The sequence below is a fragment of the Symphodus melops genome (genome assembly GCF_947650265.1).
Source record: "Symphodus melops genome assembly, chromosome: 7".
Taxonomy (NCBI): domain Eukaryota; kingdom Metazoa; phylum Chordata; class Actinopteri; order Labriformes; family Labridae; genus Symphodus; species Symphodus melops.
The window spans coordinates 22,922,707-23,066,885 of record NC_136697.1 but is presented as its reverse complement, the minus strand read 5'-3'; the positions used below and the strand labels follow the sequence as shown (position 1 = coordinate 23,066,885).

At 40.4% G+C, this 144,179-nt stretch overlaps 2 protein-coding genes and 1 long non-coding RNA gene across 4 annotated transcripts; 1 reads left to right on the top strand and 2 right to left on the bottom strand.

Moving 5' to 3' along the window:
- Positions 1–15,178: 15,178 nt before the first annotated feature.
- Positions 15,179–19,436, bottom strand: LOC306826962 (alpha-amylase). Its single transcript, XM_079348557.1, has 9 exons — positions 19,240–19,436; positions 18,441–18,587; positions 17,811–18,008; positions 17,468–17,698; positions 16,600–16,733; positions 16,109–16,331; positions 15,901–16,022; positions 15,667–15,792; positions 15,179–15,409 (listed from the first exon to the last, which is right to left on the bottom strand). Exons 1-9 carry the CDS (start codon positions 19,405–19,407, stop codon positions 15,220–15,222), a joined length of 1,539 nt encoding a protein of 512 aa, XP_079204683.1. The 5' UTR covers positions 19,408–19,436; the 3' UTR covers positions 15,179–15,219.
- Positions 19,437–53,398: 33,962 nt separating this feature from the next.
- Positions 53,399–138,738, top strand: col11a1b (collagen, type XI, alpha 1b). 2 transcript variants are annotated; one of them, XM_079348737.1, is made up of 68 exons: positions 53,399–53,876; positions 60,015–60,179; positions 63,141–63,354; positions 64,605–64,767; positions 74,211–74,339; positions 78,225–78,314; positions 78,530–78,625; positions 80,714–81,013; positions 82,126–82,191; positions 83,351–83,392; positions 83,821–83,883; positions 86,245–86,319; positions 86,776–86,859; positions 88,708–88,764; positions 89,346–89,399; positions 89,594–89,647; positions 89,992–90,045; positions 90,145–90,198; positions 90,894–90,947; positions 91,056–91,100; positions 91,872–91,925; positions 92,334–92,378; positions 94,296–94,349; positions 95,308–95,352; positions 95,807–95,860; positions 95,950–95,994; positions 97,143–97,196; positions 97,294–97,338; positions 98,222–98,275; positions 98,381–98,488; positions 99,706–99,759; positions 102,516–102,569; positions 104,881–104,925; positions 105,244–105,297; positions 106,439–106,483; positions 106,854–106,907; positions 107,083–107,136; positions 108,162–108,215; positions 108,587–108,694; positions 109,811–109,900; positions 112,765–112,818; positions 114,964–115,071; positions 115,339–115,446; positions 116,272–116,325; positions 117,218–117,271; positions 121,192–121,299; positions 124,246–124,299; positions 125,698–125,751; positions 125,868–125,921; positions 126,062–126,115; positions 127,773–127,880; positions 128,060–128,113; positions 128,216–128,269; positions 128,570–128,623; positions 130,172–130,225; positions 131,168–131,275; positions 131,461–131,514; positions 132,094–132,147; positions 132,742–132,849; positions 133,142–133,195; positions 133,289–133,324; positions 133,449–133,502; positions 133,910–134,168; positions 135,079–135,191; positions 135,472–135,540; positions 135,857–136,090; positions 137,076–137,260; positions 137,351–138,738. In XM_079348737.1, exons 1-67 carry the CDS (start codon positions 53,762–53,764, stop codon positions 137,220–137,222), a joined length of 5,460 nt encoding a protein of 1,819 aa, XP_079204863.1. In that variant the 5' UTR covers positions 53,399–53,761; the 3' UTR covers positions 137,223–137,260; positions 137,351–138,738. The 2 variants fall into 2 exon arrangements, with proteins under 2 accessions (XP_079204863.1, XP_079204862.1); XM_079348736.1 differs by having other exon boundaries at positions 53,401–53,876; positions 137,354–138,738.
- On the bottom strand, positions 74,340–75,320 carry LOC306827086. Its single transcript, XR_013779577.1, has 3 exons — positions 75,172–75,320; positions 74,801–74,895; positions 74,340–74,390 (listed from the first exon to the last, which is right to left on the bottom strand). It is a non-coding gene; the product is annotated as an uncharacterized lncRNA (long non-coding RNA).
- Positions 138,739–144,179: the final 5,441 nt, after the last annotated feature.

Sequence of the window (144,179 nt, the reverse complement as noted above, 5' to 3'; positions counted from 1 at the left end):
ATCAGCTAAGACCAAAAACTGCAGCAAAATTCTCAATTCAAATTGAAATACATTTTACAGAAAAATGACAAGACTGAGCAGATGAGACACAAAATCCATAATTTGTTGTATGGGCAAAACTAGCACTACAAGGATTGGTAACAGGAATGTATTTGCTGATCACATGACTTTAACACACATTATTTTCATTTTCTGCAAATATGTTCTCTACCACTGTCGTCTATATATATATACAGACTAGAATCACAAAAGCCACTTTCACAGAACAACCATCAGGTGAAAAATGTTAATAAATGGCAACAATTAACTCCTGTCAGCTGTGCTGTGAAGTAGTAAAAGTATACAGCTTTACCTGTAGTAAAACAACACACAACAAATAGAGAACAGTCCAATTCTATTACAGAGGAAGACACAGACCTGTCGAGCACAGGTCAGATCTAACCAGAGAATAAACCTGGTTGAACATAGCTCATTATACTTTTCCTACAAACTGGGTCAGAATCAAAGGTCCAATGTGAGACGAAAGCTAACCACCCAGATCAGAGCAGCTGTAGCACATTTTCAAACAAGCCTATGAGAGGCCTCATTAGATCCAGATATTTGAACTCAGATCTGCAACACGTAGTAAAACTTCAGACTTAAATCTCCAAATGCACATAAACAAGAACTTTGCAAAGAATTATGATGATACACACGCACTCAGACCCATATTTTGATTAAACACATACTTAAGCCCTTGCCCTCCTGCTGGTGGAAATATGCAGAGGAACACTTTGGTATTCAGGCGATATTTTATGTTTGGAATACAATCAAAAATTAATAACTTGAAAATGTTTCATTTTTAGAGGAAGTCTGCAGATTGTTCCGAAAGTTGATAAGCTGCATTTGAAATGACAGAAAACCTCCCTGAATCATGATGTTATTGTTGGATTTGTAAATCTCTATTTTTTTCTCTCATAATGCATTACACGTTCCAGCTACTACACAATACAAACCAACCATTCCTCCAACTAACATCATTGTCATGCAGCAGCTCTCAGTTCAGTCATATTCTCCCCCTCACATCTCCGAACTAAAGCCCCCCTCACAAAGCCTTATAAAAATCTGTGCCCCGGGAGGGAGCCAACTGCAGAATACCAAAGCTTGCCAGGTGCTGTGTTTAAAAAAGCAGGACTCTGCTTAAACAGAGCTGCATTATTTAAAAGACAAAGAGGAATAAATAGAGTGAATGCATGACAAGACCCAACAAACTGTAGCCCTAATAGGCCCCCGGTGGTTTTAGTGTGGTCTTCTTGTGTGAGATCAGTCGCCTCGGTCCCCCTCTGACTCGGCTAACATGCTGTTTGTCTTAGTTTGACCTTGAGCTGCTATTTCCAAGGCAAACCACGATAATTTAGCCCAGTTCGGCTGCTATGTGAAATCAAAGAGTTGTGTCGAATAACAATAAACGTTTCCACAGTTACTGTATTTTGCATTGTTGGCTATGCCACAGAGGAACTTTGATCCTTTTCCATACAAGATGTCAAGGTCAGAACAATTATCTATTTAATGCTGTGCTGTGTGTGTGTGTGTGCTTGCCTCTTCGGATTGGATGCATAATTCTCTTTGATCAGACAAAGATGACTCCATTAACATTTACCGAACAGATTAAACTTTGTGCAGCACCCCCTGTAGATCCTCACAGTACCTGGGATCGTCTCAACTGGCTCACCATCACACTCTCATCATTGTCATATGACACAGATGCTACAAAGGCAGCTAGGCCAAGCAGCCAGCACATGGCAGAAGTGAATCGTTCACTGTCGACCATGTGGTGGGCAAGTGCCCAACTAGCTGCTACAGAGAGAGAGAGAGAGAACATGGGCTGAGTCAGAGATGCAGTGTGCCACAACCCACTCAGGGCCACATCCAATCTGTAGAGCAACCCACAGAGCGACAGATGACCATCGAACACATGCTACCAAATTAGAAATGCCCCTTTATTTAACAGTAAGATCCCCATGAGTGATTTGATTTGAAGAAAGGCATTCGATGAGTACTGACTTTCACTTAAAACTACATGTATCACTCCACTTCTAAATACTGCTAATAAATCACGCTACAGTAAACGCTCATTGCAAGTGACAATAAAGGACTTCGTCCCTCAAATTACATCTAAATTAAACTGATAAATGATCGAGTGTGCACTAGAGGGATTGTTTTACCGTCACCGGTTTTAGTGACGTTGTGAAACTAGTTTTCTTGTTGGAACTCAATGAATGGTTCAATAACATCAAATAATGTAGATGTTTTCAGATGTCAGGGACTTTTTCGTAGGAACTGTTGGAACCCTCCACCTTTTTCAATTAACTATGAACTATTTATTTACTAAAACCTTATTTAGAGGAACCTTTTATAACTCCTGTTCAGAGTAGTTACTATGGCGGTGACAGTGTTCCCATGGTGTGTAGTTCTCAGGGAAGTCCTTTATATTTCTCTTTATTGTTTGCTAATGTACGCTGTCTCTGGAAACAGCACTGGGCTTGAAACGGCTATGTTTAAGTTAATACATATAGCCTAATTGAATATTATTTCTAATTTATTTTCTTAATTTAATTAATTTAATATTAATATTTAAGCTGTCATCGAGCATTGTTTTGAAAGGTGGATATATTTCTGGGGATGAGGAGGAGCAGAGGATGGTGATAATATCTTTGACACAATGATAGATACTATATACAGTAATAACCTTATGTAGATGACAATTTCATCACTTAGGGTCACTTTTGTAATTTTGTATCTTCTAGCTGTAGACACCGAGTTTAGACTGTAGTGATCTGAATCCTAATACTTTATCTAATATTATATATATCATCACTGTTCATGGATTATTGACAGTTGTTGAAAGTTAATTTGACGGTTTAATGGTAATTAAGTAAAATTGGTAACACTGTGACAAACAATGTGTTAGGGGAATATAAGAGCTTTTCACTGATTTTCTACAACAACATATACTTTGAACAACATTCTACGAGTTTAAGATGTAATATTTACAATACTATATTTATGTTAAAAGAAATTAACACAAAAATATCAAAATTGACTAAAGCTTGACTGATCCTCCCTCTTGCCATGACAGGGCCCCAAAAACAGACATGACATGTTTATCGTTGCCATGGCAACACCCGATATGAAGTTAAAGACTGCTGCACAAGGAAGCGGTAACTGCTACTGAAAGCTGCCGTTCTGTTGAACATACACTCTTTCTCAGGTCGGTTTTGTACGTTCGTCCTGACTACGATTAACTCAGAGTACGTTAGTGGATTTGGCCTTGTGCCTATGACTTAATCCCAGCTGTGCAGGTATTTGATACATCAGCACTCCCTAGCGCGCAATATTGCTTAATTAGCTTTAAGTGGCTCATTGTGAACAGAGAGAGGAATCCAGCAGTGCTTCATATCAGGAATCGTGTCCAAATCAGCCAGGCTAATGGTTTTAATATAGTTGTTGATGAAGTCAGGGGCTCATTTTAGGCACTCTCAAGCTCTTATATTGCTCTTTACTCAGGTCTTATACCTCTCTAGGCTCTACTGAGCAATTCTCACAGATCGCTGAAGTGCAGGTGTGCCATAGAGACTCACATCTCATTAAAACGTGCATTACCCCCTTCCTGTCTCCCTATCTCCGCCGCTACCCAACCCTGCTGTAACCATATGGACCCCATACTGACTCTCATTATACGGCATGAAGTGAATCCATTTCCAGGAAGACAAGGAAGGCCCAGAAGTGTGTTTTTTTGTGTGTGTTCAGGGGGCCGTATTTATAATCAGATGGAGGTTGAAAATGGTTGTAATGCTGGCTCATTAAATCACTTCTGATGAGGGGGAGATTCAAAGTATTATAGACATGAGATTGGATTTATTAGCAAACTACAGTGCCACGTCAAGTAACGATAAGAGTGTTATTCCCTCGAGCTCACATGTTTTCTAAATGTGTTACATTTTTTGCAGTAGTACTGTAGCAGTTGATGCATTAAAACTCACAGTTACACTTTTGTGAAATCTACTGCCTTTCGTCTTCTGGTTTTCATTTGGACAACAGAAAAGATGAGCCATATAACATCATCCAAACAATAATAAATGCAGCCAAAGGCATATTAACACATGACCATGTCATAAATAATTTGGGAATGGCATCATACTTGGTTTCAGTGGATCATTTTTTTGCTAGAAGCAACCACAGCAGGCAGAGTTCAGTAGCAGTTTAACTGACACGCTGCATCATTGTTACAGTTGTTAGATCTGTGATCAAGCAAATAGTCTGCTCGGTGCATTGCCCGTGGGTCGTGGTTATCACAGCAGTTTTGAAATCATTTACTTGTCATTACATATTTATTCCCTTACTGGATGATGGGGGGGGTTAGCTGCTGCTAACCAAGTAACTCACTGTTTAGTGAATTTTACCTGTACTCGTGTGGACTTTATTTTTGTGTATGGGCACTCAAGGATTCACGTATATTTGGTTTATAACAGCGTTAGGGATAGTCTGGCTCTTTGTATGTCAGTTAAAGAGGACGTATTATAGCTCTTTTCCACCTTCTAACAGTCCCCTATTTTTTGACCACTGTGAAGTCACAAGCAGAACAATTTTTGAAATGGAGCATTTTTCTCTCTGTTTTAAGACTTATGCAGACCACAAACAGAGGACTGGATGGGTTTATTTCACATTTTGTAGGTCGGTAGACACCCAAATATATATTGAAAAACCACTGTAAAAGTGAATTTTTCACATGTACTCTTTAATACAAGCAAAAATGAGTGCTGGCCTTATTAAATGCTGATATATTTTATAATATACCAGTACCTGTTTGCTCAATGGGAGATGATGGTTCAATAGAAGCAAACTATAAACACCACTGTAGGCCCAGTTTGTTAAACTAACTACTATATATGGAAATAAAGGCTTCACAACTGTAACTGTATTGTAAGTACATGTAATTGATCATATAGTTATTCATAAAGATTTGAAAAGGCTCATTTTTCGTACATTGTACATTCTTGTTTATGTTTCAATTGAGCTTTAATCCACCAGCATGCATAGAGGGTTGTCAAGGTGGGAAGACACAAACAACTTGGCTCTATAAGATTCAAGTGACTATATATTGCCTTTTAAGGCCACACATGCACAAACATGTCCCACTCACTTTATCCCTCCTGCTTTAATCCATCACATTTACACACAAGCTACATGTCCTGTGAGGCGGCGGTGTACTAAAGCACTCTCAGCCCCCAGTCATTAACCCCCTCTCCATCTGCTGACACAACAAAGTCAGCTCCTGCATAATCAAATGACAAGTGATGGAGAGAAATTAAGCAGGAGGAATGGGGAGGCTGGCAGTGAAGATGTCTTAAGCTTTTCCTTAAAAGACATACACAGCAGGCGGCTCATCAGGAAATTGGGGTGTCAGCTAGCTGTCAGGGTGCATTGACCTAACAGGGCTAGTTTGCCAGGCAGGCGTCGTTGATGTGTCAATCTTGCTCTCAGCCAATCAATGCACAGCAGAGATGGGAATAGCTCTTAGAAATAAGAAAGGAAAAGGCCTGTGACATATTCTATCATTGCATAATATTAATTTTAGAATTACATACTAATCACTTGAACACAAAATTATAGTGGCCAGCAAACAAACACCCTGCTATTTCCCAAAAATGCCAATAATAATAATAAAAAAAAACACATTGACAACCAACATAATTAAATCTGGGATATTCTGCAAAACATAAACATGTTTAAAGTCTGAACAAATGCATTGAATTCACAGTATGTATATTCCACCGCAAGGGGGCTCTCATAAAGCACAATAGATGACATCGAGGCTACTGGCGAATCAAATGATTTTCTTTTCTTTTCCACACCCACAAACAAACTCTGGTTGACTGTTAGTCAAGACATAGGGTGACACAGACCTGAGGAAGGGAATGTTCATTGAAGAACTAATGTATCCAAGTATCGTTAACATTAAAATTATATTAAAACAGCACATACAGCAACAGCACGGCAGCATTCAGTATGCTCCTGCCTCCTTATGCAGCAGTATTTGACTTAACATCCAGTGTTTTAATGGCAACAATAAACATGTCATGTCTGTCATTGCGGCTCCACGAAAGACACACTGTACATAAAATGACTTTGATCTTCGATCTGACTTTACTGTTGGAAATATTCAAATGAATGTAAGTATTAAGCAAAATATTCTATTTTGTATTCATTTAGATATTTACGTGTTAATATTCTACATATTGCACCTTTAACAGTGAATAGACTGAACATCAAAATACAATGGATATTCCCAAACACAGAGAGGCTGCATTTCCAGTAAAATCACATCGAAATTGCTCCAGGCCTGAAGAGGGCGCTAAGCAACAGTGGATATTGGTTCATTTTTGTAGGCAATTCTTGCCACAATGAAAGATACAGCAGACTGCGGGCGACTCACATTTCCAATATTAACTATTTCTTCAACTGTTTTCATTTGTCCGCTAACACATTTATTTCCATTTCAATCTGCATACCTGTCAATCAGTATGGTGCTGTGGCAATATTTAGACCTCAACATGGCTATTTCCACACCTTCAATCTCTCAAGTTAAAAGTTGGCTTTTTTTCATAGTCCATACTTTTCCACAAAACCATTGTTGTTGTCTCCGAAGGTCAAGTGAGTGCTCTGGAAAAAAGTCTGTGTTGGTGCAGCGAAGGAGAACTGCTGCATGTGTTCGGTGCCGGCTCTGTCTGGGTGACCACAGAGCTGCCCATCTCTCCCCGTAGCACTGCTCCCCTCAGCCTGGGCATGTCAGCTTTCTGGGGCACAGCAGCCTGGCTCCCCAGAGAGAGGAGACAAGGGGGTGGAGGAGGGGAAAAGAAGGGCATAAATAAAATAACACTTGTGTTTCACCTTGGAGGAGGCCTGTTGCCTGTTGTTTTTTTTCTCTATGCAGATTTAAATCCAGAAAAGCTCATGAATATCCCTGGGAAATGTGACATCTTCCCCTGGGTGTACATGTCTTCAGCCCACAACTTGGTCATTGTTTGGAAGTTCTGCATTGTGAGTGACAAGTTATCAGCACCTTACAATGAACTACCCCGGCAGGGAAGCTTGCTAATTAATTTTAATGACAAGCATATAGTAGCCTATACAAACTGTAATCTTACAGTAACCAGCAGTCATAACAAATATGGTTACCAGTGGATACAAAATGCTGCACCTGCATATTAAATAAACAGAGAAAAGAAAAAGTGCTTGGGGATATGTGATGGTGAAAATACCCAAAAGGTGAAATGGGGTGTGCGCCTGAGTTTATGGAAGGAGTCCTTCAATATTTTAACTTTATTTTTGTCTCAGAGGAAATGGTTAATATGAAGTTACAGCCAGGGAAATGTAGCTAGCTGGGCATAAAAACTTGAAATTGAGGGCAAAAGCTTCCCTTGGCTCTGCATTTTTGCTTACAATAGCATGCGTCTTCAGCACTACATCACATTTTTAACTTATTTAATCCTCACAAACACTTGTTTAAATTGGGGCTTGTCAAAGTTTTCCAGCTAATGGCTCCGGCTCAGCATCAATCAGAAGTAACTAACTCTCAGCACAAAAAGATGTATTCCTAATGTGAAAAAACAAATCTGTAATTAATCAAAAATGGACCATATACTCCTCAAACAATCTTAAATGTTATTACTAACAGGCTCATATTTAGCCGATATAGACTTTGTCCCAATTTGGGGGGCTGCATCTCTCAGAGGGTGCAATTGAAGACAGATTGCCACACTGTGGCACTTCAAATGCCTTCATATTTTAAGATTCCAACAAATGTGTCTTCCTCTATCCAGCCAACAGAAGATCTAGGTGCAACCTTTATAGCCCAACATATCTTGTGATCCAGTGTTCTCCAGTTTAAAGGAGATGGTGGACTCTCAAGTTGCAGAGTAATTTGATTTCAGACAAAACTATTTTGTTTCCACTCAATCAAATTTCTGCCTTACTTATGTTAAAAAAAAACCATGAAATTAATACATGAGGTTAGCTATGTTAGAGAGTTCTGTAGCAGCTGTTGACGTTGCTAGGCGACTGGGTTGACGCTTAGAAACAGGTAATGGTGCGGACTGCAGGTTGCGAATTCCTACGAAGCCTATAAACTGTCTCATTTCAGATCGACTTGAGCCGTCTACACTGGCTAAAACAGTCCTTTGACGTATGCTAACCTTGAGTTGAGACACAGCTACAATGTTTAGCATAAACATAATGTGGGTTTGGCAATAATTTAAAACTACATTATTAACTATGGTCAACACAAAGGATAACAAAATGTTAGATCTTAAAAAAGGTTTGCCCTGAAATGTTTTGTATCCCTATCATGAACTTGTTTATATCTTTGTGCTACATAGGCTATTGTGCATTTGTATAAACTTCATGCCTGAGAAAAGTACATTTATATCGTATCATATTTTGTCAAATTATTATTACGGTATATTGTCGTCTTTAATATGCAGTGTACAGTCCTGCAAATTTAGAGACCTAAAATATGTTTCTGGATTCATTTTGGCTCATTTGTCTTTGTTTAGATAGAACAGAGAGTATAGAGTGGCGAATGACATACTAGAAAGAAGCCACAAGTCGCTCTTGAACCAGGGCTGAACGTTTGAGCCTCCAAACATGGGGAGCGACCTAGCTGCTAGGTGATCAGCACCCCAGAGACATCATTTTCTGAGTTAAATTGTAGCAACAGTCAATGGTATGAGGACTGGACTGTCCTGACTTAGACATGTTTCTGTCTAAAGCAAGTCATCCAATTTTAACATCATGTGCTGCCAAGGGCTGCCATTTATAATTAAAGCGTTTCTGTGGGCTTCCCCCCTGCAAAGCCTGGTAGACAGGGAGGGACTTAGGTGTAAAAGCTGTTTCTGAGTCACCCAAAGAGATAAGCTTGAAAAAGTATCTCTAATTAGCATGAATATACCAACGAATTCTAAGGTAAGCAACAACCACAATCTTCCACATTGTGCTACTTACACATATAGACACATCTTGGAAGAATGACTAAGTTGACAGAAGTTTCAGGAAGTCCACTCCTCAATGAAAGTCTTGCTTCCTCCATTACAGTATGAAGTATGTCAGTGTAGCAGTAATGACCTTCACGATTCTGCCACTAGGCAAAACCCAGTGATGATGGGGCCATTCCACCACATCAATTATGAGAAGCGTTTGTTGAGGTAATGTGCTGCACGCAAGGCAATGGGCGGGGGTGGACGGGACCTGCTGCACTATTTATGTAACCATCTGCTCCCTTTCACAAAGTCTTACTCCACAGGCTTGTGGGTTCGGAACCAGGGCGTGTGGGCTGCGTCCCCCGTCCAGTTCCTCCAGCAGTGCTCGGAGGCACTGCACAAACATATGATTTCAACCAGCCACTGCTGCTACCCTCGCTGTTTCAGGTTTCATGCCATACCACCATGTGCAATACAAACAGCCAGACAGAGCCCCTGTGCAATTGGAGTCTGAGCTCGATTGGGGGGTTGAGAATGTGAGGGAGCAAACACAAGCAGCAGGGGACTTCCACAGCAATAACAGGGATCAATAAAGAAAGCACAAGGGCGACAGCTGAAAGGGGTCATCACATAAGAGCCCAAAGCCAACACATGAAATATAAATGCTGCTGAAATAGGCAGGATTTCTTTTACGGACCAGATTTCTCAGACCAAATGTGCCTTGTGTTTCTTTTCGATCCATGTTGAAGCCTGTATCTAGCACCCTACTATTGGCAGCATGGCTCAGGAAGCTGTTGACTTGCTGCCCAATTTGCCTTTGAGGTGATTAAGACCTGACAGAGGCCTAATTGAAAGCCTTAGTTTGCACTTCTCTGAGTGTGTTTGTGAAGTAAATCCATGCTCTGATTAAATGTAATATCCACAGTGAATATCTGCGAGAGGGAGGCTGTGTATCCTGATGGAGGCATCTTATCAGTATGCAAATTGAACAGCTCACTTTGCTCATTATATTAAATGAGCCGCGACTGAATGAGTTTGTCTCAATTATTTCAAAGTTGCACCAAGTGCCTGTTTCACATAGCAGTATTTTAGCCTCATATTAGTGTCTGGGTATATGATCCAGGGCTAAGCAGGGCTTGTCATTCCCTACATTTAGGGATGCCTGGGGTGTGAACCACACACACACATGCACACCATAGACTAAATGGTGGCCACCCTGTGGGGTGTCAGCTTTAAAAGATGACTTAGCCAGGCGACGATATCATTAAAGACTAAAGCAGAGAAATGTATGAGGACACAAAAGGCCAACCTTCACGTTGCGCTGTGTGCCGCTGTATAATCTGTTAGTGGGGGGTATGAATAAGCTCACTGCAAGGACAGCAGAGGTATAGGGAAAGGGTAACTGTGACACAGACCAATGAGCTCATGTATCAACATAATTTCATGCTGTTTTCTTTTTCTTTCATAGGAATCAAATTGAAAGTGTGTTTCGGGGCAAAATATTCTGCTATGTATTTTGACCAGCTTGATGATATTAATTTAGTTAAATTATACACAACCCATTTGCCGGCAGGATAATAGGGGTATTTAGGACAGAGATGGCAAAATAAAACAAGCACATGTTTTACTTAAGGAAGAGTACAAATACTTGTGAGAAATGACATCATTGTCTAAAAGGGGAAAGTGCAGGCTCTGAAATATACTCACTATAAAAGTAAAAATTAGCCCTCTGAAGGGCGTTTCTTGCAGCTTTTTCTGTACAACATGAACTCAACCTCATGCATATTTTTTTTGCAACTATCAAACTTCAGTCAAAGGGAGAATAAAATATTACTCTGAGAATGTGCAAACCAGTTAGATCTGAGAAGGCTTTTGTTCTGACTAACTGACAAGAGCTCCCTGTATGCATTGCATTCAGTTAACCCATCGTCTCCTTTCTTCTATGCATTATTAACAGGGAATGTTTGTGCATGATATGTATTGTCTGTGTAAGTTGAAATCTGTACTGAAATTACTTTGGTACTTTCTACCTCTAATAACTAAAATTTCCTGCTGTAGTAAAAAATCAATGAAGTTTATCGAAGCAGTGTTACTATTACAATACTACGACATCTTTAGAATAATATTTTAAAATTCTGTGCGTCATAAAGTTCTCTGCATAATGCAAAACGAACAAAGTTATGCAAGTGCTTCTTGTGGCTTATCATTTATTTCTTACATCCAAAAACATCCCCAATTTACTGAACAAACTTCAGTAATTGGGAATACATTTAAAGATACATTGCCAAAGGCAGTGCATCAAATTATTATATCAGATTGTTAAAAAAAAGTGCATACAACATTAACAAGCCATGTCAACACTTGCATGCTTAAAATACAGTCAAGATGCAAAGCATGAATTTTACAGTATTTATGAAAAAAAAACCTCTTTATTCAGATTACATGACATTATTTAAATGATTCTCCGAACAGTCAGCAGTCAGTCTGTTTTATTCGCCTGTTCACAAAACAATTAAAAACAATGCTACTCTACTTTGCACCATGTGGAGGAGAACATCAATCAGTCCCATGGGGATATGAAGTTCTTACATTGAAAAAACTAAGGAAACAACAAAGAGAATTTAAAATAACAGTCACACTCGTTTATGTTTGAAGAATTTTACATCATTGTTGATTGGACATACATTCTGGATTTCTACATGATAATATGGCTCCTGTTTGAACTATTGTCCAACATATTTCAGATAAAGAACATTCGTGAAATTAAACACTCCTAACACATCTGCTTCACCTGTTTCAAAGTTCTTAGAGGCAACCAATTCAAAGCATTGCAGTAGCATGTTGCCATAGCAATAGTGTCCAAAGGTGATATGATGTGACAGCTATACTATGAGGACAAGAAGCCTGACAGGACTTGCCAGTGACCAGAAAATTCATAAAGATTCTGTCCAGTTCTCTGGATCAATAGCTCTCTGCACTGAGTTCTTCTACAGGCTGATTAGTTGAAAGATGGGATGTTAATATCATGGACAACAAACAGCCATGCTAACATTAATGGACAGCCTCATCTAGATCATCTGGGAGCAAACACTGACAGCCAAACATGATGCAGTTTTGCATGAATTAAGTTTGTATGAGCAGCAATACAGTCGTACGTCAGTCACCTGTTTTATTCTGTCGTTGACAATTTATAAAATTCATGCTTAATTCTTAGTATTAAACATCAATAATGTTTTCTTTTAAGCATCTTCAGCCTCATGCATTGAATTTCAAACAGTTATGAAGTTAATTGCACAGTAAAATGTCTCATGGACCCTTTTAAACCAGTTTTAGGGGAAGCTTATGTTCCATAGTTCTTGCATCAATACTGCCCCCATGTGGTATGAAGCAGAGCCTTACTCAGGTACCACTTTGCTAATGGAATCATGAAATATTGTGTTCCTGATTTTTGCAGCAGTCATAAAAAAACGCACATTAAGCCTTAAAATTACTTTTTTTTTTGTTCTAACTGTGTTAAAAAGAAGTGTAACTTTGAAATAAATGTGTCTGTCCCTAATTTACTTTATTTTAATTGATAATGTCATCAAATCCAAAGCATAAGCCTCCCTTAGACTATCTTTTCGACCTTCTTTGAGTGGTCTGAGACAGCAGAATAGATCCAAAAAACTCAGTTGCTTATTCGTCTTTAAGTTGATGACTGTCTCTCTCCTTGGCCGATGTGACAGGCAGGTCTGGTGCACTCTATGAAATATGAAACAGGATGGGGACACCGTTGACAGCCATGTCACTAAGCATCAGTGAGGATGACAGGACCAAAGACCCCGGTCTGCTACACTGACATCTCTGCGGCTAATCGGAAGGTACAGGCCCCTCACAGCTGCCGGACCAAGAGATGGAGAGAGGGTCAATAATTTAGCAGTTGCAATATGTTGAGGCCAGTCCAATGTTAAGGTCTCCTTCTATCCTCCTTCCTGCTTTCTTTGTCACTTTGACTTTCAAATTTTGCACATTTCATTACATGCTGAGTATTACATTACATCAATTTGACTTTCACATCTTAAGAGGACTGCAAAGATTTCAACATGTTAAAGCATGCAGCATCCCTTTTTATACATATCTAAAACAATCTGCAACATTTGATTGAAAACTGTTTTTTACTTGTGTATTGTTAAAACCTGTTTGACCTGTAATAAGTTGATTTACTAACATTGTGTGTCTCATTCTTTCAGTGAGGCATTTAAAAATTTCCCAGGTTCCTCACACATGAACCAAGTTGCTATGACAACCAGGATGAGCTGAAATGTAATGTTCGAAAAGCATCACCTTCCCCATTTCACCTTCTGATGCTGGAACTTCAGTGTCACCAGTCCAGAGCTGCTGTTGGGGGAGGGGGGGGGAGCCAGACACATGCAGGGGGGAAGCAAGGGTGACGGGACAGGGAGAAAGAAAAACAGAGAGAAAAGAGGGAGGAGGAAAGAAAGAATGGAGGTCTGGCTCATTGGACCTTTGGGTCCCAGCGCTGCCCTAATGACAGATGCCAGTGCTGCACTCAGGTGAAACTGAAGTGGCTTCAGTGTGATGGCACAGAGTCGTCCCAGTGGAGGAGAAGAATACAGAATGCACATTCACAGACATCATGGGTCTGCTTCAGTACACTCATTGTCTGTGAAGCTTGAAAAACACTATTATAACTATAAGCATTTACCTATTTAATGACCCCACTACCATTAATCAACCAGTCAATCTTATGCGTTCAGCAATTAACCCTGTGCCTTGCCACTCGATGACCTGGGTTGAGCTAGCCTCTGAACTATAGGCACAGGAAGGCTAAATCTTTGCATGTTGAAGTGTTGTGCTTATGGTTCTAAAAGAATGATACTTGGCACATGTAGAGCCATAACTGTTTTTACAGAACCAAAATGACAAAAACAAAATGGTATTGATAAAGGTTTTCAGTGTCCATCTGTTAGTGTCAGCTGCAAACCTTAGCATGTCTAGCTAACTAGCTAACAATCAATAATAGTGTTAACAAAGGGGAATAAGAAGTGTATCTAAATGGTTTGTTTAAAAAAAAGATATACCAGTTATTACACTCATGCACTCATGGGGTTTTGGCCTTAGCATTGTTAATATTAGCAAGGGCTTATTTTCTCCAATCGCTTCTGTTGTTGTTTAAGCCAATTATACAGTGTTGTTTTTTTTAGTTGTCCCTGAGGGCCTTATTTATAGCTTATTTGAAACATGAGCAGTGAAAACTTCAATAATTTGTCATTTATAAATTCTTTAGATCCAAATGACATTTGTTGTATCATAAAGCTCAGGTGTAACATTCCCGACAAAGACAGGGAAGAGAAATCAGTCAATCTTACTTTGTTGAACAAAGTACAATTTTTTTCTATTTCAATTGACTTTCAATCCCTATGTCTATCAGTGTAGAAGAAAATTATTGTTTTGCCTTTTAGGTAATTGGAGTCTATGCAGTAACTCTTTTTCCCTTGCCTCTGGTGGTCAAAGTTTCTGACAGCCTATTAGCCTTTTACATATTAAGTAGCCTCTCATGGCAGCAGTAAAGCGGTCATTGCAAGGTCTTTCAAAAAAAAATCCTAAAGTTAAAGAAACACTACTTTTTGAACAGATGATGAACACAAAAAAGTACTTTATCCTTGATTAGAACATATATATCTGACTGATGGACAGATTTTATGCATTTGCATGGTTCATGTATGTTAGATTTGAATCATTGTGTAGATCCTCGCTCACTCATGGCAGCTGCTAAGCATTAAGGGAACAGTTTAGAACACAACAGAATTTAATGATTTTATAAGAGCTTTCTGTGGTTGCTTTTTTTTGCCTTTTCCTTGTGAATGCATCTGTTGCAGATGCTAAATGTTTTGTATTTCCAGCTCAACAACAACTCTGTTCAGTCTGTACACTCTGTTGAACAGTACAACCATTATTACCCCATACCAAAACTGTAAAAGGGACATCTTTATGGTATGAGCAAGGTTAAGGTTGCAACAATAACTTTTTGTAAAATGTATGGCCAGATGTGCATTGGTTTTGTTTTTCTACTGATCTGCATGTTCTAGTGATCCAAGTGAGTAGTTATCGAAGTAATCTAAAAACTCTTGGCATGTAAAGAAAAATGTTCTTTTTAAAAGTTGATTCAAAAATGTTTTATTTAAAGTTTTACAGGGTGTTTTTACAGCTTGGAGTCAGCGTGGATAGCAACAAAGGAGTCCTCATCTCTGTTGCTGATCCTGAAGTGGGCACGGCCGTCACCGCCGACATTGATCTGCTTCCCAGTGCATCTGCCTCCGTCCTTCTGGCCAGAAATGACGTCACAGTAGGTGCCGCCAGGCATGCCAGTGTTCAGGGTAACATCCAGATCCCTGAAGAGGAAGACAAGGTACATGTTTTTTTAAACCCCCTACAGAAACAGACTTGTTCTTAGTTTCACAATGTTTTACACCACTTTCAAATCCAATTAACTGTTCTTATAGTTTATTGTATATAATATCAAAGCCTTATTGATACTGACACAAATCTGCCACTGGTTCTTTATGTTTCTTTATCCAGGGTGTTACTTGATTTTAGTGACTGAGGTAAGTAGGTTGTTAGTGCAAGTCAAAGTAATTGTAATCCTTACCAGTCGTCATTGTTGAAGACAATGAATCCACGGTTGCCACGTCCAAAGGCGACCTGGTTGCTCTGGTTGTCCCACCAGTTTGAGTGAGGCTGTCCATTGACAACGTTGCGGAAGATAACCATGTTCCTAAATATGCCAAAAATGGACATAGTTATCCATATGACAAAGCAGAGGTCCTTTATAGTCCTTCAGTTGGTCAACAGTTCATCGTCTATTGCTTCCAGAGGGACTCACTTGATCTGGCGCCATCTGTGCTCACACACCCATCCATCTCCACAAGTCTGGTCGGGGTTGATGGGAACAGGCTTGGTAGATCCATCCCCATGGCTGGGAGGGCCCATCCAGTCATTCTGATCCTACGATTTAAAGAGTGAAATCAGTTCAACAAGATACTTGCGCCGTTTTGCGTCGGATAATAATTTCTACTTAAGGCAGAACATACCTTTCCGTTGACAATGTGGCGGTTCCAGCGGAAGCTAGACATCACCCTGGTGACACCGTATGGGTGGGCCAGCATGTAGCTAACGGCCATCTTGTGAAGTCTGGAATCCCAGAAGGAAATAATGGAGGCACCGCCAGCACCATGTCCTCTTTGGTTGTCATGGTTGTCAACGAAGACAAGAGCATTGCCATTGGGCATGAAACCCCATCCCTCTCCCCATGTCCTGCACACAAGAATATGTTTTAATATGAAAAGGTGAACTTAAAAATATTCAAGTTAAGTGAAAATATGATCTCAAGTATTTTGGAGAGAAATCCCAGCTCGAATCAATATCTCTTAGTTATAATTGTATTGTCAATTTGTCTCTAGAATCAGCTGTTACTAAGCAAACACTTACTAGCCCTACCCATTGACTGTCATGGCTTAATCAAATTCCTCGAAATTAATGTGATATCTATTGTAAAGGCACTGGGAAAAAGAAATAAGCATACTTGGTGTAAGACAGCTTCTCGCCGTTCCATTTTCTGAAGACAGCTCCCAGTTTGGCACCATATTTGAACTCAGTCACCCTTCCAAGATGAGTGTACTCTCTAGATGTGATGGGCTCACCTCCCAGATCAATAACCTGTAGGGAAATCAAATTCACATCCCCGCTCACATCAGTCATGCAATTCAAAGAAGTTTATGGTTTAGATTACTGAATGATGATTGTGATTTGTGGAGTGACAAAAGTCATTTTACAAAGATGTTTTATTTGCCTTAACAAGACCCATATTTCTACTGTTAGACATTCATGTTGTTGGTTTAGACAGAGCACACTTGTCTTTGAGGCTCTCTGGCTCTTTTTGTAGCTTACAATCTTTGTTTTTTTTATTAAAAATTCTTCATCTATTTAATATATCATGATGTCAGTATTACCTCCGTTTATACCAGGGCTTTTAAAATAATAATGTCTTGTCGGCTCTCTTCCTGGGTGTGTTTGTGTTTGTCATCTGGATTCCTGCGCCCATTTTCCCACACTCCGGTTGAATGCTGTGAGGTGTTATCATCCATAAATATTTGTCAAGTGGGCGTGTCTTATCAAACCAATTAGTCTATACAGTAAATAGTATATTTGCTGTGAAAGGCCTCGTCATATCTTTGAATCCAGCTATTTTTGTCAGCATGATCAATTGTAAATACAGAAACATATTAAACATGGTATTTTATGTATTTACATTTTTTTCATCCTACAGAATATGCATGGAGTGGGAGTAAGAAGGTTTTGGGCGGATATTTCTTCTTCTATTTTTTTTCATAGATATATATAACTCTTTCAATTAGATATTTTCAGAAATCAGAACTGGAGATATATCTTACCTCTTGGAAGATGAAGGGTCTGGCGCCATTGGGGAACCATTTGGAGTTGAGGTTGTGCAGACGGCCGTAAACAGCAGACAGGTCGCCGGGCCACATGTGCTTGCAGGCGTCCACTCTGAATCCAGCCACACCCATGTCAATCAGCTTGTTCAGGAAGTCAGCAACCTTGCCCCTGACGTAATCTTTCTCCAGTGCGAGGTCCAACAGGCCGACCAAACGACAATCACGAACCTAGAGCAGACAATATAGCACATACATTTATCATTTCTATCATTATTCTTGGTTAACTCCTCTAAGTAAACAGTTAAAAATACTACTGTTTGATCAGTGATTTATTCGTCACCTGATTGGCATCGCCATAGTTCTCGATATTGCCGCTGCCAGTCCTGCATTTGTGATCATTGAAGTCCCACTGGGTGTAGGGAACCGTGGGGAACTCCTTTCTGTTAGCGCTGAACCAGCTTCCACATGAGGAGTGGGTTCCCTCTCCACCGCCGGCACCACACATGTGGTTGACGACAACGTCCACATAGATGTTGACCTGTGGGGGTAGTGAAAAAAAACTGAAGGTGCAAACACAGCTAATCAACACCTCCCTTCTATCCCTGTGCACTTTCACAACTTGTTTTAACACATTAAGTTCATTCTCTGGTCACCTGGATATGTCAAAGCCGCACTGGCCACATTCTGACGTTGTTTGTCAAAGAATTGAAGCAGCTGAATGTCCAAATCATATTATGGTTGAGAGGCCTTACCTTATTGCCTAGGTTCTTTGTTAAAAATGTCTGTTTTTTAAAAATGCCAGCTGCATGTTATTTGAAAGCTATCTGAAATAATCCATGAAGCCTCATGTAATGTATCTTCTGACCATTTATAGTCTTGTTCAAAGCTGTACATTTACGAGCTGCTGTCATTCCAAGAAGAATATTGCACCAAATTAATGTATCTACATGACTGTTGTATTATAGTTTACCCCGACGTTGTTGCATCTGGTGATCATGTCTCTGAACTCGTTCTCATTGCCGGATCGGGAGCACAGGTTGTAGCCGGTTGGCTGGTATCTCTGCCACCAGGGCCTCCAGGGATTGTTGAGCACAATGTGCTCGTTGGGAGGGGAGATCTGAAAAACACAGAGGGAAGAAATTACAGTAATGATCACTTTGCACAGGAAGTGTTTGCAGACAGAGAGGTGAGGGTGGACAAAAGAATGAAATGAATGAAATTGTTCAATTGTAATGTTGTAAATTATAATTAATTATTGTGAACAGTAAAAGTCACTCTAAAGCTTTCTAAAATGAGACAAAATCTTGTTTAATAATGTCAGGGTTTGTAGTATTTTGAAACTTTACTTTATATTTATATATTGTTAAATGACTTGTTTCTGATCTAATTATGCATTTAAAAAAAAAAAAATGTCCATGAACTCTAACATTGGGGAACTCCAATACAAACATTTCTCTTGAGAAGAAAAGTACAATGCAACCCATTCTAAATATGGCGACATTCAAAGTACCTATTTTTTTAAATTTCATCCCCTCCTTACTGAGACTACTTTACTTACTTGTTTAAGCTTAAAAATGTTGTTTAAAATGAAAAAATGTTCATTCATAAAAACTGAAGAAGATGAAATCCACAGCTTTGGCTTTATAGTAAACTCTCCTAAATGAAAACTCAGATTTAATGAGTCTAATGCGTACTTTACAAGACACATGACTATAAACAAAATCCTACTTTTCCAAACCCAGAAACTATTCCCCTGTTTGCAGACGTACCTGAACACCACCATAGCCATTGGGACCCAAGAAGCGCTCACACTCTGCAGCGATGTCGGCCCAGCGCCACTCAAACAGGTGGACGATGGCTGTCCTGCCGTGCTTGGTCTGGGGGTTGTGCTGGGCGAGGCCCAGTCCGAACAGAGCCACCAGAATGAACAACTTCATGCTTTCCCTGAATGAGAGAGAAAACCACACTCACCTGCTGCCTCACCCCAAGTATTTATCCCCACTGTCTTTCTCTTCTCATCCAATGAGAGGCCAGCTTTTGGGTTAAACAGATGCTTCTTTCTCACAAAGTTTGTTTCAAAACTAGGAGAATCCAAAATAGCATTGAGGTACAAAAAAGGTTCAAAAAGACAAACGTAAGGGTTTGCCTATTGTTCGCCAAAATAAAGGAGGGAGGAGCTTGAAGATACTGGATGCTAACATGGACACTCTCTTTATCTTTTTACACTTGTAACACATCTTTTGCATTCAATCTTCACATTGATATTTCAGTGTTCTTACCACTCCGAACATGACACCTTAGGTCCATCCAGCTTTAGTATTTGTTCATGCAGTTCAATGCCACATCATGTTGTAACAGTCCACTTAATCTAACCCTGAGTTACAAAACTTTGATTTGGATAGTTTGGGAAATCCAAATGATAAGCCTTAGGCAGGAAAATCCAGTATGTTTGTTGGATGATTATTGGGGCAGAGTTCGCAAATTTGAGAGGGCTAATACAGTCAGCATTTGGTTTATATTTTAGTTAATGCATAATTAAAGATGTGAGTATTTATGTAACAAAGTGACTGTCCGAGACAGTTTAACTGGGAATGTTTTCTTTGTTGTTTGAATTCTAGTTGTGACATGATGACTTATTTCTATATTCACATTTTGTCTTAATGTTGAGGATATTTCTTAGTTCAATATTCATCACAATGTGCAACAAGAATTCCTGGAAACAACAGACGTTTTGAAGGCCTTCTTTATCAGGTCTTAGATCTGATAGATCAGATAGATCCAGTCATACTAAGTTGTAATAGTAAGTTTAACTTTGCTGTTATCACAAAGTACAAACAAGTGTGTTTAAGATGTAGGTGAGGTTACAAAACACAGTGCCTTGTGTAACTTCACCATGTTGTTATTCCCTCTTATTCAACCAAAAACCAATACAGAGATAAGCAGTGGAGTGAAGCGGGGGAAGAAGGTCAAACATATTACGTAAAACAAGTTAACTAAGAAAGTCCTGACAAAACACAAGCTTTTTCCCATGAGGGGCATCACATATGACCCTCTGATTAGTAGAAGTGAGTAAAAGGTCAAGCTACCTGTGTGTCAGACGAGGAGATTACTATAGGCTTCTGGTTATTACTCAAAAGGACTTTGGCGTGACATGTTTTAGTATTATATTGTGGATACTCACATGGGCCATGTATTCTTTACATGTGCCAGCTTAATCCCATTAGTGCACAACTAATGCACAACAGGGGTAAAAAATGACCCGCATTCATTTCCTATGTAATTTTATGTATCGCTGAGTGTTTCTTTGTTACACTTTTTAAATCAATGTATTTGATCATTTAAAGGTATTCATCTAGGTATTGTATTATGACACAAATAGGTTTTGTATTATATCATTGAGTTTACACCAATGGTAAGGTTAGATGAAAGAAATATTTTATTAATGTTTCTAAATTAATTATCCTATCTATCTATCCTATCTTATCTATCTATCTATCTATCTATCTATCTATCTATCTATCTATCTATCTATCTATCTATCTATCTATCTATCTATCTATCTATCTATCTATCTATCTATCTATCTATCTATCTATCTATCTATCTATCTATCTACAGCATGTCATAATGGTTATGAAGGGGTTCCCTTTCATTAAGCAATAGCTCCCCCAATGGTTCTAAAGACAAACTACTCCATTTAATGTACTAAAGCTGTATGCAACACACACACACACACACATATATATGATCATTCAATGATATATGATCTTCAATAATTAAAAAATAGTGGGAATAATCTAAAGGATGATCATTAATCACAAAACATGATGTGATTAATTGATTTGCATGTTTTATGATTATGTACCGTGTTATTGTTGACCATGTAGTGCAGCATAACAACAGATCACTGCCTACAATACCAACAAAACAAATTACATTCCAGTTAAACTGTTGGAGAATCTAGTAAAAAAAAAAAAAAAAAGTCCAGTGCAAGCCACGCTGTCTGTAGGTCTGTTTAAATAAAGCCTGGTGTGCCTCGTCCCACCTGCTCAGTGTGTCAAACGGACATCTGACCCGACTCAATCTGTTTCGTTCCGGGTCACTCACCTCAGTGAGTGTGTGTGTGTGTGAGAGTCACAGGCTTGTAGAAGAGACGGTGCCCCCGACACGTTTGTTCTGGAAACAATCTCTGATAAGTCATCTCAGTGCAGCCTGAGAGTGCTGACACATAAGGACTAAAGGGATAAAGATCTGATATCATAGAGCAGGTTTTGTTCTTTTAGGTTCTGATGACCTTTTCACAGCAGCAGCATTGTTCTCTCTGGTGGAGAAGTACTTCAGATAGGAAGAAAAAAAACACAACAAGAGGCATTCAACACAGTATGTTATAAGTTACTTTGAAATTTTAAAATAAGTCATCTGATGTCGTGATGATAATTGTAATACATTTCCAGTCATAACAACAGTGAACATGTTTATTCCTACAGTACTCTCTGTCAGGTTTATTACTTGCGGTGAAGCTCAGTCTGGGTAAAACTACAAATAATATTTTAGACAACTGCTTTTTTTTGGCCACTTGGGAGCAGCAGACACAAGATTGCTGTTTAAAGCTCCTAAGAGGCGTTTTAACCTGTTGATGAAACAGACTGACATGAATATTGATTTGTCTGTATGACTTGCATGACCAAAAAAGTCCATTATCATAAAGATTGAAAATGTATATACAGTGGTTTATAGTGTTTGTTACCACTGCTGCGGGGTAGGTGTCAAAATGATTTTCTCTAAAACAGCCTTTCTTTCTTTCTTTCTTTCTTTTAAAGCAACATTAACAATTCACACATTGGGAAGACAACTGTGGCATTTTTATCCTTTGGAAGATGAATCAACACATTAATGTAACGCAAAAGTTTGTCAACAAGAGGTTAACTAAAAGTTTGGGGGATTATTCTCTGTTAGTTAAACACTATGAGTAATCACATTTTTTAGTTTTTTTTTGGTGGCATTTTTAATTTCAAAACTATTTTCTAAATAGATGATAATCTCTTTAAGGGTTCCCCTTGAATCACTGCCATGAGGTTTCATGCTGATGATGCAGCATGCTCTGTGGGTGGAGATGTCAAATGGAGAGTTAGGGCCCTAACTTGCTCATATTTTCCCATGGGCCCCAAAAAATTCCAGTCAGACCAAAGTCCTTTCCTGTACGGACAGCACAAGACATACCTCCAGAGGCGATGAAGGGTTCGGGGGACAAAGCTTTCTTTCACAGCTCCCGCTTTGAGACCAGGTGAAAGTAGACACGCTGGTCATTTGATTCCCACCTCTGCTTCTGTCATGGGAAAGTGGAAGAGTCATCGTGGAAAAAAAGGGGAGGGTTTGACTGGAGACAGGGGGAGAGAAAGTGAGGAAGGATGAGAGGGAGATAAAAAGACATGGGGGAGGAATGGGGTCAGCAGGTTAAGCATGAGTAAGAAGAAGAGCAGAGGAAGACAAATGAGGGAAATAAAAGAGGAGAGTGTATTAGATGGTGAAGGGGGAAGCTGTTGTAGTTTAGGTCAAATGAAAGGAAACACAGAGGAAGTGAGTGGAAAAAGAAGGGGGCGTAAAAACCATAAATGAAGAAAAAGAAGGGGGGAAGGATGAGAATCCGTTTGTACCTCGTCTACTTACACCTCAGGAACTCTTTTAGTCAAACAGCTCCGGTTTAGGAGCTGTTGGAGAACAGATAAAACACGGCACGTTGGCTTTAGAAATAACAGTGTTGAGTTTAACCTTGTCTTCCTTGTACAAATGTTTGAACAGACACAACGCAAAAATGATTGATACCATACGGCACATGAAAAGGGGGTGCAGCCTCTGGTTTTAAAGGTGAAGCTCATGCAGAAATACATTAAATCTGCATTATTTCTAATGGCCAGCAGGGGGTGGCTCAACAGGTTACAAAATAACATTGTCCTTTTGACTTTGGGTCTCAAATGCTGTATTGAAGTCTGCTTCAATAGAGCAACTTTTTTGTAAATGACTGCTCAACTTGGAGCAACATAGAGAATTAGAGAGGGTATATTTCAGGGTATGATAATATATCACTAAAGTCGTCCTGTAATCACCCATGGGTTTGTTGACTAACCTTCTGAGGTTTTAGGTTCATCGTTTTGGTTTTCTGGAGCTTTTTATAGCCAGCAAACCATATTTGGACAAGAGGCATTTGAGAGATACAAGTGCATGGAAAACCTTGTTACAGCGAAACAGTCAGTGTCATCAGTTAATTTATCATTATCCAAAAAGAATGATATCCTATTTAATGTCAAGCATTTGATTTGTAAATGAAGAAACATTTAATTTATCACTCTTCTCACCACTCCTTAATTTTGATGTAAAATTGTAAAAAAAAATTATATGGACTTTATTAAGAAATGAGTTGCATTTGGAGCCAGCAAGTAAGACTTTATTTCTCTAGCACTTTTAAAAACACCCAATTACAAAGTTCTCCAATTAATAAAGCAATCAAACAATTCATACAGTGAGAAAAATGTCCATAAATAAATTACAATGTTGAACAAGGCAAGGTTAAGGTTAAACAGTTAAATCTGAGTGTCATTGGCATAGCTGTGATTAGAGACATAAGGAAAACGGTTAAAACATTACCCAGTGGCAGCATATCCAAAGAGAAAAGGATTGGTCCAAGGACCGATCCTTGGGGGACTCCACAAAGCAGAGGAGCAGAGAAGGACACGTGAATATTAATACAGACCTTGAAAGACCTGTAACTCATTTAAGATTTAAACCAGCTCCGTGCAGTACCAGAAATGCCAACCCAGTTGTTTAGTCTGTGAGTAAAGTAAAATTGCATGATTGATGGTGTCAAAGGCTGCAGTTAAATCTAGAAGGACCAGGATCAATAGGGTTCACCCTTGTCTGCCTGCATAAGAAGGTCGTTGTTGAAGTTGATGTCTCAATGCTACACAAACCAAATTAGAATTTATCAGCGATCCAATGGCCTTCAACCTATACTAGGATTTGGTCAGAAACAAGTTTTTCCATGATTTTTGGGGGAGGAATGGAAGCTTTGATATTGGTCTGTAATTTTCTACAAGTGCAGGGTCTAGAAAAGGTTTCTTCAGAAGTGGGTGAATACTAGCAATTTTAAAGGTCCCTTATGCTTTTTTTCTAGTTTCATATATTCTGTAGTGTGTTTTCCAGGTGTCTTGTGCATGTTTAGGCACATCCATGCGCACAAATTACACATAAGTGATCATAAACGTCCTTAAGTATGCACATAAATTAAATATATGAACCTCAAAAAGGGCATAATATGGGATCTTTAAAATAGTCCGATGCAGAGCCAGATGTAAGTGATAATTGATGTTAGATAGGGTATTTTAAATTTTTTGTAGTCATTTACATTTAACTTGATATAGCTGATAAAATGTATTCAATATAAATGCGTCCTTGATTTTGTGGCAATCAAAGTAACTTTCAAACAAAAGTGTTTGAGATAATATCTTATTGTGGTTGCATTAAATATAATCTGTATGTTTATGCAATTCTAAATTAAGAGAATTTTTAATGAATTCAACTAAATAGAATTAGCCAATTTTTATTTGATGAGCACTTCCTGTTATTTTTGCACTTTTTTTCTTCTTTTGAATTTAGCAGCTATTGTCTGGTCCCAAGACAAAGACAGTCCGGATGACTTAAGGTAAGGTGAGTTATTTTATACTGTAATGTTAATGACAACTTGTGGGTGTATGTTACATGTAATATTTACAGTCTATTATGCTACATTATGAAACAAAATTAGCAACCAAATAATCCAGAGAGACAAACACAGTAGCGGCAGAAGAGTAAATTATGCATGTTATGGCTGTAGTGTGATGGTATTATGCCACGATATCAGAAAGATATCACAAGTATTTGCAATGAGGAAACAATAAGCTTTATTTTGAAAGTTAAATTGTAAGCAATTGCTGTTAATCTATTTTCAACTCTAAAATACTGTTTTGATGTAAAACAGTTAAGAACTGTCATTAGCAATGCATTGTGACGCTCACCTTGAAGCAAAGGGACAAAAGGCCATAAACAGTATAATGAAGTTTTAAATTACAGGACACTACAGTATTTTTTTTCTGAGAACTTGGAAAGTTGAAGTACATTTTGACCTTGAATTTCCCTTGGGATCAATGACGTATCTATCTACCTTAGACCATCGATTTTTCCATTGAAAACTAGTGAGCTTCAAGTCGCTAGTCATAGAACTGCAGTTTTCACACTTCTGCATTGGCTACATCTCAGAACTGGAAGTAACCTGAGAGGCTACCTGGCATTGAAATCATAGCAGCCTGAACTAAATACATTCACTCCTGGTCCTTAATAAGAAACAAGAAAAAATCTGAGGTTAAAAAAAGCAGGTTGGGGCTGGGCTGGGGTGACATGATGTTTGGGAAGAACAGAAAGTCGATGGGCAAATCTGCATCACTCACATCTTCTGGAATCATGAAGATTGAAGCTTTATTGGATGAAGAGGTGTCAAATCAAATCTGTAGCCACATTTACGATGCGTTAATAGTCTGATGTTAAACATTTGTCGCTTCAATAGGCACTTCAAAAACATACTGCCCCTAACTTTTCTTGGCTTTTTTAATGATTCCAGTTATGCCGTTAAGTGCAATAACAAGTGAGTCACCACAATGTTACTCTACTGTTTGAAATTATCAGCAAATCTCAACATATATCTAATTTTGGCAACTTTTCAGGTTTCCTCAATTAAACTAAGAATTCCAGTGAGAAACCGACCCATAAAGCTAGATCCATGGCTTCTTCCAAAGGAAAGTTTCAGCCCTGTGTCCTCTCTTCTTCTTTTTTTGCCATGATGATATGTTGTGCAGATGTTGGGAAAAGCTTTCCATCTCACTGCAAAGAATAACAGCAGCAGCGGAAGTCCCCCAGGAGAGGTTCAGGCGCTGAAACTTGCTACACATATACACACACACACACACACACACGTGCACACACACACACACACACACACACACACATGCGCACACACCAAAGCCTCAGACATGAACTCAAACGGCTTTACATCCTTTCATGGACACCGTCTCATCTTCTCTTTTTACTTAGAGACACACACACACCTCCCCCTCCATCCTATTAGAGAGGACGCGTCATGTAGAGACACATGCTTCTCACATTGAGACATTAAACAAACACATGTAGACACTAATCTCAACCATGCTCGTTACACTGTTCCTCAAATGCATCATGTCAGTCTCTCGATTGAAAGAAAAAAGATGACACAACTCATCTTTTCAACTCTTTACTCATTTATTTGAAAAGGCAGGATAACAATAAAGTCACACACTAAATTTCCAATATTCCAGGCAAGAGTCCAATTTTTATTTTTTTTTCTGTCTGAAGAAAAGTTTACAATATTACATGAGTGATTAAACTTGCAGAGCTCCACAGAGTAAAGGTTGGAATAAAATAAAAATGTCTGGAATTTGATCTGATAAATAACTTAGCTGCGATAACTATTTATTTTACCTTGCTGAGACAACGTTAAACAATGTTTACATCACACAGAGATGGTATCTTTCATTAAAGCTCCTGTGAGCAGTTTTTAGCTGATTGATTCATTTGTAATGCTTTAAACCACAATACTCAGTGGCAGCGAGCTGCAGGAACAACTGTTTAACTGTTCACAACAGAGATTCTCAGTGAGCGACAAGTTTGACTGTGAAAAGAAAGCAGTTGATTGTTTTGTTCAGAAAACAACACAACGTCCACGTGTAGAGGATCAGCTAATATGCATGCCATGATTTGCTTTGTCACTGTTGGATTTAGCTAAAGTTGCTTGATTTGAGAAACATCTCAATAAGGAAACTTTCTAAACCCTCATGTATTCGTCAGAAATGCTGTGTTGTACATGCCTCCGAGTGTCTCTTAATAGAGCTTAATAGAAGGAATGCCGTTGTGCTGCTGGTGACTGAAAAGTTGACCATAAAATTACAGATGGGAGTCAATTTTACGATCCTCTTTCACAGTAGTCAGCGGGAAATGAGAGCTTTGCTTTCATGCTCTAAAGCTGAAGAAAGAATCCCGAGCTCCCCTGTACTCACTACTCCTGAGGTGTTTGCTCTTTCTCCTTGTTAGTGCCATTTTCTATTTTTTGCTATTTGAATTGGGATTTGGATTATTATTGTTTTAATTTACATTTAATAATGTGTCTGGGAGAGGAGTGCGTGTGAGCCAGTAGGTGGAGCTCTAGTGCAACTTGTGTAGTGAAAACTGTATAATGTGTTGTCCTGTTGTTGTCTGTATTAAAAATAAAAGACGGAGCGAACGCACTGTTTTTCTACCGTCATGTAAAATAATACACACGCGTAGGGACTCGTTCTTTCCGTCTGGAGTGGTTAATTGGATAAATATGTAAAGAAAATTCTACTGATACTTAAAGGAATATTTAGCCACTACATTAAGTAGAAAAACAGTTCGCTGAGGGCGAGAGAAGAGCTTCGGGAGCCGATGGTGATGCGTTCATGGAAGCTAGTAAGCTGAAGAAATATAATCAACGATGATCTGACAACGCTGTGCGCCCCACCGGATTTCCAGAAGACTTCTATGATGATGGATGAGTACACAAAGAATAACATTGAATGAATGCACAGAAATAATAACGGAATCTCATCATTGTATTGAACATAGCCTGCAAGCTGCTATCAAGTGTTGCTAGGATACCACTCAGTAGCCTTACAGGACATGTTCAGGCAGCTGTCGTTACACAGTCATAACAAAACAGAAGACGCTCGAGTTTGACTCTGAAAATAAAAAATAGCCCTACAGTCTTGTTTGGAAGCATTCACATGTTTAAGACTTAAATTGGAGGACTGTTTATTCGGATTTCAGAAGTTTGCAAAAGCTATTCTATTTAAGAAGACTAAATTAACATCAGTAGCCAATCAAAATGTCAGAAAAAGAAACCGAGATGGATGGCAGTGTCGAGCTAAGCACTAAAAGACAGATCAAGTTGACTGCAAAAGCTTTACAAGACAAACTTGAAAAACAAATGAATCTCAGAAAACGTGTATTAGCCCGTCTTGTCTCCAAAGCAGAGCGAATAGAAAACTTAATGTTAAGTGAGTCTAATGCACTTCTAGTCGAAAGGGATCACCTCAGTGATTATTCAAAATTCCTGAACGAGTTTATTGAGACAAATAATGCAGTTAGTGAACTGTTATCAGATGAGGAAAAGCAAGCTGATCAGCAGTATTGGAGTGAGCCAAACCTCATAAAGTATGAGGACCTTTTGACCAGAACGGAGCAGTGGATAATTGAAGTAAGACGGCACAACGAGGCTGCTGACAATCAGGCTGCTCTTGAGCAGGCTGCTCCTGAACGTGTGACTCCTTGGGACGACACAACATCTCAGCAAGGTAAACCTGCTGATGAAGATATAAATCCAGATGACAGTGCATCTAATATACATGAAAGATATGTCCCAACTCAAAGTGTTTGCAGCAGACGTTCAAGGTCATCTCATGCCTCATCTATGCGTAGAGCAGAGGAAGCTAACCGTGCAGCCCTACTCGCACGTGCAGCCGCACTCAAGAAAAAACAGGCTCTACAAATGGAAGAAGTTCAAATGGAAGCACAGCTAAAGGCAAAGCGGATTCAGTTGAAGGCTCAAATGGAGGAGCTAGATGTTGAAACAGCCATAGCAGAGGCCACAGCAAAAATCAATTTTCTGGAAGAATGTGATGGCACCGAGAACATAGGCGATGATGGTATGAATTCATACCTCAAAATGAACATGCAACCCAGTACAGCAGCAACAACCGAACGTCAGGCTCAAGATGTCAGGCCAAAATTGACCAGCTGTTTTCGAGTTGCCCAAGACAGCAGTGCTGCTTACAGCACAGCCAGACCCATGCCTCATGTGCAAATAAAGAATGAAGCCAATGACACAAATACAAGTCCCAATGGAAGGGAAATTGAACTTGGTGATGTGATATTAAAGCAAAAAGACATTACAGAGATGTTAGTTACCCAACAGAGACTAGCCAATCTACCTCAACGAAAGGTCCCTGTATTCAGCGGCGATCCTTTGGAGTTTTTGCCATTTCTGAGGGCCTTTGAACACATCATTCACAGTCGCACAGACAATGATGAAGATAGATTGTATTATTTAGAGCAATTCACCAGTGGTGAACCAAGAGAACTAGTTAGGAGTTGCCAACACATGAGTGCACAAATGGGCTACAATGAAGCAAGAAAGCTCTTGACTTATCACTATGGCAATGAGCAGAAGATTGCTGCATCTTACGTTGACAAGGCTGTCAAATGGCCTCAGATTAAGGCAGATGATGCTAAGTCACTCCACAGTTTTTCCATCTTTCTCACAGGATGCAACAATGTCATGAAGAACATGGAGTACCTTGAGGAGATGAACAGCCCGACCAATCTACGGCTCGTCATCTACAAGTTGCCTTTTAGACTTCGCGAACAATGGAGAATCATAGCTTTCGACATACAAGAAAAGGAAGGAAGAAGAGCAAAGTTCTCAGATCTCGTGAAGTATGTCAACCGACAAGCTAAGATTGCATCAGACCCACTGTTCGGTGATGTCAAAGAGTCCTTTGAAGTGAAAGAGAGAAGCAAGTCCATTAACAGGTCTACAACAGGAGGTGGACTAAAAAGAACTACTGGCTTTGCTACAAGTGTTAAGCCAGAGGAGGATGCTTCAGAAGCAAGAAAGAGCAAGCAGACAATCAACGCGTTTCAAGAACCTTGTCTGTATTGCAACAAAGGACACACCTTGAGTGTGTGTAACAAAATAAGAAGTCTCCCAAATAAAGAGCGAATTGAATTCCTTAAAGTAAAAGGACTATGTTTCGGGTGTCTGACTCAAGGCCACATGGGGAAAGACTGCAAAAAACGAGCCACATGTGAAATTTGCAGCAAGAAACATCCAAGTCTGCTTCACAGCAAATGGTACGAGACTGCCGATCAAGTCAAGCCAGAGAAAATTGGACAGTCAACTCCACAGGAAGAAGTCCCAGCCAATAGTGAAGTCACAGCTGTTACTGGGGCCAGAGGCAGCGACTGTATCCTTTCTATTGTGCCTGTGCGCATCAAATCTAAGAGAAGCAACACGGCAATAGAGACGTATGCGTTCATGGACTCAGGAAGTTCAGCTACGTTTTGCTCTGAAAGGTTGATGAGACGGCTCGGCGTTCATGGCAAGAAGGCTCAAGTGATGCTTCGTACTATGGGCCAGGAGAAGCCTGTGTCCTGCTTTGTGCTCTCTGATTTGGAAGTTTGCGGTCTCACAGAGAACAAGTATGTAAGCCTGCCAGACGTCTACACCCATACAGACATACCTGTGACGAAGGAAAATGTTCCTGCTGAAAAGGACCTGGAAAGATGGCCGTATCTGCAGAAGGAAGTATGGCTACCACAGATTGACGCAGATGTTGAGGTTCTTATTGGAATGAACGCTCACTTGGCGATGGAGACGTGGAAGATAATCCACAGCCAAGGTGACGGGCCTTACGCGGTAAAGACCACTCTTGGTTGGGTAATCAATGGCCCTCTAAAGAAAGGTGAAGATTACCATGAGTCAAGGCCAGCTAAGTCACACGAAGACTGTCAAAGGGCTTCAGTTAACAGAATCTCTGTCAGCGGCATAGACACCATGCTGTTGCAGCAGTACAATCATGACTTCCCGGAGCAAGCCTGCAAAGAGAAGTCAGAAATGTCGCGTGAAGATGTTCAGTTCATGAAGTCTGTGACTGAGACAATCAAGAAGGTTGATGGTCACTACAGCATCGGGATGCCTCTAAGAAATGAGAACGTGGTGATGCCAAACAACAAATGTGTTGCAGAACAACGGGCATTAGGTTTAAAAAGGAAACTGACAAAGAACGCCAGCTTTTACGATGACTACAAAGCCTTTATGTCAGACTTGCTGAACAAAGGCTACGCAGTGAAAGTTCCCGAAGACGAGCTCAAGCGCAATGACGGCCGAGTATGGTACATTCCCCATCATGGCGTGACCCATCCACAGAAGAAAAAACTGCGGGTTGTCTTTGATTGTGCCGCTTCGTTTCAAGGGAAGTCACTGAATGAGGAATTGTTACAGGGGCCGGACCTCACCAACAGTCTAGTCGGAGTTCTAACGAGATTTCGCCATGAGCACATCGCACTCATTTCTGACATAGAGGCGATGTATCATCAGGTAAGAGTCCCTGACAAGGACTCTGATCTGCTAAGATTCCTCTGGTGGCCACAGGGAGATCTGAGCCAGCCTCTGCATGAGTACAAGATGGTAGTTCACTTATTCGGGGCCAAGTCAAGTCCGAGCTGCGCTAACTATGCTTTAAGACGGACTGCAGAGGATGGGAAAGACTGGGCGTCTCCTGAAGCAGTGTCTACAGTACTAGGTCACTTTTATGTAGACGATTGCCTGGTCTCAACGTCCGACGAGAAGATGGCTACCACCTTGACCAAAGACCTCGTAGTCCTCTGTGGGAGTGGAGGATTCCACCTGACCAAGTGGTCAAGCAACGGTCGCGAAGTGCTGTCATCACTTCCTGAACACGAAAGAGCGAAGGACATCAAGAATCTAGATCTGGACAGAGATGAACTACCTATGGAAAGGGCCCTTGGAGTGGACTGGTGCATAGAATCAGATTCCTTCAAGTTCAGGATCCAAGTGAAGAGCATGCCCATTTCTAGGCGAGGTATACTCTCAGTTGTGAGCTCGATATACGACCCCCTTGGATTCCTGTCGCCGTTCATTCTTCTTGCAAAGACCATCGTCCAGAATCTTTGCCGAATGAGACTTACCTGGGATGAGGAGATTCCAGAAGATGTGGCAAACAGGTGGTTCGCCTGGCTGTCTGACCTCAGCCTGTTCGCCAGTTTTTCTGTGAGGAGGTGCATAAAGCCTGAGGGATTTGGTCCAGTGATGTCGGCACAACTGCACCATTTCTCAGATGCTAGTGAGAAGGGCTATGGTGTCGCCACATACCTCCGCATTGAGAACAGCCACGGCCGAGTCCATTGCTCACTTCTTCTTGGAAAGTCCAGAGTGACGCCGCTCAAACCAGTCACTGTCCCACGTCTTGAGCTCACCGCAGCTGCCGTTGCGGTGAAAATGGACAAGCTGATGAAGCGTGAGCTTCAAATGGATCTGCAAGAGTCCATCCTGTGGACCGATAGCACCACTGTCCTCAGATACATCGACAACGACAGCGCTCGCTTCAAAACGTTTGTCGCTAACAGAGTGTCGATGATCAGAGAAAACACGAGACCTGCCCAGTGGAGATACGTCAACACGGCCTACAACCCAGCTGATCACGCCTCAAGGGGACTAAAGGCAGAACAATTCATGAAGTGCCAGAGCTGGATTGAGGGTCCTGACTTCTTAGCCAAGAATGAGTCTCACTGGCCAGTCCTCTCAGAATTCTCAAGAGAGATAAGTGAAGACGATGCTGAGGTGAAGCGTACGATCACCATGAATGTAATCAAGACTGTTGACTCAAGTACAGACCCTCTCTTCAAGCTGATTCATCACTACTCCAACTGGCACAACCTGAAGAAGGCTGTCGCCTGGATGTTGAGGCTGAAGGAGCTGCTTAGAAGTCTGTCTACGGAAAGGAAGAAATTCATGTCTCAAGTCCAGTCTTCAGAAAGTTTAAGTATGAGATGTAAGACAGTCAAGAACCACATGCGAAAATGGAGATCCAATGTCAAAGGGAACCAATTAACTGTCAAAGACATCAGTCAAGCGGAAACTTTGATCATCCAGTTCAGTCAAAGTCAAGCCTTCCATGAGGAGCTTTGTGCACTGCAGAAGGGTGAAAAGATCAAGAGAAGCAGTTCTCTTATGAAACTAGATCCCTTTCTCCAAGATGGGGTTCTCCGTGTTGGTGGAAGATTGCACCAGGCAGCCTTGCCAGAACACACGAAGCATCCGGCCATACTGGCAAAAGACCACCATATCACCACCCTGATAATTCGGAGTGCACATGAGGAAATAGGACACGGAGGGAGAAACCATACTCTTGCTCAGCTGAGACAAAGAGTCTGGATATGCAAAGGAAATGCAGCAGTGAGGAAGGTGCTTTCGAGGTGTGTGAAGTGCCGGAAGAGTCAAGCTGCTGTGAGTGAACAGAAGATGGCGAATCTACCATCTGATCGTCTACTGCCTGACCATCCACCGTTCACTAACGTAGGTGTTGACTACTTCGGTCCCTTTGAAGCAAAGCGTGGACGCGCACAAGTCAAGCGTTATGGAGTCTTGTTTACGTGTCTCACGGTCAGAGCAGTCCATATCGAGATCGCACACTCACTTGACACCGACTCATGCATAAATGCAGTAAGACGGTTTATAGCCAGGAGAGGACAAGTGGAAGTCATGAGATCTGATAATGGCACAAACCTGGTTGCTGCAGAGCACGAGATTCGTCAAGCGATGAAAGACTGGAACCAGTCTCAGATATCTGAGGCTCTACTGCAAAGAGGCGTTACTTGGATTTTCAACCCGCCGGCTGGTTCGCACCATGGTGGGATCTGGGAGCGCCAGATAAGAACGGTGCGAAAAATACTCACCAACCTTTTGAAGCTCCAGTCACTCGACGACGAATGTCTGCACACTGTGATGTGTGAGGTAGAAGCTGTAGTCAACAGCAGACCGCTCACCAAGTCGTCTGACGATGTCGATGACCTGGAACCGTTGACGCCTAACCATCTTCTTCTTCTCAAAGGGAAGCCAGCGCTACCTCCAGGTATCTTTCAGAAGGAGGATCTGTACGCCAAACGAAGATGGAGGCAAGTGCAGTACATTTCTGACATCTTCTGGAAGCGCTGGTCCAGGGAATACTTGCCCCTCCTACAGGAACGGCAGAAGTGGTTGGAGAAGAAGAGAAATGTGAAGGAAGGAGACGTTGTGCTCATTGTGGATGAAAGGGCTCCAAGAGGATCCTGGTTGATGGGAAGAGTGGAGAAGACTATTCCTGACGCCCAGGGGTTCGTCCGTCGGGTCCGGGTCAAAACTAAAACTAACACTCTGGAGCGACCCATAGACAAGCTGTGTCTTCTACTAGAGATGGAAGAACCTCATGGACAATGAAAGACATTATTAGTTAGACTGTTACTTAGCCGGGGTTTATTTAGGCTGTTTATGTTATACGATTATGATATAGAAAATGACTCTTGTTTATTTAGTTATGTAATTGTCATCCCCATGATGAGCAATTAGGGGCCGGAAATGTTAGTGCCATTTTCTATTTTTTGCTATTTGAATTGGGATTTGGATTATTATTGTTTTAATTTACATTTAATAATGTGTCTGGGAGAGGAGTGCGTGTGAGCCAGTAGGTGGAGCTCTAGTGCAACTTGTGTAGTGAAAACTGTATAATGTGTTGTCCTGTTGTTGTCTGTATTAAAAATAAAAGACGGAGCGAACGCACTGTTTTTCTACCGTCATGTAAAATAATACACACGCGTAGGGACTCGTTCTTTCCGTCTGGAGTGGTTAATTGGATAAATATGTAAAGAAAATTCTACTGATACTTAAAGGAATATTTAGCCACTACACTCCTCCTCGGACATTTGTTAATTTTTATACAACAGTAACAGAGAAATAAAGGGTGCAGAGCTTCAGCTGTACTGCCTTTGGAAAATAGGGTTAGGGTTAGGGTTAGGGTTAGGGTCACGGTCCCCCTTTTGAGTATTTTTGACAGAAAACAATCCACACCGAAACATTGATGACTGAATGAATGTTTTGAATACAACAGAAAAGGGAAATTCACAGAACCATTTCCAACCTGACGAATAACTTTTCCTCAAAATCTTCCACATTTTAAGAGAGCAGCAGGAATCCCTTTGACTCCCACCCACACCTGACTGACTGTCAGCCTTTTCTGTGATATCAACGCTGGCTTTGAGACACAGAGAGTCTCCTTTGTTTTGCAGCTCTCTGCTCCTCGAGCACGAGAGGGGGGGGGGAGATGAAAGGCAGCGTGGTGAGGGGGCAGAGAAGGCAGACGTCTTTCTATGATATGAGCCTCTTTTTATTAAAACAAGTGACGGAGACCTGCGTCAACTCATAGGCACAAACACGTCTCAAATATCACAGTGGAAAGAAAAGCTAGAAATATGGATTGAAATAGTGAATATGGGAATTTAGTTTGAGACTTTGAAATTCTTGTTTTCACAAAGATCTGAGAGAAAATGAAAGATCCAAAGATAGAAAACACATGTTAAATAAACAACTTATAGTACTGCATGGATCTTTTGACAATCAGTGTGGTGTAGAAATCCCTGCCAATTGAGAAATTGCTTCAATTGGTCACTTAAGGGTGAGTAAAATATATATTATTTTCGAATATTATTAAGCAGTAAGCACACAAATTCACTGTTAGCTACACCTATTTGTATCCAAAGCTAGGGGTGAAGGCTAAGTCCAAGCGTTGTGGCGTTAGCTAGTGCTCTATAATAAGCGAGCTCAACTGCCCAAGCCAACACTCAACACCTGTTGCTAAGAATAAATCGACTGCGGTCTCATATAATTGGCGTGGCCAAAACAGATCCACACCATTCATATTAAAAACACCTGCAAATGTTAAAAGCTGCCCAGAGGATGAAGCTAATGCTATGTGCCGAATAGCTGCTGTGTGGCTTTAAGTTGTGTGCTATTTACAAGTCTCTTCAAGGAAAAGTAAAATTACTTTGATGTCAATATTTCTGTCTGGCATTGACACAATATATACTGTGGATTAATAGATTTACTTTATTGATCCCAAACTAGGAAATTGTCAAAGCAAGATTACTGATACTTTTTGGATTCTCAGGATTAAATGACCTGAACCCTAAATTAAAATGGTTAGAATGCCGTTGTGGGTTTTGGTTTTAAGAGCATTTAGTCTTACTCTGTTAATTCTCAAGTTCTTCTAAATTCTTGTGAATTTCACTGAAACATAAAAGTTCCATATGTAAAGTGAGCATGAGGGACCATTTTAGGAGTATAAAATATTTTGGTGAATCGAAATATGAGGGATTTAAACCACACAGCACCCTGAAACGCTCACCATCTGAAGAACATCCTCTGTGCACTGCTGCAATGTGTGGGACAGATGTCTGTCTGTGGCACAGGAGGTAGCATTACTCTGAAATCATCTCTTTAAAAACCCTTTTCTCCCTCCAGAGAAAATAGCAACGAGTTTTTAAAGAGGAAGACGCAGTGCTGTAGGTCTCAAGCTTATACTTAAAGAGGGATAATCACAGGTTGTATAGTTGGCACAGAAAGGGAAGACGTTGGCTGTAAAACCTCGACCTGATCTCACACTAATGAGCTCTTTTTGCATAAACGTGATGAGTCCCAGCCATTTGTTCTCTGCACACTTTGTTTTCAGTCGTAAACTGTGTAGTCTAAGATAGTGTCCAAGTTCCTGTCTTCAGCTGCTTCTCTAGACTCGCTGCCACAACAGTAGCCAGGAACTATACGGCACTGGCATAGACACTAGCGCACACACTTGGTGGACCAAGGAGGTCCATAGATAAAGGCAGGTCTTAAATTAAGAAAAAGGCTAGGCTTAAACCGAGAAAATTGCAGTGTAAGCATATGTGGAGAAAAAAACCAATAGAAAATCTTAAAAAGTCTTTAGTTGTAGTTGGTTTTCTGTGCCTTGAAGTTGCTGTGTATTTACCCGTCCTTACAGACCGTCTTTTAATGTCAGAAACCAAGCATAACATTTCAAAAGTGAACATAACCAACTCAACTACTCTCAGAACACCACAGGAAGCTTCCAAACAACTTGTATCTTTTAATTGATGGCCTATGTGGGGACATCAACGATAAATCTTTCATACATTGCACCTCCTTCGGTCCTGTGTGTTCCAAACACATGGTGTATTAATTAAGAAACAATGCCCTCTTTCTCAGGGAGACACAGAGACAGACGGAGGGAGGAAGAGGGGGAGAGAAAAGCAGAAGAGAGAGAGACAGAGAGAGAAACGAGAGGAGAGTTGAAGCACATCACTTTTCCATATTGGTAATACGATTAACCTAGATTTTCACGAGAAATATTCAAACAGCATCAGGGTGCCAGATTTAAGGTGAAGACAGTGAAACTTTCCTCTTCAGCAAGATAACATGACATCGAACTGCTGATGTTTTTGTAATGTGAAAAAGCAATATACAGCAGGATGGTTTGTTTAGTTCAGTTTTTCCATTTCAGCTTCAAAGTACATTTTAATGGACTCTGCAGAGAAACCCTTGTTGAAGTATAATGTCGGGGTGAAGGAGGGGTATTGTAAAATGACAAATTTATTCAGGAATATATTGACCCAGTGCATGCTGGGAGGCTTGCTGACACATCTTTCTACCTGAAATAAACCAACAAAAAGAGAGCTGGTCATAGTTTCATCTATATGATCATGTTCACCCCTAATTCTTTAGAGATCTGAATAACTAGCTGAGAATCGTGATAACAGCATGCTAGCCTGGATTCACTGGCAGTATGTAAAGATGGAAAACACGTCTCCACCTTCTTACATCAAGCAAAAGTGAATCAGCGAGAAACCAGTAAATCCATCAGGTTGGTGTTTGTCTAAAAGAACTGATTCTTTGGTTGGTTTTAAAGCACATTCATGTTTAGGGAAAACGTAATATACTTATGTGGTAATGTTTCCTATCACCGTTCTTGTTCTATTCTCTTCTGCAAAGCCTCATTGGTCAATGGAGCTGTCAATCATGGCAATCCAAGCCTGGATTAAATAAACTGCCTTGTTCATTAGAAGTAAAAGTATATATAATGTATAGCACAATACTAAAGATAAAGTTCTAAACAATGTAGTGTAATCTTTTTCTTTAAACTGATCTCGTGGTTTGTTCTTGGGGGTCCCTCCCCCATGACTTTAACAATCACTACATGTTTTCCTCAATCCCAATGTGAGACTATCACAATGGTTATGATCTGTTATCTTTACCTCTGATAAGTGTTCTTTTTATTTCTTTGACCGTTCTGTCTTCTTTACACATGATTTGTCCTCCGTTTATTTTTCTTATATTTACATTTTTCTATAATACCCTGACAAGCACACACAGCCACCATAAAGTTGGCCAGAGTACCAGTTTGGTATGAGAATGGATGTAGACACAGAGGCCCTGTAGAATATCCAGGAAGTTAATTTTGGAGGACGTCCATAATGCATTCTGGGGAGTTTAACTTCCAGCCAAATCAAATTAGAGCCTCCAGAGTTGTGAGAGTTTGCAGCTGAATGAGATTCACCCCATTCAACCTGTCCCCGGGTGTCTATTTTCTATCTATTATCTGCTCATCCTGAAAACACACCACAGTCACAGAGGCCCACACCACACGGCATAAACACCACGCTCCAGGCCTGCGAATGCATTTAAAAGTTTCCAACACTAGGGGTCTCTCTAAGGGTTTGATGAATGAAAGCCAAAGTGCCCTGCAAACAAACCAACAATTAGAAAAAAAAGCCCTGAGTTCTAAATTAAGCTCAACTCATCAAGCAGGAGGAGGAGACATAATCTTGAGCTTAGTGACTCCCTCAGTCCAGGCAGGAGGTGGGCAGAAAGTTTATTGACTCTTTAAGGTTTCAGAGGAGATATTTTTTCCCTGAGATTTCTCTGTTTCTCTTTCTCTCGCTCAATTTCAGTTTATATTTGACTCTGCTTTGCAGGCAAACAATGTGAAATACGTCGCCAAAGCACATAGAAATGAAGATAAGTGGGATAAAGGGCTATATTTTTGCACCGACTGGTGGTCAAGAAATATTTTGAGTAATGACTTACATGCCTTCTTTTTGTCACACATAGTCCTCAGGCATAAAAGGCTACAAAGGACCCCTGATGCATGTCCATTATGTGCTACTTCATACTTCTACTCCCATAATTACCTCTAATCTTCCTACACTTTTGCTCTTCAGATAGATTTTTATGTATAAAGTTTTCTTGTATGTGTTGTATGTTTGCCCCATATCCCCTATGATGGTGTTTTAAAGCCTTGCAGCAACACAACTGTGGACTGGAAAGTATTTTCAAAAACATCTGTAGCCATGCTAGTTCTCAGTAAGGCTGAATAAGTACAAGTATGCTTTGAGCTTAATGCCAATGTCAATCATGCTAACACTAACAATGCTAATGTTAGTAGGTACAGTAAAAGGTTTTCACCTAATTAATAAAGCTTACAACAATACTTAGAAACCAAGTACTGCCTCATGGAAATATCTTTAGGTTAGCAGGTGTTTGGTTATGTGCAAAGAATGGGAAGTATTGGAAATGTAGTAGATTAGTGGTGCCTTAAAATGTATGAAACGTTAAAGCAATCTATTTAATTTCACCAAGATATTTCCCTCGAAGACACAATATCAAAGAAAAGAAGCACCAGAGAAGAACCAAAAACACTGAGGAAACATGACAACAATGTTAAGGTTAGAGTTCCTGTACTTCATTAAGTTATTTTATATATGTAATGAATTCTATAAGATACATATGCAATGTATTTAAAAAAAAACAAAAAAACACATGCAAATTAACAAGTGAACCGTGAGGCTGCAATTTGGCTTAGTGGTTAAATCATGCGTTCCATGTACACAGGCTAAAGCGCTAAAAGCAGCAGTCCCTGGGTTTCAATCAATCAATCAATCAATCTTTATTTGTATAGCGTCAATTCATAACAGCCGTTATCTCGAGACACTTTACAAAAGCAGGTAAAGGACGTTACTGTTTGTCTGTTAACATTAACAAAAGAGCAGGTAACAAGACCATGCTCATTGTTATGTTTACAAAAAGCAGGTTAAGGACCTTACTTTGATTTTGGTTTGGTTTGATTCCCACCCTCTGCCATTTACCTCGTGCCCTCTCCAAATCTCCACATCTTTACTTTTAGCGAGACCCAACAGGTCTTTCACTTTGGTCTCCAGCGCCACCTTATCACTGATCTGGCCATCTGATTTCGACTTGCTCATGCGGCCCTCAGACTCTGTGAGTGTTTGACTGCGAGAGCGTTTCCCCTCATTCCTGTTTCCGACTCTACCCACTGCTCTGTCCTTTCTATAGAGGAGTGAATAAAAGATCTTAAAAAAACAAGTTGAATGTTGATCTTGGAAAACAAACAGAACTTGAACTCCTCTTTGAGGTGGAAGCTTTGTGTTTGTTTGGCCCATAAAATTACCCCCCATCTCCTGCCCAAGTTTGCCTTTATTGCTTTCTAAACTACGTCATCTTACTTTGTTTTTTGACCCCCATCATTATTATGCTGGCAAGCAGAGGCCATCGTCTCTATATATTTATGGGTTACACGTTTTTCTGCAGACAGCATCACTATAGGCCATTCATCTTGCTAAGACAGACTGTTTTAGACTGTTTCTGTACTTGCAACAGGTCATACTTAAGTAATATCATAAATTCTGAAGTCAGTCATCTCAGCAAACAAGCTTAAAATGGTCAAATGCTGACTGGGTATAACCTCATCAACATTACAAGCATGAAGCCAAATACAAGAGAACTATTTCGCAACGTCATAATTTGCAAAATTATGTTCAGTGGTGTGTTGTGTCAAGTTCCTAGCCTAAATCACAAATCCGACTGTACTTATTAGAACCTCTGTGTTGTGCTGAATGGCTGAATGACGCAATAACAGTGGTCTGTCAGTCATTTGTATGGCTTCTTTATTGAGTGTGAGCGAGCTTTCACCAAGAGTCTGGAGCCAAAACTAAACCCAGACCATTATTAAACGTGTGTGTGAGAAAGAGAGAGACAGACAGACAGACAGACATATCTGGAGCTTGACAGACAAAGCCACCCAGTACTAGGATATGTGGGTACCATTACTTTTTTTTTTTAACATTGCTGCTGAGGCATTGATGTGACATCATGTCCTCAATTGCACTGAGATGATTGCAGGCGGTAGGGGCCACTTGTCACAGTTAAAAAAAAAAAAAAAGAATTGCACTGTGCAAACCCTTCCCATGTCATTTTTTCTCTCTTAAAAATAGAAAATAGTTTCTCAGGGAGGAACTGTGACATGTATTAAATATCAAAGTAGAAGATTCCTTCACACATATCACTTCTGTCTCTTTTGTTATGCACAAAGGAGGACACTTTCCAAACTTAAACCTTCAATCCCCTGTCTTCTTCTAGGCTTCTCTCCTCGCTGAAATAGTGCAACTTTTTTCACAGACTGAACAATGTGCCCGCATTTCTCACCCACTTACACCTAAACAGGAACTTTCAAAGTACAGCTTATAACTTTATGTGTATGTATGTGTGTGTTGAGTGTGTACATGTCCGTTCATGAGTGTAGCATGGGTGTGCGTTTGCTTCACAGTTTACGCATGTATGTGATTTTCTACGTTATATTTGTTCCAAGGTATCAATTTGGTGAGCAGGGCTTGACTTGGTGGACAGTAATAAACTTCTATTCCAGTGCTGCCTGTGCAGTGGCTGTCACCACAGGCAACTATGTGGCAGGCCGCCCGTGCCACCACAAGGGGAGCCATACTTTAGACTGGTATGAGTCACTGCCCATTAACTAAAGCGTTCAGACGCAGAGCCACTCAGTGGCGCATCAAGATGTCAAGCTTCAAAGTAGCTCCGGCTTTCAAGAGAATACATTTGTGAGTTTTAAATTAGATTAAGATTTTTTTTTAGACTTCAACAACTCAATAAAATGTCCTTGAATGATAACACATGGAAGGCCATTGTGGGAATATCTCAATGTATACTTAGTCTTACAAATGGCTTGATATCTTGAAGCTCTTGTGAGGAGCTGGTGTCAATGTGGTCGAATTGGTATACTACTTATCCTGATCCTGAGAAGATGGTGTTTGATAGTGTGATCATCATAATGTCACATTATGAAGTACTGTAAATGCCTTTTGTTTACCAATGTATGTTAAGAGATCTATTTAAATATCTACAACTTTTTTTTGTCAAACTCCTTTTGGGCTTGATTGACCAGACAGCTGACAAGAGACAGGAGATTTGGGAGCCAAGGCCGAAGTCAAACACGCGGTCGATTCTTTAAAGGTCCATAGCCTCTGTAGATGTGTGTGTGTGTGTGTGGGGGGGAGGGGGGGGCTCTGTTTATCGATCTGTCTAACAGGTATTTGTGTATCCACAGCCTCTTGCAACTGATTCCTCTGAGCCATATAGCTAATTGGTTGTCCAAAAACTATAAAAACACATGAAAGACTCACTCATTCATTACAATAAACACAGGCACGGTAGTTTATTTTCCGTCTGCTTCTGTAAAAGCTGTGGAGCACCAAATGTGTATTATTCCTCGGCTGAAAATAGTCCCACATACAGTAACTGCTCTATTTACACAACTTTTAACCTGCTGTTTTAGCAAATTACAGAACCTTTATGTTAAATAATGTAACTACACTGTGACCTGCTTTTACAGATACAGAAGGGAGGAGGCGAGTTTTAAATTGAGAGTCACCAGAGAAATCAGAGAAAAACTGACAAAAACAGTTTTGCTTTTGCTGTTTTCACAGGATTTGTTTACAGTATATAGAATATTTAGCATCAGCCATTTTAATACTCTTCCCCGCACCGTATGTTGTCCACACAGTATGCCTTTACTGGATTGACAATAGTGCCATATGTCTCCCATTCAGTAAGCTCTTCACAAATCTTCATTTCTCCTTCCACTGCACAAGCAATTGCATTCCTCAGATCAGAAAAGTCCTAACTTGGATGCCTCCTTGATTCACTCCCTGCATTCTGTATATGTCCTGTATAGCTGACACAAAAAAAATGTCATAAAATAGAGAAAAACGCTACCTGAATTCTGGTGAAAGCAGAGCTGTCTTTGGAAACAATGACACTCCTATTGGGAGGAATGATTCCACATGCAGGAATGTGTTCTCACTCTGTCTAAATGATTCCAGACACACCACTCACCCTATCAGCTTTACACGGGTGCGCAGGCAGCAAGTGTTCACGTGCATGACAGTGAAAAATATTCAGAAAGTGGACTGCACACTTTTCCCTGCACTTATTCATAAAGGGCAACGCAACCAGGTACTTAGTCTTAGAGTGTGTTGGCAGTCAGAACATTACTGATCTGAATAAGTCGATTGCGACAGGCTATGGCATTATACACGTCAGATCACAAGTCAGCCATTACAACAAAGATAAACCTATTTGCTCTACCCTCTCTGTGTCTCCACTGGAAAGGGCAATGTATCAACGTTACTCAAAAATGTCCATAATGGTCTTTATTGTTATTTCAGGTCCACCCTGTCTTCCTCATAGCCAGGATTTGGCTTTCTTTGACAACCAGATGTTGAGCTCTTGAGTGGTGCCAACCTCTATTATTAAGAACAGAGTTGAAGCAGTTAACAGCTGAGATGGGTTGAAGCGAGGAAAAGATTTGTTTAAGTTGACTAAGGAGGACAAAGGAGCTTTAAGTCGATAATCCGTGAAGTTAACAGGAAGAGTAGAGCAATTGTTTATATATTTCTCATGTAGCCAACGTTCTATATTTTTAGTTAATACTTGTGCAAATTTTCATCTGTCTTACTTTATAATAGACATTAGTTCTTTTTACAAGTTTTGAATATCAACCCTAAAAGTCATGATACATGTCATTATGTGTCTACCATTTCTTTTCAGCTCCCAGAACTTGTTAAAGAAAAGTCCTTCAGTTATTGCAGGTTAAACTGACCGATCTATTGACTATGTGACATACATACATACCCCGAGTGTTCACTGAAGACAAAAAAATCACAAATAAAATGACTGTGAAACTCATCTATATGGTTTTTCCATCACCCTTCCACTCCTGTCCTGCCTTGAAGATTAATGAATTCTGATATGCTTGTTGCAAAAGCTTGTGGACACATAGGCACCACAGCTTACCATGCAATATGGAAATAATGCTCCATCCAACTGGTGGTTGCTGAAACTGAAAACCACCATGTTGGAAATGACCCAATCCATACACTTTTGGGAAGTGATGAACATGGAAAATAGTGAGCAATTACTGCTTCCATCTTTCCACGTTACTGTCAGTGTAACGTTTGTTGAGAAAATGGAAGCAATGATGAACGCCTGGATCCAGTTCATCGCATGCTTTCTACAAATTTTGCACATTTACTAAATGATGACTTTATTCAAATCAGGCATTGTTACTAGCACCCATGGAAGATACAGTCTGGGTTTCATTGCTAGTGGAACAAAATGGCCCATTCATATTCTCAGTGTTGTGGGTGATATGAGAGCAGTACTCAATAATTCTTTTCATGTGTTTTTCCAAATCTCCAGCCACATTTGGGCCTTTGGTCATCCATGGAAGCACACACAGGAGTAATCAAGGAATTAAGCCAATGTGGTTTTTATTTCAACAAACTTTTTTTCCTATTTTGTGGAATGGGGGAATTGTCTGCTGGCAGCAGTTATCTTAAAGTGCAACTAACGTGAGCTGTTTAGCTGATTGTACATTTTTTTAAAGTGTTTCTGTAAGCCTGTATGAGCCATATCTATATACATGTCATATTATAAATGATATAATTTCTTAAAAATTAAGTGAACACAAATCAACTGAGAATAATAGTAAGATAAGTGGTGCTTGATTGATTCAGACAATATAAAAATACTATTTTAGCTATCTAATCCTATGTCTGTATACTTTCCACAGTTAGACAACCTTTCAGGATGTGAGAAGGAAAAAAACATTGCTCCTCAAATTAAATATTTAGCTGCCTGTTGCAAACCTTGGTCAACCTTTGGAGGCTTTTTGTTTGAGAAAAAGTAAGTCAGTAAGTCTTTATTTATAAAGAACTTTTAAAACACTCACGTCACAAAGTTCTTCACAATTACAAGCACCAAAACAAATAAGTACAGGCCAAGACTGTGGCACTGTGAGAAATGTTCACGATTACTGTGATACGCTGATATTTTGAATAGGGAATAGATTAATGTGTAGAATCTAGAGATTTTTGGACTAAAGTTGTCGACTGACTAACAAACAGCAACATTGCCAAACCAAGATGTGATGTCTTAACTGACTATAAAGAATATTTAAATTGCTTAATAAATAGTCCACTTTCTGCCTCGCTGATTTATTGAAATATGTATGTATTCATCACGTCAGTCCACTTATTCTTGCTTTTATTTCAGTGCATCATACTTTCCTCTACTCTTATTCATAAAATAAAAGTCATGGCTGTTCATTTATAAAGGACAAAATCCAAGACAGGTTGTCAAACTGATTTGAGAGGACAGTTGGACCTCAAACTCTTACTGGCTCATAGAAGTGTGTGTTCAAACAGCTTCAAGGACTGGAAATATTCCTCCAAGATTAGCCTAATACTTCAACCCAACACACAGCTGGCCTGAGTAAATATGCCTTTATGTATTTGTGTGGGACTGTTATCTTATAAAGGGTGATGGCTGGTTGGAAAAGGAGTTTCCCCGAGGGCTGCTTTTATGACTGGAAACCCTGCGAGCATACCCACTCATTAAGATGTCAGAGGGAATATACCTGTTGCTATAAAAAGTTAGCCAGCAGACTTTCGCTTAGTCACTAAACTGTAAGCAGTGGCTTCTAACTCTAGCATAAACTCTCACCCCTGACTGAGTATCTGGACAGTCTGTAGGAAAAAAAAAAAAAACTTTTCCAGCTGCCTTGAAAAAGATTCCAGCTCAGTTTTACATTTTGATAAAAGTTTAAAGGTACCACTAGTGGTGCTATGGAGCAGTGTTTTTTTTAAGTGGGTTCCTGTTTGATTTGTATCTTGTCCCCACACACAAGATAGCAAAGACATGAATTGGAGGAAAACAGAAACTTCCCATGAGAAATGCTTAATATGTTTTTTCAGGCTAAATGAAATTTCCTTCTCTGGAATGTTTCCTTGCTGAGCTGAGATCAATTCTACCCAGGAGAATTGATTTGGCTGATCCAGATTTCTTTAAATTTGATTATGTTCAGGAACAGGAGGCATTTTTGAAGACAAAGATGGCTTGGGGTTTGGTTCTCTTTCCTTTCCATTGGTAAGAGTTTTGGAAATGATTTGTTGTAAACATGTAGGCTGAGGATTTTAGATGACATTTTTCAATAATTGTTTTCATGCATTTGGGTATTTGACAGCATTATCACAGTTAAAAATAATTGTATCTATTCTCTACAGCTGTATAAATGACAAGCCATCCAAAACATTACGACCACCTCCTATTATGTTGACGCCCCTCTTGTCAAGTTAGGACCAAAACAGCCCTTGTCAGTCCTGAACTGACAAGGCATCTAAAAGTGTGCTTTGTTATCCAAGACATTAGCAGTAGATCATTAAAGGCATATATGTTTTGAGGTCGGGCATCCAGGAATCTGCGACTTCGTTGTCCATCATGATTGGATTGAGATCCAGGATTTTTGAAGTCCAAATCAACAACTTGCACTTGTCATCGTAATTCCTCCAGACCACCGTCTTCCATTTGTCCATGTTCCAGTTCTGTTCTTGCCCATTGTAGGGGCTTTAGGACCCAAAGTCGGTCAGACAGGGTGAGTTTTTAGGCACTCACCTTGACTGACCGGTCTTTCACGAAAAAGCAACGAAACTGCTCTGCACTGTGTGTTCTGAAACCTTTATATTGGTGCTTTCACAGATGCACACAACTACTACAAAATTCCTGAAGTGTTCATGATGACCTGCTTGTGTGGATGCATGTGTGTAATGAAACTCAATCTTAACGTTGTCGCCAGTATGTTTCTCTTCCTTAAGTATATCAATGCTCTGACTACACAGAGCACTGATATACTTGGCTATAAAAGGCAAACATTGCTATAATATAGTGCTTTTTACACTTGCACATACTTGCCAGTAAGTTCTTCTTTTTATAAAGGCAAACAGTCTAATTATAGTGTCGTATAGTGAACTCACTTGTCTTCTCCTAATTCTGTGTTACTGTAGTCTGGTCCTCAACAGTTAAATAACAAAATCTTTGTCTAAAGCTTTCCAGTGGTTTCACTAACATTTCTTTTTGTCCATTTTAAACACACTTTGTGCAGAAGACAGTGTTATCCAAACAGCTCAATTAAGAGGATGTTTATCATCCATCTGGACTTGTATTTCTGGCCTACAACTAATGTAAGTCCAATATTGAACGCTGTTATTGGCTCTTTCTCTGTGGTTGGTCTAAATCAACTCCTGAGAAAGAAATGCGCGTCTTTAACTCAATTGGTGTTTAATTAAAACTAAGCCCAATATGTTATGTTACAAAAGGATACCAGGCCATTCAAAAGAATTACTTACAAATACAAAGAAGAACAATGGTTGAGTCCTTTGCATTGAAACCCGTAACGAAGACCGGGTCAAACCAATAGCCTTTAGGTTAACTTGTGCATGAAAGAGCGGCCCAGTTTATTTGACTTCTCTTGTTTATCAAACCGTAATAAGCCCAAATACGTTCATTTTAAAAGTAGGCTGTAGAGCATACAGCTCCAAATAACCTCTGAATATTAGATCAAATGTAAAAGATAACGAATAATAAACTCCACGAAAAGCTGCTGATCTTCATTCACATGTGGTGGTTTAACCAGGTTTTGTGATTTATTGTTTACATAGAGTTGCATAATTCCCAGAGCCTCATCCCTCTTTAAAGACTGATCTACATCTGCACACTCAAGAATGTTTGTAAGAATAATCTGTTTCAAAACAATCGCTATTGTACAAATGTCAAGAGTGTAACAAAATTCTCTAAATAAAAGTTTGTGTGCAGAGCTTCAAAGATGACACAGAGATTTACGCTCGACCACAACAAACACGAGTAATGAGGAACATTCAAGGACTATAAAAACAGCAACTCCCAATATGCTCAGAATCCAGAAAGGTTCATAAGAGTTCACACATCTTCAGTGCACAAGCCATGTGTCCTCATTTGCCAAGTTCTCTCCTCTCTTCTCCTCTCAGCTTTTGCTGTATCTCTCTGACGCCTGTTAGACTTTATCTCTATTAACTGTTGCACTCGATTCAACTTTTAGACCCCAGGTCAGACAGTTAAGTATTTGACATATTACATTTTTACCTCAAAGTATGATGACAGGACATAACTTGGCTTTAGGTTCTTTCTGTGGCTATCTGCCCCCACACTGATTGTCAGTCAGTCCTACTGTCAGATTTTACTGCTGACGACTGGAGACAAGACTCAGGGAGACTCAGGCTCATGAAATACGAGATGCTTGGGGCATGTTTAGATTATCACAGACCTCTCCACTTCACTTCCCATAACACTCCGTTCACTGCTGAATGAAGAGACATTCATCACACACATTTGACAAGAAACATCAACATATAAGATGGTTTCTTTTAATCTACGTCACTCGACTGATCTACCTCTGGGAGTTTAGCTCTGTGATATCTGAACTCTCTTCTGTACTGTAACTGTACAGATCTATGTCTAGGCTGCTAGCGAGGTATTGCTACATTTATCATGCAGTTCGGTTTTTGTCATTCGAAAGTAAACTCAGTGACTCAGTTTACCATTGCAGCTATGTCTACAAGGTTTTTTTTTCTCTACAGATTTTCATCATAACATGTAAATCAATTGCTGGAACATTTAACTCTATACTTCTGAATATGTTTGAGCCATTCAGTAAATGTACAACTTTAACCCTGTTTAGAATATCAACACAACTACACAATTCTCTGGATTGCCTCAAGAGTATGTAAAACACTCACTTTGGCAACGCCCTGACGATTCTCTTGGTGTTAAGTTAAAAGTTTGATTTAAGTAAAATAGCTGGACAGCTTTTGGATGGATGACAATGAATTTAGTACAAGGTTTTAGGTCCCCCTTTGGTTGAATTGGGGTCATTTGTGCTGTTTATTTGTAGGCTTTGTAAACATACTTAAATGAAAATGACAGCTTTGACAAAGGAGACACCAGACAAAGAGTGTTTGAGGGGCAAAGGAAATTTTAGCAGCCCAATAATGTGTGACTGTTGAAGCACTTTTATGTAATGCAGGCAAATTACCTAGTATTTATCAGTAGCTGTTCCTCTAATTTCTTTATGCATAAACGTTAAATCTAATTTAACTTGTAATAGCTTTGCTGTGTTTTTGTCTTTAGCATATACTTTCCTGTTAGCATGCTGAAATAGGTCAATTAATCAATCAATCTTTATTTGTATAGTGCCAATGCATAACAAAAAACAGGCAAAGGAACTTACTCTTTGTCTATTAATATTACAAAAGCAGGTAAATGATCTTACTTGCTAAATTATAAGGGCCCAGCTTAATCTTTCGTAGCGTGGCAAGAAATCCGGCCTTCACTGGGCTTGGAAATAGGATAAGATGCCGACAGAAGGACAGGATGGGTTTGGGGAGAGATTGGTTGTTTGGGCAGGCCACCCTTATCAACGTGATGAACTTTGAAAATGAAAAGCAGGTCATTTAAAAGTGAAAGCACACCTTCCTAAATCCCCACAAACTCCCACTAAAGGAGGCTATCTGTGCACCACATGCACCTTTAATCAGCGTGCCCAGACAACATACATTCCACTCAGTGGTTATGTGGTCTGCAGCGTCTAGTATGCATCCCTCTACACCCCGAAGCTGCCATATAAGGCTTAGTATCTGGATAAATCACTGTAATGAGTAGCTACTGAGGTTTGATCTACTTATGATGTCTTAGTTCACAAGACTGAAACGTTGGTCTGACTGAACATTTTGGTTCAACTAGAAACTGTGGTTCAATGGTTCCGTGACATCCAGGTGAAGCAACTTTCTATGTACTCCAGGGTTAGTGCTTTGTGGAGAACACAATTGAAGACCCATTATTATGTTTTTTTAATGCTTGTCATGAGGAGATTCTGTTAAAAAAATCCAGACACTTTATAGTTTTATAAGCTTGGAAGTTGAATTTCATGTACAGATTTAGAGAAAAAAACATTTGTCCTGCATGTAAGAAATGTTCTATTCTTAAAGCAACCTCTTGAACTCAAGCTCCTGTAAAGTTGCAGTGAGGTGTGTCAGTATAGAGTTTTTGGAAAGCAGCAACAATTTTATTCTGAAACTTGAAAGCATGCAGATTACAAGCTGCCTCCTGTAGAAAAACAGCCACCGGGCAACATTCGCAAGACATTTCTGTTTTTATAGCTGCTCTGGGCTGAGCCATGCAAAGAGGAGAGACCTATTATAGAATAATTATACAATGTCATCTTGGTGCACACTGGCAGTAAATGCATCAGTTGTAATCATACACTTCCAACTACAAAGAGGGAAGCTCTAAAGACAAGCCTTCTAGGAAATTGTAGACCGTCCCATGGTACAAGAATCCATCAGGAGCCACCGTCAGAACATTTTGACAGTTGTCCGAGTCCAGAGGGAATGACAAACTAAAGGTTTGAGTTTTTGATGTTCAGACTTCATGTCTGCCAGTGCAGTGTTCAGTTCAACCAAACATTTTGGGCCAGAGTCCCAGGAACGCAACATGAACAAGGTTCTGACATGTTCTGCCAAACAACTTGAAACAAATGACAAAAAAAATAGACAAGTGCCAGGGTAACCAATATCTAAGAGCAAGCTGCTTTAAACAATGTTTTTACTGCTAAGCTTGCACAAGGTCACCACATCAGCTCAGATGTAGATTAATGATGTGAGAATTAAGACCGTCGGACCAAAAGAAACCCTGCAGGGCTTGCACATCTCAGCCAACATTTTCTGCTCATATTAACTGTTTTCATCATGCTTTTAAACGTATGCACCATTTAGAGAATACATTCCAAAGTTGTCAATTCAAAAGAGGATATAACACTTTTTGAAGAGATGCAATCCAATTTGGCACATTCATTCATGCTCCCCTTAAGATAAATTAGAATAGTGAAATTGGGCCAACATTTCTTTGTTAAGGACTTTGTTAAGCCCTGTTTTTATGGCTCAATACTTACAACAGTGAGGACAATTAGTTCCATGCCTGCCCAATATGTTAACCATGTCATGTTAGCATACATATGACCTAAAGACTGTGTAAAACATGGACATAGTCTCTGTGAGGTCCAACACTGGTTTCTGAAGAGGTGTAATGAAGGCCAACGATGGAGTTTGCCATTTTGGAGAATTGATGAATGGAGCAAAGGCAAAGGTACAATACTGTGTACATATTATTTTCATTGGGAATGAAGGAACTATGCATCCCACAACCCAGTGTGATTCCAAACCTTATTTCTTGATCGTAGTGTTTATAATGTAAGTAATGCAGTTTTACAACGTTGCCGTTTGTGTATATGTAGTGGGTTGAACTTCTCTGAACTTCAGTGGTAGAGTCCCTAGTTTGTGAGGACGGTAAACAGCTGGCTCAAACTTATCAGGGACCTTACTGTGACACATTTTCAGTGGTGTCTTTATTGTCCTGAAGATCACAAAGAAAATGAATAGGATTATTATTTCTGTTTATCACTCTGAGCTCTACGGGCTCTTTTTTGGGAATTTCCCTGCCTCTAGTGGATACTCAAAGAACTGTGGTTATTACATTTTTTAAATTGGTTTAATTTTTCATCACTGGAGGTTGCCCCTTAATGCAATAGGGATGCTACTGGACTCATTTCTGTGTCAGTTAGACAGAAATTTAATTTAGGCTGGTCCACTGGAAAACTCTCATACCAGTCGAAATCGAGCATGATTTTCTAAAAAGGCTCAACTCCACATCACAGTGTCTGCAGGTAAACAATGTCACATTTGTTTCCAATGTGTGGCTAAGGTTAAGCAGTGGTAGTAGACGCCTTCAGTCCCCCCTACAGGTTAACATACATGTCTGTGCTGTTTACGCATTGCTCATTAGCCTTAACATTTATGTTCTTTAACCCACCAGATTCTGAAAGAAAACTTCGGAGCCAAAGGAACTACTATCTGTCAAGGGGCAAGACATGTTCTGTTGTTCAGCTGAGCTGTTAAGTGACCAACAGTAGAGAACTGTGGTTTAACAAAGTCGAAACCAGATGTGAATTAGCTTGAAAATAAAAACAATTAGTATATTTCTCTGGGTCAGAAAAAGTTTAAAAATTGTGTGGCCCCAATAAATCAGATCAATGGTACTGTGCTCCTCTGGGTCTGAAACAACTAATCGAAGCCACACTTACAAGCATTATGACTGACCTTATTTTGACAGCAAGTTCAAGCATGTGGCCACTGTTTTTTTGTTTTGACTCGATCCGTATTAAACTTCATAAGTATTCATTCTTTAATTAGCCACATATGCACTGTGCTTTACATCTTTACCTCAGCGTACTAATTATCTCTGAGGCCGATTATTCTAATTTCTGCCTTCTGTTAAAACACTTAAACACATTTTTTTTCTTACTGAAATGTGGTTTGTGTTTATGTGAGAATGTCTGCAATCATGCCGATAAATCTTTCTTTCATCAGAACACAAGCAAAATCAAATCAAGGGGAGGATTCTATAGCTTCCACCTGTGCTTCCATTCTCTGTTCCAGTCGTCTTTGACCATTAATTATTTTCAGGCCTTGGGAGTCCTTCTGTCCAAAATAAAAATGTGTGCTCCTTGAGGAAACTCCTTGAGTCTGGAAAACATTTCATCTTGGCCATTGAGGTTTTCATATTAGCCGTTGGCCAATGTAGATGCTATTCAGCCTCTTTTCACATTCTTAAGCCTTCAGGAAACGTCTAAAATAACAGCTCCACCCTCTGCTTTATTTGCATTTAGTGTGTTGCATTTAAAGCCTCTTATGCTGTAGCTCAAGCTTCTTGCCCATTACTTAATACTCCCACTGTTTTCTTTATCGTTTCATTTTGGTATGTTTAACATTTTTTTCCTCAACAGTTGAATTGAAAGAAACTCTGTTGGATCATATCTGATTTAATGCTGCACTTAGTCCTGTAATTTGGATTCACTAGTGATGCTCTGCTTGATGATGCTCAGACCTTTTTCCAAAGCAGAGGGGGCGGGTCCCGGGACAACTTCCCCGGCTGGTGATTTGATGAACGGAGGATTTTCCAGTGTCAGTATCTTACAGTCGGTTCAGGTTTAGCGTCCCGGCGTTTGTCCAGCCTCCTGACGGTGCGCAACTCTCAGGGAAGCGAGTGCTCTGCGCTTTTTTTTTTTTATGAAAGCCCTTTACCATCAGTCTCAGAGCTGGGCTTTAGGGGGAGCGGATCTGAAGGGCCCGGTCTGGCTGTGAGAGGCATCTTTATTCTGTCACACATGGCGCTATAAAAGAAGGACGTTGTGTGGTTTGTGGAAGGGAGTGAATTTTGCCAAAAGTCGCCCGTTTTTTGTTCTGCTGCGGGCGCTAACCATGGAGATGCAAAGGTGGGCCACCAGGTGGAAAACGAAAAGGTGGATGTGGAATTCAACACAAACCGCTGTGGTCACGTTAATTTTAATCCTACAAGCTGCCAGTGTCAGAGCAGGTAAGAAGCTGCATTTTATTAGACTTGACATCAACTCCATGCCGGACAGGTCGAGCTTTTAAAGTCTGGCCTCCAGCCAGTAGTGGTTGTGGACTTGGAGGGGAGCTAGCCACTGTTGATCAACTTTAATTTTGCACTTACCATATATTTAAACCGTTTTCTGCGCCTTAATATACACATTTACCTTCATAAACTATGTCAAGTTAAAATCCAGTTTTTTTTTCATCCTTGTTTGAGAAGTTTTTTTTTTTTTTTTTTTTAAATACGCTCACCTGCATCCGAATTCAAAGTATAGTTCAAGTCTTAGTCATGTCATAAGACTTTGTTGATAACTTTAACGTGTCTTTGAAGTGCTACCTGAATAATGATTCTGGCTGATGTGTTTAAATGTGGCTCGTTTCCAGTGGTATTCCTGTGATTTACGGTTTATTTTTGGACGAGACTCATGGAGATGCCAATCTCTCTCAAATTTCTCCAGCGTCAGTCAGCGAAGTCTGCCATCCAGGTGTGGTCAGGGAGCAGAGACTGACAGTGTTGATTGCTTCTGACACAAATACTGAAGTGATGCGTAAAAAAGTAGCTTTTTGGCAATGAATTCTGTCTTTTAATATCTGCTTCATCGTTTTAGAATCTGATGTCAAAAACATATATTTATTTTATTTGTGTTTATATTCTAGCCTACCACTTGGCAGTATAGTTGGAATAGCTTTCACACAACTTTTACACACACCATCTGATAGCATAAGTATACTACACACAGTACAGTAAAGTTTCTTTCTTCATGATATCAGTGGAAGTACAAAAAAATGAATCCATAAAATCATAAAAGAATCTAGTTGGCTCAAATTCTTTATTCTAAATCAGCCTACCTGACTGCTATTACTGCTATTACTCTTTGACTGCTGTCAACAGAGCTCATTGTAACACAGTGACAGTCCAGGCACACACAACAGGCTTTGATGTAAATATTGTGGGAGCTTAAAAAAAAGACAAGGCTCCAAGTCTATGGAATATTGGGAGTGAAATTCATACTCTGGCCTGAAGGATCGCCATCTTTCCACATTATCTGGGCTCCCACTAAATCCAAAAAGGGGCGTTGATGGAAAAAAGGGGGGGGGGGGGGGGAGAAAAAAAAAATCTGGAGTATTTTCTTTCCTTTGAAAGACAGATGTGGGTCACATTAACTTCTTTTATTTTTCCTTTGTGAAGGCACAGAGACACCCATACTGTGGATTTAAAACACATTTATCACAAAAGTTGTTGTTCTTCCTGAAAGTGTGTTGCTGTTTAATATTTGTGGTTTTGACTTCGGAGCAGTTATTTTGCAACCTTTGAATTAGATCTCTCTCCTTCCTGAGTCAGGAACAAAACAATAAGAAAGTTATTTAAAAAGTTCAAAAATGTCATTTAGCGCTGAAAATGTAGCTTAATCTACATTGTATAATTAGAATAATGTATAAAATCATTTCCAGACACTTAATGTCTTAGGTCCCACCCTTTTTTTTGATTTATTACCATCCTTTGTTTTTACTGTACAAATCCTCTGATGCTTAAAGATAATTATTCACAGTAGAGGGCAAATTGCAGAAAACTCCCCCAGAAATGAAGAGACCATGAATGCAAATACCACAGCGGCATGTCTTGCCCGTTCACCATCTTTCCTCACTCTGACTGATACTTAAGCTAACCATAATTGCATGATGTGCTAGAAAACATTTACAGGCTTTCCAATGTACTATAATTGCTGCCTGTGCTGCCAGCTCTCAGTAGATGGCAGTGACACAGAAAAGATGCCGCTTGCTGCACGACCGCTTGGCCACAGAGACATGAAGTCAGAATGTCACGGACTTAAACGTAAATCCCAGAGTCTAAACGTCGACATCAAAACATATGTCTGTGTTGAGTTACGAGATGAGAAGAGGTGGAAATGTCCGTCTTTCCCAGCTGAAAATGGGTATACAAATGAACGAGGGTCTGCTGGTGAAAGTGCTTTAACGATTTTAACAGAGGTTTCTCCTGTCACTGCACGCTCTTACCGCCTCGGGGGAAATCTCACTCCTCTGTCATGTGAGGAGCTTGTTCGTGTACGGCAGATTGTAGATCACAAGTCGCTGACAGGAGTCTGGAAGATGTGTCATTAAAAATCACAGACTCTGACAAATTACCCCCCCCAGACAAGACTGACGAGACTGAAGCCATGCCTCTCTCTTGTGGTTTTTCATCCTTATCATTAGGAATAAGGTTTATTTCTTTAACAGTAGAAGGATTGGAGTCTTTCTTCTTTTCAGGCATGCTGGCTCAAACTCCTGCGAGGCTGCAAAGCTTTTAAAAAGCCATGTCTATTCATTTGGGGGCTTTAATGGGTTTGGGATATTGCCTGTTTTTCAGGACTTCTGTGAAACCATGGCTGAGGAAGGAGAGAGGGGCTGAGGAGTCGGGGTTGTGGGTGGGAGTAGGTGGGGAAGGAGGTGGGGGTTCCTGGCCAATTCGGCACATCTGGAATATATGAGGCCTTGAGGTATGCAGTAATGCAGAAAGGCATTCTGAAACTCACAAAGAGACCTTTAGTCCAAGCTTTCTTTCTTTTTTTCTTCTCCTTTTTAAGAACCAGTAGCTCTATACTTTGGGACAATATTCAGAAGAGGGGCTATTTTCTTTTTTTATGAGGCATTTGCTGAGGGGTTGAAAACTTGGCATTTAGTCCCTCGCATTTAAGTCAGTCTGGTAATTTTGAGGGAAAAATCATTTAAATTGTCTCCTTTCTCCCTTTTTTTTTTATGAAATAAAAAACATGATTCTGAATTTCTTGATTTTTGAGCAGCGTGGCATGCCTGATGTTTATCTTAAAAATGGAAACTCATGATCTGTGGTATACTATGAGCCACAGCCCATATCAGCAGTGATGACTCCAGTTCTTTCCATCACTAACAAATCCGATCTGCAGAACTTCAAATGAGCTAAAAACTTGATCCCCGAGCATGTGCCAGAATCAAGCTGGTTTGATTCACCGCTCAGGCTGTTATTTTTCTGGTCACAGGAGTAGCAGCTACAGGGATGGGGCCTTCTCAGATTGGTCTCGTGTATGTTTTGGTTGGGGGGGGTTAAAGGGAGTGGTGCCAGGGCTATAATGGGTTCAACATGTGTAACTTGCAGCTCCGCCCATCGGACCCCCTCCTGGTCACGGAAAGCGAACCGGAAATGCACAATCAGCACTTCATGGCTTCACTTGCCGTAAGAGTTAAAAAAAACAGGACATTTTAACAGAAAATGAGGAAAAGTATTCAAATTGAATTCCAGTAGCATCTTTAGATTGGTTTTCAAATCAACTACAAAGAATAGTTGAAAAGCTAAAGTTCAGGGTTTACATTTTGCATCAAAAGAACAAATATATGGTTATTCCATCAACAGGAAAGAACGTCTATAAAACTAGATTCCTCTTTATTTTACACCCTTACATAATGGTGTGTGTTGTTTTAGTCATTCTAATGTTTCTTTACCAAATGTTCCCCTCAGTTCACACACATTTCATAGAGTTTTATGAGGCAGCAGAGGATTTCCTGAACTTTAAAGGCTGTCTGATTCCTTTCACATCACTTTCCCACAAAGCGTTCTAGTCGCTATCAAACATATGGATCAAGGACGGGAGATTTTAAATTAAGCCTGTTATCTTCCATTCCACGAAGACCGTATCGTCACAGCTGACCATTCAGACTGTGTTTATCATAGCCGGCTCTTTGAAGAGGACACATCCTGCCTCACTGAAAAGACAAATGAGCAGTGTGATGTCTGCAGACGCATGGTGCTGTTTTTTTCCCCCTGCTGTGGTTTTTGTAACAGTAGCGTTTAATATAAGGTTACATTGTGTTGGGTCTGGAGTGGAAACTTAACAGCTCAAACTTCTCCTTTCTGTGTTGGACTTCTGTGAGCTTTCAATTTTCCATTCGACTTTTGTTTAAATGTTTTCTGTCTACTTTTTAGATGTGATTTGTCATCGAGCCAACACATACTGTAGTGTTGATGTGGGCTTCTAACTTCTTTGTTTGTACTTCAGTGAAACAGTACAGAGATGTTATTGCATGTGGTTAATAGCATTCAATTACAAGGCAGTTTGATCTTTGTTTTTTTGAGGGAATGCCATCTCAAATATAGCAATTAAAACACAGACTTTAATTAAAACACCCCTCACCCACATGGATAAAACGATGTTTATCATAGCTATATTAATGACTGCTTATTTAAAGTGGGACACACTTTAGATGAAGAAACATGTTTCATTGTCCCTGTAACAAGTACAAAGTCATGTTCATGGGAAAGAAAAAAACCCTTTGTAAATTCATCAAGTCAGTTTTGCAAACCAATATTTAATGGAGACTTATGTTAGCTAATCAGGGATACAAAGAGTGAGGAGGGAGATGTGGTAGAGGAGACACAGGTCAGATTTGAACCCGGCTTGCCCCGCTTGGAGGACTACACGCTCTGTACATGGGATGCCTGCACTAACTACCACGCCACCAACACTTTTTCATATTTTGCTGTAATATTGCACCCAAGTCTTTTTCAGCCTTTGTTGATCACGACAGCACTGTTCTCATTGAGATTGAGCAATTCTGCAGGACTGCACGTGTGTTTTTATAATGCATGGATTCAAGTGAATCTTAAGAGTTACACAGAAGTCATAATGATCAATCCAAACCTGCAAATTCTTCATGACAGAGTCTACAATCTGCTTTTTTATCCTTCACAGCCATCAATATGACAATGCATTTTCAGCCTCATTATTCTTTAAATTGTTAAGAAAATACAGCTTTAAGCAGACATGCGTCATTAATGACCCTGTGCTGTACATTAACACCCGTTTATCGCTAGCATTAAACGAGACTCTTATTAGGCTTCTTGAACCCCTCATAATCACACTGTAACTGATGGTGTGCCTCAGGGAATGAGACAGGAATGGAGTTACATATAAAAGCAGTCACTGGACAAAACGTGAACAAAGACAGCTAAGGAGAGTAAAGATTAAAAGTCTCAGAAGCAAAGTTAAAGTTGGACAATTGCGGGAGAGAAAAGAATTAAGAAACGTTTATGACTGCACAACTTAGAGTTCGAGGTCCATTGATAGAAAAAAGTCTGGCGGCGTTAAGAGTCTTGTAAAGCTGCTCCCCTTCTGCGCTCTCCTTAGTCAACAGAGCCAATGATCAGCAGCAATGACTTTTATCATCCCATACATGCTGTGGCTTTTGGCTGTGGGGGTAACAGTGGAGGAGGGGAGGGGGCCAATTATGTCTTCTGAATGGTTGCTAACATTTTTACTGCTCCTTTGCCAGGCTAGCTCATAAATGAACAACTGCTCCAACTGACAGATTTGGCCAACAGTCCCTGAACATGCAAGGGGGGTAATGGGTGTAAATGTTGACTTATCATCAAAATGCCAGATCCTATTACATTTTCTGTTAGCTTCTGAAATATGCACCCATTATACTGACAAATAACATGGGGCTTTTACAGAAAGTAGAATATCATGACGTCATTATTAAAGCCATTTAGTCTGTCTTAATCATTATTGTAATGTGTAGATTTATTCAGAACTTAACTTAACTTATGTATTCATCATTTTAGTTTAGCTTAAGGCTATTTTTTTTAAACTCCATGATGCAGTCAGGCTGCATTTTATATAAGTTGACTGTGAAATCACATCACAATAGCTGAAAAGTCCTGTTTTCCAATTTATACAACTAAACATTAATGCCACTTCATAGAAAACATTTTAACAACAAGTTTCATTTTCACAGATAATTGAAGTATTGAAGTTTTATTTGATACCTTTTTGGACTGAACATTTGATATAATTGGTCAATTTGATTGATTTGGAAACACCCACAAACACACCGTACGTTATTAGTAGCAGTAGTGGGGTTCAAACATGCCCATTGGATAAACCACTTGGCCATCCTGGTGTCACAGTTACAAAGAAATGTGATTGAAAATCATTGAAAACATCACAACCCTAAGAAATTACATGTGAGGAACACTGACTCAACACTGAGTCAGAAAATAAATGTGTTGCTTTGCTGATGTTATGACATTTTAATGCTCAATATCTTTGGGTAATCTTGTGATTTCTGTCTTCTGCCCCCTCAGCTGAACCAGTGGATGTACTTAAGGTGCTAGACTTCAAGAACTCTCCGGAAGGAGTAAGAAAAACACCAGGCTTCTGCACAGTCCGGAGAGGATCCAAACCCGACATCGCTTACAGAGTGGGAAAACAGGCTCAGATCAGTGCTCCAACCAAACAGCTCTTCCCAGGTAATCACTCTCCTTCCCCCCCTTTCCCCATATAAATGTTTAGGATGCTAATGACCATCCGTTTACCTGGGAAATTGGAAGTGGATTTCACATAATTTAATAATTTCTGCTGGTTTGTTTCGCATTGTAAAAAAGCACAATAAAGGTTTTGAACGGGTTAAATCTTCAAAATAGTGGGTTTAAAAGAAGTTCAGGATTTCATGTTTTTCCTTCTGTATTTAAATTTTCCTCTGAAATTTGAATTAACTCAATGGCCCAGCTCACAATGAAATACTAACAGGGATGTCCCGTAGAAACTGTATGATGATAATTTGTTATCATCATACAGTTTGATAGTTTGCTATTTCAGACTAGAAATGTAGTAGGCTAGCTTAGCATGACAACGGATTAAGAGAAGCGGCAACTAATGTTTCTATGACATTCGTACGTTTTTAAGGTAATTAAACATACTGTTGGAAACGTTTTGTATGTTGTGTTTCGTAAGTATTGTGTGTGTGTTCATGAAATCTTAATCTAGATAAGAGACAAGTGTACTGTATAGATCAACTGTAAAATGAATACTGGTATTTTAGAGCGATTTTTTTTTTTTTTAGTGTTTTGAAGAACGTTCATCAATGTATTTGCAATCAACCTTTTCTTTGGTTTTTGATGGTGTTATCGAAAAATAATACAACTCTAATCCTACATTGTACTTGGTTTTGAAAGCGAGGCCAGGCATCACTTTCATTTGGCATGAGAAGGACCGGTACCCAAATGGTGAACCACTCAGTTTAAGCACTAAATTCTGTGTTGGGTCCCTGTTTAATAAATGCAAATTGATGGTGTGTATACTAAAACTCATACACCTCTAATCCCAGTGTACTTTTGTTTCACACTTTCAAAGGACATAGATTTTATTCAACATCAGAGGTACAGTCCCAGTATGACTGACCACAAAGCAAATTATAATGTGTATATATTTATATATATATATATATATGTATATACCAGAAATTTGTTATATAAGTATTTTGGAAAACGTTAATGTCAATGCTGACAGTTAATGAGGGGCAAACTTCGTTGTGGTTTTCATGAACTGATTTAAAAGTACGTGTTCAAAAGTTTGATTGCTGGCAGACTGAAGTTTCCCTTTATTTGGCTGATGTATTGAAATCTATCACGGTTTTCAGCCTGAAGATGCATTCACTGACTCATAGTCTGCTGCTCAGCTGTTTGTGAGTATCACAGACATATTTTTTTTTAAATTAGGAATAAGTTCACTTGGAAACACAGACATTTTTTTTTTATTTGAAAACCATTCCAAGTCGATTTTCTTCATTCTTACACTTAAATCTATCAGGGAATCTGAACATAAAATAATAAATATGAAGGATAAGATCTTTAATGATTTCCGAAAACCAACATCCCAACAGGTTTAAATTGGCTTTTTGTCTGTTTCCAGTCTTGCTAATTGCATTTTTTTTTTCCAGTTTAACTGGCACATGTTGTATTAAAAAATACATGTGATGCATTTCAGAACATAACTAACTTGCTATCCACTTGATAACTTAAGATTCTTCATTGCTGGGCAAAATTGTTTAGATTGCCACCAGTTTCTTTATAACTCCTGAACAATTGACTAAATTAGGTACATTAAATAACTGTCCCAGTCTGTGCAGCGATAGATGTTGGGTGTTTCACTTTGGCAGGATATCAACACCAAAAAAATTAAATAAAGAGTGAAATACCAGAACATATTTATGTGAATGTTGGTGTAAACTGCCACTCCACCTTACCCTTTCAGTGTTGGAAATCTAAGGAGTGTAATTAAACTTGAGAGGTGAGGCGTTGGAGGTGTCAAAATGTCCTCAGTCAGAAAATAATTGGACTTTTATTTCTTAAGTATTAGTTATTTTGCCATTGAACCAAGCTAATAAGGTTCTAAAAATATGACATTTGTTTGAGTATTTACAGCCTTGTTAAATTAAAATAGCAAGATCAACAACATTGAGTCCTTTCACAGGATGCCAAGGTCTCCTTCAGCTTCCTTCATAAAAATGGCTGCAGGTCCCGTTGTCTAGACACTGAGGTTTAATGTGAGGTGCAGAAACTTAAAGAGCTTATAAAAAAGTCATGATTCAGGTTAGTTTTTACAATGGGATTGTCCTTAAATGACAGTAGAAGATGGATGTTAAAAATTGGGCATGAGGTGAGTGACTGCATTTCATTTAAGCTTTAGATATAAGGCAGATTATTGTAAAAAAAAATAAAAAAATAAAAAAATCTCCTTTTCAAAACTGGACTGCTTCAGATTTTGTGAGTTATATAGAAAAGTGATGGCACTGTTACAGAAATAGTTTTGGAATGTGAGAGGATTAGCTAAAAAGATGGACCAGTCTCATATCAGTACTAAATATAACTAGTGAGTTACTGTAGCTTGGTTGGCTTTAGCTAAAGAAAACTGATAAAGAGAAGAGGGAAAGACAAGTAGCCTGATTCTGTCCAGACAACATGTATTTAGCAATTCATCTCAAGCTCACAAATAAACACATTAAATCACATTTTTGTGCAGTTAAAACGATGGACATTTTGTGATTTTACTTGTGGTTGTGTGCTCAACTCAGCAAATTGCTTTCTGGTAGTAACTTCATGTTTACTTGAAATACAAAACAGAAGTTTGAATCTTTTCATCCAGATGGCAACAATAATGAGTGGTTTTTCTCAAAATGTCAAATGTTTCCTTTCACTTAAAAAATGAATCAAGGTAATAAACATTCCTTGAAACGTCCTGAGAAATGGAGAAAACTTTCGTGACTCAGAATCCACACGTGCATTTTAATCATTACTGTGGTTAAACTGGGCTGACACCATGTTTCTAACTGTGTGAATCCAGAAGATGAACTCTGAAAAAAATGTGTGTTTACCCACATTTGTATCTCCATTCGTCCCTGCTGAAGTGTCTGCTGCTTGTTCCACCTTCAGGGGGAGTTTTCCCAGAAGATTTCTCAATCCTGTTTACCATCAAGCCCAAGGCTGGCCTCCAGTCCTTCCTGCTGTCTGTATACAACCAGCAAGGCATCCAGCAGCTTGGCGTGGAGGTGGGCCGTGCTCCCGTCTTCCTGTATGAGGACCAGCATGGCAAACCTGCCCCCGAGGAGTACCCCCTGTTCCGCTCCATCAACCTTGCTGACGGCAAGTAAGTGATTGACTGCTTCTCAGGAGGGCTACAACATGGTGGAGGTCTAATGTGGGTGATTTTTAGATCCACCAGAAATATGTGTTACTGTGTTTCATTTTCAGGTCAGAAATTTCAATCCTCAATTTTGTTGTGAGGTTTGTGTGATTGGCACAAAAGCAAAGCGGCACAGCTCATCTCCAACACTGTTTTCAGATTTATAGGTTATCTTTTATTCCAAACAAAAACAATGTGCCTAACATATTTTCTCAAGAATTTAGAACATACTTCACTCTTCTTGCGCACAGCTCTGGGGATTTATCATAATCTTGTGTCTTCTCAGTAGTAAAAACCATATGAGACTAGGCAGACAGTAATGGGAAATACATTGCAGACAGATTTGGTGACAGCCTTTTGTTTTCCTGATCATTTACAGCAGTTGTTTACTGATATTCAGTAATGGACGTGACCTACATGAATAGCATAGCTGTTCAGTGATGCTGACACAAATCACTGTTATATGTTACCATCTATCATGAAAACAAACGCTAACAGAAATGCCTTGAAATGATTCCATGTGTCTGTAGTTAATTTAAGATTATTTTTATTACAGTTTTGATATACAGTACATTACTTTCATGTGCTTACAAAATGTGTTTCACAGCTAATGCCGCTTTCTTTAGTGAATGTGCTAAATACACATTGTTAGAGGTTGACGTATACAATTTCGACATTTGTAATAACTCAACTAGGCTTGCTGAGGCTTTATTTAGGGTTTTATTTCAAAAGTTAATGTAATATATTCCCCCATAACAACAACAAACAACAAAAGCCTATATGTTACCTGCAGATATAAAGAGGAAATGTCAGCGCATAGTGGAAGCTAGCTAGGCAAACAAAGAACATTCCAGCTGCCTTGAGCTTCATTTGTTTGGTCAAAAAATACTTGATGTTAGCAAAGTCTTTGTTTAATAAATGTTGTAATGACAAATACAAATCACTTTTTAATCGATTCAATCTATCAAAAGGAGTGAGCCATAGAAAACCATCAGCACATTTGGTTACTTTCAAACACAGACAGACTAAATAGGTCCCCTGTGCTTCATGTCTTTTAATGCTAGGCTAGGCTTATCATGTGCCAGAAGCAGCTTAATATTTAGTTCTTAAAATAACTACATATTTATGTCTACCTATTCTTTTAGAAAAAGAAAGTAACTTTCTTTCTTTCGAGAATGGTATTTCTGACCTCCTGTGCTTTCTGTTTTGCAAAGATGGCATCGTGTAGCTATCAGCGTTGAGAAGAAGAGTGTCACCATCATTGTGGACTGTAAGAAAAAGCTGACCAGGCCGCTCGGTAGAAGCGACCAGGCCGTCATCAACACAGAGGGCATTACCGTCTTTGGAACCAGAATCCTGGATGATGACGTCTTTGAGGTAAGGCAGCCATATTGAACCCCTCTTCACTTGGTTTAAACTTGCTTTGTTGTGATGATTCAGATTGCTGTATAAACTGGATTCAAAGAATGGTTCACCATTTCTGGGAAAATCAATTGTTTGCTTTTTTTTCCATATAAGAAGATTGCTTGCATTATTATTTTTGTGCTTTAACTATTAATCAAGAGCTAATTAGTGATTTGTCGTGATTAGCATAAAGACAAAACACAGTTCACTGCCATAACGGTGACTTTCTATTTCTATGAGACTTTCCTGTTTGTAAATGACATGGAACCAGACATTAAATGAACTTTAAATGTTTGGGGGAAATTGTTCTAAAACTTTAAGAGTATTTTGGCTGAGCTAGGCTGCTTTCACTTATATAGCAACATGTGCCTTAAGTAAAAATCCAATTGTGGTCACTCTCTTATATAAATAACTTAAAATAAGAAAATAAGTGTGTCTTTCAAAAAAGATAATAAAACTTCCCTTAATGTTTACTTAAATTACATCATAGTGTAGAGAACTTTGTTACGATAATACTATTGACTGCATTATCATTACTATATATTGTGGTTTTTACATACAGAAACAATCAAATTTATCTCGTCAAATCTGTTGGTAAACATTGGCCACAACATGTATCTACACAGGAGTATCTTTACACATAGCAGAGATTCGCCACTACTTTGAGGTAATTGAGTTGGGTTTTTGGAGAGCTTACCTTGATGCCAGCAATCTCTCCACTCTGACTAAGAAAGGTTCTAATCAAAAGCACATTGTGAATCTCACTCTCAATGAATCTCATTTAGCATTGTGAAAAGGGACACATTTTAGGGTCTAATACTTTAAGTCCAGATGCTTTAAGGCCAGACGTTTTATTTGTATTTCATTAACTTGCTCATACGGTGAAATTTATTGGCCAGAACAACAATATTGGCTTTGTATACTTGGCAGAGGCCAGGAGCAATGTCTGTGGAAAGACTACTTGCACAGTGAGTTGTTCAAAATGTGTTCTCTCTCCACACTGGTTGGATTTGTTTAAAAAGTTGACTTACTTAATAAAAGAAAGACTGACATCTAATAGGCTGCAGTTGTTCATTTTGGACAGCCCGTGGTTTGAAATGCATTAATTCTGCCACAATTTGCAAGATAATAATACATGATTCCCTTAAGCGCTGTGACTTTTAGAGCTTTAATCAGAATTTGCAGCTGGCTTTGGTCACTGGGGTGGCAATTTAAGAGTCGAAGTCCATGCTAACAGTTTAGCACAGGTAAAATATGAGCTGAATGCCAGCTCTGAAGACAATGGGCTGTCTTTGATGTGTGCGTGTGGAATGCTTGCTAAGTAGAAGAGCCTGCAAAATGTTTGCCTTCAGGTCAGACTTTCCACAGAGGAGACACTTGAAAATAGGTTTCTCATCTTCCATTGTTATTTGTCAAGAAGAACACATTGTTTGGTTTAGTGGTTTAGTGATTGGCAAGTTTAGACCTCAAGACTCAATCTACTTTTACAGGAATATTTTGTCATTTTACCTCATCTAGCAGAGTCGTATTAAATTAGCTCTGTTAGGCTTCTAACAGTAAATCGCATGAGTGACAGCAGGAGTGATTAGAGTTAGGATTTTAATCAAGGTAATGAGGTGTTGATTGGGGATAAAAGTATCATTGCACTTACACCAAGCCTACTCTGTTTTTAAAACCAGCCCTTTGGCTTTTGCAAGTGCTCTTTGTTTGAGCCTATATTAAACTAAATGGTGTTGAATTGCAGCGTAATTTGTTTTGTTCTCATTCCTTCAAACCTGGAGAGGAAAGAAAGGGTTGCTTTTGTTTCTGATGGTTGGAGCCTTTTGCACGTTGCAAGGTGGTTTTAATCAGGGTATCAAACAATAGCATTGCTGTGGTGGCCTTGCGATAAATGCTGCCATATCTCGAGCGGTAATTATTTCCACTTCGAGCTTAATAACCCCAGATTTGATGATCGCAAACTGCGCTACTAATGGCAAAGACGTTCTTACTGGCCTAGGGCTTCTTGGCTAATTACTGTATAACCTTTTAGCTGGAAAAAAAAAAACGTTTGGATGTAGATATAAGCCATGTGTTTGGTTTGAATGTGGTTCTTATGGGTTTAAACTTTGGCAAACATGATTCTACAGCTGCTGTAGTGATCCTACAATGAGTATACGTTGGAGGCTATGGAAACTTTGGGAATATTTCTTGGATGTATTATCTACTGTAGATGAACACAGGTAGGGTAAAAGTTTAGTGTTATCGGTTATTGACACCTGTTGAGGTCTCATGTGTGTTGACATTTTTTATTCTAACATTTAAAAAAAAAAAATCACCTATGGTTAAAAGTGTAGAATCTGATTTTTTTTTTTTTTTAATTTTCGCTCAGTTGTAGGTTCCCATCAAGGTATCGCTGGTTTTATACGTAGATAAAGACCTAACAGATTATTTTGAAGAATAATCGCGTGTTTGGCTGTTTTGCATCCAGAGTCTTAGCTTCACAATTTTGAAGCTAATCTAAAATTCATTAATTGGAGTGGGCTGGGAACTTTCTCTCTGAAAAATGGCTTTGAGCTTTGGGTACATGGCTACCTTAATGCAGTAGATTGCATAAGCAGGTGTCGAAGCTGGAAGCAGAGGGACGAGTGAAAGCTAAAGGAAAATATGATCAGTGTGTTCTTAGTCTTGGCTCAGATTGCACAGCTGTTTAAAAGATATGCTCACTGACCGTTCCTCCGAAAGCCTTTTTTTCCCCCTTTGTTTTCTTCTTTTAAACAAAAACCCTCCGAATATTTGAATCATCTCTCTTCGTTAGACTGTAAAAGATAGGATGGAATTCTGTGTTTTTGCAGTCATCTGTGGCTGTATTGTCATATATACAAAATGTGTGTGTCTGCTCGAAGGATCGGGGGGGAGACAGGCGAAGATGGTTTGTTTACGTGTCTGTCATTATTGCATAACAGATTGTTCCAAAACGCCGTCCCTCAAGCAGGACAGACTCTGGCAGAGGACTCTAACAAGGCTCTGATGTGCTCTAAGCCTTAAAGTGATTCATTGTTTATGGTTGTGCTGGCTGGAGGAGAAACAGTGGGACTGTTTCTCATCTGCCCCAGTCACTTTTCACTCTCTAGGAGCCGTCACAGAAAGTTTCGGTTAGCGTTGTGTAATAGGAGTACAGTAATTATCTCATGAGTGTTTAGGGACTGAAGCGAGAAGTGACACAGTGTCACATTTCAATATGTATTTACACAAACAAACACATGACTGGTACGTATCTTTTTCTTTGACCCTTCAACCCCTTGTGCGTGGTATTGCATGAACGCTTTTCGTATCATTTGTTTGTGTGACCTCTTTGTTGCCTGTGCTGTGACTATCTTTAACTTGATCCGATTACAGCCAGGAAGTAAAGGACCCAAGTTGCTCCTCAGAAACTTTTTAGATGAGTGATTGCAGAGAAAGGAAGTAGATATAGTGGCATAAAGAAGGGGGAAAGAAGTTGAGATTGTGCAGGGTATAGCAGAGCAGATGGTTCAAACTGTTTCAACAGTTTTTGAGCTACTGGCAGGCAAAATGTTTTTAATATCCGAAAGGATGCAAGACATTTGTATGCCCCCAGTGCATGAAAAGAAACTTTATCCCAGGGCTGACCACAGAGGCTGCATTTGATGAAACGCTGGGAGAAATCTGGAGAGTGTTACACATTTTTCCTTTTCTCCCCGTCTTGGTTAATTGTTGTCCTTGTACAGTTTTGAAATTCCATCTCTCTATTTGTTCATTCAAGATGTTATCCCGCCCAACGTTTGGGAAAGCTGACATTTTATAAGATGTCAAGTGTGTCCAGTTTGTGTGGAGTTTGGCGCATGAGATAAAATAATGAAAATACAGAGGTAAGTTATGGCTACAGAAGATTCTGCAGATTTTGCACAATATGTATTTTTTTTTTTTTTAAAGTAAAAAACATCTGCATGAGGCTGTTGGATTTGAGCAGCTGTGGTGTGCATGGCCTTTGATGAGTTGACCACATCTGGCTGACGAGGCACCTGGAGGTTCGGAGAGACAGGCAGGTCACAGTACAACATAAAATGTTTAATGAAAATAGTTTTTTCACACAAAGTCTGTTTGTTGTAATTGAGTTGGACTGTTTTTTTTGTCCTGGGAAAGAAGGATGTTTATGTACACACAAGTCAGCTTTAATGTAAGAAAAGTAGCAGTAGGAAGGAATGATGCTATTCTCTAGCAAGAATTTAAATTAAAAATGCATCTCTAAATATGTCATTATGGCCCCGTTCTGTATGCTTTTTGGTTTTACTGGGTCAGACTGCTGATGCCTCTCGCAGATTTCCAAATGTGTCTTCCAGGTGCATCTATATCCTGAAGCTGTTTCTGCAGGCAAAGTGACCTGCTACACTTGGCCACAGACGATTACCTTTGAAACCCCTCCTGACATACTTAAATGATATTACATGAAAGCAAACTGCTCGTTTAACACAAATGAAATCTATGAGACAGTCCCCAAATAGTCAGTAAAACCTGATACATTGTTCAGAACGCAAGACAGGGAATTATAATTTCTTTTTAAATCCAATTATTGTCATTGTATGCAAGAATACACTGACACTTTGTTTGACAGCAACTCTTTACAGCAGCACTAAAAATCTCTTTAGCCTTTAAAAATCATTTAAAGGAAGACTGCGCTCTTTTCATCCAGTAGATGTCGCCTTTGACATTGGCCACACCTCCACTGTACTGAACCCATCACTCTCCTCCAGCGACACACCTCCAACCCCCTCCACTTGCTGTCGCACAGAAGAGTTGAGCACAAGCAGCGGACAAAATTGTCCTTGCCTGGAGCTGCATTTGCCTGTGGCCTGCATCGGTGTGTTAGCGGGCTAATGCTAGCGCTTTTTAGTTTGCTGGAAGTTTCATATTGCATGTAAATTTACACAGAATAGCAGTGATTAAAAACACTAATGAGCTAACAAACTTCCCATTCATTGTAGACAGTCATGACTCCGAGAGACATTTACGGAATATACTTGATTTCTGCTGTATTGACGTGTCAAATGTGACACATTCTGCCTTTAAAGATTTCTCTAAATTGATGTAGCTATACAAATGAAAGATGAAGTGAAGTTGTGCTGGGTTTGAATAAAGGTGTTTACTAGAGAGATATTTGTTGAAATGAATAGGGCCAGTCTAGCAGTTACATGAAAGTGAGAATGGATAAGTTGACAGTTGTTCCACAGGATTTGAGTAAATAAATAAGCAGTTGCTGAGTCAGTAAATACACAGATGGTTCACAGTCAGTATTGCAGACTAAATAAATAAGGAAAGTAAACCATTATCGTTCAGTCAATGAAATGATTATTGAACAGTTTTAGATGCTAAGTTTTTGCACAGCATATGGATAAATGTGAAGGAATCAATTGGATAAGCACAGGTACTGCAGCTGGAAGGAATATATAGGAATGAATATTGTTGTTTGGAGGTTTTATAAGGTCAGCAGCTTGTCCACAGCTCAGGGAAAGAAGCTGTTTCTCATATTGTATCATAGTGTATAATGTCATATAATATCATGAGTTATAACCCGTGATTCACTCCCCTGATAGTTGTACATTCAGGGTAATAATTCTGACATGTCATTGAAATGTGAGACGAGTGAAACAAACTTCCAAGGACAAAATAATCCACCAAACATTAGGTCGACCAGCCAAGCATGCTTTTATTTATCGATTGGTGAAGAAAGTTGTGAGAAGTATGGATAGAGTGAGATGGTATGAAGTTTAGTCTTATGAAGGAGGCCAGGTTTGAGTGCAGCTCGAGAAGAAGCGCTGCCTGTAAGGCCTGATTTAGGACAGATGTTCTACTTGGCTTGGTATCCCTCCAGATATGCACACTTTAATGTTGCTCCAGTATGGTCTTCATTATACGGAGTCATACACAATCTACTGCTTTGTTTATGGCTCCAAATTAGTGAACAAATGCAGGAAGTGAACACCCCTGCGTTGCCTGTCATGTCTGACCCATTGCCAGCAGGAGATATCTGCCTCTCATCCAAGTCTTTATCTTTGAGGTCAGTCACCTTCTCTGGTTGCATGAAAAGGGTATCGCGTGCCCATTATTTGATGTCATCGACTCACTTGACCATAATCCCCAGCCCACGCACAAACATCTGTCCTCCTGCTTGGCATTCAGAAGCTCATATTTGACATTTTATTAACAAAGAAAAAAAAAAAGCCAAGGACAGATTTTATGGTCTGTTGAGGGCTTGTAAACCCCCCCCCCCCCCCCCCCCCCATGAAGAGATGATCATCCATCTGCCACTCATTCTACTCAAGTGACTTGTGCTCCTCGTGGGTGTGGACTGTGTTTTGGGAGGGATGCCCTTCATAACAGACGTCAAAGTCACCTCGCTCGGGGGCAATTCAGTTCTGTCTGTCTGCTGTGTTTGCATTTTTTAGCTTCAAATCAGACGAGTTGGTACGCTTGAAGAAAAACCAGTGGTGCGTTTATTACAAATGCAAAATAAAAACAGACAAACTCTGAAAATAGTTATCATGTGGGTGAAGCTTGGATTTTTGTCTCTTATTTTCTCATAAATCCTTCAGTTTCAATCGCCTTGCCTGGCTTTTCATGTTTTTTTATCCATCGAATCATTGCAGCCTGCCCTGAGCTGAAGGTTAACATGTGTTGAGGCACATTGTATTTACAAATTAACATTGTACACAGACCCATTAATAAATCATTGTCGTGATGCCTAAATGGTTTATTTATCATGCTGTGTCTGTGCCAGCTCTCAGCCGAGCCAGGGCAGCGCCGTAGATCATTCCTGGAATTCTGAGGATGAACCTCGACATACGCCAGGGAGATGTGCAATTCAGTCTAGACAGTAACATCAACAAAAGCATCGAGATGCAGACGAGGGAAACACAAACGGTGCAAACAGAGAGGAGGGAATGGTGAGGGAGATGCCAAGCAGGGAGGGACTGAATTACTGACCGGCTTTTGAAATGGTTTTAGTGTGTGTGGTCTGGACATGACGTTTTTGGACTCTCCTGCTGGTCTTCACTACACAATTGTTTTCTTCTTTCGGTAAATAAACCCCATGTTTTTTTTCAGTAAATGTGCATATAAACAAATCAAAAAGATGAACACAAGAAGGAATAGTTATTACAGCCCATGTGCACAGGAAGACATAAACAGGAGGAAGCTGGCAAATATTTTACCATATGCAAACTGTCTTTGATTTTAACCAGCTTTAACTGTGGATCCAGTTGTGCCAAATCACCAAATGGACATACATTATAAAGTTTAAATACTTATTGCATTTAAATAAACAAATACCCTGAACACTTGCAGTCAATCCTTGCTCTCTACCTCTTAGACTGTGGTGATTTGTTAATGGTCTCAACAGAGGAATTCTGTACAATGAGGGTGGATCCAAGGGGTGGCCATGAGTAACCTGGGCCCCACATAAAATCTGATTGGCCACCCCAAAATCCTTGACAATGATTGGCTATTTGCCTTGTCAGAGGCGGGACTTTGTGATGTTTTGCAGATTGCTTGTAACTTTCTTTGCAAGTAATTCATCTTTATTTATTCACATGTTACCTCTTTGTTTGTTACTGTTTAGAATTTTAAAATTATACACAGGGATATATAACATCTTTGAGATACTTGATGTTTGAAGTTAAAGTAGATAAGAGAGTAAATACATTTAAATGTGTTTGTGCCGATCCTGCCAAAACATGTGTTCGTGCCCCAGTTGGGCCACCCCAGTCATAAAGGTGTGACTCTGTCGATGACTGTCCATTATAAAATCTTTTACAGAAGACAGACCTGCAAGTGAGTGATAACCAAACAATAGCTATAAATAATGTCACAGCAGGGGACAACAGTAGGTTGACTGAAGCTTGCTTAGCATACCGTGCGTATGTTGAATTTAAACGTGATGATCTTCTGGTTGTTGTTTGAGTTATCCTATATTCAGTTCATATATAATTGGCATAGGGCGGTGAATATATAATGTGTTCCAGAGGACTAAGCTTGTACAGATGTTGCCTCCTGTAATTTAATGCAAGCTGCATGTATGTGCTTCCTCCGGGAGGGGGGCCACCATGATCGCAGCCTTCTTTCACCTTTGCATATTCTTTTCCCTTCTTACTCCCCCTGTTTGGTCCTTACTCCAGGTTGATTCTGAATAAGGTCAGCTGAGGTGCCCATATGTTAGATTAGTATAGATAACATTCACGACGCTCACCACATAGGAGTAGAAATTCCTTTGGGGATGATTGTAGAAAAAAGATCCTTTGGTTGATGGAAATGTCCAGAGTGTGGATTTAATTTCCTCTCCCAAAAGCTCATGAACAACATGCAGCCTCAGATAAGCACTGAGAGAGGTTATTTATCTGCTGTGTAAGGGGACTTGCCATCCCTAATGGCTGAATGAGAGGGACTATGCAATAGTTCATTCGTAAAAGCTCAGAGACTCCCTTAAAACTGGGAACCATTCCATATGACACGCGTTGTATTAAACAGTCAAGAGACTTGTGTCCCTTGTATTGAACAGCATCTGCCTTGTTGTTGTTGTTGTTGTCATACGTTATCTTCTTATTGGTACAAATGAAGCACAGAGGAATATGTGCATACCTCATGGAAGTTGACATTTGGTTTCTATTTGTGATTAGAAATGAAGAAAAAGACAATGTGAGTGATCTCCAGAGTTGGTTTTGGGGTGTCAGGACTCAGGAAATGAAAGTCATGTTCATTTTCTGCATTTAAAGGGTTTGCTGATTTGCACAATACATTAAACGCTGTTTCAGAACGTACCTGTTTCTTTGAAGAGTCAAAAGTCAATAATGGTTTCCATGGAAAGTATGTTGAGGGGAAAATTAAAACTACCAAGCAGCAGATCAATCCTATCTAAACTTTTTAAGTTTCTTAAATGGTGTTATGTACGTGTGCTAATAAAGGTTAAGTGAAGCCTTATACTACAGAGGGAACAAACCTTCAGATTATACTCCAGACAAATCCAGCTACTGCTGCTGTACCTTGTTTTGTTCTGAATGATACTGGCAAGTTGCTCTATAAGCGGCAGCTCTTATTCATGCCTCTGACTGGCTGCTTCTCAAAAGCAACAGTGGCTAAGTCTCCACTGTTCTGTAGCACTCAGAGACATTTGCCAATCCAAACTGGAAAATCTGGATTTCTCAGAAGCTGAACTTGAAATGAATAAAATTGATGGCTATAAGGTAAAGCTATAGTGCTGTAAGTTATCCAGCAGACTGCCTGTTTTCATCTTGGCAAAGTTTAAAGAAATACTCTGACATGGGAATTTACAGTCGGGAAAAATAACTCCCTGACACGTTTGTCGAAAGTCCATGAAATTAGTCGACACGGCTTCTGCTGACATGTTGCCTCTTCTTTTCTTCCAGGGTGACATCCAGCAGCTGCTGATAGTGGCAGACCCTAGGGCAGCCCATGACTACTGTGAACACTACAGCCCCGACTGTGAAACCCCCAACCACCACGACACTCCCCAGGCTCAGGAACCCGAGGAAGAGGTCAGTATCTGGAGGGAGAAGGAGTCATACTGGGAACAGAGGTGTTGTTGCCTGTAAGGGAGGGAAGAATGAGTGAGAGTGGGGAGAGAGTGGGGGGGGGGGGGGGGGGGGGGGGGGGGATTTAGAGATAGTTGGATAGCAGAGAGGAAGGGAGAAGGGGAAATAAGGAGGAAGAAAATATGTGCTGGAGTTTGAGTTAAGGATGATAAAAGGAATTTGGACTGAGTTTTTAAGACCTGGGTTTTGTTAATAAAAGTAGCAAAAGATGAGGTCAGCGTCTGAATTAAGAGGACTATGTATGAAAAAGGCGTATATCAAAGACAGTAACTCAAATCAATCTGAAATGTTCTATTGACATTTTTCAAACACAGAGGTTGCTGCTCAGTCTTTAATTAATTTGATTTGAAATATTTTTTACTTGAACATATTTTAAGTTTTAACAATTTGGGTGATTTTCTTACCTGTCATGATTCTTTTGATGTCTTGTGTGAAGCACTTTGAATCACCTTGTTGTTGTGCTGTATAGATAAACTTGCCTTGCATTTAGCCTGGATAGCTAAAGAACAACAACACAATATTTCCCACCTTTCTTAACTACAGTAGAACACAAATTATTATGAACTTGAGTTGTGTGAATGTGTTAGTTTAATTAGTTTGTGCTACATTTGAAACACGTTTGATGCCAAGTAGAAGGTAATTGGTCGAATCAGACTTCACTTTTTGTTTAGGGGTCTCGCTAGCATAAGTTAGTTGCTAACATAAGTTAGTTGCTAAGAAGTTAGCATGTCCTAAAATAAACTCTGTGTACTACATTAGTTAGCTTCATCCTTACCATATATGATTAAAATTATTGGTCAGTGCTTCACTCCCAAGGGAAAAAAAAAAGGAGTAAAGCAAAAACATGACAACTAAAGTCAAAGAGACTGTTATTCTTCTTATACTGCCGGCCTGTACAGGTATTGATTCAATCAAATTAGTACTGGCATTCAAAAACAAAAAGTCAAACCCCAGGAGAAACTTTCTTGGGAAAAAAAACCCTGTTAGACTTAAATTTAAATAATTTGTGGATGACGATTAACAGAGGTGTAAAAATCTGTAGCTTGGGTACAGCCTTTTTGAGCAACACCTGCCAAACAGTTTAACCCTTAATACCTTACAGGATCCTATTATAAACAAATATCACTGTTACAGACAATAATAATAATAGTAACCTTTGCCCTGCTGTTATCAGTGCAGTGTCAGTCTGCTGGAAACACACAAAGACAATAAATGTTGTCTGAAAATTGTGTCTTCCTTCATGTATTATGAATGTGCAGGTTAATGTATTTGAACATGAACAAACTCGTATGATCTTCTATCACCTCTTATGCACTCTGTCCTACTTCACTAAATTCGCCGAGTGATCAGAACATCGTGCATCTGAACATCTTCTCAAATTCCTCCTTCGTTTCCGACGGCTACAAAACATTGTCGCACTCTTCGGCCAGACCTCGTCATTGAAACACAGAGCCTTTTTTTCATCATCTTCTTTTGTCATTTTGCTGCTTTAAGCTTTTTTTCTTTTACTCAGTTGACATTTTGCTTCAGTACTTTACTGAATAACTGATGAGCTCACACTGGAAACTTTTTTCTCTTTTTCCCTGCCACGAAGTCTGAGCCCACTTTGGAGTGGCCCCGTGATTTATATCACTAACGAGTTCTGCAGACTCTGCCCAGACTCCCAGGGAAATATAAGCCTTTCCTTCCCCAGCTAGGCTCCCAATACCTGGAAAAGTAGACTTAGTTTGGATCATCGAGAAAAAAAAAAAGAAAAAAAAAAAAGGAGCTGGTTCTCTTTTTTGAATTTTTGGCTGTACAGTGGGTACCATGTCCTGGAAAGTATTGCTTCATCATCCAGTGACTTTTCAACGCCAAGACAAGGAGCTTGTTGATTCTTCATAGACAGTAGGGAGCAGTATTTGGATGCAGAAGCACTGCAAATCTGGATAATTCATTGTTACCTTCTTCAAAGTTACAAGAAGAATGTATTCGTACATTCCAGCTAAGTATTTTAACCATTTGATTTCTTCATGCACAACTAAATGATAATTCCGCTATTATACACGCATTTCTTTGCAGGGTTCAAATTACACAGCTTACAACAATTTCTTGTTGTTATGATAACGTGTTTGTGTTTACATTGTGGTCCTGACCTCCCTCCTCAATTTTTCTATGCAAACCTCCACAATTCCACAAAGCGTGGAGTGTGACTCTGACCTTAGCCTCTGAAGATCTTCCCTGACCTGAAGCCCGCTGCCTCTGCGGCCACATGTCTGCAGCTGGGTTCAAAAGAGAAAGAAGGGGGTGATGCAGGAGGAAGAAGGGGGGGAGATTTTTTTTTTTTTTTTTTTTTTTATGAGCACACTTCAGTATTTACGCCTTTCATCCGAGTCTGTGGTGAAGGCCTTCAGCTCGGCCAAGCATTTCAACACCATAAATCTTTATAAATCCTTCCTTCCCTGTCTATCTTTTTCTCTATTTTTCTCTCTGACCCTCTCCTGCTCTCCTCTCTGTGAGTCGATAGCAAGTCTGGCCAGGACTTCTCTCTTGCGTGACCTCACTTTCTCTCTCTCTCTCTCTCTCTCTGGACCACTGAACGAAGGCCTGGCCAGCACTGCAGCAGGTCGAAGGATCTTGTATTATTTTTATGAGCTGAGCAGTTATCCAGGGACTAATATTTATCCCTGAGCTGATAGGGCGATGTCTATCAGGGGCCGGTCTGTTAACTTAATTGCATGCTTTTTTTTGACAGTGTTAGTAAAGTAGAAGAGACAGGCTTGCCAGTGTGAATCTTACGTTTTTGCCTTAGTGTCATGATTTAAAAATAATTTAATAGTGTGTGGTGTGCTGTTTTGGTCAAACTGTTGCTATCCACACACTTTTCAAACTTTAATTTCTTTTGATTATTTTTCATCATGTTTGGGTTTCACATTTCTAACATCTGTGAGGATTTTAAACATTTTTCAGTTTAGACTAGGCTTCAGAGTTTAGGATATTTTGGTGGTAGAAAAACGCTGTTTCCGTCTACTTTCATTATCTATGCTAAGCTAAGCTAACAGTCCTCCTGGCTTTTAGTTAATATTCACAGACAGGATTTAACTATGGCTTTGTTCCCTTCTTTAAAAAAGAAACATTTGTTGACATGTTCAACTATTATTCTGACGTGACATACAACTCCAGTCTCATGTGGATCCAGGGTGTTTATTATTATGTTTCCTCTCTTGTGGGTGAGGTAAAAATGTATTCTGTAAAGTTAACAGAGAAAACAGACCACATAATAACTCGATGAAATGCTTTGGAGCTAAAAAGAAAAAAAAAGAGTAATGTAACACATGTTTTTATAGAGGCTGGTGTAAGCCAACAGTTTCTCCCCCCTGCTAATAGTCTGTATGCTGCCCGTAATTTACCAACATGGGATTAGTCAGGGTGTCTTAATGTAAATGTTAAAGGGCCCATTAATGGAACCCAGGGGCCATTCTTGGCTTGCAAAATTAAGTGGTACAGGCTGATAGGTTTTCACTGGCACCACATTAACCCTGGGACATCCTGTTAGGAGCAAAGCAGAACCTTAATGACTGTACTCTTTGTTACACACGCAAACCCTTTAAGAGGTCATGTGGGGGCGGGATTATCAGGTCTCTGCTCTCATCCATATGCAAAACTGTTCAGCTGCCTGATATGGATGTGACATAATTTCCCCATGTTATTTCTAAACGACATCATGACCAAATTCTAGTATTTGTAAGCACTGAAGAGAATAAACTCTCAAAAGCCATGTCAATAACCGACCTTATTTATATGATTGCACTCATTAACGGATTGCTTTCCGTCACTTTTTCCCTGCAGTACACTAACTATGACTATGGTGAGTTCTATGACTACTCTGAAGGAGGGATTACCACTGACACTCCACCAACTGAAGGAGCCAAGGCTGAGGTAACGGTGACTAATACAGTCGTGCAAACGTATCTATCACTTTCCCCTCGTTTAAAGTGTTTAGTCTTCTCTATTAATCTCATTTCATCCACCTTTTGCACGACTTTCCCCATATGTTTTACATTCAACTTTTCTTTACCCGTCTTGCAAATAGATCAATACAGCAGTGCACATTTGGAATATGTCTGTTTGTTTACTATTGTCACTCATTTCAGACAAATGTGGGTGAAGACTACACAGGTGAGTATGACTACACCACAGTGGATGGAAGTCAGCCTGAAACCCCGACAGAGAACGCAGAGAAAGGACAGGTAACTCTCATAAACTGCTTTTGTTTTTCCTCAAAGATCAGGAAATAATCATGTCTCCATTTTGCCAACAAAGATTTTACCCATTTACGTGAAATGACTTCAATGATTGATAGTGATTTGATATTGTATTGAACTGAAGCGTGACGTTTTTTCGATTATTACCGTGAATTAAAAAAAAAGATTCTAGTCAGTCCACACTGCCCCGTTACAAGATCAAATGTAAGGTATGAGAAAACTTTCTTCTGTCTGGAGGCCATAAACCTCCAAGCGTGCAGACCGGGTCGGAATATGACTTGTGGCTACTTTCACGCATGTCCTTCCCAAATCCCTTTATTTTAAAATGATAGTAATAGTCATTAAGAATCTGATGTCATTTGAAAGGGAAATTGGAAAGTAATAAGTCACACATGGAAGAAAAGCCGTGAAAATAATGGTCAATATAGTGAATCTCTATTAATCTTAATAACAGGTACAGATAGTATTTCATGAACATGAACATGTCTTTCATTTGTATAACTAGAAAGAAGTATCGTTCATTTTGTGATAGTGACAATTTTTTGACCACAGACACTGATTCAAACTCTCATGATGGGACAAACTTTTTAATTTTATGAACATTTATCATGGAATGAGTGACTTATATTATCCAAATAACATCCACATTCAGATGTTTTTAGTTCCCCTTTTATTGTAGAATTTTTGTAAAACTCCTACTGCTTCAAAAGAACCACATTGACTCCTGAGGTTGAAAGCCAACAAAGCTTCAGTTAGAAGAAGATCAGCCTATTCCTTGATTTTAACGGGAAACTGCTGCCATTAAACCAAAGTATGGATACAAATCTGAAGCAGGAACACTTTGTCTTTTAATGAACTGTGACCAATGGAAAATCAGGACTCAGGCTCATCCCCTTCATTACTGCTTCATCCTCTGTTTGGCAGATCCTTTCCCAATTGTTGCTAAAACATCACATAAACAGAGTAATGAGGAACATATGGAGGTTAAACCAAGAAAGATATGGCTGTGTGCTGTCCCAGTAAAATCTGCCAGTTTGCATTGTGATATACCTCAAGATTGCATAAATCATCATCAGTCAGCTCGACAGATTGCACAACCTAACTACAGGAACACGTAACTATAATAAGATGCCATTAAGTACACAACAGCTCTTTGAATCCTGCTTGATAACAAGCTTTTCTACAAGATGGTGCCTAAAGATGCTAGCTTGCAGAAGAAACCTGTATATCGCCTTGAAAGCTCCACTCAAGACACTCTCAGCATTTATACGCTTTTGGATGTAACAAGGATTAACATCTTTCCACAAACTCAGGGTTGTTTGATAAATAAGCGGTACCTTGTTAATCCCATTGCAATTGCTCTTTTGCAATTTCTCATTGGCCTTGGATTGTGATGACACAGATTTTAAAATGCATGAACACTATGCTTATATTTATTATTGCTTTATTAGGAACACTCAAGGTCCATTTAAAGGACATACAGCCACAAACATAATTAATGTTTTTCTTGATTAAAAGCTTTATTAACGTATATTGTCCTTGAGAGTTAATGTTTGCATTTGACCTGTTAACCAAGATCTAAAAAAAAAAAAATATATATATATATATATATTTGATGTCATTTACAAATTTCTCATACTGTAATTTCACTGCATCAGTTTATTGAACGGAACACAGTTTTTTCATGCTGTCACACTATTTACATTTTTATAGTATTATTTTGGGCTGACCATCTTTAACCGAGCAACAATTCTTATAAATTATGATTCAAGTCATTGCTAATCATTGCGCCTGATGATGAAACATATAAGGTATTAACATATGCAATGTCTCAATTGAGACACATGATGTGTTCACATCTTAATTAAATGTTCTGCTAAGGATGTTCACTTAGTTTTGGAACAACAATTTGGCATATTTTGGTGGTGGATTTGGTGGTCTTGACTGTGACTTGTGTTATTGAAAAACATGTGAATCATTGAAACTGTTCACGTGGTTTTGTTTCACTAATCAAACTTCCATATTCACAATCCAACCCCCTCCATCTCTTCTCGACACCTGCATCGATCCCAGACCTTTGAAGAGGAAATAGTGGATGATTACATCACCGGTGTTGAACAGGTTGGGGCCGACCCTACCGTTGCCGTGGAAACCCCAGTGGATACCAAAGAGAACGTGGATCCTGCCACTGACGTCTATGAGTTCAAGGAATACGACCTGAAGGAATATGACAACAAAGAGTTTGTTGATAAGCCATATGAATATGGCGACTATGGTGAATATGGTCCGCCTGACGCCAAGCCCACATCAGCAGCATATGAGGAAGAGTTTGGTCCTGGTGTACCAGCGGAGACAGACTTCAGAGAGAGCAGCGTAAGTGCTGGAGTGGTTAGGATGTAGGGGGGGTGGAGTACCAAAATTGTGGTCAGGAATGTGGAAAGACGGAGAAGATGCTGGTGGCATTTGTTTGATGAGTTGTTTGTGGTGCACATTTTGTTTGTTGTTTCTCATGGAATTGAATTATAGCTTGGAGCATTCTGAGTGCATATGCAGCAAACACAAGTGTACACCCTGTCTATCGAAGTCTCCTACAGATAAACAGATGTCAACACATCTGTCAGTGCAGTCACGCCCTCCCTAACCTCTTGGCCTCAGTGACCTCTGCTGTTTATCAAAGAGATGCTCTTCTCTTTGTTATCACACCAGTTATCTGTTTAAACTATCTGATGACAAACTATCAAGATCCATTTTTAAACTAGACTGCAATATCTGCTGCCTAGTATCTATCATGGCTTTTTTCCAGGCCCTCTTCCTTGCCTCAGGATCCAGATTCTCAGAGACAGGAAGAGACACAGTCCCCGTCTGGGTGATGGCTTGCCATCTGTCTGCCTTTGGTTACTGTAAATTGAAGCACTCTATCAGAGCGCTCCTCTTTAAAACACTCAGGACACCACAGCCCTTTCTATGACTTTAAAAAAAAGAGAGGCTGAACTGTAACAATCTAGTTGGTTTTGGGACAGACTGCTGTAGGTGGTTTGTGAATTCCTCTCATGTGAAGTCATTGTATGGATAGTGTCAGGTAACGACCTCTGTGCTTGTGCACAGTTGGGGTCTTTTTTGCAGTTCCTGGCTTTAAGAAAGCTTAATAAGTAGGAGTCAAGCCAAAGTCTAAATTATAGCTTCTTGAAAAATAAGTCTTGAGGTTTAGTTTTTCCAGAAGCGAAAAAAAAAACAAAGAAAAACTTGTCAACTACATAAATCCCTAAAAGCATGTAGAGCACCAGTCAGCATTTTGCTGAGCTTTTCTTAGCCGTTTTGTTGGTGTATTAAGTAACCTCTATAAAAGAGAAGACACCCAACAGGACATCTGCTGCTATGCACTATCCTCAGAATTTCCATTTTTGGTTTTCAGACTATTGGTGCTCTGACTTATAAATGTCTCTTCTCATACTGTTTTATAGCTCACCTCTCTTTAATATCCATAGGTGACTGGGGGTCACAGTTACCTGGGAGAAAAAGGAGAGAAAGGTGAACCTGCCGTCATTGAGCCAGTAAGTGATGCTTTAGGGTGTTTTTATGAAAAGTCATGAATCTAAACATAAATCTCACCGTTAGGGAGGAAAGGCAAGCTTTCGCCAAGATCTTTTTTCTTCAAAATTCAACAACGTTAAAATGTTTTAAGTTTAGGTACATTTGAAATTAAATGTACTAAATTATTTGCATGCTAACTTGCTAACGTGATTCCATGTTAGAAATGACCATTATCTATCTAACCATCTGTTTGTTTATCTATCTGTAGCTAACTAGCGAATTAGCTAGTATCTTAACAGCTAGCAAGCCACTTTACTTTATCAATGTATTTCCTTAAATTATGCTTTCCAAATCTTCACCAAATTTTGGCATCTATCTAGCCTGCTATCGCCCACTAATAAGCGAACGTTTAACTGATGTGTAAAAGGAGATGTTTATTGTCTGTCTGTGTTGCCTGTATAAAATCTCTCACGGGTCAGATTTTCAGTGAACGCTCTAGTATCATTTTACTCACGTTCTCAACTTCCTCCTCACTCCGCTCTGCTTACAGAAATCAACAGAACACACTACAAACTCATCACACACTCCCACAAGGGAGAGCGAGCAACAGCTCTGTGATGCAGTTTGTCTGACTGCCATAGCCTCTCGCTAAAAACGCAGAATTTTTGAAAGTTACACATAGCCCCCTTTGATGCCGATTTGCTTTAGTTTCAGTGTTACTGGACTTAATGTGAAGGATGTTTATTTCACCAAAAGTAGTGAACAACCAACATCTTCCCTCCTGTTGATTAAAGACGCATCTTTGATCTCATTTTGGCATAGACAAAACAGCCGCTGTCTACACAAAATCCCACAGTACACAAGTTTTCAAAGAGTAAAGCTATACAATTTACCACTACAGGCTAAACATTGACTGAAATAGCAGCTGCAGTTAACGTCTCTCCTCCCATACCATATGTACCACCACAGGCTCTCATCCAGATTACCGCACACTCTCATTATAGAAGAGAACATCAGATAGCTGAGGCATTGTTAACATCTTGTGCTTGTAGCTATAAGTAAACTCTTCAACCTCAAACGCAAAGAAACCATTAGCTCTCCTTTTCCTCACGTTCTCCATTGCCTGCGGATTTAGAGGCTGCTCTATAATGCTACTGTATCCACTTTTTCCTTTTTCAGGGGATGCTTATAGAAGGACCCCAAGGAGCTCCCGGCCAAGCAGTGAGTATCACGTTCTCCTACACTTCTGTCTGCCTTCCACAGATGGAGAACAGCTAAAGAGCGAAAAAATGTCTTGATGGAAAGAGCATCAGCCCTGATCGCCAGTGAAGCTTGAGTTGGGAGAGACAGTCAAAATGTGTATTTGTGCATGAATGTGTACCTCTGTGTCTGTGTCTGTGTCTGTGTGTGTGTGTGTGTGTGTGAGAGAGAGAGAGAGAGAGTGCAGGAGAGAGAGAGAAGGGGGGTCTTGGGGTCTATTTTATTTTGAGGCTTATTTCCTTCTGAACCCATGTCTTTGCGTCTGTCTTTGTTGGCCTATGCACAGGAAGTACTGGGCTGTCTGTGGTGGGAATGCTGGTTAGCAGAAGTTTTGGGTGTAATATTCTCCGTGTATGTGCTTCTGTGTGTGTGTGTGTGTAATCTCTCAGGGTCTTCCTGGAACCCCAGGATTGCAGGGTCCCCCAGGTCCCGCAGGAGATCACGGTGAGAGGGTGAGTAAAAGTTGGCCTTGTTTCACCGCTGATAACAGATGTGTCTGAAAAGATCTGCCACTCATTCTCTGTTCACTGTTAACATTCAAATGAATTGACTAAAGTGTGAATTCCCCGTATCTGCACCAACCACTTTAGATCCAACATATTGTATCAAAAAATGGCGTCATTTTTCATTTCTAGAAGTGCTCAAATACATTACCTACAGAACTTTAGCTTCTCATTTTACTTAAGGAGTTATGGGAGTCAGAATATAATTGAAATTATTCTGAACTTATTTTTGTCTGTACTTTGAAAGCTGTGAAAAACTATCCAAAGGCCATGAAATGAATAATACAATTGGACTCAGCTTGCTTCTGCAACAGTAGGGGGGATTAGCAAAGACTGTTGCAGGGAAATTAGATGCCCATAAAATGTCAATATACCAACAAAGAGAAGTTCTGGGAACCAGCTGGGTTGTTAACACTTCAGGACTTTTGAGAAGTTCAAGGAGTTTGCTATAAAATATGTAGCAGCCTGGGCTTTCTCGAAACTTCCCCCCAGCACCGTGGGATTCCTCTCCTTTACTTGATTGATTGGATGACACAGACTAAGTGCCTGTCCCCTCTAGAACGCTTGGTTGCAAGCTTGTTTTCCCCAAACGTGATGCCCCACACCCCTCTTTCATCGCCCTCTTTGCACATCTATTTGGTCTCTCTCTCTCCCTCTCTCTCTCTCTTTAACCCTTCAATTGCCGACCAAAAATACCTCACCAGGCCTCCCCCAGTATGAGCAGCAGACATCACCTGTACAAAAGGCTTATTGTTCCACATAGTGAAAGTGATCAAAAAAAAAATATTTGTTGCTCTAAAAGTCTCTCCCCCTCCCTTCATTTCCTCCCCTGAGAAGCAGTCTTGCTGAGGATTGACAGGGGGATTAAAAGTGCCTGGTTTCTCAAACCTTGTGGTTTTTCCTCTGCGCTGTGTCCGCCTAAACGTTTGATCGGCTCATTTCTCTCATAATCACCGTCTCCTTCTTTTTCCACTCAAACATCACTTTCTCAGCCACGTAACAACGTCATTAACACTAGATGTCGCTCTGCTTGCATAGACAGCGGTGGGGTGAAGGGTATTTACCACCTCGTGGAAAAAGGAGATGGGAACACATGGCATCAATTTTAGCCAGCAGCCTGAGATTTCAGCACATGACAAGACTGTTAAATAGATTCTGGAAAGACTGCACACTACTCCCTCTTCATCCTTTTGTATACTCTGTTTGGTCTTTATTAAATCAAAATCCCGTCTCTGTTGTTAGTCAGCTGTCTATTTATTTTATTCCATGTGCCAACTTTTTTTAGCCATAATTTACTTTGGCTCCGAGGATGCCAATCAGTTTGTTAGAGGAAAGTCTAAAAAAAAAAAAAAAAGAAGTTTGGATTGAAATGGTAACTACAGAATACAGCCATTAAATATGCTCCATACATATACGATGGCATTAAAATGTTTTGTTATGTTCAAGCCGCCATAGACTTCATAAAACCTGAATCTAGCAGTTTCATGGACATCACCAAATGGTTTGTAAAAAGGCATCATGAAGCCCAATGATGGCAGTTGCCATATTGGAAATGCTGACTCCCCTTAACTTTGGATGAGTCTAGAAACACAGTCAGTCGACTTACCCAAGTACCTATTTATTCAAATGAATGCATGCTTTAAGATAATTTAAACTGATGCGTCATAACTCCCCTCCCCCGCCAAAAACCCTCTTATGAAGCAGGCTGTAAAGATGTTTCTGTTGGCTGTCAAAGTTATCGCTCAGACTACAGAAGCAAAATTTCCTTTTAATGTAATGATGATTATCTGACAGGGTCATCCTTAGCTGTGCATTTTCTTTCTTGCTATCAACACAGTGCTAAAGTATCCAGAAGGAAACCAATCCAAATCCAAAAACCCTCTGAACACAAAAACACAGTTTGAACATCACTCATTAAACGCTCTGTCTTTTTCCTTCACAGCAGGATCCGTCTGTTAACTATTTGAATTAAGCAACATCAGCACCTCCCTGTTAAATCTATTGTGGATGAAGAAGTGGTTTCCTGTGCACACATTAGATGTTGTTGTTTGTTAGTTATCGTTTTATGCTTCATTGTCAATTTGCAGTGCAGCACCAGGGGAGTTGAATCATATCGTCGATTTATAGAAATATACAAGAATTGATCGTTTACCATTTCTAAGTAGTTATTAAGACAATGAATGAAAGGCCCTTTTGTAGTAATAAAAAGTGACTGACCTAAACACTATTGGTATGATTCAGCATGCACTGTGTAACATGATATCTATGTTAGGAGTGAAAATCAACACTCTGCCTCTGTTGTTGCTCCAGGGTCCTCCAGGGCGTCCTGGTATTCCTGGTTCAGACGGTGTCCCTGGTCCTCCAGGTACCATTCTGATGCTTCCTGTAAGTCCTGCCGCTTTCCACAATGCCTCCTGTCCTATTTCCTTCATATGCTGTACACCCTTCATCTGAAGCACGAGCCCCTGAATGTTCTTCATTTAGTCCGTCTACCTCATAGCATCAGCAGCAGGCCAAGGGATCACAACCATATTTTCTCTGGGTAACAAATCACTTACCTTGTAAATGTCAGCCAGTGCAGCGGAGTGGAACCAGTGACTGAGGCTTTGAAAGGCCCGGTGGCACATATTTGTCTGTGTTAGCCGCCTGCGATTGTGTGCCAGCGTGTGTTTGTGCGAATGTGTGTGAGAGAGAGAGAATTGGTGACAGCTTTACAGGCTTAACAAAGAATAAGGTTTGAACAAACTCACCAGGGGAGACCATACGATGCCTCTCTCTGTAAAAAGAGACAAGTCAATTTGTGTTTAATTGTGTTTCTTGTTTTGTTTTGTGGTTCAACAGTTCCGTGCTGGTGGTGAGTCACACAAGGGGCCTGTGGTTTCAGCCCAGGAAGCTCAAGCTCAGGCCATCCTTTCTCAGGCTAGGGTAAGTTTGAGAGCTAAAAGTGACCCCCTTTTAATCCTTCTCCGTCTAAAGGAAACTTTACAAAATGTTGCTTTATTTCCATTCTGTCTCATTAGCTGTACAAAACAAAATCGAATGAATAATGGAAGGAGGAATCTATATTCATAAGTCCCACACCCTCTATAAATCATCGTAATTCTAATATATGAACCTGTGTTAAGCTGGGTAGTATATAAAAACAGACCAGATGTTCACACTCACTCAGGGGTCCTGATAACCATAGCAGCGTTGAAAAACAGGTTGAATTATGTGGCTGTAAGCAAGGTGTGATCTAAAGCAGGACACATGGAAATAATTATGAGCCGCACCAACACTCAATATTCACACATTCACAACACTCGATGGAGCTGGAGGGCGGCCAGAACTGCTCAACTGCTGTTAAGTAATGTCTTGAAAGCACTTGTCACCTTTCTACGTTTGTCCTCGGTGCCAGAGGCCCGAGCGAGGAGTAAAAGAAGAAGAAAAAACTAAACATGGCAGAAGTTTTTTTTTTTTTTCAAAAGGAACCAAAGGGACAACTTGCTGAACTTGTTCAACTTTTTTTATCCTTTTTCTTTTAGGAAATGTTACCTCATGCTGTACCTGCAGCTATCAACCACAATGCTAATAGGCTAACTTATACGAGCGATTTGGCCTCAAATGGAGCTCAGGGCATAAATCGTTTTCCTTTTTTTAATGAGCAAATTCGCTCATTTTCTAATCAGGCTGCAAATAAATTCCAGACAGTGTTGTTGGCAGTTGAAGAAAAAAGACCAAAGTGGTGTGAAATCCAGACCAAGAACTTAGTCTTCTAAGTTTGCACATTATGAGCTTCCTCGCTATATTAAAATAAATAAATTAGAAGCTTAATTGATCATGTTTTCTTTTCTGTGAACCCTTTGATTTTAAACTCAGTCTGTTGTATTTATGTTGCATCACTTAAAGGTCCCATTGTATGCTTTTTCTGGTTTTATTTGCTCTTTAGTGTGTCTTCCAGGTGTTGCAGTAGCTGCATGTAACGCTCGACACCTCACCCCCCCTCGTTGAAAATGATCAGTGTGACATCATGTCAGTGTGATGTCACTGATCCAATCCCATTGACCCACTGTAGCAAGCACACGCTCATGCTGCCCCTCTCAACAGTCTGTATGTAATATGGTAAAAAGGGCTGGACGTCTCCGAGAACAATCCCGAACGACTGACCAATTATTAGCAGATCGGCCGACCAATCAGATCAGGCATGGCACACGTGGGGACCCTGCTTGTGGGCACTTCTGAGCATTAGAAATACGCAGACGAAACAGCCTGCATGGAGCGGCGGTACATGAAAACATTAGTGATTGTGAACGTACTTTAGTAGACACATAAAATAGATAAATGAACCCCATAAAGGGCATAATATGGGACCTTTAAAATAACTCAAACTTAACTTTGAACCCTTTAATACACAAACACTTCCTTCTAATCACTCATTCACTTTAGCCATATAAATAGACCTTAATGTTTGTTTTTTTAGCAGTTGTTTTTATGTTTGTCTTTTCAGTTGTTGCTGTTGTCTGTGCTGTTGTTGTAGTTTTCTTTTCTCTGCATTATCCCGTCGACGTTTATCCGTCCCTTTTGTTACTGAATTTCTTTGAACACTTAAAATAAAATACGAAGAAGGTACTTTTCAAACTATGTGAATCTGTTCATGATGCTGTAAAACAACCCCTCAAATCTATCAGTTTTATTGTCAGAGGTTTGTAAAGTTGTCGGCCTAATGTGACTTCCTTGGTCGCTAAAACATCAATGACTGACAACTGTTTTTCTTCATCTCCATCTCATCCACAGCTGGCTATGAGAGGTCCTCCAGGTCCATCAGGCATGGCAGGAAGATCTGGTCCTGTGGTGAGTTTTTTTTCTTCTTCACACACACGCACACACGCACACACGCACGCACGCACGACTGACCTATTTAATGTAACACCCATTCATTTCACAGTTAAAGAAAAACACACTTGGCAATTAGTGCTCCTTCCTGTTCAAGCTTTCTCGAGGATTTTATCATTTCCCATCATGCACCCTTACACACGCAAGGGCTCAGTCCAGCAGACAACAGACTCTTCCTGTCCCTCTGTGAGCACATTTAACTGTAAGAAAAGAAAATGAGGTTATTTACATATTTCACATTATCTGTGGCTGAAGCTTTCCTCTTGTTTGGGGAGTGTCTTCCACGCAACCACTGCCTCCATGGCGTTCTCGAACAACAAATAAAACTCACACCAATCCTGTTCAGTCTTTGAAGTTATGAAGAGTTTTGTACGCGTTTGAATATGTCCAACAGAGTCTGTCTTTCTTTGTTATTTTAACATCCAAGTTTCAGATCTTGCGTTTTGTCTGTCTGGATTTGAGCTGTAGTCAAACCTTCATTATTTCCAGTTCTTCAGCTTGAGATGTTCGTTCACTATTTTTACATCTAATTTTTATAGGGAGGTCCTGGATCTTCTGGTCTTAAAGGTGACAGTGGCGATTCTGGACCACAGGTGAGAAGAGAATCTTCTTCTGTCTCACAGTGAACCCGTGTCCTCTTTGTTTAACTCCTTGATTTAAATACCATGGACTTGTGTTCACTTTATATATTGTAACATGTCCGTTCCTTCTCAATGATGTTTCAGTCGAAAGCAGTCTTTTCCTTTAGGTTTATCAAAACAAGTGTTCTATATGTTTGTCTCTATAGGGACCCAGAGGTCTCCAGGGTCCTACTGGGGTACCAGGAAAATCAGGAAAGAGGGTAAGCATTCTTTCCAATAAAGCTCAACATACAGACTAGACACACATTTTTTTTATTCATTCATCACCAGATTTGCAACAGAAGATTATATTTCGATTCCCCAAATTTTGATATATCACGCCAGTAAGATCAATGCTACGTTTGCCCAAAAGAAAAGAGTCGACTCTCAAACATGGCCTTACTTCACCAAAGTCAGCTGTTCTCAATAAGTGTCTGTGCGTGATTTCTAATCCGTAGCTTCACGTTTGTTTAACTCGAAACTAGCTTGAAAAATATGGCGTCTCATCTGTAGCCATATGAGATAATTGAATATATTTTTATTGTGATCCGTATGTGTCTTCCAGGGTCGCAATGGCGCTGATGGGGCTCGAGGAATGCCAGGGGAGTCAGGGCCAAAGGTAAAGTACTCACAGCCAGAGTCTGTCAGATGCTTGTTGAAAAAGCTGCTCTGCCAAAGTGATTGATGGAGCTAACCCTTTTATTCTGTCCCTATTCAGGGTGACAGAGGTTTCGATGGCCTCCCCGGTCTTCCCGGAGAAAAAGGTCACAGAGTAAGTATGATGAGAGGTAATCTGTCTCCAAAAATAATATCTACAGTCTCTAATTTCTGACACACATCTCCTCATTGATCACAGACCTAGTCCTCTACAGTGGCATCAGGACTGATTTGCTGGTTCAAAAGGCCGCCTCCCATCCATCTTTTGTGCAGTTTGCTGATGACAGTTAGAATTTCTGACTCATTAGGACGTTTGACCCACTTATAAAAAAGGGTTGGACTGACTCCAGACCCACTTGGGCTGCATTTAGCCGGGCCTGGAGAGCCGAGTTTGGTGTTTGTGGAATTTAAGCCTGCATATGTGAGAACTCAAAGAGAGGGAGGACAGAGATCACAGGGTGGTATTTCTAGACGTGCTGTCCTGCCTTATCCTATACTGAGTAATTACAGGGCCAGCAGAGGTAGGCCCGTCCTTATAGAGCACTAAAAATAGTGGAAACCATGTAGGTCCATGCCAATTGTGGTGACTACCATGTCTACTGTAGATTACAGGCCCTTTGGGTGCCATTTTTTTCCAGTCTTTTATCTATATGTATATTTGCATTTTATTTTGACCTGAACTCTTTTTTTTTTTTTTTTTTTGAAGTACAAATATGAGCCATTACCTCTCTTGACTGCATGTTGAGTCTCTCGTGACCCGCCGCCCCTCGTCTTTAAGGATTTCCCTTTTCTTTAATCTTTTCTCTGCAGGGAGAAATAGGATCTACAGGTCCTCCAGGATCTCCAGGAGAGGATGGCCCCCGAGTGAGTTGAATACTCACAACCATCATCATCACTTTACTCTTGTTCTTAACAGACTCGAAGATAACTCTGCATTCTATGAAAACTCACTCTTTCTCTTTCTCTCCAAAGGGAGAAGACGGCCAGGTTGGACAGAGAGGTGTGGCTGGAGAGAGTGTAAGTGAATTTAATAACCGCTGTATTCATTTTGTTGTTAAATTGCATCTTGTTTCATCAGGGAAAAAGATAGGATTAAAATGAATATATGACCATCATGTTACTCAATTCATGTTACTTAATTCGTCTGCTACAACCCCCCCCCCCCCACTCGTTCCTCTACATTAGTTTTAGCGATTATTCACACAGCCTTGACCTCCGCTTCTCTTGCAACTGTAACAACTTTCTTATCTGCAAGGAGCAGGTCGTTTGTAATCTGAAGCTTGCACAGAAAGAATGTCTCTGAATAAAAGATCAGAAAATAGAAATTGGAAACGTGCTCTTTAAAGTCATTACCCTCAAGAAACTGCCTTAGTCTGCTTGGTTCAGTCGAGATGGGCCGGAGAGTTGCATGAGAACGAGGGACCCCCCCCCCCCCCCCACCCAACATAACAATGGTCCTTTTCAAGAAATAGATGCACAGCAGCTTGTATGTGCAGTGTCCCTATGATAATTGAGCACAGTCATTAGTGCGAGGTAAAGTGCTCTACTTTAGACTTTAAGATAAAAATACACTTTTTACGCTTATTCCCTGAAATACTCACGCACTTACCATAAATGGCCACAGGGGGGCAGTGTTTCACACAAGTCGAACCACTTTTAGGGATGCACAGAATGTTCAGCCAGAGTTTTATTGCCTGCCTATTTCTAAAAAGAGCACATTGTTTCAGACCAGTTCACTTGAAAATACTAGCTGTTTTTCATTTTGCATCCTTTTATCCCATGATACAGGGTCCTCGTGGTCTACTCGGCCCTAGAGGGTCTGCAGGTCCTGGAGGACAGCGAGTGAGTACACTGTACACCTCCTATCTATTCCCCTTAATAGTCATTTGGGAATTTTTGTAATTTCTTTTATGGCTCGCTACGATGGCTTCTTTAAAGTTCCTGTGAGGAGTTTTTAACTGCTTATAAAACTAACTGAAATGTATAATGGAGACTCTCAATGACCTAAAAAAGCCAATAAGAGCATCAGTGATAAGATTCATAATTTTTATATTGTCATTTTGGAAGCCGGGTAGGTGTTAGACTTTGTATTTTTACATTTTCCACAAAAAAAGCGAGACATCTGACTGTTTAAAGAGAAGCAGGGGGAGATCTTTTCTCCAAAAACACCTCTGCTTTAACAATCAGCAAAGAAACAGGAGATTTGTCTCCTCTCAGGAGCTTTCATTGTACACATTCTGATCTTTTCAGGGTCTTCCTGGACTCGATGGACAAGCTGGTCCTAAAGGAAACATGGTGAGACATTTTTGCTTTACAAATACTCAAACAGTTCGCTAACAAGTTTTTTATATCAGAATTTGAGAGAGGGAGTTTTCCTGCACACATTTGTCGAGGCCACCTCAGCAATCAGTGCATAATCCAGCCTGCCTGAGGCTGATTGCTGGTCAGTGACCTTTTAAGTCTGGGTAACATAAAGGGAGGTCAAAGATCCTTGGCTGATTACAGTATGTAAGGAGTGTCTTATCATAGCTGTCGGACTCAACGCCTGCTGACTCATCGGAGCGTGATGAAGACGTCTTTAGCATGAAAAGGGATGAAACAGTGTAAGCCTGTTTGCGAGTGGTGGTCCCCTCATGCACGCTGTTTCCCGGAGAGTCTCAGTGGGACGTCTGAATGGGGATAACGGAGTCATGGAGTCAGGACAGCTGGACAAGCCCACACGTTGCCTGTGGTCACTGAATCACTGAGTTAAAGAAATAAGCAGCTGTCTGAACGCTGGAACACAGAACAATAGGAACAAGCTTCTTTTGAATTCCTCTGACTTTAGTCTTGATGACAGAATTAGAGATGCTCCTTGCAAGTCATTTCCCTTAGGATTAAACAAAAACGTTTAATTCCTTTAGACTTGTCCACTCGTATAAAGGAAGGAAAACACTCAGACAACAGGCACATTTTGACATGACTAAACACTGTACAATTCATCACATTCTTCAATAATTACATTAACAGTTTTTTCCCCTTTGGTGGGGCTAACCGTAGCGTTGCTCGCACCACCAACCTTCAGTCCTTTCAGGTTAACATCGGCATGTCTTCTCTGAATTTGGTGAGGTGTTGCTCAGCTTGAGCGGTTAAATCGCCAGTTTACCTGCACTGCTCATAAGAGAAGCCTGTGTGCTGGTTTGAATCCAGGCAGTAGAGCTGCCAGAGCGTGTCCATTAACCAGAGCTAACCAGAGCTGCAGCCCCGACTAGTGGTGGGTTCCTGCGCTACAGCTTAAATACATCAAGTTAACCAGCATTGTGAGCCTACATTATAACTGTAGCTATGTAGCTATGGTGCTGACTTTGACAACGTGCAATCACAGACACCTCCAGTCAGGATATTTTCTCAATCAAAGCGCAACACTTGAAAGTTTCATTAGAGCCTCAGAAAGGCTACATGTATGAATCTTTGAGGCCTTCATCAGAGACATCCTCTATCAGAAAACGCAAATCTCTTCACTGACCACATTTGTATCTTAGATTGCTGCTCAAATTTGCCTCCCTGCACTGAAAGAAAACAGCGACAGCAGTTAGGCAACCTGAACCCCTCTGAATCCAGCTTTTGTATTTAGTGTTTGTTGTAACAGCTGGAGTAGTCTGCGTCACAAGGCTCTTGTCTTGTTTTTGTATACTTTCAGTTTGTGACACACTGAATCTCAGCACGAATACCAAACAGCCCACTGTTCAAGTTAGCCTCATTAGCTTTAATCCATACCCAGATGGTCTGTAGCCCGACAGAATTAAAGCTGCGTTTCAGAGCCAAACTTGTGACCAGACGTCAAATTTCCAAGGTGGATTTGATTAACTGAACTTTGGATAAGACCAGAATGCAGACGGCTCTGTCTGCTTCATGAGCCGGTCTATGACTTTTCTCCTCAAATGTTTGCACCTTTCACATTCTTGACATAGATTTGATAAAGCCAATTCAACAACCCATCCAAGCAAGGCCAGCCATTTATTTCCGTGACATCAGAAACAGCTTTTGTCTTAAAGCCTTGTGAAGGCAGTTTTTCTCTTTAGATTTAATCAGACTTTGTCTACAGTCATTGAAATTATCTGAATTTTTGGACAATCTTCTTCCATATTCATCTTATAGAGACAAACAGAGGGGAATAGCTTGCAGCAGTTGTACATATTAATTAGATTCCCTCTCTTTTTTTGTATTGAACAGGGTCCACAAGGAGAGGGAGGGCCTCCTGGACAGCAGGGTTTGCCTGGTCCACATGTGAGTTTCTTTTTTTTTTCTTTTCCTCATTGCTCTTTTATTCTAACTTTATCCCATCTCCTCGATGATGTCTCCGCTCTCTCTTTTCTTTCCATGCACCATCTTCCTTACCTTTTCTATTGTGAAACAGGTAGAACTTGAAACTCTTTTTCTCTCTTAAACATTTGCAAAAAAAAAATCCTTTGTTGCGTAATTGGTAGCTTCCACAAAAATAAACCCCCAAAATAGATCGAGAATTTCACGAGGGTTCCATAAAATGTCATGTTTCTCTGCGGTCACGAAGAAATGAAAAACACCCTCTCTGCCCTGCTGAGAAGGAGACATGATGTACTGATTTGATAGCACGTAACACGATTACATTCAACAGTCGGTGGCATAGTGAAATATATTCCACTTTAAAGTGATGTTTAATACAAAACAGTTCACCCAAGACTGGAGCCAGGGATAAGTGACCACTGCCAGGTGAGATTTTCAGTCCTGCTGACACTCAAAGGACAGGATGGCGTCATTCATCTGGAAAGTCTTAGCAGGAAAACCTGTCCTGATGGTGTGCAGGTTGAATGAATAGCTCCAGTTGGGCTGTACCTGGCCTGAGGAATATAAAAACAACATAGCACACTTATTAGAGCTGTTAATAACCTCTTTTTTTATTCTTCTTCTTTTTCATTGGAAGTCTGCAGGATGTGTGTCTTTGAAATGACTCCTGGAAAAGATTGAGCCTCCCTTTGCACAGCTGAATGAACACCTGAATAAGCAGCATGAGCAGCTTAAGAGCAAAACAACAAATGGTTGAAGGAGTAGAAGGAATACATTACAAAAAAATATGCAAATGGAAAACACGCCAAGCCACCGGAATGACGGAATAAGCTTTCCAAAAAACGTACAGAACAGGTGTCACTGTCAGGTTTGACGGAACAGACTGCATTTGTCTGACGGATTTTTCTCGACACTCTTTCAGGGTCTCGTTGGTCCTCAGGGTCCGATCGGTCCTCCTGGTGAAAAAGTAAGTCGAAAAAAAGAGGAGGAACCCAATCGCCCCTTCAGTCCTCCCACCACAACTCTGCTGCATCGATAAGTGAACAGTTCAGTCAGGACCTCATAAGTGATTCTGCAGAAACGCTGCTGTCTGAGGTTATAGGCTTTTACTGGCTTCTCTGAGGGCTTAAACACACAAAAATGAACTCTCGCTCTCTGCTACACACACACACACACACACACACCAGACACACACATGCACACACACCAGACACACACATGCTATCTACATAAAACCATAACATATCTTCCATCTATCCAGGCACTTTTTTCAGGGATTTTGTGTATATATTTAATAGTATTTTTCATAGATGACCAGGGATTGAATCATTTGACGTCTGTCTGTCTGTCTGTCTGTCTGTCTGTCTGTCTGTCTGTCTGTCTGTCTGTCTGTCTATTTATCACGTATGTTCTCTTCATAGGGCCCTCATGGGAAACAGGGATTGGCTGGTCTTGCTGGTGCTGATGGCCCTCCTGTATGTGACGCTTTTTTTTTTGACATCATACAAATGACACAAACGCACAAGATGTGGCTGAGCTAAACATCACGGACTTCCTTTTATAGGGTCACCCTGGAAAAGAAGGTCCTGCAGGAGAGAAAGGAACAGTTGTAAGTATAATGTGGATTCAGAGTTTATTCGATTTTCACACGAAGGCTGATTACTGAACAGATTCATGAAGTGTTTTTGCAGAGAGAGCGTGCAGATTCAAGCAGACAATCGCACGATCACTGAGTTGGCCAACTAAGTGTGCCGGGAGGTCGAGGTTTTATTGTGCAGCATCATTATGATAGCTGTCTCAGAAGTGAAGAAAAAGTAAATCCGTCGACGTCTTCTTTCCTGTGATTGGCCAGTGGGATTGTTGCTTGGTCACCTCGTTGTAAAGTAACCATTTATATCAGAGAAATGAAGCCAGTTGCCAACACTTGTTGTTTTCAACGTTGAACCAGTTTGGCAACAGGGAAATGATCTGTCCAAGACGTCTTTCTCAAACATTTTTCAACCAGCTCAAACATAAACCTGCTTTGCTTATGATCTAGATATGTTTACTTTTAGCATGGAAAGGGTGATTAATTGTAATCTGTATATCTCCAAACTCATTTTGCAGCATTGGATAAAATCCTGCATTGGAAAATGTCATTTCAACCCATTCTAGTTTTCATAGTATTTTGCTTTTTGGGCTATTTAAGATGAATAGTTTATAGAAGGAGAAGAAAGAAGACCTCTCATGTGCAGGTTCTTAGATTGTGCCGTGCTGACTACAAAGACAATAATAAGACCCTTGGGTGCAGTTGATTAGTACCTAATAGCAAGTTTCTCTGGAGAGATCTCAGAGGCTGGTGTTAGAGCTTCCATACATCTACCGAGAGATCAAATCATTTTTGTGACGCGCTGCACAATAACACGATAATCTAATCCGCAAGATATATGAGATAAGACTTGTATCTGCTTTAAGTGTGGAAAACAAGCTGAGGAGAATTTGTGTGAAAGGCAGAGTTGTGAAATTCTGTAAAAACACAGTGAGTGAGAAGTTTTGAATGTCTTTTCAGGGGCGGCTATGGTCGTCTTTTAATCGTCTTTTAAACGTCTTTTCAACCCTCTGTCTGGAGGGTTTACTGGTGGATTTAAAGCTTTGGAGTTGATTGAAAAGCAACATTTAATGTCAAATGATTTAACACAGAAGAGATCACACTAAATCTTTTTGAATACTTATTGTTTTACTGTTTAGAATCCCATTCAACTGCTCTCACTCTTTCAGGGTCATCCTGGTCCTATGGGATCCATCGGCTACCCTGGGCCTCGTGGTGTGAAAGTGAGTGCTTGCTCAGTCATACAATACCAGCCCGCCATGTTTCATTTCCATTTCCCCTGTTTTTCATCCTGACTTTCCCGCCCCTCTCTCTCCTCAGGGTGCTGAGGGAATCAGAGGCCTTAAAGGTGGCAAAGGAGAAAAGGTAAACCCCTCCCCAGCCCCCCCTGTTTCCAAACATGATTGACAGATGTCATTGTTATAACAACTAACAAATTTAGAGTTGCACTCTTTCTTAGAAATTAAGCTCTTTTGGAATCCAGCAAGTGGAAACAAATCTGTTAAAGGCCAATCAAGCTGGCAGCTCAGCTCTCGTGCCACCGAGTTTTAATGGACTGTGGAACATTTAACCAGAATGAGGCTGTTTGTTGGGCGGCGTCAGGGGACACTGAGTTTGTTCCCATTGTTTGCTTGGACCGCTGTGGCTGAACGCTGACTTTTGCAACCTCAGTACCACAGGATTAATTTCCTCTGAGCTCGCAGGACTTTTAATCTCATCAAAGATGTTTCAGAGCTCTTCAGTCCTGATACTTCTGTCTTAATTTAAATCACGTGGGAAGGAGATTTCTCCAATCAAGAATTACACAATAAGCACATCAGATGTAATTGTGTTCTGATTTATTCGCCTTGTGGTTTCATGCTTAAAAGTGTGACAGAAAATGTGGCTCAGGAGAACTCAGCTTTGTGAAACTGCATCCTGATTTTTAACCACCAGATGTCAGTAAAACAACACAGAGCGAAGGCTGGCTCGTGAGGCACAACTTTCAAAATGCCAATGCAGCTTTGTAGTGGCCACTAGATGTCAGTGTTAAACTTTCCTCAGGAGCCCTTATACTTCTGCCATCCATTTGATCTTTCAGAGTTAGTGATTTTGTCACCAAAGTTCTCCATCAGTGTTCCCCATTTTGTCCTTTAAAGTATTGTTGGATGCAAACTTTTTCATGTGAATTGAACCATTTTTGCCTCTTTGATACTTGATAAAACGCTCGCCTCTAAACAATGACACCTTTCATCTCTTTCATCTTCAGGGAGAGGATGGATTCCCCGGCTTCAAAGGTGACATGGGTCTCAAGGGTGACAAGGTGAGCCATCGTCTCGGCTCAGAATACTGATGTGAGCAGACGCCGAAACGCAAACAGCGCAGCGAGGATAATAACAACTTTTCTTCTCGTTGTCTCGGCATCAAGGGGGAGTCTGGTGTGTTAGGACCCAGAGGAGAGGACGGACCTGAGGGCCCCAAGGGCAAGTCAGGACCCAACGGAGAGTCCGGTCCTATTGGATTAGCTGGAGAGAAGGTGAATGATCCAGTTCTGCAAAGAGCGAAGCAATTTTCATTTTGATGAATGTGTTTTATTGACGTCCTGAAGTTCAAGCTGAATTCAATGACGTGGGATAATGAGACGCAAATGCAATAAAAATGTTACTCAGGGTGATAGGGTTAAAACAATGATTGAATATTCACATCGGACTGGATACCAGCTTGGTTTTCGGTCACCATTCACGGTTAATAACGGAAGGAAAGAAAGCCACTTGTCTGCTTTAGTTTTGTACCTGTCCTGAACTTCACATTTTCTCCACCTTCTTCCTGCTCCTGAACAGTCCCCTTTAATTGGCTCATGTTGTCAACACTTCTGCACGGAGCTTTGATCTCTCCGCAGAATATCTTGCTCCGCGTTGCTGCAATATTTTGTCCTCTCAATAAATTAGTATTAAAGGTTACAACAAGATCTAAACACTTCAGATTAAAGGGCTTGAATATGAGTGATGATTTTGAAGAGATGTTATGGTAGTGCAATACTTCAGAAGAGTTAAAAAACATGTTTTTTTTTAGACTAGATTTGCATCATAAAGTCAGAGTATTGATCTCAAACAGGGGGCAGTGTGACATTGGAGTGAAATATTTAAAAACATAGTCTTAACTTATTCAACCTGCTTTTTTTTGTATTGATTTAACTTCTATTTGACTCATTGTTTGCCAAGCTGCAGAGCTAATTGCGCCTGGCACAAACCGAGACAGTCACTGAATATCCGTTCTCATGCTCCTTTTGCTGCCTCAGTTATACACTTGAGAGTTTGCTGACATCCTCGTCCTCACTTGCTTAAAACGAAGTACTGTCGAGGTTTATTTTACCAGCACTGGAGTCGCTCGATACGCGATGAAAAAATGATGAAAAAATAAGAATAAATGAGGTGAGTTAGGTTTCAAAGCACACAGGGTTGAGACATCAGAAAAGTGTACTTTTTAATGACTGCATGCTCCCCCTCTAAAATGACCAAAGTGAACTCACGTTGGGGCTGAAAAAGCAGAAAAGCTTCTGCTCAAATGATGTCATGTTCATAAACACTGTCATAAAAATTTTACTTCACTAAAAGTAAAATGTTCTGGTTATATGTTTATTGCCTTTTGCAATGCTTCAGTGAACTTTAGTGCTTTTAGCAACAACATCTCGGGCAATACAAAGAGAATTCATCATCTGTGTTTGTTTTGTCTTTGCTCCTTTTTTCTTTTCAGGGCAAACTGGGAGTCCCTGGATTGCCTGGGTACCCTGGCAGACAAGGCCCCAAGGTATGTGATGAGAGTCGTGATGAGTTCTGCTGATAAATGCAGAAGAAAAGTGTCACCGTGCAAAGCGGCTCCGCGAGGAGGTCAGAGGTCAGGGCCGGCTGGAGCTGTTCGGTGTCTTTTAGAAGGGCCTCAGAAAAGCTGTTTGTCAGATCAGTAACGAGGAGAATGACCTCTGTATTCATTTACTATACTGCTTTACTGTTCATGTTCAGCAAGTATTCAAGCATTATAGACTCTATATAAAAATGGATGTAGTGTTTACAACAACAGAGACATCAATCTACCCTTCTGGCCAAATAAGTTCACTTCTTCCAAGATGAAACAAAAAGGCAACAGCAAAGATTTTAAACCGGAGGCTTCAAAGGGAGAGTCCATCACAGTGGCTATGTCACTGACACTAATATTTACTGTATTTTTATATGGACTTAGAATCACAGGAACTAACAATAAGATTCGAGAAGACACATGGCCCATGATAAGATAGCTTAAGGATATAAGATAGCCCTAAAAGGTGAAGTAAAGGATTGATGGACAGGGATTTCTTTTGTCCTGCCTATGCAGCTTCTTCTTTGTCCAATGAACTTCTGTTCACATTTTGTTTTCTATAACAATATGTATCACAAAAGTCAGGATGACATTTGTTTTGCAGTATTTGACATTTGGTCCCACCAGAAGGATTGATTCTGTTCTCATCAACATCCTCTCATGTTGCTTGCTCTCTTTTTAAATCCTGCTGACTAACCTTTCCTCACACAAACACAAACTCAAGTAGGCACCTTCTGTACTCCTGGCCCCGCCTTTACGGAGAGCCTAAGCAGCACAGTCACCTGCTGGACTCATCAGCTGTCTGTCCTCCTTAAACTCTTCCAGCCATTTCCTAACAGGCTGGCTTTCCTTGCTCCCTAGCGCTGACCACTGTGCCTCATCTCCCCGATCGAGATGTGCTGCTGCAGCTGCCTGCCCTCTGCTGCTGTCAGCACTGACGGCTTGGCACGGATAGGACGGGTCAGATACACCTACTCCGGCACCATCCTGCTCTGTCTGTTACTGTCAGCAGGGTCTGAGCTCAGCATGGCACGCGGATTAATAAGAGCTCCGGACAAATTGCACAGAGTGAGAGAGATGCAGAGAAATGAGGCGCGCAGTCAGACGTCCTATAAACAACAACCTATACAGTATCTGCTACGAGTTGTGGCACTTCTTCTAATTACTGGACATTTAACACGAGAATAAAAGTTTACTGGTGGAAGAATTGTACAAAGAAGATCTGGATACACAAAGCACATCACTTTGCTTGTATGCATGTGTCGTTTTAAAACTAAAGGCTACCCACAGAGGTTCCCAGAGGAGCACCAGATCAGATTGTCTTTTCAGACGTTATTCTTCAAAAGAAAAGTTTTTGGTGGAAAAATAAAAGCAGGCTGACTTTGTCATTCGGTAGTACAATAATAATAATAACAACAGTGTTAGTGTTTTCTCAGGCTGCTTTAAAGGAAAGATTGAGATATATAAACACAGTATTCTCTCATATTGAGGATGCTTTCATGGACATCATCCAGTGTTATTGTGTGTGTGTGTGGAACTTAGTTTCTTCTTTAAAATATTCTCAGCGTTCAAGAGACAAAATCCTGTTGACTCTTTGAGATAGAACAAGATCAAACCGCACCGTATCATCCATGTGATAGAATGTGATTTATGCGTCCTTATCAGTGGGTTCAGGGTCAAAGCCCTGCCTCTTTTTGTAGACTTTAACCCCCCCCCCCCACACACACACACACACACACACACAATCATCCTTTGCATGAATCCCTTCTGTCGGCTGTGTTTTTGGCTGCTGCACCCCATCGCTCTCTGTTAACAGCTTTCCCACGCCGTTAATTTCTGGATGCCGTATGCAAAAAGGCTTCAGTGGACTGTCTTATCTCTGTGGCGCACGTCAGGCTTGTCCAGTCACAGCGCTCTCCTTTCTGTTCACCATAACTACACCTCTGTGAAAAACAAATTAGGCAGCACAGATCTCCCTCCCTGGCACGCTACAATGTCTGGCTGTTCTCTTCTTGCCATTCTGCCCCATGCTTCCTCGTTGTGGTGCCCTTGCTTATGCTGCACAGTATTTCACCTTGTATACACATGCATGTGAGCGGTAATGAACACTATAGATGGAGACTGCATAAGAGTACGTTTAAAAGACCCTGATGTGACCTTGCTGTGCAGCCTCGAGAAAGAATTATTGAGTATAGATTGGTTGTAGTTCATACTTATGCAACCTGGTCCTCCTCTTTTTTCCCACTGCATGTTTGTTTGAATGGCACCATTAGCAAAGCCGGCTAAAGTCCAATAAATAAATTACTGATGCGTATCTACTGGGATTTGCGTTTATCCTTTGACTTGACTTTATTAGCTCCCACTGCCTTTCTTATCGTTACGCTTCCTAACACCCTAACAGCACCTCGGTCTGTCTCTGTGGCCCAGCATCTCTAAATGTTAAGCAGGAGACCGTCCCTCCTCCAAGGTTACTCACACTCTAAAGTGTAGCCCTATGACGACAAACCGTCAGCTCCTATATGTTAAGGCTTCACAGCGTCTCTATTAATTAGCCCTGGTCAGTAAAGCACATAAAGGAATGGTGGTGTTCTCTCTTCAGCTGCTGTCACAATGTTCTTGGACATGGTCGACATCTCTTGTTCTACACAGCGAGCTCTGTAATGTTTTTTTTTTTTTCCCTTCTCTCACTTTTTCTCTCACTTGTCTCACAGGGCTCCAATGGTTTCAATGGATTCTCCGGAGCGAACGGCGAGAAGGGGGCAAGGGTGAGATGCACAATTCCTTGATCTCTATCCTTTTAAATTTATGTACACTCGGTCGTCGTGGGCTTTTCTTTTTAGCGTTGAAACACTGGAAGGCAGCATTGCTAGAAAAGCATCATGAATTCATCATAATTGATTTCGAAGAAAGTCTCATGACATTTCATTCGTCTGATGTTTGACGTGAATGTGTCTGCTTTCAATGATGCGCTGTTGTCAGTTAACGCCAAGTCAGGTAGATGTTATTTTTTTACGTAGCCTAATTCAACAAATCACAAAGGCTGCATGATGTCTGAAGCATAAGACACCATCTATCATCTGACCCTTAACTTTTGGTTGTCCATAAAAACTCTCTCTATGACGAGAAAATATCAAAAAGGCAAACATTCGCTGAGTCTATTAGTTAATCTGTTCTGTGACAGCACTAAAACGTACGCCAACTCCTCAACAAACTCCAGGCCTCGTTCACCAACATCTTACACGTGTCTTTCTTTCATTTCTCCTTAAGAAGTCCCTGAGAAACTTGTTCCTGAGCTTAACAACTGCAGCATATTAGACTGTTGCATCTCCTCATGAGTTGGAGTCATGTGCCGGTAGTACTCGATTTGTTTCAACGCCCATTTAAGGGCGTGAGACTGCAGGACCATGTGCACATGTGGGGAGGTAAACATTTAAAAAAGGCACGCACAAGTTTAAGACCTTGGTTCTGAACAGGAAACATCCAGAATTTAATGGAATGTCAAGTGTAGCGTTTCAGCCCCGGCTCTTCATCAGACATGTCACGTGTGGATACAAATTTAAAAAAAAAACACCTTTGTGACTCTTAATGGAAGAAATATTTTAGTTATTCTCAAATTCGGCAGTGTTGCTGGAAGCGAAACCAGAGCAGTGTCAGTAGTTAATATGATACCACTCAGGGGGCTGAGAGGTTTAGCAGTAAGGTCGCTCCCCATGTGCCGAGGCTAAAGCCCTCCAGACGGGTGATCTGGGTTCAAGTCCAACCTGCGGCTACTTTCCAACATTTCCCTCCCTACTGTACTCTCTCTCTCTCTCTCTCTCTCTCTCTGTTTTCCTTCTCTAGTTGGATCTGAACTCTTGAGTTTCTAAAACACGAGTGACCATATCTCATCATTCATTTTGAAAAGGTTCGGTTTGTTTATGTTTTGGCCAAAAGAGTCCATCACCACTGTCTAGTCACTTTTTTCAGTGTTCAGCGTTTGTTAATCTGAAAATCGAGTATTCAAGTTTAATAATCGTGATCTCAATATCAACCCAAAAAAAATCCTCATTAGATCAAAAAATCCAGATCATGATTTAAATAGTGGAGCAGCCCAGGTGTGCGTGACCTCCCTCTCATGTATTTCATTCTGTTCTTCGCTCAGAACAAATCCCGGAAAAGAAAACTTTAGTCGCTCTCAGAATCTTCTTCAGAGAAGAGATTCCTCTTTAAGAACGGTTGTTGAATGAGGCTTTCTCTTAATACACACACATACTGCGTGGTTGAAAATTGTATTCCAAAACTATCTGCATCTTGATGCTGTTATGAAGGCCTTCACTCTTCATACAAAGCTTTGTATAAGTCTTTGGAACCTTGCTGCACAGATTTTCTCCGTTCAAGAGCGTGAGTGAGGTCGGCCGCTCACATTGTGCCGATAAAAGCTGTCAGTCCTTTTCATCACTAAGGGCTTTGCTTTGGTCGAGATAGGGACTTCACCTTGCGTTTATACAGAAATAATGACTGCCTGAAATATTTGCCAAATAAAGAATATTAGCCTGAAATAGCTTTGCTGCTGGTATTATCATCATTTCCAGGCCTAAAAGTGCAGAAAGAGAGAGAACATGGGAGTCCAATATGTATTCAGCTGTGTAGCAGCCGAGCGGTCCAGCTGACAAGGGTTACAGATGAGGGGACTGAGGTTGTGTGGATGGTTATTTGTGACAAGACAGGCTCGTCTCTGCTCTGCTCTGCTCTGCTCTCAGACAGACATGGAGAGGCGCACACGCCCAGCCCTGGCGTGCTACAACTGACAGGTAGTTCAAGCTGTCAAGCGCCTGTGGGTAACCACTTACCGCGGCAATTTGATTATTTATTTTCGTCAAAAGATGCTCAGCCCTCGCTCAAACCCCCTCAGCATGTCTGTCTGTCTGACGCCCGAGTGTGTTTGTTATTATTGCAGGCTTGCTTTAACTTCTGGAAGAAAAAATAAATAAATAAATAAAAAAAAGAAAAGAGAAGGAGACACAGAAGAGCTCACATCGCCTGATGCTACAAGGAATGATTCTGTCCTAAATCAAAGCTGTTGTTTTGCTTTTTCAGGGAATCGCCGGCAAAGCAGGCCCTGGAGGGCAACGCGGCCCAACGGTAGGCAATTCAACCGTCTGCCAACTCAGCCTGCAGCCCTCTACATAAATTATTTACTGTGTTCAAATGAAAATCTCTTCTATTGTGTAGTCGTGTATGGGCTTCATTTCCCTGCCTTCTGAAGGGGTTATTTAGCTGGTGGGTATCTAGATGGAGAGAGAGGGCACAAGACAATATCTGGACTTTGCATTGTGTATTTTTAGACTTCTGTTATCATCTTACATTTTAAAATGAATGCTGAAAACACTGCTTTATGTGCTTTCTTACCTATGCTGTGTGTCTACACTGAATAACATATATATATATGTATATATGAAGGGTCCACGTGGTGGCCGTGGTGCCAGAGGACCAACAGGAAATCCAGGTGCAAAGGTGAGAACCAGGGCTGTTTTTTTCATTCATAATCAAGAGGTCAAGAATATGTCAACATGCTGGAGATCACTCAGAGAAAGCACATGAGAGGAAACACAACACGTTCAGAGAGTCACAGTCATGTGCTGTGAAATAAACCCTGGAACAATGGCAGAGGTTAATATGCTCATATACTTTTAATACACTGCTCACAGGCTCAGTCTGTCTCATACACTTATACAAAGCTGTACTGTGTATCTATGGGAACATCAGTACATTTTTATTTACTCTATTTTCCCACAATAATGAGTACTTTCTGGTTGTTTTCTCAAGATCTCTACTTTTTACCCAGACATCTCAAGAGATAACCACGCTAGTTTTTTCACTGGATCAAAAGCTAACCTCCGTGTTTTTTAGACCTCTTTTGTTTTTGCTTTCTCAGGATGTTTCACCCAATTATCTCAGCATAAAAGGGAGTGTTTTCCGATAAAAGGACAAAATATCTTTTTTTTTATTATTATGAGATAACAAGGTTTCAGTTGTGTTACTCAGGATAAACATCAGTTTTTCCTATTATAACAGTTCTATTCATCTCATCATCTCAAGATAACAAGCTTTTTTTCCTGTGACATTGAGCTCATTTGAGTTGAACTCTCAGGATCTTGTGAGATGCATCTGGGACTTGTGCATGTTTTAATTCTTACAGCAGCAGTTCTACTCTATATCCATGTTCAATGATTAAAACAAAGACTAAATCTCATCATCACAAAAAATAAAATCAGATTTTTCTTATGAGAATCAAATAATTTGCGATCTAGAAAACAAAACAAAAGGTCGGTCACTGTTTGTTTTTTGTATCAGATACCAGATTTTTTTTTTTTAAGTCAACATCTCGAAAAACAATGCAGAATCATGACCACAGAAGCCGGAGCTCATATAATGAACAGGTTCATGTCTGATAAGACCTTCTGTTTATACCTGACTTATTCAACATCATCATGTTGGTGCCAGCAAGTGTGAAAGTTATTTATGTGCAAACAAGCCACATCGTCAAAGCTTTGAATAGGTTTTATTCACACTTTGTACTTTGACAGTTTTGACAGCCTTTCTCTCTCTCTCTCTCTCTCTCTCTCTCTCTCTCTCTCTCTCTCTCTTTCCTCAGGGCACCTCAGGCAATGATGGACCTGCTGGCCCGCCTGGAGAAAGGGTTAGTATCAGATTTTTATTTTTTCTGATGTCTCCTGAAAATGTGAAACTTTGGACTCTGAGTTGGTGACAGCCAAAGAACACCAAGAGCATTACACTTTAATTTGAATTAAAAGTGAATCAGGTTTATTTATTGAATTAGATCATGTTTGCTGTAAATAATTTCAAATGAGTAATTATAGGTTTATGATTAATTTAACTGTAGAGACTAAAATGTCTACATCAAACGACATTTATCTTCCTACTAATATTGCCAATAAAGCTATATTTGGCAACTAAACTTAAGTTTTACACTGATAACAAGTTTACACCACTTGTGTCTCATTGTCTATTCTCTCTACTGTACTGTATTAATGTTATCTTCATTTCAGGGGCCTCAAGGACCCCAGGGACCTGTCGGTTTCCCCGGACCTAAAGGGCCCAATGTGAGTAGCTCCTGTCAAACTGTCTGTGAGTTTGCACCATCCACAACAACACCGTGTTGACACTTTCCTCCAGAGCTTTTCAAATATTAATACACTCTCACGACCTGATGTCTCCAATTTTATGAACTGTCTACCTGTATCTGCCCCCCCCCCCCCCCCCCCCCCCCCCTCACAGGGCCCACCAGGAAAAGATGGGCTGCCCGGCCATCCTGGACAGAGGGGTGAGACGGTGAGTGTGTAGTTTCGTCCATGGATGCGTCACGTCAGGCTGTGTGACCCTGAGCATCGTGCATCAGTGCCCACACACTCCCCATTCGCTCTTTCACTACCACACTTTTCTCACCCTCTCATAGGTTGCACATACAATCAGGCAACAAAAGAGGGTTGCTGTTATAGCATACAAATTGTGTTCATAGGGTGAAAGAAAAGCTCCAGTAACAGAAGCAAGGAACATGCGCTCTGCAACACACCTGAGATGATAACGTACATCATCATCACAGCAGTTGATAATTATTTACTTCAATCAGAATACCAACACTTGAAGGGTTCATTGTCACCAACATCTCAGTAAACGGATCTCTTCCCTATCCTACATGTAATAGTAATCCACATTTAAACATCCTTCTGTACAGGGTGTTTTTTTTATCAAACTGGCAGTATCCTGAGAGCAAGCACCGCTCATGTCAGAAAATACTTTGTTTTAGTCAGGGATGGTCATTTAAGGTAAGGCCAAACTAAGTTTACTTCAGTAAAATACAAATCTTTTTTCCATCACTTTAAGAATGAGATACAGGCCAACGTGTTTTTTAGGAGTGCACAGTGTAAATCAGCTTGTTTGGTCGTGAGTTTGTGATTTTTTGGAGGCAAGAAGATATTTTCTTTACTTGATTTCTGTCCACTTGTACTAATTACAAGTGAATACTTACATTCACTTATTATTGCGACACTTTTGATGACCTTTCTATTTCCATTTTATAAGTTTAACTTTGACCTTTCTCCTCTTCTGAGGCTAATATTTTACCTTGAACTCCATTCCTATAAGATAACTTTGACCTCTGCTATTTAGTAATTTCAGATTTCTGAGGTTAATAAACACAAGCTGAACTTGTTACTGTTGTTAACAGGGAGTGGAGAACCACAATCACTTACTGATGCTCTGTTTGGCTCAGGCCCTTCACATAATGTATCTTATTGAGTACATACTCAATGACCCTCACTGTGCACACTCAACGTAGTCTCTGCTTTGTCCTTCAGGGCTTCCAAGGAAAGACAGGACCTCCCGGACCTGGAGGGGTGGTTGGACCTCAGGTAGATACACACAAATACAATACTTCTCTATATATAGATTCTACCTCCTCACTTTGTTTTCTGGGTCAGCCGTGAGCGAATCATGAATAAACAGATATTGCAGAATGAAGCTGTTACAATTGCAAAACAAACCCAACACACTCAGAATGTAATCAACATGCACCGAAGGTTTGGAAAAGAATTGTGGATTTATTCAGTGAGATCGTTGTGTCATTCAAAAGTAGTGAAGCGTAGGGCTGAAGAGTAATGATTTCGATCCCATCAAATCTTCATTTACATCGACGACAGAAAGAAAGTAGATACTGACTTGTATTAGATCTCATTCTGGACACATTTTAACACACGTTGACGTTGTCTGTTGTGCCTGATAGGGCCCAACAGGAGAGGTGGGACCTGGCGGAGAGCGAGGACACCCAGGCTCCCCAGGTCCACCTGGTGAGCAAGGTCTACCTGGTTCTGCTGGAAAAGAGGGTGGAAAGGTAAATGAGCCTGTTCTTTATATGTGATGATATAAAGTTGTGCTTGAACATCTCTAATGCAAACATTTTCGGCTCTCTGTGCTTGGTGACATCAGAATAACTCACAGCTGTTTTGTTTTGGTCGTTGGACTTTTTTTGACATTGTCTGATTTATTCTCTTTTTTTTTTCAAATTTGAATGTCACAGATTAATTTTATTAAGAGTTGGCTCATTGGGAAAATATAATGAGATAAATAATAATAGAGATGAGCAATTTTTATTCAATAATAGCTTCAAAAGCAAGTAATACAAGGTTTTTTTTTTAACACTGTACAACAAATCTTTCATGTATATTTTAAAATGGATCATCTTTACATAAAACTCTTTCTCAAGTACTTGAACGTGTCCCACTGTTCACTTTCATTGTAACAAAAACTGCATTTCAAAGGTAGAATTTGTAACTTTCAGAGTAGTTGTCCAGTTGATCTCTTACTTCAGTACCAGACCAAACCAAAACTTGTCTTTGACCATACCTCCTCTGTCCCTCAGCGCACTGCCTCCACTCCTTCCCCACCGCTCTCTTAGAGTTTTAGATCAGCTGTTTGTGGGACCGATCTCCATTTGGATATAAACCCAAATATGATTCTGCTCACATGTCTTTGAAGTATTTTTCACCAAACAGTATTTTGAGTATTTTCTAAGAGTCTCAAGTCTTTTGGGCCTCCTTAAGTTTTGCTCTTTGCAATGACACTCTAGAATCTGTGTCCCTGAGTGGGTATGGCAGTCTGTCGTCCCTTAAGAGGCGGCAGGGCTCACAGTTAGAAAGTAAGGAATTCACTTGAGAAAAAAAGAAATGTATGATAAATGTTCCAGCCTCTGAGCGAACCATAAAAAAGCAAAAGGAAGCGTCGTCCCTTCAGTGTGAACACAGAGCTCAGAACAACGAACCCAGAGAGAGTTTGACTTCACTCTTTAAAAAAAAAAAATACCCAACAATATCTTTTTTTATGAAGGACTGAATAGGGGGTCTAAAGTTATGTGGTGAAAATGGACAAGCAACATAAAGCCCTGTTCAAAACTGTTTTCGGTGATTACATCAGACCTCTTAAAGCTTTTGATTGTTTGCTTCCTCTGCAGGGTGACCCAGGTCCTCAGGGTCCTGGTGGCAAGTCAGGACCTGCTGGACTGAGAGGCTTCCAGGGGGCAAGAGGTCTTCCAGGGGCCATGGTAACACACACACACACACACACACACACACACACACACACACACACATTGACCCGCTCTTACAAAAACCGACACATGTGAACATAAGGAACAAGTGTGTCATCCTGAGCAAACACCAAGTCGAATTTAGCTCCAAACGCCAATTACTGAGCTAACGACCTGCTGTTAAACCAAATGTCAGGCCTGGCAGTGGCCCTGGCTGAAAGGTACAGAACTGGCTTACATTGAGAAAGTTGAGCCAGGAATAATGTTGACATATTTATCATCATAAGTCTGCAAGGCTGACGTTGATTGCAATGTAAGTGTCTATGGCAAATAAGTGGAAGCTGTAAAATGTTTATGAAACCAGCTGTACTCTGCATTTTACAGGCTTTAATTCCACATTAGTCGCAGATTCTTTTCGAGGAGGAATCCTGTTGTGTTGTCGATCGGAGAACGAGTCAAAGCCCCTCTGATTCTGATCCAAACCCTCGGCTTTGCGAGTGCATCACAATGCACCCCCCCTCCCTCCCTCCCTCCCTCCCTCCCTCCCCTGCTCAGTAACTCGAATTAATTCTCCAAAGAAGTGGGCGTGGGTGAGAAAAAGTTCAAGGTGAAAGCTGTAAAAGGCTGTTAGAGGCTGACTGAGGATCAGCTCGAGAGACTGAGGCTGAAGCTCATTTCAAGGCTGACCATTAAGAGAGAGCAGACGACAGCACAGCCCAGACTTATTACCACCGTTATGTTTGTCCCATGTGAGCAGAGGGATGGCTTTCTCTCCCTAACAGCAGCGCTCGCACCAAACAGGCGCAAATAAAACCTCATATTCCGCCTTGAAGGGATCCCACGCAGGCAGACACAAACATACACCAACACCTTTCGTTTGAGCAATAACCTAAAAGTTAATCTCAATCTGTTTGCGGAGTGAGAGAGCAGGTACAAACACAAAGTTTGTTTTCCTTTTTTGGACACCCACACACACACACACACACACACACACACCTACACACACACACACACACACACACACACACATCCTCCCTCCCTCTCAGTCTTGAGGAAATGGCCCGGTAGCAATATACGAGCCAATAAATAACTTTTTTTGTGTCCGGCAAAGAGAGATCCTTCCAGCCTTCTAATTCTCGGTGGTGAAATGTGGAAGTCGAGGGAGCTGGAGAGTGTGCTTGGCAGCGTCTGTGCTGCCCCCCCCCCCCCCCCCCTCACCCTCCCCCCACCGGCTCTGTCGGGCCCGTAAATTAGTTATTATAATGAAAGTCTTTACAGCCTCTGGTGAAGCCTGTTTTCCATATGCAATCTCAGCCTCCTGGTGCTGTGATTCAGCGTCATGGATGTGCCGTTTAAGCGGCAGTACCCTGTGTGCAGACCAGGTGTGCAGAAGTTCAAACACAGCCTCGTTTGAATGTACACACTTCTAACTTACAACACATTGTTGACAGCAGAGTTCGTGTCACTACTTAGCTTTAAGGTGAGCTGACATAGATATATCCAGTCATACTGTGCATTATAACTTAAATGTTATACCTCGCTTCTCTTTGACTCATTACATCCCTCAGAAATGTGCGATGACTTTACATTAGACTCCTGCTTTCGTTTTTCCCTTCACCAATAAAAGAGCACCGTTTAATAACCTTGTGTTTTTGTGCAAGATTTCACCCCCTCAATGTCTCTGTCCCTGGTCCGATTTTTACACAAACTGTAGATTGAGGTTATAGCTGTTCACCTTATCATAATGCTTTCATAAGGCTGTGTCATATTCTATATTCATATGTGTAGCTGATTGTGTTTTAATGAAAGTTACCAGAAGTTATTTTCAGCCCTCAATCTGTTCAGAGGCAATTACGCTTGAGGCGGAACACCCTAGCAAACACCACATAGTGCTCTTAACTATTCATTGCTTTAATGATTTATTGAATTGTGTTCATTAACATGAACTTCCTAAAGGGACGTGTTTTTTGCTTATCAGTCATGTTTGAGTGATTATGGCTGAGTGACAGCTGGTTGGAGACCTCTGTCTGCTCTCCAGTAAGGCCGATCTGTTTGTTTGATGTGCGGAGTTTAGAACATAAACAACAGAAAAAGTAGTGCTTAATTGGTCGCCTGGGTGCGTTCAAAACAAACTCATATCCTGTAGAACCACAAAAAAAGAAAGGATCCCCCCCCCAAGGGATCAAAATCACACATCAAACCACAAGGACAGTTTTTTTGTTTTTTTTTGTTTTTGTGCCACATTTTGAAGAAGTCCATCTTGGAGATCTCTGCCTCCCTGATACAATGGATGTGAAAGGATTTCTATTTGTGGAGCTCACAGCGTTTGACATTTCAAAAACTGTTCAGAAACATCATCCCACTTTACTCTCGATAAACCTCACGGCCTCCACCGCAAAGTCTGTCTTCTGCTATTTCTCCAGAGATGTATTCTTTCCCGGAAATCGTTGTTATTGAATATTTCATCGACACAAAGTCTTCCATCTTTATTGCAGGGCAGCTTCGGATAAATCTCACTTCTTTTAACAAACCTAAACAAGAAAAATGAAAGTTAAATCACAGCGATGATTCAGAATAACTGAGATGTTTTCTTTTTAAGTTGGACCAAACCCTTTGGCACATCTTGAAGGTTAACCTTAATGACTGTTTAGAGAGCTCTACTTGAGAGAACATGACCCAAGTATTACTACGAGAATATTTAAAAAAAATGCCAGTGTCTTGATCCAAGCCCTCCAAACACACCTACGCCTTTACATGTATACAAATATCGCCACACAAAATTGCGCAGCAGACACACACATTAACATTTGAAGGTCCATTGAATAGCTGTGGTTACTGCTCATCAGGACATCTAACCCTCTCTTGTCCTCTGCTTTCAGGGTCCAGCTGGCTTAAAGGGAGGAGAAGGGCCTCAGGGTCCCCCCGGCCCCATCGTAAGTAGCCTGTTACTATGGTAACCTCGTCTCTGCTGCCACAGAGATTGCAGGGGAAAGTGACTTTTGCTTTTGGAGAATGGAGTTGCTGTGTGCACTTATGTTCTCTCGGCTTTCAGAAACATGTAAGCTGCAGTGAGAGGTTTGGTGGAGGAGAGCTGGAGAGATGATGGAAATCATATTTTTCTTGTATTCAGTAGATAAGCTAAATTGATCTACAAAAACAAATTCAATGACAGTTTTGCCCCCGTTGCGTTACTGTAAAAATGAATTGTGTTTTCACTTCAGATCGTATCATACATAAAGCCTTGCAGATACACAATAACCAAAATAGATAAGGGCTGTGATCTCTGTGAATCACCTCTCAAACTGCTTTTTTTCTACAAAATCATGTAAAGGCATTGGTCTCATGGTAATTATATACCATCATGCAACGCTTTCACAAGCAGGAAGTTATGTTTGGCGAGTGGACGACAGAAGCTTTAAAAAGAGTCTTTCTCATGTTGGGGCGTTGCATCTTCTGCATTCTCTGAACCGTCCAGTATCACAATAAACCTTTTCATTTGTACACAGGGTTTTTACAGCGTTAAAGGTGCAGGACCCAGTTAAGGTGCAGGAGTGGCAGGTTAATCTTGAAATAAGTGGAGCACTTTCTCCTGCTTTTGTGTCTGATCCCCCTCAGTTAGTGATATGTGCAATGAAAAAGCCTCAGGAGCTCCGGCGGTGAATCTGTTCAGAAAAGCTGACTGACAGGCAGCTTTGAACCGTCTGACATTTTGTTCAAGCCTTAAACGCGGGCCCCGATAATTGCCCCTGCTCACCAGCGACGGAGAAACACCAGATTAGATGACAGCGGATGTGCCGAGCACGGATGAAAAGATGATGAAAGCTTGAAGAGGGGTGTTCTCTGAATGAGCGAAAAAAAAGCATTTCCAGTGCTGAAATGAGATAGTTGTCTTAAATTGGCTTGAAAGTGAGCCATTTGGATGGAAACATGCGATAGACTGTTTTGGTTAGGGTTTAAAAAACTGGATGAAAAAGAGGACGGCGTGCTATGCCCACACACACACGAGAGATGTGATATTTTCCTCCATCGATTTCCTGCCTCAGATTGAGCTGCTGTTGGAAAGTCTGTGCGTACGCTGCAATTTCATAGGGCCGTAGCCTACGTGTGTGTGTTAGGGTGGGAAACAAAAACAAAAAAAAACAGACCAAGAAAGCAGGAAATTGTGCAGGGAAAAAAAAACCAGTCGAGTCATAAACTTTGGATTTGTGCTGCAGTTTGGATTTTGTTTGAGATGTGACGAAGATGGTGATGTGTGAATGTATTGGAGGAGAAAAATCACGATTTTTAGAGAGGAAGGGGAACAGATAGAAAGAATGTGAAGTTGTGTGAGTCAGAGAAACGTGTGTGTCCTGGCGGGCAAGTTGGCAAGCCAGGGTTGACAGTTTGGAGCTCTGTGTGTGTGTGTGTGTGTAGGTGTGTGTTTGTGTGTGTCAACGGCGACGCCTGTCATGAAACGGGCCAAGGCATATGAGTGCCAGGTGGCAGCTCCCTACAGCAGCTGAATTATTGTGTGAGTTTGTGTGTGTGTGTGTGTGTGTGTGTGTGTGTGTGTGTGTGGGGAGGGGGCCTTGGCTTGTACACATTCGCATGTTGTCGTTGAAAGCAGCCAGAGACCTTCCCTTGGTGAGAGGATGCCGTGAAGACCTGCTGATCAAGGATTTAGTCACACTTTATGTGATGTGTGGCCTCCAAAAGTCAACTGCTCCCGCCATTAATCAATCACACGCTGCATTGTTGTCGGTGTTTTTGCAGTAATAAAGAAGAAAAAAAGTCTAATTGAAAGGTTACTTTCTGCAAATTCTTTATTTTGCTTCAACTCAAAAAAAAAACATTCAAATGCTGCCAGGAAGCTTTTTTTATTTAGATGGCCTTCGTCTGTTAAAAAAAGGAATTTCTTGAACCTGTCTTCATTTAAATTCAGCAGCTTTTATCATAACGTCAAACTGTGGACGCTTGGAAGAGAGGCAGAGAACACTTTGCAGAAGTTTCACACAGTTCTGCAGTTAGGAGTCGACTTCTCTTGTTAGCTAGCACACTGTGCAGCAGTGACTGATGGCTCTTTTTTCCTTCGGTGACAGGGTTCTCCTGGTGAGAGAGGTGCCGCCGGCCCTGGAGGTCCCATTGGTCTGACAGGACGAAACGGCCCCCAAGGACCACCTGGTCCAGCAGGAGAGAAGGGAGGCCCTGTGAGTATTTCAGTGCAGCTCTCACTCTGTGACAGTTTGCTTTAACCCTCCATTGAGATGCACTTCATGATTGTTTAAACTGTAGTTTAACTTGCTCTTACTGGAGTTGAATGTTATTTCCTCCGGTCTTAACAAAGCAGGAAGTTTGACTGTGTTTCATTACATGTGACGGTTAAGGTTAGCTTTGACTGTGGATACACTGACAGTACTGAGGGAATGAATTTGACTGCTGACGATGTGCCACTGTTCAATGCATGTTGTTACCAGGGAGAGAAAGGTCCCATGGGTCCTGCTGGCCGTGATGGAATTCAAGGTCCCGTTGGTCTTCCTGGTCCTGCTGGTCCTCAGGGTCCCCCTGGAGAGGACGGTGACAAGGTGGAGTACAGATGTGTCGCACTAGAATACTAGGTTTTTAAAATCGAGTTTGCTGAGTTTGACTTCAACATGTGTACCATCACCTCACATCAATAAAGTTCTGATTCAAAGTTTTCTGTAACGCAACAGAGTGTGAGGAAATAGAAGGCTATACTGTACAGGCACATCTTCTTACTTCTCCTTTTTACGTGCTTGTGACACATCAAAGACACTTACTGAGGATGTTGCACTCTTTCAATGATGATGTATTTCAATGTCAAATGAACTGAAACCTCTCTGTATAGAAAATACAGACTTTAAGACATGTGCTGCATGAAGAACATACATAGCACTAAGCAAACAACGACAATGATAATGATAACAATGCTGCATTCACTAAACAAAATAAGCACACACACACACACACACACACACACACACACAAAGTGTTTGAGTGTTTCCAAATAGAAGCAAAAACACGAACAACGACGTGCACTGAAATAGCCATGAGCTCTCGTACTGTTTACCCTCAGGCCAGCTCGTCCTGCGTCTGCAGATGTTCAACTTGAATCACAGATCTGCATCTGCACATTTGTAACCATCATGGCGCTCAGATCCAAGTCACGTCTTCTATCACACCGTTTTGTCAATCATCGTGCCAATGGGGTGAGACAGGGAGCCAATCAATTAATTGCAAACACTCACCCAAGGTCTTCGTGGGCCAATCAAATTAAAATCTCTTGAGAAATATTTACCGCCTGAGCGTGGTAAAGGTGACACTTTAAGATATTGGACTTAAAGATGGAGAGGAGTGATGTGAGCTCTGCTGTTTGTATTGCACCACAGGGAGAAGTTGGCGGACCTGGACAGAAGGGGAGCAAAGGAGACAAGGGTGAACTTGTGAGTTTCTTTTTCTTTTTTTTACTTCATCATTCTTTTTATATATATATTTTTTTTATCTGTAAGGCTATGAGTTTTGAATGAAAATCCAAGCTGCTGAATTCTCATAAGAGCAAAATAAATCAAACAACACAGGTAACTTTGCAATGACTCACCTAAGGTTGAGCTGCCCCAAACAGTCTGTAGAATATGAAATATTAACTGAAGAGCTGCTCTGCTTCCTAAATAGTAGCTTAGTGTTCAGCAACAATAGCTGTTTACTCTGTCTTCACCTTCAACATCTGAAATGTTTTGCATAGACTTTGTTTGGAGACATCAAATAAGAAGAAGTCCAAAGACGTATGTTATTAATCCTGCCGAGGGAAATGAAGTTTTATACTGAACATGTTACACACACACACACACACACACACACACACACACACACACACACACAGGATCCTGTGGACATGAATTGATGGAGAGATGTCAAAGTGAGGTGGAAACCTACAGTGAGCGCTCCTAAGGGTTAGGTGCCTTGCTCAAGGGCGTGTCAGCAGACTAGATGAATTTGAAACGTCGACCCTCAGGTTCCCCAACCAAAGTCTCTATACTGTCACACCGAATGTTCAGACAAATCCCCTTTCCTTCAGGTAGAAAATCTGTGTGTCTGGAAACAGCTCTGACCCACAGAATAGATGCTTTTATTTACTTCCATTGATTTCAACAGCACTTCAAGCCTATGTGTACTAGTGGACTGCATTTAGACTTTCATTTTCTCGCATGGTTTCACCGTTCTGGATATCAGAGTGTCCGTTCTTTTTTGCTAACATGATGATCACAGTGAAGGTTTTCCAGGCAGAAATGAATGGGCTTCCTTATTAATCACTTTTTTTGTCTCTTGGGCTTTTAGGGTCCACCAGGCCCAAGTGGTCTTCAGGGTGTGGTCGGCGCTCCCGGTCCAGCTGTGAGTATCTCTTTCTCTGGTCATCAAAATATTTAGTTCACCTTAGGTGGATGTACTGTTTAGAAGTACAACATGAAGTATAGTAGAAAATGAACACTTGGAAGCCACTTGGATTTTAATAAAGAAAATTCATTCAGTGCATTCACATCAATTTCAAAAGTTTTAGTTGATTCATATTAAATTGCCATTAAGCTGAAATGGTTTTGTATCTAAACTCAGATAATTTGAAAGTGTAAGTGTCATCTCACATTAGTCTATGCATATCTTTGCAGTCTCTGTGTTAAAACAATGTAAGACTCCATGATGACAGTGACTCAGTCGATTCATTACAGAAACTGCCTGTGGGCTTAATGACGAGCTGCCTTCATAAAGTGTTCCACAGAAGTGACAGAATCATGTCACAGTCATGCTGTCATTGTGCTAACTCTACACAGGTTTTATCTTTTACTTCACTTTCAATCATTTAATGAGCTGCGTTTGGATGCATTAAGAAACTTGACATTTGGCTCTTACTGGATCTCTGTTGAGAACTCCTGTTCCAGCCAGATCGACTGATTTGAAACCACTGTTTTATTCCCAGCGTAGGCAGAAGTGAAGTAGTGCTCCGGCCAGGTCAGAGATATTTTATGCAGGCAGAGTTACTTTTAACTGCCACCTCTGTGGTCCAAAAACCTTTGGCTGTGGTCCCCATTCCTTTACAACCCTCCATCCACCCATCCTTTATCATTTTAACGTTCCACCAATTTCATTTTAATCACGACTTTTACTTCAGGCAAAGTATTAATATGAGGTTAACGCACAAGAGTTTCATTTCATCACAGTTGTTAACAGCTTATCCTTTAGAAGAAACTTTTTTAGCATCCAGACTTAAATTATATCGCAGAGACTGATTTTGAGTTTGTATTGCTTTGTGTTTCTTACATAGGATTAAACTTGTGACCTTCTAGTTTAAAACTCTCACAGACGACAACGACACACAGATCAGTCAGTAATTTCCCTACAAAGTCTCATATTGCACCAGGTTTAGCTGCACACACAGCCTTGTTTTCTGCAGAGCATCCTCCACTCATCCATCTCATTAAGACAACAGGAGCAGTCCTGCCTCGACTATAGCTGATGGCCTGAGGGCAGCCAACAGCTCATTGCTGTAAATTATCAGACCTTAACAACCATTCTAGCAAAAACTCAGCATCTGCAGGGCTCTGTGGGGGCTACAATAGACCTGAAGAGACGGATTGCCGTAAGCAGGTAGTGCGCCCAAGCTGAATAACAAATTATTTAACAGTTGTTTGTCCTGGTGAGTCAGTCTGCTCATGTGTATTCATAGCTTCAAAAGTGAGGAGTGACTCGTGCTGCGTTCTTTTAACCTTTATCCGCACTCTTGTAATGCCGTCATCAACTTCAAGTCTAACACCCAGCCAACCTCTTAAACCAGAACAGATTCTGATGTTTGTTTAAGAACATGAATTATCTAATTATCGTTCATCTGATGCTGAGCGAGCTTTGCATGAAATGAGTCAGCACTTTTTGTTTGTTGAGAGGAAACCAAGAGCCTTCTACTTCCTCTTATAAGGGCCATACTTAGCAAAGCGTATAAAGTTCACTTGCAACAACATCCTTACATACTATCAGTAAGCGGAAATCAAAATAGAACGTCTTTGTTAACAACCTGTTAGCTATATATTATGCTCATATAGAATAAGATATAAATACATTTTTAATAAGGACTTATTAGCAGCCAGTATGCTGCTAATTAGCATGCTAATAACAATATTATTATTATTATTATATATTATTATTATATTATCATCTCGTGTGCTACCCAAATCTTTTTTTTTTGTAATTCAGAGATGGTTTCTGTATCTTGCAATATCTATAAAAGAAATGTAAATGTCATTTAAGACATTTTTTTGAAGCATTACTTGGCAGGACTTTATCTGATTTGACGTAAGACAACAATACAATCCATTCATTCTATTAGAGGATAACTGTATCTGCACATCTCAATGAAGAGAATCTAACTTTTTAAAATCCCTTCTGAGTCTTGAGTTTAGACAACATTGAACACAAACGAATAAACAAAACAATAAATACCATTGTTGATTTATAACTTCAGTTAGAGCGTTATCGACAAATGTTAACATAATAGTGACTGGTTCTTTGTAATTTGTTTTCAGAGTGACAGATTACATAGTAATTAGTTAAAGCACTCTGCATTTAATCAAATGGCTGTTCCGGATGGGCTTCGAGGGGCATTGTTTTTGCCGTCACATTTGTGACATGTTTTGTTTTAAAGCCTCTCTCAACTTTAGTCCACCTTGTCTCCGACTCTTCACTTCAAAGCTGAACTCGTGCTACCTGTAATCAGCCAGCATTCCCCTCCTAAACTGCTCTGCATTCAGAACCAGCGCCCGAGGCTGCCTCCATGTCCCTGGGCTCAGCGAGAGCTCCACTAGCACTTTCAAGTGCTGACATGTGTTTGAACTGAAAACCCCCAGTTTGTCAGCACTTCAATCCTTCCCTGTAGTCTCCCCTTTCTATCCTCTGTAGCCCTGTGCACCGCTGGCTTCACACATTTAGTCAGCATCTTTCACAAACTCTCTTTACCATAACCCTGGCTGTACTGCACTGTATCCTGAGCCCCTCCCGAGAACCTCTGGTAATCTCGCTGACGTGTCCCCAGGGTGCAGCACGCGCCGTCGATGGCTAAAACTGCTGCCTCACTGGTGTCCAGTTTTGTTTTTGTTTTCCCCCCTATACATTTAAAGGCTGACCTGCTTGAAAGATTTGCAGGCTTGCAGATTTTTTCATCCTGATCCTGAGATAGACTGTTGAGCACAGACTGCTTTAAAGATACAATTAGAACTTTATCAATGCCAAATTTGGTGCCAGGTCGCTCCAACATAACGGAACACAAAAGAGTGAAAAAGTGAAATAGCAAAGAAGACACATGTATATTAAGTATTACGTGGTTAAATGCCAGTGGTGTCCTTTCTTTAAAAAAAAAAAAAAAAAAAAAAAAAAGGATCCATATACATTTCTACTCCATCACTGGGTTAGCATCTTGTCGGTCCCTGGCAGGGGCGAATCCAGGGGCTGGCAAGAGCCACCCCTAGATCATTAACAGCCTACGTAGTGGTCACGCCAAAGACCTCACCAACGATTGGCCTTGTCATGGGCAGAAGCTTGTTTGAAAAATCAACTTGTGTGTCGATGGCTGCCTGTTGCTTTCTTTGCATTTTGATTTGGCACATTGTTTTCTGTTATTACCTAAAACTGCTCAATTCTTTAATCCATAAAGAATTAAGATGAGGAGATTTAAATGTGAATCAGTTGTGTTACTTTAAAAGGAAACAAAATATAAAATGAAAGAAAACATTTTTTAATACTTAAACATGCGTAGTTCAATTAGATACTATTATAAGGGGAAAGAGACCATTAACTCCTATATTAGTTTTTTTGCAACAAGTCTAGTCTCCACCTGCTGGCCAAAAGTGAAATGCAGTTTCGAATCACTCCCAAATTTGTTTCCCTTTTAAAAGCACTTTACTTTAAAGTCCATGTTGTTGACTGATCCTGCATGCGTGCTTACACAATCTCCATCCCCTTAATGGCCCTGAGCAAGAAACAGGGATGTGGAGGTTTGATGGACGGATGAAACTGCCATAAAATGACCTTCAGTAAAGGCATTTAGGTAACTGTCTGTCCTAATCTGTGTTTGAGGACAGGCATCGACCCAGTCTGTACCATGTGAGCTTGAATATACTCCTCCATAACCTTGAAAAGGATTAAGAGGGCAGTGAAATCCCAAAAGAGAAATCCTGAACAGATACCAGTGTTTGTGGACTGTTTGCTGAAGCTTCGGCTAATTGGGATCAGAATAAAGATGTTTGGGTTTAATGTGCTCTGACCTCCTACAGGGCAGCGACGGGGAGTCTGGACCAAGAGGACAGCAGGGTATGTTTGGCCAGAAAGGAGACGAGGGATCCAGAGGATTCCCCGGTCTACCAGGACCCGTCGGACTTCAGGTCAGTCAACACCAAACCTGCATCTTTACACACACGTTTACACTCTTCTCTGAACACAAGACTTCGAGATCACATTGAAAACAGCCTCTTACGTATGCATATCTCTCTGCCTCAGTCAAATCCAGCCAGAGCAGAACGAGTTCCTCACATCCTCGACCCGACAACTTTTCACCTCTACTTACATCATTTACTTTGCATCCAAACAGAGCGTAATTTATTAATGCAGCCTCAGCTATTAATAACACTTTGTGTTGCTCCTCCTGGGCAAATAATGCTCTCTCCACCCTCAAGGACCTTCCCCAGCAATGACAGTGCTAAAAATCCATCACCATTGCAAACATTTCGTATTTGGCATCATGCCGCGGCGTTAATGGTGGAGGGAAGGCTGCCGTTGGTTTTTCACTCAGACCAAATCATTATCATGCAGTAAACTGCCTCCCTGCAGTGCTCACAGGCCTGAATAAGAGACCAGCTGCTGAGGTAGCCGGTACTCGATCAGACATTTGAGTCAGTTTATTTTACACATTCTGCACATGCTGTAGCTATTTCAGCACACATTTTTGAGAGGAATAAGAGAGAGAGGAAGCGGCAGGTCTGAGGCAGTTACTGTTCGGCAAGAGGCTGCTGCTGAGATTTAACAGGGTAGATTTCATGTGCTGTAACAGACGACTAAAGGTCTGATTGTTTTACTGTTTGTGTCTCCTAAACACGGAAAATGGCTTTTATCAATAAATGACCCACTGTTTTATTTTCCACTTCAGCACACATCGATTAGGATCCATTTATCTTGTTTTAAACGGTGGTCGATATAAATTTGTCGGAAGCCTTTTTCCTTGAATCCTGCAAAGAGCAAACACGTAAAATTTTAATTTAAAACGAAAAGCTTAAACAATAACCATAAAAATCTGCCCTTTGGTTATGAAATATACTTGGTCGTTTTACAAACACCACATCACTTTATGGGATATAATAAGTAGCTTATGGAAGCTAATTGAACTTGTGTTAAGATACAGCTGTTTTAATGACATTGATGGGTCTTTTCACAATGCACTTCTACTTTTAAAGCAACAAAACCTCCTCCCTTTAAGAGCAGGCAGGTTTTAAATCAATGACTATGGACTCTCTATGTCTGTCAGTCAAACTTTTCATTAACCCTTCCACATTTTTTTCCCCAGTAAATGGAAAATAAGGTCTCTTCTTTACTACATAACCATGTGTCACAGAAATGAATCACTTTCGAGAATATCTTTTAATTGTACATTGTTTCATTCTTACATTCATTCTTAAAAAAAAAACACAACTAAAGTAAATCCAAGAATGTCATCCAAAACTACTTATGAATTATCTATTTGTGTAAAGCTACAGCTATAGGAATTTTGAAGGGTTGAAAGAGTTCAAAAACACAGACTGATCACACACGTGTTTGGAAACTTTTTCTAATGAAGGCATCAATTGTTGTGTGAAAATGTGGCCGATGAACATTAAAACAACATTTGATCATTCAGCCAATTCTAAATGATTTGCTTTGGTGGCAATCAACAAAAAAAACAGCTCATTTTAGAAAATCTTTGAGTCAATTATCCAAGGACTCTCTGAGAATGAAATGAGAGCGAGGCCTTACTGGTCAATAGGGCTAGATAACATTGTTATTAAGTGCAATTGGCTTTTAATTGGGCATAATGCACTCCAGCTCCTCTCTTTTAATTATGTTTGGCTAAACGGCCCTTCAATAGATGGCAGCAGCCACTGCGAACTCAGCTCTTTAATGCAATTATCTGCAGAATTAATGATTTTTGACTATGGGGAATGAATGACTGGGCTTTAAAAGGCTTCCATCATTCGGCGCTGTGTTTGCTGGGGAATATTGGAGCCCTCGCTGAGCCGATGAATTCTTCCGATTAAGAGGTTAAGATGTGGACACAGAGGAGGGTAAATATCAAATTTGATTACACCAGAGTGCACTTATAGTTCAAGGCTATAGTGTGAAAATAAAGCGAAGTGCCAAATCCCAAGTAAACTCCTGATGTGCTCCGACAAATGTGCAGTTGTGTTTTAACTGCATGGGGTGGAAATGAATTGAACAGTTTTTTTCTGGCCTTGTGATCCATGAGAATACTTTTTATTTACAAAGGAGCCAACCATCCATCAAGTGCTGCCATATTCAAACATTAAACATAAATAAGTTGATGCTTTATTTATTTTTCCATTCCTAACGCTGCCACGCTTTATTACAATGACTGAATCCCCCATCAGAACACATTAAGAATGAGCCTTCTCTGCCGTCGCACAGGTACAGTTAATCAACCAAATGGGCTGAAAGTACAACATGTGATTTCAATGATCGATATCCATGTCACTGTGATTTTACAGCAACTTATTATTACCGCTGCTTTCCACCCACCTTTTTTATTATGCACGCTCCATCATAGAGTATAACTAACACAACAAATTACTGTAATTATGGCAATAAACAATAAGCTACAATGCCACGTGAGAGGTACTTCCCTTTTTGCTGCAGTACGCTAAAGTTATATTAAACTAAAGTGTTTTTGTCAAACATGACTGAATCTCAAAAGAGGATTCCAAGCATCGCATACACTGCCTCCTTTGTTTCCACTTTCCAGTGGACGTAGATGGATGGAGCTCCCATCCTGTAATTTACACAGCCTGATTATACCCAAGTCTCCCATACCCTTTAATTACAATAGGTGTCCCTTTTGACTAATTGTGTGTTTACACTCAGGGGTTCAGCTCGTATTAATGCACTCTTCATCACACTGCAATCTGAACCCCTGTGTTCAATACACATCACATGAAAGTACCTGTTAATGAGCTGCACAAATGTATTTATGCTTCTGTCTGTGGATTATTTAATGCGCCCTTTTTTGCCTCTGATGCCACCTCACGTTTTCCCTTTGTTCTGAACAATATTTGTCTTCTTCACAGGGTCTGCCCGGCCCTCCCGGTGAGAAGGGAGAGAACGGAGATGTTGGAGCAATGGTGAGTGTTGATGCCTCTCAGCTACAGCGATTCACATTGTTTTCACGTACAACCCAGCGAGGTGGGAAATTGTGCTGATTGTTCTGAAGTTTTGGCTGGTGGCTGAGTTTGGCAACTTCAGCAGCCTCTTGACAGATGCTTCAGAAGCCTGTGCAAGATGTGTTGACAGAAAGACAAAAACATTCGAGCTGATGTAAACTTCGCATGCTCTCTTTGCATGCGGTATGTTTTGGGTGTTTTTGTTTCAATCAAAATGTTCATTATTCTTCTGGACAAAAACAATCTTTATATAGAGAAACACCCTGTATTTAGTCTGGAGGATTGATATTTTGAAAAACAATCACACAAGCACCGGAAGTAAATAGAGAATCATGCCTTCATGTGTTTGGATGTTCACATTGTCAGTTTCTGCATGTTGGCTTGTGTTCACACCGAGTACCTGAGTGTTGCTGCTGCACAGTTCGCAGCAATTTCATGTTTATTTCGATATGAGCAGCCGCAATAAACATACCACGAACGACTTTGTGTATTGGATTCAATCACTTTATGTAAACAAGCAATGTTTTCTTAGTCAGCATGTATGCATTAAACCTGTCCAATGGCGGTCCCAGTAAACTGGCCATGCCTTGACACCTCAGATTTATTGCTGCTAATTTAGTTAAGTGAATAAAATGCTTAGGTTTTATTCTGGATCAGTAGAAACATGTTTTAAGCACCGTTACGACGTAAAGAAAGAAAAGAATAGAAGATAGAAGTGTTCAAGCCAAACTTCACTCTTTAAATGTAGTTTTTGTTCATCACTCTTCATATCCTCATCACAATACTGAACTATGTAATACATGCTGCATGTTTTTTTTTTCATACCGTGCAGGATGAAGTGTTGCATTTTTGGCTCTACTCTCAAAGACTTTTGCCAACATGCCATGTGTCGGAAACATTAGCGCTCAGATTCAGTGCTCAGTTATAAGCCCTGTTTTAACGAAGCAGCTGGAGTCATCAGACAGATCACAGAATTGTATTCTGCATGTTATCCAGCTGTAGAACTGAAATCCTAGCTGTCCTGTTATGCAAACATTACCTTACCATCTCTGCCAGTAAACATGTGTAATCATTCCTGTGTTCATCATTATAAATACTTTGCCATATTGTCCATGAGTCAGTTTAGATATCGTATTTTCTATCATGGCCTGGTTCACATTTCCTTTGTTTTCATTTAGAGAAGTAATAATAAAATAGATATATAGTGCAGCTTGTGATTCTTTTGGATGCATTTTTAAAGTGTTTGCAGGGTGGAGAATATATGTAGTTTTCCTTCTGTAACATGCATGAATGAAGAAGGTGTTTTTGTCATTTCTCTGGAGTGATTGAATTCTTTATTTGTAATTCTTTTGCTGACAGGGTCCACCTGGTCCTCCTGGCCCCAGAGGCCCTCAGGGTCCCAGCGGAGCCGATGTAAGTTGGAATTGTTGTTTCTCTGTTTGACAGTTTCAGTCTGTGCTTAGTTCTGTCAAAAATGTCAAACTTCCCATGGGTAACCTCTCTCTGTCCTCATTGTGATTCATCCACAGGGTGCACAAGGTCCACCCGGTGGTATAGGTGCAATGGGAGGTGTTGGTGAGAAGGTAAGAAGAGAGTCGCTTTTTTTTAACTTCAGTATTTTTTTTTCCAAAAAATCCAGTGTAAATATTGAATCTTTTTGTACTTCAAATGTGATGCCCCACATTTTCTCACATTCACCTTCTTATTCCTTGTGATCTAAAAGGGAGAAAGCGGTGAGGCTGGCAACCCAGGATCACCCGGAGAGCCTGGTATTGGAGTAAGTACAGAAGTATTCTTCTCTCCTTTTTTCAGATTGCATTTTGTATATCGAAAAAGAACACACTTTTAATGCAGGCAGTTGGCACAATCTCGTTGTGTGCATTTTTGTATCCAATTGTGACTAATTAAACAGTAGGTGAATATGTAAAGAGTGTAGCTAATACACATGTGTTTTTATTTGACACACTGTGCTGGGGAGGCTGCTGTATTGCCTGAGTATTTTATCTCCATGTTACTGTAGGCTGAAATTTACCTGTGCTGGCAACCTGAGGGCTTTACAATGGATAATTAGTTCAGGCACATTTAGACACCTCCACTGTTGGTGCTGTCATTTTCACCTCCTGAATGAGACAGGTACAGAAAAAAGTTAGACTTAAGAAGGAACTGTGTCGGGTAGGAGAAGAAATTTCCGTTAAATTATTTTGTTCAATGCAGAAAAAAGATCAACTTTACTGTATAAAATGGACAACAAATCTCCCCTCATTCCTGTACAAAAGTGAAGCCTAAACGTCGCCCTTCCCCTCCATCTAACTGAAACACTCATTTAACTTACCGATGAAATGGCAAAGATCCATCAGGTCGGACCACAGCGGACACTTAGAGTTATGGAAGATTTATTGATCACTATGTTAGTGTTTGCTCTGTGTCTTCTCGCCTTTCATTTTCTTCGCTGCCAATCTAGTGCACCCAGTACAGTATTATCTGCATTTGTCAACAGAGAGTCAGTCATGGCATTTACATCTTTTTAGTGCATGCAATGTCTAATAAAAACTAAACACAAAATGAAACATTTGCACATCAATCAGAACATTACAGTAAGAGTCAACTTTATAGACAGAAAACATACTTTTGGAAAATGTCCTTGACTTTTACTTCTGTTCCATAGTTTGACCCATGTCCCATTTGTTAACATGGATGACATATAATACAGCCAGTCAGTAGAGGGAGCACCAAGTGTTTTGGCTCCAGTTTCAATGTGCACTCTCTTTGCCTGTTATGCTGCCCTTTAAAAATAACCTTGGTGAACTAATCGAAGTGGATTTCCTAATCTTTGAAATCTCTGATCAGAACAGTGCCATTTATTCGAGGCGAAGCTGTAAACACTGCCCTGGTCTGCACAACCAGGCAGAGCTCAGAGTTATGTGTGAGAGCCAGCAGGTTGTATTGACGTATCCATCTGCCCCAATGTGTCTGTTTACAGTGACAGATAGAACCAGTGTTGCACGTCACACCGAGGTCAATCTTCAAGGTGGCATGCTGGCATCGACAAGAGAGCTGCACTGCTCTAATGGGCCGACTAACGATTCAGGGATTGTAATTATGCTCCAACTGCTGCTCTGAGTCATAGCCAACACTTTAAGACATAGAGGCTGCTAATACAAGAGCAACACATAATGATAATGTAGTACTGTGTGCTTAGCATTGGAATAATCATTATGAGGAGTCAAGTTAAAACTCGAGAGGAGATGATTTGAAAAGCTTTATTTCCTCTCAGCTGGGTGAATCGCACTCTGAGTTGTTCGAGCCAGCGTGATGTCTGTTTTGATAACGGTTGGATGGCACATATGTCTTGTGTCTTATTTGGCACGTGAATGTCAAGGTCTGTACGTGTGCCTTCATTCTGACAAGCCTGTGATGTTTTGTTTTCCCTTCAGGGCCCCAGAGGAGAGACTGGAGAGAAGGGAGAGACCGGCCCCCCTGGAGCTGCTGGACCAGCTGGTGCCCGTGGACCCCCTGGAGATGACGGTCCCAAGGGTAACCCTGTACGTCAGCTCCACTGCTAGACACGCAGCCGTGACTGATGCTCTATTAAAGCTGTCAGCGGCAGAGTCTTTGTGTCATGTTCTTTTCAGTTGCGCTGTCTGCTGTCAGACTTGTTGTTGACACGATGTCAAACGTTTGAGTCTCGCTCACACTTTTCACTGTCTCTGTCTGCCTGCAGGGTCCCGTGGGCTTCCCAGGAGATCCTGGTCCCCCTGGTGAGCCTGGCGTTGGTGTAAGTGCAAAACGTATCCCCTGATCCATCACACACTTATATATCAAGCATCTCATACCATTCAGTGAATGCATGTGATTTGACTCTGTGTTTTGTATTCAGGGTCTTGATGGTTTAGCCGGAGACAAAGGAGATGATGGAGAGGCTGGACAACCTGTGAGTTTGAAAAGAGATCACATTTTAACATTTGAAACAAAAAACAACGAGCTACTCAGCTAAGTCTGGGACCTGAAATTAAATAATAGTTTAACATCTAGAAGAGTGTATTTGCTGAGGTAACACCTACATTAGTGTGTTTTATTTGCTCACTTGCTTTGACGATGTATATGTCTCCCATACCGATCGAGTTCATTTGAACTGAATTGATATTGCTTTTTAGATAAAGAAAATGTTTTTATTATGCAACAAAACTCTTTGAAGGTTGTAAAATTGACTATTTTATGTGCTTTGATTTAGGGCCCTGCAGGTCCCTCTGGTGAGGCTGGAGTACCAGGACCTCCTGGCAAACGGGTGAGTGAATTTTTAAAAGGATGCATGTGATGTAACCATGCTAATCTTTTCAGATGTTTAGCTTCTTAACTCCCCTCAGATATAACTCAGGATACCTTGCTATACAACTCAAGTAACTTCATAATTGCATTTTCAGAGAATAAACATGTGTTTGTGTGTGACGAAAAAAGATGCCCATAAGTTAAGCTGAATGTCTAGAAAAGGCAGTAAGAGCAGATAAGAGACGATGCCGTGAGAGAATAGGGATGTTTAGTAATACTATAAAAGGAGAAAGACTGTTGCTGTTAATGCTGGAGCACTTTTTCATTTCAAGCACTCGACGCCCTTCCTGTCAAATGAATCTCGAGCCGAGATGATTGAGTTTTACTAGCTTAGCATTTTAATATCGCCTTCCATTCACCGTAATAATGTTTCACACTTAGCAGTAAAACAAACCATTAATGTGCTTTGTGAAAAGGGCTGGTACGATGGGGAAAAGAACTTGAATATTTAAAGTCATCTCCGTTCGTTTGGTTGTTGAAGTGTACTGTGGGAATGAACAGTCGTTTACAGTCCTGAGCATTGCCAGACGTGGGAGTGTCATCAGGTAGACTCTGTAAAGCAGAAGTATCAGGGATTAGATTTCTTTGAACAATATTTACTCGTGGGGGTGTATCCCTGCCAGAAATGTTTTCTTTTAAGCATCAGATGGACCAGTTTGCACTTCTTCCCGCACCTCTGTGGCTTGAATTACAAATGCAGGAACAGGCGATTGGTTATACATTTTAAAATATGTTGGTATAGTAGGCACTTTTAGAGCCATAATTTGTATTCCAAGGAATAGAATCCAGGTGACAGAGGCTACTGAACAAATTAGACCCCAGTTCCATGTCCATATTAATGGACTTTGATAAGTTTTCATCCTTCACCGAGGTAATTCTGAAGTTAGTCTCTCTCCCAATATCTCGTCCAAATTGACTCATGTTTGGTGCTCATTCATGCATGAGGCGGCTTGACTACATTAGCTCATATGCACGCACGAGTGGACACACACGTCCTGAGTACACTTTCCCTAATGCACATACACAGTTGGCAGGGCTCATAACCTACATTGAAGACTGGTGGCTTTTGTTTGGTCTATTTGATTATGGTTTCTAATGGTGAATGACAGCCCACTCACAAGGTTTTGACCAGGGGCTGTTTGGTGAAAACGCTGATGTGCTTTTAGCTCAGTATGTTTGAAATGTAGGGCAGTCTGCTCACACTGATGATCTCCCTTTACATCCCTCTCTCTTTTAAAACGATTCAAGGTCAGAGCAAGAATCAGCTGAACAAATAGGAACAACATATAAGCTGCTGTTTGCCAGTAAATGTTTAATTATTTATTCGTCACTGAAAACTGCCTTCTCTTGTCCTTCTTCAAAAGGTTGATGTTAAAGGGTTTAACCCAAGGGAGTGACATTTTTTATGCATTTGTTATTTAAACTACACGTGTATTTTTTTGTATTCTTGCAGAAAAACCTGAATTGTTCTTTATTTATTTATTTGTTTGTTTGTTTTTCTACTCAGGGACCCGTTGGACGAGCAGGTCAGGAGGGAAGACAAGGAGAAAAAGGATCCAAGGTAAGTGACCAGCATTGTCCAGAGGGGGCGCCAAAATCAAATAGTTTTATGAAACAACTCAAGATATCTCAACACAATTAGATCAATTATCTGTTGCGACAGATATCCAAAGTAACACAAATTGCACGTCTGTACATTTATGGTTTCCCCTTAGATTGTGTTTAGGCTGTCAGCAGATTTGATTGATTTGTAAAAATCCATAACATGCCTGTTTGCATAGCTGAAGAGCATCAAATGGGGAAAAAAAAAATATTTTTAAGCCCTAAAGCAATTGTTTGTCTCTAAATCCTTTGGTTCAAAGAAAAGTACAGACAGAAAACCCAACAAATCTCAGACAAAGCTTTGCTCTTTCTTTTGTTCTGACTGTCTCAGACACACACACACACACACACACACACACACACACACGTATACAAAGTGCACAATCTATCCACCGCGAGGTAAAGGATTAGAGCTGATTTGATGGAGACAAGACAAAGCTTCTGCGTGGGGATCCCTGAGTGTCAAATCCAGGCCTAATTGGTTGTCAGAACAATTTAATCCCCTCCTCCTATGCGCTTAGTCAATATGACATGTCTGGAACTTCAATACTCAAAAACTTGATTTTTCTGCTCAGAGACGATAAATGAGATATGGTAACATCTGATCTGTTTGGATGTAGCTAATCCTTGAATATTACCGAACGGAGGAGCACTGCAAAACATCCAACAATGTGGCTTTGCTTTAATGATGAAGTTTGGTAAAGGCCTTGCTGTCGCTTGGGTCATGTTGCTGACGTCTCTTTGATTCGTGTCTGCTGTGCAAAGACATACACAAACAATATATTCACACATTGGCTAAGACATCAGCTGTTCACTGAGAAAAGATACAGAAACTGAAAGATCAGGCTGAATGAAAGAGTTCTAGAGAGGAGACTGGTAACTTTGTGCTGATGTGATACAGGGAGAAGCTGGAGCCGAGGGGCCCGTTGGGAAAACTGGACCTGTTGGACCTCAGGGGCCTGCTGGGAAAACTGGTCCTGAGGGACTGCGTGGAATCCCTGGACCTGTTGTAAGTCACATTGTATATCTTGTCGCAGGTTTCACATTTTTAGCTTGACTGTAACTTCCCCTCTCAGAATACCAGATTCTAAACTATGATTGTAGTATCCGAGATACTTCCTAAGAAGACACAGCTACTAATCCCTTGGTTATCTAGGTATTGAACATGACAAACACTTTTTCTGTCATTCCCAGGGTGAGCAAGGACTCCCTGGTGCTTCTGGTCAAGACGGCCCTCCTGGTCCAATGGTAAGACACTTCTTTTTACCTTCTCAGTAAAAAATGCAAAAAGGTAGAACTTCTTTAAGTCAGAAATACTGTAATCAAGCACTCCTTGTTAAAACAGAGTCATGTCTTAGCTGTTAGATGACACACAAATCGTTTTCTTTTGTGCAATAGATCAGTTTTTTTCTAGAGATAAATCGATCAACAGAAAACTAATGAGGGACTTTGATGAGTGTGGTGATGGTTTAACAGTTGTTGTCATTGTCTTATCAACAACAACCCGCTGTTCATCCTTGCTTGTCATAAATGATGGTACACATTGTATTTTTGGACTGGTGATTAGTAAGGCATCACCTCAGACTGTGGGAAATGTTTCTGAGCATAAGTCACACTAATCTTCCATTCTCACGTTGAATCGACTGATTGTTAAAGTCATTGTTCAATTCACCCCTCGAAGTTTTTCTTCCAGGAGCGGCTGCAGCATCTCTGCAGATAAACATATCATAGTCAGAAGGAATGCTTGTCTCCACGATGTCTGCCGCCGTGAAATAATGTGAATTGGCTTCACATTATACTTGACAATCTGATCCCTTCCCTCCACAGGGACCCCCTGGACTGCTCGGTATGAAAGGTGACTCTGGACACAAGGGAGAGAAGGCAAGACATTATTAAGATGCTAATCTCAAATGGCTTTATTGTGGATTTCTCATATCTCCTTCTCTGCCTTATCTGAGGCTTCCACAGTCAGCTCAAATCTCAGCCTATGGCTTCTATATATCTCTGTTCTCTGTCGCGCTCGGTTAGATGAAGAAAGGCTCTGCTCTGTTAGGAGCGAGCACACAGGGATTTAATGCCCTGGATGAATATGTATAAGTCCAATAATATCATCATTGTAATGGTCATTGGTTTAATGCGAGCATGCAATATGCAGCAGCAGATGGTCATAACTCTGCCCAGCAGCAGGTGCCGAGACAGAAGCACCCTTGTTAAATATGACGACCGCTATAAACACACTAATTATTTGTGTGAAGAAATAAGACGGCACTGAGGTCGTGTGTGCATAAACACGCCGCCGATTAACATTTTTTTGTTTCGCTTTGAATAACTGCTGTCATTATCTGCAGGTGATGAATGAGAAGATATTAAAACAGAAAATTGTTTTTTTGTCAAACAGATAATCAGAACTAATATTGTTTTTGCTCTTTGAATTTACTCTGTTTGTTTTTTTGTTTGTTTTTTTTTCTGCCTCAGGGTCATCCGGGTCTCATTGGCCTCATCGGACCTCCTGGTGAGCCCGGAGAGAAGGGTGACAGGGGTTTGCCAGGACCTCAGGGTACTGCAGGTGGCAAGGGTGATGCTGTAAGTCAGTCTCTGTGTAGAATATTTTTAAATGATTCTCTCCACTGCCTCCCAAAGAATGTGAGATGATTATAGCGTTTCATGAATGTAAGTGTAAAGTGCTTTGTGGTTAAACTGAGGCGAAATAGTGATGGAGGAGAGATTGTTTTATGACAGTATTGTTCTCATTTGATCATCAGTAGGGCTTTGTGTTAATGTTGATCTGCATTTAGCAAAACACGTCCAGAGTTTTTAACTGGTGTAATGAATTGATAATAATGACATTGATCCTGATGTCATACTGTGATTGAAGGGTTTTGGTGGTTCTCAAGGTCCCCTCGGTCCTCCTGGTCCTCCTGGTATTTCTGTGAGTTCCATTTCTTATTAAGCAAACACAAACTCTACAAATGTGTTCCTTTGCTGCTGTTGCTCATCGCTGCATTTTGCTTTTATCCACCAGGGATCTCAAGGACAGAAAGGCTCCAAAGGATCGACTGTGAGTGGTGTTTTTTCTTTTGTTTTTCCGTTTGCAGCCATTTTCAGCCATTAACCCTCCATCATGGGTTCGATGGGAAAAGGCCTCCTCTTAAATCTGTCCTTCATACTTTGTTTTCCGTCAGGGCTCAACAGGACAGAAAGGAGACACTGGACTGATTGGACCACCTGGACCACCGGTGAGTTACCTGTTTATCTTCGTTAGTTGAGCTTTTAACTTCCTTAAAAGGAGGTTTTCTCCTGTTGTACTTTATGTCAAAGAAAGAAATGTCATTTTATGTTTGTAGATATTTAGAATTTAAAAGACAAAGTTTAACTTTCATAAATAAAACATTAAATGCTTTGACTGAACCATGATTGCTAAATGTATTTGTTGGATTTAATATAAACATTATATTAATTTAATTTTTGCACTTTGATTTTTCTTCTGCTATCCTGCTTTGCTGCTGTAACACCGTAAATTTCTCCATTTGCAAGATGAATAAAGGATTGTCTTATCTTGCTCTGAAATTGACCGGGGGTTTGGATTCAGTTTCTTGACATATCCGTCCGATCGATTTCATGTACCTTTACCTCCGTGTTGCAGGGTCCTCCTGGTGATATGATCCAGCCACTCCCCATGCAGCAGTCTGCCAGGAAGACCAGGCGGCAGGCCGAGATGCAGGGAGACGAGGCGATGGCAGATTATGGCGTGGATGTGGGCATTGAGGGGATGGAGGACGTCTTTGGCTCCCTTAACAACCTCAAGCAGGACATCGAGCGCATGAAGTTCCCCATGGGCACCCAAGACAATCCTGCCAGGACCTGCAACGACCTGCACCTCAGCCAGCCTGACTACCCAGACGGTAGGATGGCTCCGAATGTCCCAAATGAGACAATCAGTTCCCTCTGCTCGTCACACTCCTCCCTCTGCTCTCCCAGTTTAAAATGGACGGTCTTGAGTGAAACCTCTCTAAACAGGTTCCTCCTTCTGCCAATGTCTCGAGGCGACAAAGAGGAGCTGTTAAAATAATAACATGATTAACTGAGTCACCTTTCATTTTTTTCATTTAAGCTTTACAAGCTGCAGCCCTGTCACAGATGATGAGGTGATTTTGTCAGAACAAATAGAAGAGTGAACACAGTGCTTAGTGTGAAAGAAAAAACCCTGCTTTGCACTTTATTAAAGAAAAACATTTTCTTGATATACATTTGATATGAAATATAAATGTTCCTATTTAAATGTTCAGCTGGTGATCGTATGTTTAGGTGTGAGATCTTAATAGGACAAAAAAAACAAAACAGGATTTTGAGTGAAGTGGCTTGGACATAATTTGAATGATATGTTTTTATGTTGAATTGTACGACACTACTGGAAATGAAAACATATCTTGACAAAGGAAATACCTCTACCCTTTTTTCTGTGTGTGACCCCAAACACTTATTTTTCATCTCCAGTAGGGCTCCAAATGATACAATAATAAACCTTTTTTTATTGTTTAATCTATAAGAAATTACTCCGTTTAGAATAAAATCCCCTGAAAATGTTGTCAAGTCATCCTCAAGTGTTGGAAACTCCAGTTTTCTTAATAGCTTGTTTTAACTCGAGCAGAGTCACATTTTAAAACCTGAACTCATCAAAGGGGTGGACTTTTTTTTACATAGTAAAACTGTTGATCCACTTTTTGTTTTTGACAGGAGGCAAAAACTGTAGTTCATAGAACCCCTTATTTACCCCTCTCTCTCTCTCTCTCTCTCTCTCTCTCTCTATCTCAGGTGAATATTGGATTGATCCAAACCAGGGCTGCATTGGAGACTCCATCAAAGTTTTCTGCAACTTCACAGCAGGCGGAGAAACGTGCATCTACCCTGATAAGAAATCAGCAGGGGTGAGTGCTGGACACACACACACACACACACACACACACACACACACACACACACACACACACACACACACACACACACACACACTCAGTGTTAGTGTCAGTCCTGACAACAACAGTTCATCTGAGACAGATGAACGACTCTGCATAATTCAGTGAGGTTAAAGACAAACTAAGATCTACCTACATGTTATTCAAATAGCGACATGTCTCTAAAGGTGTTATCGTCTTCATTTGTGGCTTGTTTGTTTTTTTTGTTTTTTTTTGTTTTTTGAAAATTCAGGTTAGAATATCCAACTGGCCAAAGGAGGCTCCAGGTTCCTGGTTCAGTGAATTCAAACGTGGCAAGATTGTGAGTGAAGTCATATCATTTCTTATTTTCTTTTCTATTACCTCCCAGCAGACAATCACATCTGCCTAAGATCTTTCATCAGAACTCATTTACAGCTACTCTTTCCAGCTTATCTCTCTTTTCCACGCTCCCGTCCTCTGCCTAACAAGCCCCCTGCCTCACCTTCTTCATATTCCCTTGATTTATTTCCACTTTATGTCTTCATTTGTCTCTCAAACTCCTCTCTTCATTTCCCTTTATCTTCTTCGTTTAACCTGTTGTTTTCTCTTTCCTCTTCTAATTCTCTTGGTCGTCCACTCCCTCTCTCTGTCCCCAGTTGAACTACGTGGATGTAGCAGAGAGCTCCATCAACACAGTGCAGATGACCTTCCTGAAGCTGCTGAGCTCGTCGGCGCGGCAGAACTTCACCTACATTTGCCATCAGTCCGTGGCCTGGTACGACGCCAAGGCTGACAGCTATGACAAGGCGCTGCGCTTCCTGGGCTCCAACGATGAGGAGTTGTCTTACGACAATAATCCCTTCATCAAGCCACTGTTGGACGGCTGCTCGGTAAAAAAAAAAAAAGAAAAAACTTTTCTTCACTTTACAATTCATCTCTTTTTCTTAAGCAATTTAAATCTAGTTAATCCTCACAAATATGTAGACTGCTGTAAAAAACAAACAAAGAATCAAATGACAAGACGAAGAATCAGAATCTGGTTTAGAGTAGTATTTTCTGGCCGCCTTACTGTTACATGCACTAGAGTGAAAAAGGAAGGATTAATTCACCTAGAAACGAGTTGAATCAACAACTGAACTTTATTACTGATGATTGTATTACTAATTTTAGTAGACGTGTATGCTAAACATTCACATATTTTAGCTTCTCAGATGGGAGTATCTGATGGATTTCTGAACTGTATTTAATAAAATGTGTTCAGTATTGTAGTCTATCTCAGACCAAACAAGCTGTGTAATGACATGTGGCCTTTTGGAACAAATGATTATTTTAATAGATGGAGTTAGTTTATTTGCAGCTCTTTTTGATGAAGTACTGCATACAGTACTTGTGATTATATATATATATATATATATATATATATATATATATATATATATATATATATATATTATATATATATATATATATATACAAAAACAACAGTTGAAGAGACATTGTCATCATTTGAAGACGATGTCTGATGATGTCAACCGCTTTCTCTTTTGTTTGGAGATGAAGTCTGTTTAATCAACTCTTTAAAGTGAAAAGTATTACATTTAAAATTAAAAATGAGAAAAGTAAAAAAAAAAAAAAGACCACTTGAGGATTTTGTTGACGTGCTGTTATGTAAAAGTCTGTGACAGCACAGCTACCAACAGGTTTTCTGCTCCTCTAAGCTGAGCATGTGACATTCTTTTTCTCAACCTTCTGTTCTGTGATGTTCCACCTCTAAGAGGTTTGTTTTTAGTTTTTTTTTTAATTAAACCCTCTGATGATAGATTTCTTAAATCTTATTTGCACGCCTCACTAAACACGCTCTCTTTGTGCCCGCAGCTGAAACAGGGCTATTCAAAGACAGTGATGGAGATCAACACTCCCCGCATCGACCAGTTGCCCATCATTGACGTCATGCTGAATGACTTTGGGGAATCCAACCAGAGGTTTGGCTTCGAGGTCGGCCCTGTCTGTTTCCTCGGCTAGACACGCCCCTACTCCCCGCTGAAGGACAGGGTCAGAGGGTACATATTAACACCCACACGCTGAGATCTGACAACCTTTACTTTCTCTCCCCACCAAACTTAAACAACCTGTGTTTTGTTTTTGCCAAGAAGATCCACTCAAGCCAGAAGGAAAAAAAAAAAGAGAAGAGTACCTCCAGGCCCTGTCATGAAGCGCTGACCAGGGGGAAACTACTCCTCGCCCTTGTAGGGCCCGAATCACATGACTTTAACTTACACGTATGGATGGGAGTGACATCAGGAAAAGGACATTTGATGCCGTGGCGGACAGTAGCGCACTTTTAGCAGCAGAGAGAGGATCCACTCACCCCGAGCCCCGTCCTCCCTCGTCCTTCCCCTCCCACCACGCCTCCCTCTCTGGGTGCTCCAGGTGCTGCTCTGAATACAACCACAGAGGTGCTTTTGTGCAGAATCACAAAAACACTCAAGGTGCTACAAAAAAGTGCTTTTTGATAAAACTGTAATTATTATTATTATTTTGTACAATATTGTTCCGAATCCACTCTAAAAAAAAACTTGCATGTGCCCCAGCTCTTAGAGTTTAAATAAATATTTGCTAAACTATATAGAAAATAAATCCAATGAGTATATTTGATGTGTGTTTTAAAAAAAAAAAAAAAGATTTTGCAAAGAGTTTTGTCTTTTGAAAACATTCCAATTTGTAAGTATAAAAGTATCCTTTTGTAAATAATATAACTTTCAATATTTGATTTTTATGAGAGCAAGCCAAACGGGAGCATCACAATTTATTCTAAAAGCATTCGTGACAGGCCAGTCAGCACGCCTTTCAGGACATCAAGCCATATTAAGACAAGATAGTAATATAAATATTGTAAGAAAGGGCTTATTTTTCAAACCTTATTTTCCTAAATGCTACACTTCAGTTTCTATTTCAAATGTTAACATGTTTGGAGCTTTAACAATGTGTAAATCTGAACATTATTTGTGGTGGGTAGCGTTTAGAGAGAATCTTCTCTGTGAGGTAAAAACCTCATCAATAGTTGTTCTTCATAGTTAAACACCCCCTTTAAAAAAGCCCTGTTGATTTTCTTCTTTGTAACAATGAACAACATGTTTTCACGTGCCTTGAATTGTTCATTCAAAAATATTAAAACTGGATTCTGAAAAATGTCGGGTTGAATGTCTGTATTGTTACAGAAACCATTGGTGCTCTTTTTTTTGTGATTCTGCGCTGCCTTATCCATATCACCTTCCTTCTCCATGATGATTTAAGATTAGGAGGATTAGTGGCTCTGAGTGTTTGGGTTCATGTGATTGATTCTGCTGAGCCCAGGCGCTGTGATCTCCTCTCTCTCTGAATTAGATTTGACTTTGATCAAGATCTGTTTGCATCTGCACCTCCTGAGCTTGAGGCTATGATAGCACAGACTTCAGAGCCACTTTCAAACCTGTGTAATTACAGTATGTTTACAACCTATGTACAACTGAAATAAATGTTTGGTGCTTTGCCAATTGCACATTGCAATCCTTTGCATTTACTTTGAGATCCTAATTATTTACAAATTGAGCCTAAAGAACTTATGTATCAATCCAAAATAAGAGTGACCTCAACTCTACAATTTATCAATTCTTTTAGCAGATGATTTTATCCAAAGCAACAACAGTCTCCACAGGAGTGTTCCCATTTCAGTGAGAAAAAGATTTTACGACCTTTGACCCCAGAGAGGCCGACTTTTAGCCCAGTTATCAAAAACTGTAGCAATCAAAAAAACGGAGACTTTTAACAATGTATAACAATCAATGCAGTGCAAAGAGGAAGACTGTGCGACAAATCAAGACAGCAGAAATCAAGTAAATCCTCTGCAAATGTCTTTCTGAGTCAAGACTGTCTAAAATGAGTGAGAAGTGGGAGACCCACCAGCTAAAGTGTTGTACAGTCAAACAGGTTTATATCTGATCTGGTTCAGGTCAGGCCAATCAAAACTGTTTATGTAGCATTGGGCTGTATAAAGCTCCACTGAGGCATTTTCATGAGGATGGCTCCAGGAGGCAGACGTCACATGCACACCCATGTGTTAACATGTTCTGATAGGTCTTTATTGGCACACACTTTAAAGGGGGTTTCGTTTTTAATATGTGGCCAGTTTTGATTTTATAAAGGATACCAGTCATGCATAATTACATGTCAAATCCTACTGCACGTGGCTTTGTTGTAGCAGTTTGTCAGAAAGTTTTAGATCATTCTCAGCTCCAGCTCTTTGCCTGTTTTGATTTTGACAAAAGTCTGACAGAGTCAGTATTTCCAAAATGGCAACCACCAAGGATGGGCTTCTAAAACAGCCCACCATTGGGTGACACCATTCAGACATTATGTGTTTATTCACCTGGTAACCTAATCAATTAGACGGCTAAAGAATGATCACAAACATTGACAACATGGCTGAAGTAATTTTCCATTCACCAGTGATGTTCTGCATCCAGCTTCACCCTCTCGCTTCAAAATACGCTTACTTCTGGCTTGAAAACTCAAAAACCAATGGGCGACATATCAGAGGCTTGCTCACTCCTTTTTTATATGCTTACACTAGTTTGGTCGCCTGCCTATCAGCTTATTGCCACATCACACACTTTGCTGCTCTGAGTGTCCATTCCAGTCTACTGACTGACTCTTGGAAATACAAAACATGAGCTTTGAGGTTCCAGACTAATTTACATTTTCAAATTGGTCTGGCAATCTCGGTCTAAGCAGGCCCACAGTGGGCTATAGCATTGCAAAACCTACAGTATTGTACTCATGGCAATGAAAAACTTGTAAATCTGTTATATTTTCATCAGGGAAAATCATCATTTTCTTATTCTCACATAAACAAATATTCTTGTTACAACCTCATCAGCCCACATGTCTCAGCACAGGGGGGGAAAAAAACAATTTCACTCTCTTCTTGTCTGTTTAATATTGTGTTATTTTTCAAAAAATGTTCTCTTCTGCTGTGTGAATCATTTTCAGTTAGCAGAGTTCTGTTTATATTCCTTGAACCTGAACGCTATCATCATGTGTGGTCAGTGAAAGCACATATGGTGATGAGTAATCGTGAAGTTTGTTTTGCTGACAATTTTTTTGCTGTGGCTGATGGCCAGTCATCCTTTTTCTGTTTCTCGTTTTCTGCCTTCAAAGATGAAACTAAACAAAAACCAGGTGGGCTTGTTATTACATTTTTTGCAGTTAGGTGAGAAATGCTGCAGAGTCAAAATGGGGGGGGGGGGGGGTGTTAGAGGCGGCTTTCTTTCTCTAAAGCAACTAACTTCAACCTCATGCCTAAACTTAGTCACAGCCAATCTGTTGTGACGCCCTCTCTGGTAAACATGCCCAAAAGATTTTGTCAACAGTCCAGGCCTGCCGTGGCCTGGAGTCACTTCTGATGAGAGGCAGGTTCCAAGGAAAGGGAGGAGAAGATGGGAGGAGTTGTTGGAACTGTAACGTCTTCCCCTGTTTTCACAAATGTGTTGGACCTATTTAGGCTAATCCTTACCAGGGACAAAATGGTCTGGACCCTACCACAGGGAGTCAGACCACAGAAACCCCTGATGGCTCAGTTAGAGGTCTGTTGTGTTGAGACTGGTCCAAGTCAACAGGACATTGACAGTCTCTGCTTAGTCAAACTTGTGTATTATTAAATGTTGGTTTAAGACACTTAAACATTCTGAAGCTCCTTTAGCCTCTCTTCACCTCCAGGTGTTTTTAGTTTCTTTATAGCTGATATTACAGACTAGAAAAGGTGAAGCAACGATGAGGATTTAAGATTTAAAAGATGAATGTGACACAACCCACAGTGTTAAAGTTATGTAAGCAATAATGTATTGAAAACTAAGGCTAAACAAAGAAAAACTGTTCATCAGAGATGAATCCAATGGTGATTGAGTGTGGTGTTATAGAGGCTTAACAAAGTCCACAAACCAAATGTACTGTTGACGAGACAGAGACTATAACCAAGCACAGCTTTCCCATCTGCATGACATCAAATTAGCTGGCTCCGCCCTTTCCTCCCTGAAAGCAAGTTTAGTGGGGAGAGATAAAAGGCAACAGGAGGAGCACTGACACAGTCAGCGGTTTGTCACACTTGGCAACAGCAACTATGACAACATGTTAACAAGTCCTCTTGCCTGAAGAGGTTCGACAAAACGAACAGGCTGGTGGAGCTGTTAGTCAAAACAAACTCGTCCACACCTTCATGTTCCTGAGAAGGCGTCTAATCACTAACACCTGAGTGGATGTAAAGGCCTTAAACTCTGAGCACAAACCACAAGGCCACCGCCCCCCCCCCCCCCCCCCCCCCCCCCCCCCCTGTGATGTCAATCTAACAGATCACTGACGTTCAGCTGCTTTTTTGGCGCCTCCCTTAAACTGCCTCAACAACTATGGAGCGTCAAGTGTAAAAAAAAAAACTTCTGTAGTTATAGTGTTGTGAAAACACAGCCGCCTTTCTTTTTAAAGGGCAGAAAATAACATGTACACTTTCCTGGATAAAGGAAGAAAGCAACTACTTGTTTAAAATAGCCGACACCATGTAATTTTCAGCTATTTGAAAAGGAACACTGGAAACAGCCTGTATTGACTGCCTCTCTTTTGTAGCAACATAATTGCTTGTTCTCTCTGTTGATATTTTCTTGAAAGACAAAACTCCTGCCAACACAATACATCTGTCATGTTCACAACATTAACGCTTTTCAGTACATTGATTGTTTTCGCTCAGTAAAAACATTGTTTGAAGCAAGTTTTCAAAGTGTACATGAACTGCAAAAGATACCCTGGGCTCGTCATACGTCCCAGCCAATTTGAACTGAGTAGCGCCACAAAGTCAGGAGCAGCGACTGTGATTACTGGAGAGAGTCTCATCGGGTATGCAGGTCAGGGCTTCCGAAAAGCCTTTGTTCAAGTACGCCAAGAAACTTCTGCCTCCCTCTCCTGTCAGAGAAGCTCCTTGAGTTAAAGTATTCCCTGTTCAAACAGTTTCACTGGGAAACACTCCAGCAGTGTTGTGCCTCGTTGCCCAACCCATCAACTCTTCCGAAACCTGCTGCCGACCGCTGATCTGCAGAGGGCCTGGAGACACCCCGCTCCTCATGTCTCCACTCTATACCAGCTGTTGTTAATTTGGCACTGCCTTCAGTGTCCAATGAAGGATGTAAAGCTGACCAGCTCCCACATCCAATGTCTGAAATTAAATGTGTCCCAAGTCAGCTAAATTTAAAGCAGAAATGGGAAAGTAAAGAGGAACGTGTACTTTGCTACTGTACTGAAGTAGACGTTTCAGGTATTTTTTTTGCACTTTTCACTTTAAGCGCCAACATTTTAACACAGACATTTGTACCTGCTACTGAATTTTTCAGCGGGGCATTCTTTAAATGTTGATGCACTGGAGGAGAACTGTCAAATGTTCTTATCTTGCGTCAAAGTAAGCTGCATCCCAACATCTTGTCAAATTTCAGCCTCAGCGGTTCTATAACAAAAAGAAGAACGATCGACCCAAACAAACAAGACAGGGAAACTTCCAGACTTCCCAAAATCTCGACAAAATATGTTATTATAAATGGAAATTACAATAAAAAAGTTAATAAAAAAACACAATTCCCTTTAGTATTCATCAGTGTAAAATTTCAAAAGACCACATAAGAATCACATGACAGATATATGTAAAAAAAACTGACAAAAGAGGAATACTCAACTTTTAAAAACAGGCATGTGGTGAGACGTGGTCCGAGATTAAGGGGGAGAACTTATAGTCACAGTGGAGCACTGTGTGGCAATGTTTGAGCAGATTTAGGGGTGAGCCAGATGGTTGACTAGTTTGTATATTTTTGTATTTTTAAATACAAATGATTGATGTGAATGAGTGCCCTGAAAATGACTTAGCTTTGCACAGAAACAGCTCGAGTACTGTGAACTCATTTCAGAGCCTGTAGCTCTGAATCTGCTCTTTTTCTTTTTACCAGAGTTTTTCTGTTTGAGTTGAAGGAGTGTACTTTTGCTACTTCTGCCTGACTGCGCTTTGCATCTCTGTGTCTCTTTTTGCGGTGGTTCCTCTGTCTGAACAAAGACAGCCAGAACAACCTGTCCTTTCCCCCCACAAAGAACAGGTGAAACATTGATTGGCACAGCAAAGTATAAAAGGCTTCCCGCTGGTGTGAAGGTGACTCCTGCAGTCAAGGACGTGCTCTTGCTTCATCCTCTGGGGAAAAGGTCTAAATTGCAATCAAAGTACAGAAGACATATGGCTCAGGCTTTAACCGAGAGCTCTTTAGGAGAAGAATGCATACATCGGGGCCTGACTTAAACGTTCAAATCAGAAATGCCCAATCATGGATCTCGAAATTCCTCTCAAATGAAACAATCTCTGAACCCTCTGATATCTTTAACAACAATAATAACACCTCTAGATGGCCAATTTTTCATGATTATTTATTGGGATATCTGATAAAGGACTTCTATATAAATTGTCATTGTTTATATTCTGACACATTATTTGTCATCTCGACGAACAAAATCTACTTATATTCTGCGGAATCACTAGACAATTGACTTGATTCCTGGTGTCAGAGGTGTTATTGTTTTGTTGTCCTGTGTCGTCCGCTGGCTTTTCTTTGTATGCAGGGAACAGCGGCAGAAGAGAGCAACAGAGGAGAAACAAATGTCTGCATGAAAGAACAGCCAAGAATCTGATCTTAAACCTCTCAAATCTGTCTGTCACCTCCCAAATCCAACTTCATTCTTACACCTATAAAGTTCCTGTTCTTATTTTCTGGCATGAATTCCTAGTTTGAAGTCAATTAATGAATTGACTTTGTGATGTTAAGACAATTATGGAACCGCTAAACTGACAGGACGAATGAAAGCTATGATCAGGAAAGGTAACGGGTTTCCTTTATCGCTAACCACTGACAGCACTGGTAGCCTTGAAAG

What these genes read in the sequence shown, in the direction of transcription:
- LOC306826962 (XM_079348557.1), bottom strand. Translation starts at nt 19,407, where the DNA reads ATGAAGTTGTTCATTCTGGTGGCTCTGTTCGGACTGGGCCTCGCCCAG. An exon ending in CCAGATGCAACAACGTCGGG is followed by an intron (nt 18,009 to 18,440) that starts GTAAACTATAAT and finishes CTACCCCCACAG; the next exon opens with GTCAACATCTATGTGGACGT. An exon ending in GACCCTTCATCTTCCAAGAG is followed by an intron (nt 16,734 to 17,467) that starts GTAAGATATATC and finishes ATTTCCCTACAG; the next exon opens with GTTATTGATCTGGGAGGTGA.
- col11a1b (XM_079348737.1), top strand. Translation starts at nt 53,762, where the DNA reads ATGGAGATGCAAAGGTGGGCCACCAGGTGGAAAACGAAAAGGTGGATG. An exon ending in TCGGTCCTCCTGGTGAAAAA is followed by an intron (nt 95,353 to 95,806) that starts GTAAGTCGAAAA and finishes TTCTCTTCATAG; the next exon opens with GGCCCTCATGGGAAACAGGG. An exon ending in GTGGAATCCCTGGACCTGTT is followed by an intron (nt 131,276 to 131,460) that starts GTAAGTCACATT and finishes TGTCATTCCCAG; the next exon opens with GGTGAGCAAGGACTCCCTGG.